Source organism: Tasmannia lanceolata, unplaced genomic scaffold, assembly GCF_043159265.1.
Source record: "Tasmannia lanceolata isolate RefF3 unplaced genomic scaffold, GAP_Taslan_0.1 ptg000002l, whole genome shotgun sequence".
Taxonomy (NCBI): Eukaryota; Viridiplantae; Streptophyta; class Magnoliopsida; order Canellales; family Winteraceae; genus Tasmannia; species Tasmannia lanceolata.
The window spans coordinates 48,518,584-48,662,762 of record NW_027518679.1 but is presented as its reverse complement, the minus strand read 5'-3'; the positions used below and the strand labels follow the sequence as shown (position 1 = coordinate 48,662,762).

Sequence of the window (144,179 nt, the reverse complement as noted above, 5' to 3'; positions counted from 1 at the left end):
ATGGGCACCAGAGAATTGAAGGATACACTGATGTAGACTGGGCAGGATCTCCGGCTGGTAGGCCGTCTACTACAGGGGACATTGCACCTTTATTGGAAGTAATCTTGTTTCATGGAGAAGTAAGAAACAAGATGTCATGTCTAAATCCAGTGCCGAGGCAGAATATAGAGCTGTGTCTCATACGAGTGGCGAACTCATGTGGCTACGTTCCTTACTTTCAGAGATTGGATTTCCTCCTTCTTCTTCTCCAGCTCAGTTATACTGTGACAACAAATCCGCCATTTACATTGCCACGAATCCAGTCTTCCATGAGAGGACCAAACATATTGAAGTGGATTGTCATTTCATTAGAGATTTGATTCAGCGAGGCTACATATCTCTTGTGTTTACCAGATCTACAGATCAATTAGCAGACATGTTCACGAAGCCTCTAAGTAGAGCTAAGTTAGTTGATAATTGTAACAAGCTAGGAATGTTAGATATCTACATTCCAGCTTGAGGGGGAGTGTTAACAAGTCTTTAGGTCTTTATTGTAATGCCCAAGGGCATACTTGTCTTTGTACTTCAGTCTTTATTATTTATATTACATGAGTGAGGGGGAGAACCCTAACTCAATCTTTTCTCTCACTCTTTACTTTCTCTCTTTTCTCTACCTCTCTCAACATATCACAATCAGATCCAACATGTGGTGTGGAAATGAACGGCATTTTTCAAAATCTAGAACGTGATGCATATACGGGTATGGTGTACCATGTGATAAAACATAAGAGATTATGTAAATAAAAATTAGAAAATTCAGCTAGTATATTTATTGTAGGAGCTACAAGACTTGCATTTTCAAAGTTTAAAATATTAATATTCTACACTAACAAACAATATATATGATAGTCAATTTGACCAATGTCATATTTTTGAAGCATGATAATTGATTCGATAAGTAGAAGTATCCATCTTATTTCATTACCTGTATGAAAATTTGACAGGTAATTTCATCTGATTGGAAGAATAATACCATGTCCTGATCCCGTTACCTTCTTTGCTTCAAATTGTACTGGTTTTTAGCTTAGTTTATTTTTCTATTATTGTTGTCTGACTGCTCAGTTGAAAATTCCCTTGCTATTTATTATTCAATTGTACATTTTATTTTCTTCTGCTATGTTTCCTTGATTGCATTGCATTTTTACATTACATAATAGTACTCTGTTTATTTCTGTGGAATATCTTAGTGTTTTTTAATGGGCTGTGTTGCTTTGGAAATCATTTGGCTATTCATCTTTTTGTCTTGCATGCTTAGAACAAAAATAATGTTGTGATCCTGATTCCAGCTCTTCTGTGACAATTTTGATGAGTTTGACCCTCTCAGTTAACATTTTGTGTAGTGCAAGTGTATTTGGGGTTTCTGCACAGTCTATGCAATGTTCCTATGACCATAGAGGGAACAGTGTGCCAACAATTCTCCTCTTGATGCAGAGGCGCTTGTATTCACAAGGAGGCCTTCAAGTATGTTTCTATCACGGATTCAAATTTCAGCCGAAATCGTGAAATTTTGGCCGAAATCCAGTAAAAAAAGAATTCAATAATCATTTCGGTAATTTCGGCCGAAATTTCGTAAATATATATTTTTTTAAAATTTGAATTTCTCGAAGTTTTGGCCAAAATTTGGGAAAATCCGAATGGGAAATCCGAAATTTCAGATTTCGGACGAAATTTAAAACTATGGTTTCTATCCGTGCTTCGTTGCTAATTACTATCCTTTTCTCTAAAAAGTAAAAAAGGAGGAGTTACCATTAAAAGAAGGTTTATTGTTATCAAGACTTTACAGATCTTTATGATGCTTTTATAATCATCCATATTGTGTTTGTAGGCAGAAGGGATCTTTAGAATTAATGCAGAGAATGGACAAGAGGAGTATGTTAGAGACCAGCTAAACAAGGGAATAGTACCACAGAGAATTGATTTACATTGTCTGGCAGGTCTGATTAAGGTATCAATCCAAATCTGATATTCTAGTCAAAATGCTGAACTCAGTTTCAACCTAGTCTAGTTTCATTTGAATTGCTAGTGTCTTATTTAGTTTTGTATATTTTCTTTCTGAAAATATATTATTTCTTTCTGCCAACAATCCAAACATTTATTATTAATTCTTTAGAATAATAAGAGAAATTTAGTCTAATATCTGATGATTTTGTTATGTATTCCATTTTTCTATGACAAGGCACAATGCCCACTGTTATCACTTGATGTAATGCACTTTTCTTGCCAGAATAAAATTCCATTCTTTATATGCAAAAAGTATTAAATGTTAGAGACCTACATAGTTATTGAACTAATCTATGCTATATAGGCAATTCTTCCACAAAAACGTTTGGCTTCATACAATTGTTAATGTTACCAAAGCAGATTCATACAATTGGCAGTCCTTGGACTGCTAATCAAAAGAGAGTTTGAACAAGGGTCCCATGTGGGTCCCTTTCATGAGGCGACCATGAGAACAACACAACCGAAAGACTATCCATGCAACTTCGTTTTCTTACTCTAGAAACCTTGAACAGCACTGGCAGCAGCAGCTTCATACAATTGGCAATCCTTGGACTTCTAATCAAAAGAGGGTTTGAACAAGGGTCCCATGTGGGTCCCTTTCATGAGGTGACTGTGAGAACAACACAACTGAAAGATTATCCATACAACTTCGTTTTCTTACTCTACAAACCTTGAACAGCCCTGGCAGTAAAAATCCCTTGCTTTCATGTTAAATTAACTTCCTTTTTGTCTCCCTTTTTAATAAAATTGATTCGAGAAGAAAACAGTCTCTATAGCAGCAGTAGATCACTTGCAGCTTGACCCATCATTAAAACTCTTTGTAATCATTGTACCTGTTTCTTGTTTATTATCATATGTATCTCTTGTTTATTATTTATTTTCCTATGTTTTCTGAAGGATTAGTTTTTTGAAAGCCCTCTTTCTTTCGGTTAATGGAATAATATGTTTATGGAAAATTTCTTTCTTCTCTCCCTTATTAATAATTTTTGGAATATCAGACATGTCCATCTGGAGCTCATTGATTGATTGCAGGGTGAAGGGATAAAAAGGAATCTTTCTTTGGGTTTACAGAACAATATGTTTATGGAAAGTTTCTTTCTTCTCTCCCTTATTTTTAATTTTTGGGAATATCAGACAAGTCCATCTTGAGTTCATTGATGGGTTGTAGGGTGCAGGGATAAAATGTTCTTTTTTATCTTAAATCATTTTTAAATTGACTGAAACAGAAGTAAAATCACATAATCTATTCGAAAGAGTAAAGGATGAGATTGAAACGGCCACCAACATGAAATTTATGAAACAAGGGATGACATTGATGTTGTTATTGAAGCCAATTCTACAGATGTTCTAGAACGAGCCAAAGAACCTGACCATGCTAGGAGAACCCATGACCTCACACTTCCACACTATAATTCAAACTGGTTCTTTGAAATCATCCCTAGAGCTTCTCCAGAACGGAGCTCCACGACCTCGATTCCAGAAGCAACCAATTCATCAGTCTATTCCCGGAGGTTGTTCTTGGGTTGCCCTGCCAGTATAGAAATTTCTCACCCTCAGGTTCAACACTTTGGAGATTCTTTACCTCATGAGCTCTTCACTGCTAGGCGATCCGATGACCTCACACATTTCCACAATAATGCACATTGGAACCTTCCCAGTAGCTTCTCCAAAATGGAGCTCCTCAATGAGATCTCGATGCCAGCAACAACCAGTTCACCAGACTGTTCCCAGGGGTTGTTCTTGGATTGCCAGTTTAAATGTTGCGGCCTCTGGTTCAACATTTTGAAGGTTCCTCATCTCATGTGCTCTTCAATAAAGACTTTGACGCACTCTTTTTCTTCTGCAAGGTTCTTCAAAATGAAGAAAAATAAGGGGTAGACACTGATTTTTCTTTTTCGAAGTCATTTTTTCAAAGAACCTTTCTTCAGGTAATCGTGTAACCTGACAAGTGGGCCCACACCTGTGCGCAATAGATCCACACCCATGCCCCCTTGTAGTTGGCCGTTCTTCGAGGGCGTCCTACAAGGGTGTTCCCATATCATTTTCTGTACAATTAATGTTTATCTCAGTAGAAGCTTTAATACATTTATTGAAGTGGTAGGTTAGTTTTTGAAGGCATAAATGGTCCTGGCTTAAGATTTTGGTGACAAAGTTTCAATGGTGTCTTTTGCAACATATAGTATCTTGGGTTGGCCAATGATAGTAGCATATACGGGTTAGTTTACAATATTGCCAGAACTGTTGGTACACTGCAGGTATCTTATCTTAATTAACTTCCCTACCTTCAAGAATTGCTGATTTGGTAGATAATGAGTGGTTATGCTGATTGGTTTACCATATCGCCAGAAGTTTTGGAACACTACAGGCATTTTATCTTAATTAACTTGAATTTCTGATCTGGTAGACAATGGGGAATACGATTGGGAAGTGATATGTTCGCCCCCTTTCCTTCCCTGGGCCAGTCCCCTCTAGTGTATTAATGCCTACCCTTTTACAATACAAGTGCGTGACCCAAGGAAGAAAAAGGGGTGAATATATAATTTCCCAAAGAATTCAGTAGCTAACTATTATGCCAGATATGATAGCGAACTATGGATCTGACCTGTTTTCGTCTCAATATGGTGCCTGCTGCCTTAGTCTGTAAAACATATATCTTGTTTGATTCCTTCTACATATGCCAAAAAAAAAAAAAAACGTACCGATACCTGTAGAGCTTCTAACAAAGTGCAAACTTGATCAAAATAAACCAACCAGACTAAGTTACTAACCTTTCCTGTCAATCTAGGTTGTGTAATCCTAATATCCTATTTGAGGGATTGATTTTTTTTCTTTTGGAAAATACGTATTGTTAGGGTTTTTAGTATTCACTTATTTAATTCTTTTTTTGCTATATTTACTCTTACTAGGTTTGTGTCATATTTTTTTGCTATATTTGGGACCAACTATCCATTTCTGCTGTTTAACTCCCAAACATACACGTTAACAAGCTTTAAGATGTAAAACTTTTATTTGGGAGGGTAGCTGATAATTTTACGAAAAAAATCTAGAAAGCCAACAAATAGAAGAATGAGAATTGAGAAGGGCTTGGTCCTTTAAACTTTGAAGAACTGCATCCTATGAAGGAAAGAGAAACTCTTGAAAATTTTAGTCTCTTTCTACAAAACCACCTTGCCTTGAATGTATCTTTGAGTGTGGCATTCCCAACTGCCATTACTAGACAAATTTTCTTTGTTCATAACTTGCTTACCATGAATGTATATAACTGGCACATCCCAGGCTACCAGTACCAACCTGCTAGATATCCCCCTTTTAAATTTCTATATTCACTTGCTTTCCTCAAGTAATACAATTCCATTATGCTCCTGTAGGCTTGGTTCAGAGAACTTTCAACAGGGGTACTGGACTCCCTAACACCAGATCAGATAATGCACTGCAACACAGAAGAAGAGTGTTCTCAACTTGTGAAGACTCTCCCTCCGACAGAGGCAGCATTGCTTGACTGGGCCATCAATCTGATGGCAGATGTCGTTCAGAACGAACATCACAACAAGATGAACGCACGTAACATTGCTATGGTCTTTGCACCCAACATGACTCAGGTTACTTAATGTTTGTTGGCCAAATCACACTGGTTGTTTTCTTTAGGCCTTGTTTGGATTGCTAGAAAAATATTTCCAACCGAAAACATTTTCTTATGTCCCGTTTGGATTGCTAGAATTTTTTATTGGAAAAGTTTGGCAACAAAAAAATATGTATAAATTTTCTTGCTTCTTTACATACAAAAAAAGATGACTTGAACCAAACCTATTCAATTTTTACTTGAGGGGCCTTCAATTTATAACAATGTCCCTCTAAATTAATCATAATCATATAATTTCCATTTAAATTGTAGAAAGATTTTTTTTTCCTAAGAAACGTTTTTCTTGCAATCCAACAGGGTCTTAGGGTAAATGAAGAAAAAAAAAAAGAGAATAAAAGGCACTCCAAATAAGTGCTTATACTTTTTTTACCCTTTGCAGATGGCAGATCCTTTAACTGCACTGATCCATGCAGTGCAAGTGATGAATTTTCTCAAGACATTGATCATTAAAACACTGCGAGAAAGGGAAGCCTCAGCTTCAGAGGCTTTGTGCTCCTCCTGCACAGAATCTCCAAGTGACAAGGGCAATTCCTCATCAAAGCTGATGGCCGAAACAAATGAGGAAACAATGGATGCTTGTGTCAGTGAAAACACATCCTTGAGCAAGTTCATACTGAGTACGAAAAACAGGCCAGAAAGTGATGCCGAGGAGAGTTTCCGAAGCCTCCAAACAAGGACAGAGGTTGATGAAGAATGTGAACTTATTTCTGGGGACAGTTCACCCACTAAGCGCGATGTGGGGAGTCTCGAAAATGGGCGTAGAGGAGGGTATAGTGGCATGGATGTCAAAGGTTTGTTTGATAGGCTGAGTTTGAGAAAAGGAGTGAGGAAGCTTTGCAGTCACCCTGTGTCTCAGCTGAGTAAACCAGTGAAAAAGTCTGGCGATATTGGAATTGCTAATTCTAGGGGAGGAGAAGCTTGGGCATGAGATGGCTGGTAGAATATAGGTGAGGTCTTTGTTAGTATTATTAGATATCTGTGCTTGGTTATCTCTTAGTTAGAGGACATAAATTTATAAATGCTGAGCTACTAACCCAATCCTGAAGCAATGGACATACTCAGCTTAACCTTTGTATGATTTTTTCAAATTAGTTCTGCAATAAACAATTGTAATTAGGGTTCTTGCTTTTCCTTCCTAAGGGCAGAAGTCACTAAACAGATTAGGGTTTCCTTTCCAAATTTCGGAAGCAATTTGTTGGTGTTATTTTCTTTACAAACATGGAGTTCCTACTTGGAAATGTTTTCCTTCTCCATATGTTACTATATGGTAACATTTAACAGGGAAATTTTCCAAAACCAGCTCAATATTTGCAGGTATTAAAGATTTAATACTAACTCAAGAATACGATAACGAAAGTGATATATTAGGGATCCGTTTTTTTAATTGGGACAGCCCTGTCTAGTGTATTTATGACTACTCTTTTATGCTAGAGTGGGCTGTCCCAAGCTAAAAAAAAGGGGTGGATATATCAATATAGAAACCAAATTAGTATTCGAAGTAGGATATGCAGTCTAATAATAAATATTTTGTAAACTGTGAAAAAAAAAAAGTGTCGAGGTAAAATTATTTTAAAGAGGTTTGGGACTAAGTTCAATTGCTGGAGACTTCGTTCACCTTATACCTACTGAAAACCAGAAAAAGAGAAACTCAACCGCAAAAGAGGTTGTTTTTAAGAGTGGAATTAGTGACTCCTACTGATCTGTATTCTGCTATTATTTTTTCTTCTGTAAATATTTGTAATTGTTTTCTTTTGTAAATATTTGTAATTTGTGTAAAAAGTTGAGATGGCCGAGTTGGTCTAAGGCGCCAGATTAAGGTTCTGGTCTGAAACGGCGTGGCCGCGTGGGTTCAAATCTCACTCTCAACATTTCTGTTCTTTTTTTATATAGGGATATTTATGTAATTTTATAGTTGGGGGGGGGGGGGGGAATATGGGGCGGGGCCAGAGTTTCCTATGTGCATTCGATTCGAACAAAAAGAAGTAGGTCGACCCGCTCCGTTTGGTTGCTGGAATTTTTTTGGTTCTTGGGAGTTTTATGGAACAAAAAACTTCCTAGGAGATTGGTGGGAAAAAAAACTCCCTGGAAGTATCCCGGTAAAATAAAAATCCCATATTTGGTTGACCGGAGCTTTGTTTGGTTGCTTGAACTGTTGGGAAGAAAAAAATTCTTCAGCAAGCTTATCTTTGGTTCCTGGGAGTTTTTTTTTCCTTCCTGGGGTTTCATGCAAGGTTATTTTGGGCCCACCAACCAAACATGGGTTTCCTACGGAAATTCCACAAAAGCCCTAAGAATCAAAACAAATTCCGGCAACCAGACGTAGCCGGATTCCTCGTGAGAAACAGTGGGAAGAGTATATAGTACACTAACTGGTTCGGTTTTAAACATACATATAAGCACAAGAAAAATGAGGATTGCTTCCAGCAAGTTGAGAGGGAGAGAGAGGACAAAGGAAGATAAAGAGGACTCAGTTAGCAATCAAAATGTCATTATCCAGCAGATATAGAGGAGAGATATTCCATGGGTTGAGATTCTTTTGTCGGGATTCAGCTAACCTGTGATTTGGCCCTATACGACTGTGATAGTGATTGTTGCTAGGATGTTCATACATTTGAAAATTGCAACCCTTTCTTTGTCAATAGATACAACCCACGTTTTCCACTTCTGTTTTGGAGTTTGATAGGACAACTACCATCTTATTAAACACACATGATTTTTAGCGCAGTGATAAATCGACCCCCCAAAATGATAAATCGACTCCCCATGTGTCTGTCTATCTCCTCTTTCTCTCTCTAACCCAGAGAAGAGAGAAAGACACACGGGGAGTCGATTTATCATATTTGGGACTCGATTTATCACTCCCCGATTTTTATTGGGAAATGTTATCAGTACTACTGTGTTTTGATGAGGGCACTCCTCACTTTATTAAAAGTAGGGTATGGCCCGCACCATAGGATGATGAGATCGGAGGTTTAGGATCAGCCCTCTAACATTCAGATCGGAGGGTTAGGATCAACCTATGGAAATGATTTTTGAGGTACAACTTATTTAGGCTGTGGCCCATCTAATGGAAGGTTTGGATCATCCTATGGTGAGGGCCATACTATACTTTTAATAACGTGAGGAGTGCCCTCATCAAAATACAGTAGTGCTGATAACATCTCTCTTATTTATTATGCATCTCTCAATCTTTGGGAAATTATATCCTCACTTTGGTTGCCAAAATTTCATGTCCCCAGTTGATATAGACATAGCTACATCCTACCAATATTTTGTAAAAATATTCTAGTTTGGCAATTTACAAATGGAGTATTCATATTCGATGGGCTCGGGTGGTGATAGTGCAACCTACCCCATCAAAACACTTTCCACCCTGATTATGCAATTAGACTCGCTTTTCTCATAATTTTCTTAGGGAAGTGATGTATCCCCCCACCCAACCACCCCGCTAACACACACACACGTTATTTCGTTAAGTTTTGAAGGCATAAAAACGTTAAAGGGGTGAATTTATCATGAAGCAGTGAAACATTTTCACGAAAACAGCTGGGGGGATATCATTTCCCTTTTCTTATACGTGTTATTTCATTGTGTATAGGGCTGCAACTCGGGTCGGGCGAGTCGGGTTTTGGAGAACCCAACCCTACCCGAGATATATCTTGGGTCGGGTCGGGTCGGGTTTTTTTTTCGGAAAACCCACGATTCCCAAACCCGGCCCTACCCGTGATAAATCTGGGGTCGGTTCGGGTCGGGTCGGGTTTTTTCACGTTGATGCAATTTTTTAAGGAAAATTCTTGTTTGGCAAGGCAACTCAACTCATAGAAGCAGAAATTACACTCACATTACACTTGAATCAAACAATGATGTAATTACACTCACATTACACTTGAATCAAACAATGCTGTAATCAAACAATGTTGTAATTACAATCAAACAATGCTGAATCAAACACTTGAATTAACTCAACTCATAGAAGCAGAAATTACACTCACATATAGTAACAGTGGGTGCGTGGGTTTTCACTTTTAACTTTTAACTAACAATAGAAAAAAATGTACATACTATAACTTATGTAACTCGGGTCGGATCGGGTCGGGCCCCTTCAAACCCGGCTCGACCCAAGATTCATGCGGGCTTTTGAATGCTAAACCCTGCTCGACCCGAAACCCATGAAACCTGAACCCAACCCAGGGTATTTTCGGGTCGGGTCGATGCGGGTCGGGTAAAACCCGGCTCGAGTTGCAGCCCTAATTGTGTACTTCCTTTATTTCTTCACTTCAACTCCTTATAGAGAATTTATATGATGAAAACAGCTGGGGGGATATCATTTCCCTTTTCTTATACGTGTTATTTCATTGTGTACTTCCTTTATTTCTTCACTTCAACTCCTTATAGAGAATTTATATGATGGGTGGCCGTTGAAACACGTGAAGTCTAAAAAAGTAGGTACGGCCCACTTTTTTTTATGATCCAAACCGGTCAACTGTTTGGGCAATTTGTAAATAGGTTGTGCCCGAACGGTTTGGATCATCAAAAAAAGTGGGCCGTACCTACTTTTTTTAGACTTCACGTGTTTTCACGGCCACCCATCATATAAATTCTCCCTTATTGAACATCTGCAATTGCTGACTTTTTCATCGTTGGCTTTCTAATTTCAAACTTTACAGTCAAAATTCATTTGCTCCATACCTTTTTAACTTTGATATTATCTTTTCATTAGCGTCGTCGTATTGTCAAATCAACCTGAAGATTACAATTCACCCGATGACATTGTATGTTGTTTCCCCCAAAGCCTTCTAATTTCTTTTAATTTTCACATCCATTTACTTTGTCTAATACACATTCATATCAATTTTCTACTACCCAAACATCGATCTTCTCGGCTATTCCATGTTTTCAAATGAGGCAACCAAAAGGGGTATCCTATGGGTGTCTCTTTCCTTTAAATAAAATGTGAAGCAAATGGTTAATGATTAAAGCTTGGATCAAGTAAATAAGGCCAAATAAATCATAGAAAATGAATAATAATATGAATAAAAAAAAAAGAAAAAAGGAAGTAGTGCTTGCCCCATCCTTGTGATTCGCTGTTTCAATCGTTGATAATGGAATCAACGATTGAAGAGGGGAAGTAGGTGCATCGTGGAAGCCCTCTATGAACAGAAGAGATACGGACGAGGGATCTTCTTAAAATAATCTCCCACATTTTCATAGACAACCAAAGAGCCTCACACCACACTCTCGCTTCACTTTTGTTAAAGCATAAAAGGTTTAATAACACTTTTGCTAAGGAAATAGGCATATAGTATGTGGACTTGAGGGGTCTGCTTAAAGTTTAGAGTAGGCTTCCCGACAATTGTACACAAAGTTTCATCTAGTACTCTCTGTGTTAGTTTTTAAGGAATTGTCACAGACTAACGGATATATCTTAAGGTCAGTGGGAGTAATATTACCTTCCTTATGTTATGTGTTGATGATATACTACTTACTAGTAGTACTTTGACCACGTTTTGACATGTTCCTACAAAGGTAACTAGGTGGAGCATCCTACATGATAAGAGTTTAGGTTCACTTAGTTGGGAGTCGAGAATTGCTGAGATTGTAGAAAACTTATATTGGTAAAGTCTCTGAAGTATTGAACATGGATAAATTACTCCATTTGTAGTGTTCCTATAGTTAAGGGTGATATATTCAATCAGTTCCAAGGTCCCAGGATCAATTTATTATAGAAGCAAATAAAGAAGTTCCCTATTAGTTCCGCAATTGGGGTCCTCTTGAATGTTTTAAATCTGCACTTGTTTGGGCTTAACCTATATGATGGGCAAAATTAGAAAGTACCAATGTTATCTATGTATGGATAATTGGAAATTTGCCAAAAGGTTATGCATTGTCTGTAAAGGACTAAAGGTTTTATGTTATGTTCACATACAGTAGATCAGATAACCCTAGTATGATTGGTTAATCCGATTCAGATTTTTGTAGTTATCAGAACACCTAGAGTTCTGCTTTAGTATAATTTGCAGAAAATCCTAAATCGTGGAAGAATGTCAAGTGAACACTCAGTTGCTTCCACTTTGGGTACGGAGTTTATTCTGTATGTCAAGGCCTTGTGTTATGCCTTGTAGTCACGGAATTTTATCTCAGGATTTTATCTTGTTGATAGTCGACAAGTTACTGAGAATGTATTGTGATAATTTCGCTGCGGTTTTACAATTTCAAGAACGACAAATCAAGTAATAGGTCAATGTATTGACATATTGTCGTGAGGAAGTGAGTTTAGAAACAATGTGTATCTATGGAATGCATAAGCACCGCACTTATGTTGGCGGATCCTTTGACTAAAGGCTTGTCACCAAAGCTCTTCAGAAAGCAAATAGCGCATAAGGTTGGTTGACATTTTTCATAGCCTATAACAGTGGGAGTCTGCATTAGGTATTGAGATACAGTGATGTGATCACATATTTAGTTTCTGATTCTAATATAGTATCATTTTCTACCGCTACATTTTGTGGACATTATGTAAATGGATTGTTACTTGTTAGTAAGAGGTAGAATGTCTGTATCACTGTTTTGCACCGTGTTTACATCTTATGCATGTATGCTTTAACATTCATGTTGGAAAAAAATTACTAATGATATAACCGTATGGTAGGCTATTAGGTAGAGTTGGTGACCCAATGGGTACACGATTTAGTATTAGTGGTTTTTGCTAAACGGAATGTTATGTTTGTTACTTAACTTCAAGTTATGATCCTTATGTTTGGTTCAAAGATCTTGCTAGCCAAGTGGGAGAATGTTAGGATTTAATCATAACGATGGATGTGGCTTTAGCAAGATCAACGCCCAAGATCAATTCAATTGGTTAAGTTTTTAAAGAATTAGACGTATCATTTTATTATGAAAGGGTATATTTGGAACAGGTGTAAACAAAGAGACGTTTGAGAGAAGGGTCAGCGTGATGAGGAGTTGCATCCCTTCCCTCAAACATCTATAAGAGAAAACCCCGGTCCCTGCCTGTACATAACTAATCTTTTATATTCTCTGTGAAACCACGTCTAAGAGAAAGAGGAAAACAGTCCCCATCACTGTCTGTTGGGGAACAAGGAGATATGCTGGAGTGGAACAATTTCAAGAGATGACAACAAAAAAATATCCATGGCTTCTAGTATGTCTCTTTCACATTTCAATTCAATCCATTTTGTTAACTGTAATTTTCTCAATGTTGGATCGCCAAGATTCATTGTCGGTGCTCCTATTCGATTGAACACTAATAACTGGATGTTTCACATGATATAGAGCCAAAGGTCCTGAGTTCAAACCTCCTTGATAGCAAAAATCTACATGCAATGGCCAAACCCAAAAGAGGGGCCACATGTGCTACGTGTAAGCCAACCCTGAAAAGAGGGGCCACACGTGAGGGGGAGTGTTAAAGTATAAAAGATTTAATAGCACTTTTCTCCAACAACTTAAGCTTTTTGAGTAACCGGTTGTTTCACAACTTTCACCACTCCACTTAACTAGTTTGACACTAAAGTATCCCTTGGCTTTTCGACTTCCTCCTCACTGAAAACAACAAGATGGGCCCAGAAGCACGATTACGAAGACAAGGATTAACAGCATCCATTTCTTATGGGTTCACATGAGCAAAGTCTTTACTCTTTAGGCATAAAGATAGGAGTGCCACTATCAAGATAAGGGAGTTTGGATACCATCTCCCATGCAGAAAAAGGTCTTGGCAAGTGGGTGTGAGTCAAATTCAAACACGTAATGAGGATTGCTTCGAGAAAGTTCGAGAGTTGCATAAGGAAAAAAGGGCACAAAGGACGATGAAGAGGAAAGAGGAATTATATATTGAAAGTCCATACGCGGTTCTCCCTTGCCAATCTAAGTGTCATTTTGCTGCAGAGAGGAGATATATTCATAGATTTGAGGCGACGGAGAGAAAGTTCGAGAGTTGCAGAAGGAAAAAAGGACACAAAGGACGATGAAGATGAAAGAGGAATCATATATTGAAAGTCCATACGCGGTTCTCCCTTGCCAATCTAAGTGTCATTTTCCTGCATAGAGGAGATATATTCATAGATTTGAGGCCATGAATTTGGTCGGAGATCAGCTAAGCAGTGATTTGGCCTTATATGGCTTTGACATTGAATTTCGTCCCCATGTTCCTGCATTCATGAAGCATTCGCCATTTGCAACCCATTTTTGTCAATAGATACAACCCAATTCCTCCATTTCTGTTTCTTCATGGATTTTGACAACCTAACCCCAACTTGGCAACTTGCCCATAAAAAAAAAAAAAAAAAAAGAGAAAAAAGATGGATTTTGACAGGACAACTACCGCTTATTAAACACGAGTTTTGATTAACACACCATCCTCCTTTTTTTGAGTTTGATAGGAGAGCTACCATCTTATTGAACACATGATTTTTATTGGGAAAAGTTATCAGCACTACTGTGTTTTGATGAGGGCACTCCTCACTTTATTAAAAGTACGGTTGGGCCCGCACCATAGGATGATCCAAACAGTTCATTAGATGGGCCACAGCCTAAATAGGTTGTGCCCCAAAACTCATTTCCGTAGGTTGATCCTAACCTCCGATCTGAATGTTAGAGGGTTGATCCTAATCCTCAATAGATCGGAGGGTTTGGATCATCCTATGGTGCGGGCCATAATGTACTTTTAATGAAGTGAGGAGTGCCCTCATCAAATACAGTAGTGCTTATAACATCTCCCTTTTGTATTATGCATCTCTCAATCTTTGGGAAATTATATCCTCACTTTGGTTGCCAAAATTTCTTGTCCCCAGTTGATATAGACACAGCTACATCCTACCAATATGTCTCCTAAATTTCTTATAATTACCTCCCATCACTCTATCCTCATTAATGAGAGTGGTAATTCTAAGGTCTTCCCTCGTCATTATTTCTTTGTTACTAGGGGTTTTGCAAAAGAAGTCTTATACTTCGCTTATTTTGTAAAAATATTCTAGTTTGGCAATTTACAAATGGAGTATTCATATTCGATGGGCTCGGGTAGTGATAGTGCAACCTACCCCATCAAAACACTTTCCACCCTGATTATGCAATTAGACTCGCTTTTCTCATAATTTTCTTAGGGAAAAGCAATTGCTGGCTCGGGTCTTCCCTCTTCACTTCAACTCCTTATTGAACGTATGCAATTGCTGACTTTTTCATCGTTGGCTTTCTAATTTCACATTTTACAATCAAAATTCTTTTGCTCCATACCTGTTTAACTTTGATACTATCTTTTCATTAGAGTCATGGTATTGGAAAGACAAGTTAAGCACATCGAGCCAGCACTTTTGGTGGTCTTACCACTTGTCATATCAACATGAAGATTACAATTCACCAGATGACACTGTATGTTGTTTCCCCAGAGCCTTCTAATTTCTTTTAATTTTCACATCCATTTACTTTGTCTAATAGACATTCATATCAATTTTCTACTACCCACACATCAGTCTTCTCGGCTATTCCATGCTTTCAAATGAAGCAATAAAAGGGGTATCCTATGGGTGTCTCTTTCCTTTAAATAAAATGTGAAGCAAATGGTTAATGATTAAAGCCTGGATCAAGTAAATAAGGCCAAATAAATCATAAAAAATGAATAATAATATGAATAAATAAAAAAAGGAAGTAGTGCAATTGCCCCACCCTTGTGATTCGCTGTTTCAATCGTTGATGGTGGAATCAACTATTGAAGAGGGGAAGTAGGTGCATCGTGGAAGCCCTCTGTGAACAGAAGAGATACGGACGAGGGATGATCTTAAAATAATCTCCCACATTTCATTAGACAACCAAACGGCCTCACACCACAGTCCCACTTCACTTTTGTCAAAGCATAAAAGGTTTAATAACACCTTTCTCCAACAGCTTAAGCTTATGGAGCAACTGGTGTTCAGATTTAATCCTAACGGTAGATGTGGCTTTAGCTAAGATCAATTCAATTGGTTAAGTGTTTAAAGAATAAGATGTATCCCTTTATTGTGAAAGGGTATATTTAGAACAGGTGTCAACAAAGAGACGTTTGAGTTAAGGGTCAGCATGATGAGGAGTTGCATCCCTTCCCTCAAACATCTATAAGAGAAACCTCCTGTCGAAAACCCTTGCTGGTTTCCATCGTGAGTTGGAAAACTCTAGAAGATTGAATCACATGCCATTACAATAGGCTTGAGGACTCGGGTCTTGCTAATGGGGCAATAATAATCAGTGATTGTTTGAACAAATTTGTGAGTGGCTAGAGTCTTATAGAATATATTGGTTTATCTTGCTGGCCTGGTTGATTTGATTGAAACTAGTTACTCCAATAAAAGTAATTATAATAAAGTTGATTTGTGTATATTTTGAAAACCTCTAAGGCAATGATCTTTGGTCTATCATGGCACCTGAAATTGGTTAATATACACATGTTCATTTATGATGTTCATCATTTCTAGTTGAAAAGACAGTATTTGTTTAAGAATGAACAAAGAACAACGATTCCACCTGGGAAATGGAATCGCTTAAGGATAAGTGGTTAATTTTGAGAAATATGTCGCATCAATGACACATTTATGGACTATAAACCACTTTTAATTGCTACTATTTGTCCAAGAGCAACACTCAGCCCAACGGATGACTGTTGTTTTGCACAAATAGGCGGTGTGAGGAGGCTAGGCTTGGGTAACTCGGTTTGGGGTTGTCTTTCTACCCAACGCTGATGTGTGCCCCTAGTACTAGGTTATTTGGCCCTAGTCGGTCTCATGGGACATCCAATTGTGTGCCGTGGCACGGACCAATGGACGGCCCACGGTGACACGCCTGGTGTCTCGCCAAAATCGCAGTATTGTGATTGCCTAAATTGAAAATCGTTTGTGTATTGTGGCATAGCCCAACGGACAGCCCACGGTGGCATGACTGATATCCAATTAGAAGCACACTTGTGTATAACCGTGATTCTATACATTTTAGTCATTCTTTTGAATTTGATTGGTTGAAATCGTGGATTAAGTTAAATAAACTCCATTTGTGGACTGAATAGGTGTTATAAGAAGTGAGCATGTTTGGAACTCCAAGTATGTGTCTGTGGCATTAAAGCTGTTGGTATCTTAGTGTCTTTTCTAGATGCCGATAATGTTGAGTACTTTAGTGGGTCAGAACCTGAGCAAGTGATAGAATATATCCGCATAGTTCTAGATTGCATGAATTTAGACTGTGCATTATACTACAAGCCCACTAAACTCTCATCTGTAAGATGCTTATGAATAATGGAAGTATAATGTCAGTATCAGTCTAGTGATCATGAAGGAGCTTCTTTTGTTGCAATATGAGATGTTTTACACGCTCAGAAATACAAAGAAGCTAATAAGTGTAAGTAAAGAACATTTTTATGGTAATTAGAAGCACTTGCAAGTACCCTTATGATGCGTTTTGATAACCTTAAAGTATACTGACCAAAAGTAGTAGTTGTGAGCACATTCTGAAAGCGCTTTGGATTCAGAACCTTAGATGTGCTCACTTTACCCCTCTTGGTTATTCTAAATGGCAACATTAAGTAAAATGATCAAAAGGATTCTTGGCAAAGGCAACATTTATTATCTTGTTAATGTATTGGCTCGATTGGGTCAATTTAGGGATATTGAACTTGGTATCAAGTGTCACCCAATGTAGTGTCTGACAGATGACAATTAAAGTATAGATACCCTATGTTCGTTATGGTTATATAGATAAGGTAAAATCCCTATCTTTGTATATTATTATAGGTACTTCTATAAATGTTGGTGGATAAATTAAGGTATTTCTATTCACATTTTAAATTCTATATGAGGCTTTATTGTAAGTCAAGGGCTTACAAAAGGAGAGCGGACCATTACAGCGGGGAATAGAATAAATGTAGATGTTGAATCCATTGTTCCTTTCCATTGATTTTTAAATACTGGTTTCATATGGACTAGAAATTTTATTATAGAAAACCTGATTCCTTTAGTTATGAATCAGGATGTGAAAGTACAACGGATTCTCTCTAGTTCTTCACTTCCCATTTAGTTATGTCGGTTCACTTCAGAGAAATCCTTATGGACTTGGATTGCACTCCTCTCAAGGTTAGACTTGGCCACCTAGCATCAGAATGTGATAATCAGTAATGTTAGAAATAAACGAAATCGTGTGGACAAGAATTCATCCAATCAGCAGCTTAAGTTTTTGAACCACATATCTGAGTATAGATTGGTAAAAGAAAAATTCTAGATTCGCGTGATTTTACTGATTCTAGTAATGGTACGGGGTACATTGAAGGAAAATATATAAAGATTAATCGGTTTAGGGTGTCACCTTGCGTATCAGTCCACTAAAGGTCATTTACAATGGCATCTTGGATTTTTTAACTGTGACGGTTGGTGGCGGAAGGTGTTACCCATTTTGTTAAATTTTCTAGCTATAATTATGTCTCTCTAATCAGAGTTAGAAAGCCCTGCATGTTTATGCTCTATAAGGTAAGAGTTGAGAATTAACTTGGCTTAAAAGATCAAAACAATAAGGATCAATTATACAACTCTGTTGCCTAAGACTGTAGGTTAAAGCTTTAAAACACCCGTGTATATTGTGATCCAAGTAAAGTTGTGCCTAAGACCTCTTAAGATTTATGGGTCATAAGGAAGCTGAAATTGGGAAACATGTAATTTTGGGTTGTTTATATGAGGCAAAAGTTTATAACCCGCGAATAAAGGGATTAAGCTTTATGACCACAAGTTGCAATTTCATAGGTTATGTTAAAATATTTAACGGTTTTAGGTTCTATTGTTTGACCCATAGTACCTGTATTGTCAAGATTAAACGTGCTAAGATTTCTAAAGGATGGTGACCTCAGTGGGAGTATAGTGCCTTTGGTAAAATCACCTTTGAGGAGAACCATATCATAGTAATAGTACTGGTGATCCAAGATAATGTGGTATCAATGCTCGTTGGTGCACCAGAAGGCAAATATCGGTTAATAACCCACATTATAGATGTTTTTGTGGTGACAACTACAGAACAATCTTTGGTATGGTCACATTAAGTGAGAACGTCAACCTTTACTGATGACTATATGGTCTTTCTGAGTGGGTGAGAAATGACAAAATAATTTAATTTCTTTCAGTCAAGCCCTAATGAGTAATCAATTCTCAATGGCTCGAAGCCATGAAAGAAGAGTTTCTCTCAATGAAACTGTGTTGAAGACTTAGGAGTCAAGCCATTTGGCTGTATATGGGTCTTTACGACTAGGAGAGCTTCATAGGTGGAATTGAGAGGTATAAAGAAAAATTGATTGCAAAAGGCTTCACTTAGAAAGAAACAATAAGAATACTTTCTCTCATATTTTAAGAAAGATTCTTTTGGAATGGTCATGAAGTTTGTGACTCGTTGTGATCTAGAGTTACAATAAATGAATATAAAAGTGACTATCTTAAAAAGTGACCCGTTTGAGGTTACTTATAGCCTGAAGGTTCTAAGGCTAAGGAAATAGGCATATAGTCTTTGGACTTGAGGGGTCTGCTTAAAGTTTAGAGCAGGCTTCTCGATAATTGTACACAAAGTTTCATCTAGTACTCTCTGTGTTGGTTTTTAAGGAATTGTCACAGAATACTGGATATATCTCAAGGTCATTAGGAGTAATATTATCTTCCTTGTGTTATGTGTTGATGATATACTACTTACCAGTAGTACTTTGACCATGTTTTGACATTTTCCTACAAAGGTAACTAGGTGAAGCATCCTACATGATAAGAGTTTAGGTTCACCTAGTTGGGACTCGAGGATTGCTGAGATTGTAGAAAACTTATATTGGTAAAGTCCTTGAAGTATTGAACATGGATAAATTATTCTATTTGTAGTGTTCCTATAGTTAATGGTGATATATTCAATCAGTTCCAAGGTCCCAAGATCGGTTTATTATAGAAGAAGATAAAGAGGTTCTGCTTTAGTATAATTTGTGGTTCTCAGAACACTTTGCAGAAAGTCCTAAATCGTGGAAGAATGTCAAGTGGACACTCGGTTGCTTCCACCTTGGATACGAAGTTTATTATGTATGTCAAGGCCTTGTGTTATGCCTTGCAGTCGCGGAATTTTGTCACAGGGTTTTATCTTGTTGATAGTCGACAAGTTACTAAAAATGTATTGTGATAATTTCGTTACAGTTTTACAATTCCAAGAACGACAAATCAAGTAATAGGTCAATGTATTGACATATTGTCGTGAGGAAGTGAGTTCAGAAACAATGTGTATCTATGGAATGCATAAGCATCACATTTATGTTGGCGGATCCTTTGACTAAAGGCCTGTCATCAAAGCTCTTCAGAGAGCAAATACCGCATAAGGTTGGTTGACATTTTTGATAGCCTATAACAGTGGAGTCTGCATTAGGTATTGAGATACACTAATGTGATCACATATTCAGTTTCTGATTCTGATATAGTATCATTTTCTGCCGCTACATTTTGTGGACATTATGTAAATGGATTGTTACTTGTTAGTAAGAGGTAGAATGTTTGTATCACTGTTTTGCACCGTGTTTACATCTTATACATGTATGCTTTAACATTCATGTTGGAAAAAAATTACTAATGATATAACCGTGGGGTAGGCTATTAGGTAGAGTTGGTGACCCAATGGGTACACGATTTAGTATTAGTGGTTTTTGCTAAACGGAATGTTATGTTTGTTACTTAACTTCAAGTTATGATCCTTATGTTTGGTTCAAAGATCTTGCTAGCCAAGTGGGAGAATATTAGGATTTAATCATAATGATGGATGTGTGTAGACACCCCATTTTGACTAAGCCCTAAATCTTCCTGGCTCGTGCCAAATCTATCTGAATCTCAGCATTAGGGTCCCAAACTTCGCCCTAGGCTGGATGAGGGTCTCTTCTAACCCCCTGCAAAATTTCATCGAGATCGGAGCTCGTTTGCCTAGTAAGTGGACCGAAATAGTGTGTGTAGTGCAAATGAAGGGGTGGCCCACTAGGTTTTTCATTTTACCCCAAAATCCGTGTATTTGAAGGAAAATTCTAGTCATCCAAAGACCCTAAGTGCCCATGAATACATTTTTAGAAACCTTAAAGCCCTAGAAATGTCCCGGCAAAATTCCAAAAAAATCCGATAAAAAAATTCACAAAAGACAAGCGGAGTTTGTGTGGTTATCAGGAAGTGGGGGTGCATTAGCCATTTAGGGTCGCGCATTTGTGCGCTTATCAATTGGGTGCCAATATCCGCACTCGTTTTCTCTTATAAATACCGGGTTTTTCTCATTTCTAAAGGATTTTTTTTTTCGTTTAGGGAGAGAGAGAGAGAACGAGAGATATAGAAAGAGAAAATAGATCTGTTTTTTTTCCGATCACTTTCTTCCAAATTCCAATCATTTTCCGGTAAGATTTTCCGGTAGTTTGCATTCTCCAGTAAGAATAATCGATCATAGGCATATCCTTTTCATTTTTTTTTTTAGAAATTCTTGTATTCCTCTGTGGATTTTAGAAAACCTTTCTTTTCCCCCATTTTTTTCTTCTTTCTTTTTCCGATCGATCTCATCTGCTCCGAGAAGTTTCCACCGGAGATCCAATTAACTAAGTGTAAATCTTTTCCCTTGATTCTTAGCTCATCTTTCTCATCTTCTTCTATTTTCGAGTAAATAAATCCTAGATCTATTATTTCTGTAACTATAAATCTCGTATTCTCTTCATAAGTCTTAGATCTGATCTCAGAAATCATAGACCTAACTCCCTAGCTACTTTTCGATTTCATTTTACCAAACTCTAGTCTCTTTACCCTCTTCTCCGATCAATCTGTCCGTTGAAATCATCTTTTATATCAAGTTTGAGCTCTGTAATACCTCTATGTTCGCACGCTTCATAAGATCCAGAGATCCAAAATTCAGAAAAATTAATCAAAAGAGAAGAAATAGATTTATTTCTAGATTCAGCCCAATCTTGCACCAGTGATATTTCTAAGGAGGAAGCAAAAGAGGTATTTATTTTTTCTTTTATAATTTTATTTGATTAGTAATAATTTCTTTGTGATGATATGATCATGTGATAGAATACGATCGTGCTCTTGTCTGGAATTTTGTGATTTCTTTTTTTATTTTAATGGAATGCTAATTACTGTTTGATTTCTAAGATTTTCTTATCTGATAAATTGTGAACTCATATGGGATTTCATAAGACTCAGTTTAACTGATTTCTTTAGTATAGCAATGGTTTAAAGCTTGAATTTTATTAAATTTGGGTCTGATCTTCTTGGAAAATGGAAGTAAATGAAATTCAGAGAGGAAATTTGGGTCTTAAGAAATAGGAAAAAATTAAGGTTCTATAGAATGGTATGCTTCGTGAGGTTTAAAAGATTGGAATGGTGTTGAGTTTCTTGTATCTGATCAGAGGGCTTTAGTTCCCTGATATCTGGAAAAAATTTGAAAGTGCTTGTGCTCATGCCTTAATATAGTAAGGGAGCGCAGAGGAGTAGAAACAATTATAAAATAAAGAATATGCCTATAGTGAAGAGGGAACTAATGTGTATAGTAATGATCTAATGGCTATTGTTTATATTAATATGGCAGACATCTGTTATTGAGTCACAACTAGATGAATGTATGAAATATGTTACTGCGCATACAGAAATAAATTTTTTTTTCTCCCTCTAGTTCGATTGTGTGTGCTTGTCATTTTGACAATTGATAATAATGTTATTTCAAATTATTGGTATTCATACTAAGTTAGCCTCGTTTTCAATCATGGTAAATATGACAATAACTCAGTTACAAACTTGTATAAAATGTGATCTCGTTTGGCAAAATACTTGCTTCAACCTTGGACCATATGCCTTCTGTTATTTTCTAATTATTGTGGGTCAATGAAAAGACTTAGAGGATGAATTTGTTTCTTTTCTATTGCATAATAAGAAATATGCTTTAATATGCTTTTGGTTATATCAGCTTTCACCTCATTTGTAAATGTGCAACTTTCATCCCAATTGATACAGCAGCCCTCATCCCATTTGATATGGACAGTCTATATCTATTTGTAAATGCACAGTCCATATCTATTTGTAAATGCACAGTCCATATCTATTTGTAAATGTACAGTCCATATCCATTTGTAAATGCACAGCCCGTATCTATTTGTAAATGCACAGTCTATATCTATTTGTAAATGCACAGTCCATATCTATTTGTAAATGCACAGTCCATATCCATTTGTAAATGCACAGTCTATATCTATTTGTAAATGCACAGTCCATATCCATTTGTAAATGCACAGTCTATATCTATTTGTAAATGCACAGTCCATATCCATTTGTAAATGCACAGCCCGTATCTATTTGTAAATGCACAGCCCATATCTTATTTGTAAATGCACAGCTGAGGCTCATAGTTTCATCACTTTGAAACTATGATCTTGGATCAATTTAAAAAAAAACGCAGATATCTGTTATTCATTTTGTATGGCTGTTGTTTATAGTTTCATCACTTTGAAATTGGGATTTTGGATGAATTAAAAAGCACAGTGCTACTGTCTCACTATGCATAGCTGTTGTCCATAGAATGTTGCCCATTCATTCTGTTTCACAAAGCACAATGCTATTATCTCACTATGCACAGCTGCTGTCCCTTGGTTGTTTTTCGCAAATATATAGTTGCTGCCCCTTTGTTTGTTTTCATAAATATATAGCTGCTGCCCTTTTGTTGTCTTATATAGCTGCTGTTCACTGTTGCTTACTACTTGTTGTCCATCGTTGTGTATAATTGCTACCCATTAGAATAATTTATAAGCACCTAGCTGATATTCACTGTTGCTTACTATTTGCTGTCCATTATTTCCTACACTTTGCAGCATTTATAATTGATCACGTAGATTTCATTTCCTTTCATTTTTTATTATACCCATTCCTTATTATTTAAATGAATTGTTAATAGGAAGAAGGAGATCAGATGACTACTCTATTCGATATCATCGACATGAGTACTGTCTGATCTCAAGGCGGGATTAGAAATATTATCATGTGTATTTGATATCAGATGATTACTTTGGCATCATCTGATTTCATTGGAGTCCCCGTATTGGGGTTTGTGGTTGGTTTTGAAGTGTTTGATATTGTTTTTACTTTATTAGGCTATCCAGCGGCTGGTCTGGACTAATTAATGTTGTTATCATTTTATAATTGTTATAGATCGTGTATTGTTCTATTGAAATTTTTTCTTTGTTTAGTACTTGATTTATTTTTATAAGAATAGAATGGAATTTGTGATTATCTGGTAGACTTTTCTTCTCTCTTTGATAGACTAACACAGTCTTATAGATTGCTGTTAATTCTTTTTAGATATTAGAATCCCCTTTTCTTGTAGGGCGATGAAGGCGCTAGCCTAAGCCCATCCTTAGGGGACTCGCTTAGTCCAAATAGCATTCTATTTTCTCAAAAGACTTGCCTAGTCTTTTTAGATCCAAATCTTTGGAGACAGGCATTGTCTCATTAATGAATCAACCTGAGTTAACCTCTAGAAGAATACCTCTAGTCTCATAGGTCTTAAACCCTCCTTTTTGTGCGTTGTTTGGTTTTGGGAGAACACCTTGCTCGGCTTGGCAACATACCCCTTACCTTATGGGTATTGGGTTGCACATTTGTTGCACCCTAGGGCTAGGTAGCTGTCCGGCCCGGCTGGGTGTTTTACCTTTGCCAAATATGCGCAAGGTCTCTTTTTCCTTGTTAGTATTTTCTCTATGCCACCTCTGTGTCTAAGAGATTTACCTAGTCTCATTTTCTTGCTAAACCTCCTCTTTGTACATCATTTGGTTTTGGGAGAACATCCTACTCGGCTTGGCATCATACCCATTACCTTATGGGTATTGGGTTGCACATTTGTTGCACCCTAGGGCTAGGTAGCTGTCCGGCCCGGCTGGATGTTTTTACCTTTGCTAAATATGCGCAAGGTCTCTTTTCCTTGTTACTTGTTGAGCTTTATCTTAGTTTGATAGCCCACTAGCATAGGAATCCGTCCTTAGTCTAGAGAGTCAGTCCTCTTGTTCAGGAATCAAATTCTATCATCATAGGAGTTAGGATTTTATCCAACCTCTCATCGTATCATGTTTTTTTCTGTCCGCTCCTGCGAGGTATAGGATGCTGTCCAACCCTTGCAGAGCTGTGTTTCTGTTCTTTTCCCTCGCAAAGCATAGGATGCTGTCCAACCTTTGCGGGATATCAGGAGTCTGTCTTCCCCTTATGATGATAGGATTTGTCCCCCTTGAGTCAAAAACACTTAAAAACAACAAAATCATCTGAAAATCCAAAAAATCTCAAAAATCTCGAGTCATTTAGGAGTAGTTAGGAAAATCGTTTTCGAACTACGTTGGCTTGATCCTCTTCCACGAGGTACGTAGTGCAGCTTGAGATTCTTATCTCAGGTCCAGCCAAACCTTTGTAAATAAATCATTTATCCATTTTAAGAAAAAATACCAAAAATCTTCAAAACTTTGTTTTCAACAAGATCTTCCTCTAGAGTTAGGAGTTTGTCCTAGATGGAGAATTTTAGAGTTTTGAGTTTGTCTTTGATGTGTTGTGTGGTTTGTTTGTGTTTGTGTTAGAGTTAGGAGTTTGTCCTAGAGTTATAGGAGCGCCTCCGTCCAGTCAGTTGGCGATTCATATCGCCGATTGATGATTAAGTCTTGGATACGCTAGTGATCCCATTGTTTCCCTTAGGGCGTACAGCCTAGCTACACATAGATTATAGGAACTACCTGCATTAGCTTAGGGCTAACCTGCATTTAGTTAAGGCATATAGGGTGTCCTAAAATCTATAATCCATTGGAATTTAAATAATCACACAAGAAGCTTTAAGAACTAGTCCGGTCTTTAGATCGAGTCTAGGATAGAGGTCTAGATGTCTTAGGCATCATAGCTTAGAATAGGTGCGAAGAACTACGTTGCCTTGATTCTCGTGGAGGCGGGGATACGTAGGCTTCTTTGGATGAACATCAGATCATCTAAAGACTCGGGCCTAGGTATAGAGTAGAGTCTTAGGGTTGTATAGTATCGAGTCATTTTTCTATGTTTTGCAGTGTTTTCTTACTTTATTGCGCAGACCTTATACTTTTTTGGTGTGTCGTGCATGTGTTTGTTCATCAGAACTTAGACACCCATTAGGCAATGTCACTTATAACCTAGCTATGCTTAGGTGACACATGTTTCTTTTATTTTATCTTGTGTGCCTTTGATTTCATCTCCGAGACATGCATGATTAGATAGACGTCTTCTCGGAGATATTCATTCCCATTCCATATGATTTTCGCCCAAAGCTCTTCAAAATTATTAAGTAAATGGCATAAGAGACCAGGTGTTTGCACTTGGGCGGATGAGGTGCTCTTTAGACCTTCCGAATTCGTAACCAGGCACGAACCTTATTTTATATCTCTGGTTATCCGTTGCAACAGAGCATAGTATGGGATCCAAGGCCCATTTGCCTTTTTCCTTGGATGGCGACTCTTCTTTGTTTAAGGTACGCCTCGAATCTGGGCTAGTCCCCGAATCGAGAGGTATCTCACCTTTGTATCGCCACTCATGTTGTGAGGGGCATTATTCTTTCGAGAGTTCCTTGGTAGAGCTCTCCATTCACGTGGATGATCCTGAGACTGACTCGCGTGGGGGCACACGTCCTCCACGGCCGACTCTCTCGGATCGGGGTCCACAGGCTGGCGACTCTGCTGGGGACATTGTTCACTGATTGCCTTTGTGTGCTTGACATCTTTTATGACACAAGTCATAAAAGATGCCCCTAGTATATTGTGTTTCCATGACAGGAGTTTTAAGGAGGCAGGACCATGATGGTTGAAGAAAAGATGCTTCGTTTCATGAAGGCTTGAGGTTGCACAGTTTTTTTTTTTGTATGGAGAGAGTAGGACAATCACCATGATGGCTGGGTCTGAGAATCCCTTCTTTCGCATTGCTCACTTTTGGAGGCTTAAGGTCTCTGGTAAGTTTGAAACTAGGAGTTACTCTGAATTTTCTTTGCATTTTGGAGGACACGCTCCCATTCTTCCAGCACCCGACAGTTTGGACTTTGCAAGGAAAGGGAACACAAATAAGAAGGAGGAACAGATTTCCAAGGACTCAATAAAAGAAGACTCTTATTGCTTTAAGGACTCGACTCGCTTTCGACTCACTCTTGGATCTGATGTGTTATTTTTCAAGGGTATGGCTTAGCCACTCTTAGAGTATTTTGAAGACCGTGTCAAGAGGCACTACTCTCCTTTTTCGGTGTTTATGTCATGTGTTTGTTCATCAGAACTTAGACACCCATTAGGCAATGTCACTTATAACCTAGCTATGCTTAGGTGACACATGTTTCTTTTATTTTATCTTGTGTGCCTTTGATTTCATCTCCGAGACATGCATGATTAGATAGACGTCTTCTCGGAGATATTCATTCCCATTCCATATGATTTTCGCCCAAAGCTCTTCAAAATTATTAAGTAAATGGCATAAGAGACCAGGTGTTTGCACTTGGACGGATGAGGTGCTCTTTAGACCTTCCGAATTCGTAACCAGGCACGAACCTTATTTTATATCTCTGGTTATCCGTTGCAACAGAGCATAGTATGGGATCCAAGGCCCATTTGCCTTTTTCCTTGGATGGCGACTCTTCTTTGTTTAAGGTACGCCTCGAATCTGGGCTAGTCCCCGAATCGAGAGGTATCTCACCTTTGTATCGCCACTCATGCTGTGAGGGGCATTATTCTTTCGAGAGTTCCTTGGTAGAGCTCTCCATTCACGTGGATGATCCTGAGACTGACTCGCGTGGGGGCACACGTCCTCCACGGCCGACTCTCTCGGATCGGGGTCCACAATGTGACTTTAGCAAGATCAACGCCCAAGATCAATTCAATTGGTTAAGTTTTTAAAGATTAAGACGTATCCTTTTATTGTGAAAGGGTATATTTGGAACATGTGCAAACAAAGAGACATTTGAGAGAAGGGTCAGCGTGATAAAGAGTTGCATCCCTTCCCTCAAACATCTATAAGAGAAACCCCCAGTCCCTGCCTGTACACAACTAATCTTTTCCATTCTCTATGAAGCCACGTCTAAGAGAAAGAGGAAAACAGTCCCCATCACTGTCTGTTGTGGAACAAGGAGATATTCTGGAGTTGAACAATTTCAAGAGATGACAACAAAAAAATATCCATGGCTTCTAGTATATCACTTTCCCATTTTGTAGACACCCCATTTTGTTTTGTTTTAATCAACAAATAAATTAGTGTGTTAAATCCATGTGAGAACCCCCTCTATCATTGATTTATATGTTTTAGGTCATTAATATCTTGATCTGACTTTACGGATCATCAATCGGGACAAAATAAGCTAGGGTCACTCCATAGCCCGGACCCTGATTCCATTCCGAGACCCGATTTCCGTAAATCGTTAGATCAATGGCAGATCATGACCTGGGTCTAACCATCCAAAACCACCTAACCTCTCCTCTCATCCTAACCATTCAAACCTCACCTAACCTCACCTAACCTCTCCTCCCATCCTAACCATTCAAACCTCACCTAACCTCACCTAACCTCTCCTCCCATCATAACCATCCAAACCTCACCTAACCTCACCTAACCTCACCTAACATCACCTAACCTCACCTAACCTTACCTAACCTCACCTAACCTCACCTAACCTCCTATCCCATTCTCCTATAAATACCCTCTCATCTCACCAAAGAAAAAAAAAAAAAAAGAAAAGAGGAGAGAACCCCTCTCTTAGAAAATTCAAGCCCTCTCTCTAGACCAAATCCCTCTTCTCCATAAGTTTGCATGGAATATCGTCTACAAAAAGGTATGTCTTTTGGAATTTTATTTTCTTTTCTATATTTGTAGGATTGAGTGTTGTTTTGCGTATATTTTGGTTGATGTCATGTTTAATTTTGTACTAGTTTGGCCTTGGTCATGTTCTCACTTATGCTAAATATAATTAATGTGTCAGGGTCATTAGAACCTATTTGCAATGGGATGTTGAAATCATTGGCTTGTTAGGGAATTTAGATTTCTTTTGGGAAAACAATTCATTAAAAATTTTGAACATTTACAAGAAAGAAAACTTGAATTTTACATGAATTATCAAAACCCATTTAATTTGGCTTACAAAACCTCCATCTTTCAATTGATAACAACAGCCCCCACTCCAATTTGATAACAACAGCCCCCACTCAATCTCAAGAACCCAATATCCATACCCCACCTTGCCAAGTAGATAAAAACAACCCCTTTTTCAAACATCCCATTTGAATCTAATCTCAGGCCCATTCAAGCCATTTTTCATATTCACCGTCTTTTAATCACTAAAAAAATAAGAACTATCAAAAGAAAACATGGGGGTGCCAATATCATTCCCGTCATAGTGCTAGCTGTTAGACTTTAAACAGATTTTTCGACCTCTAAACAACAGAATCGTGGGAAATGGTTAACTACAAAGTCGTAGATATTTTCGTGCCGTTTCCAACGAGTATTCGTGCTAGATCAGACAGCGAGCGGTTAAAAAGTTAAGTCCAAAATGGTTGCGGCACACCTTTAGGCATTTCCAGTTTAATGTTGCTGTCCTTTTGTTTGCAACACAAATTCGAACCTCTAAATCACAGATTTACAAACAATGGAGAACTACAAAGTTGTAGCCCTATAAAAGATCTTTCCAACGCATGTTTGTACGTTGAATTTGGCCAAGCGGTTAAAGAGTTACGACAGTTTTAGTGGGCTGCATTTGTCAGATCTTTTAATGGTCAATGGTTTGTCGAATTTGTGCAATTGTCAAAACTTGGTTGTGTTAACGTCATTTTCCAAACCAAAATCGAAAGACATTAATCTAAAGTACATCCAACCTAAAATTAACAAAACTAAAATTCACCCATTTAAAATCCACTGATAAAAATCCGTTAAAAGCCATTAACCAAAAGACCACTAAAAATTTCAAATGAAACTAAAACCTTCTAAATAAACAACTTTAAAAGCTACCAAACACACTAAATACCTTCAGATAATAAAAGCTTCAAGAAAACTCTAAAAGTTTCCACAAACCCAAAAGAATTCGAGATTCCCAAGAGCCGGTGGATTCAAAATTCCTTTAGGAACCCTTAGAGCCCAATTTAGGAACACTGGTGTCGTGTCGTGTCGTGTCCTAAGTTTTAGGGAGTCTTAGGTTTTAGGGAGTCCTAGAGTCAGGAGTCCGGCCTCATCACGGACGCTTGCTATGTATAGCAACCGTGCCATAGGTCTAGTTACACTAGTCACCCAATCTTTCCCTAGGACAAGCCTAGTAAACTAGGATGTAAGGCAAACCTGCATTAGTCTAAGGGACCATTTGCATTTAGATGAGAATCATATAGCATCTTAGATGAAATCCTAAGATAATAAAATCTTCAACTTGAATTAAATAACTTCTCCTAAAACTGTTGAAACAGTCAATCCCGTCTAGGTCGGTGTCTTAGTTGAGTTAGGCATATGTAACTTAGCTTAGGTGCACCGAACTACGTCGACTCTGATCCCAGTGAGGCTTGGGTACGTAGGCAGCTTGGATGTCTGACGGCATACCACCCGCGAGTCGGCACCACAAACAAATTGTGGTGTTTTGTATATTAATTTTCTTGTAAATGCTTAATCAAATCACTTAGGACTTTCCATGAAATTAGAATTTTAGGAGAACTTTCACTTAGATTGAATCCAGACAAATTAATAAATCAAGATACACATTTAGGATTCACATTGAAATTAGATCATAGGATGCATGTCACTTAGTTCGCACATTAACATAGAGTTGAATGAGCCATTTAAAATAAATTTAAAAGAGTTAGCTTTTGGAATCGAAGACCGATTATCGGGCAAGAATGGTGCATGTGGTGGATAACTCCCCATACCTTCCATTCTCGTAACCAGGTAGCGAGTCTAGATTTCTGGTTAATTACGGGTCCTAGATCCCACATCTAGGTGGCGACTCTGTCAGTCTCTTTCGTGTGGAATTCGGATTGCCTTAGTGATCCCAAGTTCACATAAAAGACGAATTCAAATCAATATTAAAATGCACACGCCAATCGCGTGGATACGAGAGACCAAGAGAGAGAGAGCGGCGGCTCGCGCCCCACACCCCTCTCGCGGGATCAGGGTACCACACATTTCAATTCATTCCATTTTGTTAATTGTAATTTTCTCAATGTTGGATCGCCAAGATTCATTGTCGGTGTTCCTATTCGATTGAACACTAACAACTGGATGTTTAACATGGTATAGAGCCAAAGGTCCTGAGTTCAAACCTCGATCCTTGATAGCAAAAATCTACATGCAATGGCTAAACCCAAAAGAGGGGCCACGTGTGCCACGTGTAAGCCAACCCTAAAAAGAGGGGCCACACGTGAGGGGGAGTGTTGAAGTATAAAAGATTTATCAGCATTTTTCTCCAATAGCTTAAGCTTTTGTAGTTAACCGGTTGTTTCACAACTTTCACCACTCCACTTAACTAGTTTGACACTAAAGTATCCCTTGGCCTTACGACTTCCTCCTAATTGTAAACAACAAGATGGGCCCAGAAGCACGATTACGAAGACAAGGATTAACAGCATCCATTTCTTATGGGGTCACATGAGGAAAGTCTTTACTCTTTAGGCATAAAGATAGGAGTGCCACTATCAAAATAAGGGAGTTTGGATACCATCTCCCATGCAGAAAAAGGTCTTGGCAAGTGGGTGTGAGTCAAATTCAAACACGTAATGAGGATTGCTTCGAGAAAGTTCGAGAGTTGCAGAAGGAAAAAAGGACACAAAGGGCGATGAAGAGGAAAGAGGAATCATATATTGAAAGTCCATATGCGGTTCACCCTTGCCAATCTAAATGTAATTTTCCTGAATAAATAGAGGAGATACATTCATGGATTTGTGGCCATGAATTTGGTCAGAAATCAGCTAAGAAGTGATTTGGCCTCATATGGCTTTGACATTGAATTTCGTCCCCATGTTCTTGCATTCATGAAGCATTCGTCCTTCGCAACCCATTTTTGTCAATAGATACAACCCGATTCCTCCATTTCTGTTTCTTCATGGATTTTTGACAACCTAACCCTAACTTGCCCATCAAAAAAAAAAAAGATGGATATTGACCCGACAACTACCGCTTATTAAACACGAGTTTTGATTCACACAACCATCCTCTTTTTTTGGGAAAAATAAAAGTGGGTCCAAATGGGCAAAACTTTGGGCCCACCGGAAAACGCCCTTATTTATTTGAGAAAAAGACCTATTTCATGCATAAGAGGGTCTCTCTTTGTCACGCCCTCAATCATGACCGCATTGCGTACCTGCAAAGTAACCTCTACAAGTATACAAGGCTAGGCAGTGCATAATCAGAACCATCCATAGCAATACCTAAAGCATAAAAGGTCGTACATAATTTAAATTATCAACTCAAACTTCCTCACACTCTACCCAAAATTAAACAAAATTAGACCCTTGATCCATCAACCCTCGTTTACGCTTTTTCTATTTCTATGGTAGGTAAGCTGGGATCGACCCTGTGACCTCAATGTTGAGAAACAAAGCCTAAACCATTGAGCTACAGACCCAACCCCAGTTAGCATTCCTCTAGTTAGTAAATCACACTCATAATCATAGAAAAAGGTAATATTCAAGAGATTTTATATGGTGTACGCCCTTATAGTCCCGTATTTTTCAAAAAGTACTGTACGGACCATACTATAGGATGTTCCTAACCGTCCATGTGATGGGCCACAACGTAAATAGGTTGTGCTTCCATTAATCCTATCGACCATCATCTGGTTGCCTGTAGTGTCATTGCCTGATGCAGGTGTATCCCTCTAGATCGCGCAGATCATGGGTAAGAGTGTGAGATCCTCAGTCGGGCTGTCCGAGACCCTTAGATCAACAATCTGGGAATTCAAATCATCGATCTAGTCCATACTATGGCCAAGGAATGCCTTCGGTGCACCGATCATCCCATTTCAGTGTAAAATGGGTGCAAAGTTTGTTTTACGCCTTCTCGGGACTGAGCCTCTTGACTTTAAGATCACATACTTACTGAAACAATCTTCAGTTCTGGGTAGTGGGTGAATGAATGTTTTAACCCCCACCCACCAAGTGACCTAAAAATTCCGTAAAATGGGTGTAAAACAAATTTTCTGCCCATTTTTCAAGTTAGAAATGAATGGGTATAAATTTTGTTTTACATGTAAAAAAGAAACGGAGTGTAAAATTCCTTCATTTAAAGTTACAGTTAGGAATTTGGTCGGATATTATAACTTTTCAATAGTTGATATTATGACTCACATGTGATACAGTGTGAAAAGCTTACTTCCTAGGGGATATTATCATGTGGGACCTAACCCTTTAATTGTGTTTGGCTCTGGCCATTTCCAAGCTTTTTTGTGCCATCTGGTCGGTCCTCTAAGTTTTTCCATCTCTTAAATGATAACGAAAACAATTATTTGTGTATTCTAAAGGGGTTTGCTACCGTACACCCCAAAAGGCATTTTGCAGATGCTCCGTTGAATGAGAGACCAACCACCTCGTGAATAAAGAAAAAATCTGCTGAAAAGTGAGTGTGTGTGGGCTGGTCTCATGCAACTGAACATCTGTGAAATGCCTTTTGTGTGGACGCTAGCAAATGCCTTTTTAAAAAAATATAAAGGGGTAAAATTGTAGTGCCAAAAAGTACCACTAGAAGTTAGGTGATGGGTTTCAAGGTGGGTTTTAAAAAAATAAATCAAGAACCAAGATTGATGGGATTAGTCGGTATGAAACAAGAAAAAAAGATTTCTATGGGATGAAGGTTATTGGGTTGATCCGTCTGTTCCATGATCTGATAGTCCGAAATGATCCGATCATGGCTTGCTTGAGAGTTTTCAGCCTTTGAACGGCATAGATGCACCTGCATCACACCCCTAGCTACAAGGGGCGTAAGAAGGCATTTGATCTAGTAAAACATCACAAGACAGCCCAGATGATTTCGGTCCCACATGTAACCTAGATTGTACATTTTCAGGATTGTAAAATCCAGGTTTTAGCTTGTAATATTTAGGGGTTTTAGAATCCTGGATTATAAAATCCATGTACCCAATGGCCCCTGTAATAATCTTTGACGGTTTAAGAATAGAAGACAAGATCAGTTGATGCAATTATCAAAACCTGGTAGTGCCTATATCAATTGCCTTTTTTTTTAACTCGACTAGCTGTCAAAGGTTGTTTACAATTCCCAAACAGCTCTCTCAGCAACCAATTAAACAATGGAATCCAAATTGAGTTTGCCCTATTATCAAAACATGGTAATTGGAATATCAGTGGCCATTTTTAATAGTAGGGTATTAATTTGAATGAGAAGGGGTATGCTACGCCCTTTGGAGAGAAGATAAGCTCAAAGTAAATAAACGGTTCAGATCAACCTCAGATAGAGAGAGGGGGGAGGGGGGGAGGGTCATAGGAATTCGGTCCACACATGGTGGATATTATATATGTACGTGGCATGGTGTGGAAAGGTTACTTCTTAAGTTGGAGAGTGGACATTTTCATGTGGTGCCTGAGCGGGATACACTGTGTGGGTTCACCATAGGACCCAAAAGGCTAGCCTAGCCTACCCTATTTATTGTGTGAGCTCTCCTGCCTTAGTCATTCCCATGGGTTGTGGGTCACATGGTCCTCAAGTTTTTCCATCTTTCTTGGAAGCTCCCTTATCCGAACCGTTTTTAACTAGCTAATTCTTATTCTTCTAGAAGGTTTGCTAGAAGAAACGAGAAGGTACTGCTACAATTGTATGGCCGGTTTTCATGAAAAATGTAAATAAGAAAAAGGGAAATGATATCACCACTACCGTATTTTGATGATCGTAGTCCTCACTTTATTAAAAAGTAGGGTATGGCTCGCACCATAGAATGATCCAAACCGTCCATTAGATGGGCCACATCCTAAATAGGTTGTGCCCCAAAAATAGTTTCCATAGGTTGATCTTAACCCTCCGATCGATAGAGGGACTGAATATTAGAGGGTTGATCCTAACCCTGTATAGATCGGAGGGTTAGGATCAACCTATGGAAACAATATTTGAGGCACAACTTATTCAGGCTGTGGCCCTTCTAAGAGACGGTTTGGATCATCCTATGGTGCGGGCCATATCGTACGTTTAAATAATGTGAGGAGTGCCATCATCAAATTACGGTGGTGGTGATATCACTTCCCGAATAATGAATCTTATACGTGCAATATTTAAATATAGGGAGATGATATTTTCACTCCCTAGCATTACGCGCACTCTCCCCTTATAACGTGATTTGACGTGAAGCGTGAAAATATCTCCGCCCTTGAATTTGGAATGGAAGAAGAACGACAAGAATACGTAAATGTGGGCCACATGAAAAAACGTGTCCCTTGGAACAGTTCTTTAGAGTGACACATGAAAGTCATGTATGAGAGAACGACTTGACAGGTATGGGTTATTGTCAATATCGTCAATGCTGATGATATTTTTATGGTCCCACATCGGGCAATCGAGACCGTTGATCATGTAGAAAATTAGGAGGACCGAATTGATCTTACTTCTATGCTCAAAGCACATCCCATACAAAAGATAATCAATGGTTTATCTTTTCTTGGTGGAGCCACTTAAATGCTCAATCGTAAAAGGTAATTTTCGGTTCCTATGGCTGTGTGTAGGGGTGTCAATTGATCTACTTTGGATTGGATTGGATCCACCTATATCATGGTCACGGGCCATTTTTGTTATCTTCTCAATAAGATCCCCTTTGGAAAGTATATGATCCATTTCAAAGGGGTCTTCCATTGGAGTGTTCGGAAAGTGCCCATTGCTTTCCTGGACCACCCCACTCTAGTGCATGTATTTATCACTACACTCTTTACAAGCCCACTATTACTTTAGGGCTACCATCATTTATTCATCAAAGGCCCTCCCTTGGATATATAACTATTTTATGGTTACTAATATTCCCACTATCATGTTTTGATAATTAGACGAGCTTATCTTTTCTTTTACTTGGCACTTTATATTTTGATAATTGCACTAACTCATTTTGTTTTTTATTATGAAAACACCTGTCAATGGTTAATAGAGTTCACGAAAAGCACATTAGAAGCTAATTAAAATAGAAAAGACAAGCTGAATTTGTGCATTTATCAAAACATAAAATATGGCACCCTTTATAGAGATTTTATTTGGTATGGGGCCACTTCAAAAGATGATCTAAACCGTTCATATGTTGGCCCACAACATAACTAGGTTGTACCTCTTATATGAACCCCATATAATTATCCTAACAGTCTGATCTGTTAAATTTAGGATTTTCTCTAATCTCAAATATTTTTTCATTAAAGAGTAAAGGTTGCTTAAATAAGCAATGCAATTACGTATAAACATAAACATAAAGATGATAAAGATAAGATTAGGAAAGATAAATCTAATCTAAACTACTTGGCTAATCTAGCTAGTAGCCTAATCTAACCAAACTACCTAACATCTACTCCTAGAGAATCCAACGGTCAGACTTTGCCATATCTAATCCGACAAATCTTAACATGTGAAACAACCAATTACTTCAAAAGCTTAAGCTGATGGAGAAGGTGTTATTTAATATTTTATACTTTACACTCCCCTCACGTGTGGCCCCTCTTTTTAGGGTTGACCTACATGTGACACATGTGGACCCTCTTGTTGGGTTTCGCCATTGCATGTGAATTTTTGCTATCGAGGAGGTTTGTAACTGGATTTGCACTCGTACCATGTTAAATTTAGGATTTTCCCTAATCTCGGATATTTGTGACTGGATCTGCTTTCCTACCAAGTTAAATTTAGGATTTTCTCTAATCTCAGAGATTTGTAACTGGATTTGCTTTCCTACCATGTTAAAATTAGGATTTTTTCTAATCTCAGATATGTTTTTCATTAAAGAGTAAATAAAGGTTACTTAAATAAGCAATTACAGATAAACACAAGGAGATAACTATAGACAAACTACTTGCATAATCTAGCTAGTAGCCTAATCTAACCAAACTACCTATCATCTAATCCTAGATGATTCAACGGTCAGATTTTTTCCGATCCGACAAATCTTAACACGATCTACGGAGGCACTGCACATTATAGAAACCTCTATAGACCAGAGGGTCAGGATCATACCATGGATATGTCTATGACGTGCGGGGTACAACCTATTAATGTAATGACACGACAGAGGAACTGCTTAGATTGTCCTCTGAAGTGGGGGCCACTAAACTATATAAAAAAACACTAGGACTTCACGCGCACTCACAGTCTAAATTCTTACTTTTCTTATTACTTTACTAGCTGTGAAAGAAAGCTTTTTACAAATCCCAAGAAGGAAAAAGACGGCTCGAATTCGTTCCATTATCAAAATATTGCAGTTGAAATACCAGTGGGTCCTACTATAAAAGATAAGCTCAAAGTAAATAAAAGGTTGAGATCAACCTCATGTGGGTCCTACTACTTGCATTTAGTCACATGCTAATATACCCCATAAAGTAATAAAAAACAAATTTACTGGGGTCCACAAAACAAGAAAATCACCCACATGATTGTACGGAAAAAAACCCATGTGCGCCTTTGGGCCACATATTTCCATATCCAACCAACGAAATGCTGACGTCATCATCGTCTCACTTTCAACCCACGTGCTAATGGTGTCTTATAATCAGACGAATCTCCTCCTGGTAGACCACATAGACTTGAATCTGACAATATAGCCTTTGTTTATTTTAAACCTAGGAAGACAAAATTTTCACTACTTATTGTGAGACACTTCTCATCCATTTCTGTGTATTTATTTTCTTTCCCTTGTCTTAGGAAACCAAGCACAAAAAATAATTCCATGGAAGGATTCCTCTCTTCTTCTACTTCACCTCCACATACCTTTCTCTCTCCGGTTCAACTCCAACAAAAGCTCCGGTTCATCGTAACGAACCGGCCGGAGTGGTGGGTCTATGCCATTTTCTGGCAGAAGTGTACGGACACCACCAACGGGCGTGCTGTTTTGTCGTGGGGGGATGGGCATTTCCGAGGTACGAAAAACGTTGGAAAAGTAAATCAGAGATTCGGGTTTGATTGCTCCAATGCTCAGATTTCTGAGAGGAGACGCGTGTTGAAGGGGATTCATGCTCTGATGACTGAGATTCCTGAAAAGGATGATTCCGTAGACGGAGACGTTACGGATTCGGAATGGTTTTATGTCGTGTCGTTGACGCGATCTTTCTCGGCCGGAGATGGAATACCCGGCCGGGCTTTCAGTACCGGGAAGTCCGTTTGGTTGGCTGGTGGGCAGGAGCTTCAGATGTACGGTTGTGATCGTACTAGAGAAGCTCATATGCATGGAATTGAGACTTTGGCTTTTGTCACAATGGAAAATGGAGTTCTTGAGTTGGGTTCTTCGGATCTGATCCAGGAGAATTGGACCCTTGTGCAACAAGCCAGGGCTCTTTTTGGATCGGACCAACTCGGACCGATTCAGAAGCCGATTCAACTCGGATCGATTCAGAAGCCGAGTCAACTCGGTCCTACTCGTTTTCATGGAATTGAGCTTTCATTTGAAGATATAGAGGTTGAAACAGGGGTCGACGAAGATAAGAAACAAGAAGGGAAGGCGAAGAAAGAACCCACCGGGATGGGTGGCCTATCGAGTTCGGTTGACTCGGAGCACTCGGACTCGGAAGGCGTGGAGAAAAAGAGGTCAAAGAAGAGAGGAAGAAAACCGGGTCGAGACGAACCGGTGAACCATGTGGAGGCGGAGCGGCAAAGGCGCGAGAAGCTTAACCACCGGTTCTACGCACTCCGATCCGTGGTCCCAAACGTGTCGAAAATGGACAAGGCCTCACTTCTAGCGGACGCGGTGTCGTACATCAATGAACTCAAAGGGAAGGTGGCCGCGTTAGAGACCGAGTTGCAAAAGGAAGCTAAAAGGGTGAAGAAAGAAACACTCGGCGTAGGTGGCGGAGCTGAGTTGGTTAGGGGAAACTCGGAGATGGAAGTGGATGTGAAGATTTTTGAATCCGACGCGATGATCCGAGTCCAATCGGAGATTGTGAACCACCCCGCCGCGAGGGTTATGGGTGCGCTTAGGGAACTAGAGTTGCAAGTTCACCATGCTAGTGTTTCAAGTGTGAAGGAGCTCATGCTTCAAGATATTGTTGTGAAGCTTCCTTGTGATAGGTTGCAAAGTGAGGAAAGCTTGAAGAATGCTTTGTTCAAAATTTTAGATAATATGTAGGTTTTCTTTCTTTAGCTTTCATTTTAGTTTTCATGGTAAGTTGTAAAGGGGTTTTTAGGGTTAAAAGCTTCTCTTCCCCTCTTGCTCAAATTGGTTTGAAATTCCAAGTTGGGTGTTGATGGTTTTCAGCTTGACAGCCAACCAGAGAAATTTTCGTCTATGAAACAGAGGGGCTGCCAATATCAAAAAGAATAACGATATGGTAACCGAGTTGGGAACCGAGAATGCAAACGAAGCACATTACAGGCTCTTCCCTTGTTGCTCTATTTGGTTCCTATTTTTTTATCGGCTTTTTTTTTCCTACTAGTAAAAACACACGTGCGTGAATAAAGGTATTTTACAATAAAATTTAGTATAAGCGTGGAAAACTGATTTTATAGAAGTTTTTCATTTTCTAACTAAATAAAATAATTTGTCAACTGATTAAAATAAGGTGATAGAGGCAGAGACTTGCCAATATCAAAGAAGTTGATTCTAATACAAGCTCTCTGTAAACCATTATAGATAAAAATCATGTAGGATAGAATTTATCCAGAACAACCTATCCTAATTGGTTACATCTAAAAATTATTTGCATAGAAGAAATGAAATTTCCATCCGTTTACTGAGTTTTTGCTCCTTCCTTGCTTGTCTTATAACAAAAATGGCCGAATTTTCACCTTTTTGTTTTTTGTTTTTGAAAAATAAAGTAATTCCCAGGAAAAAAACAAATAAAAGGGGTTGGTAATTCTGAGGTGGGCGTGGAGGGGGGAGGATCTAATATTATCCTAAAAGATAAAATGTTAAGCACTCTTCCCTGCAAATGTATTCAACAAGATAGAAATGTACGTTGTATTTTTTTATAAGAGGAATTAGACCTCAGCAGATCGGAGGGTGAGGGTCAGCCTATGGAGAAAATTTTCAAGGCACAACCTATTTACTCTAGGGCCCAACAAATGAACGGTTTAGATCACCCAAACAATGCATGCGCCACTGTTTTTGTGGGGCTGCATGGGCCACCATGCACATAGGTTGTGCTGCAAAAATCATTTCCCTAAGATGATCCCAACCATCCTGTCTGTAGAAATTTCCATAATGATGAAAATATTGTGGTGCTAATGTCATTTCCCTTTAAATATAAAAGAGAAGACGAGTCCAGGTTAAACGGGCGGGGTGAAAATGACCCGTGAAATTTTACGGGTCATTGGGCTTGGACACACACCCGGCCCGCCGACCCGCGGGTCACCCGGATTTTTGACGTTTTTGTTAAGATTTTTTTTTTTTGTACAGGGATTTGCTAGCTACCTTCGCCGAGGCTACTTCTCGGCTTGTCGCACATCCTTTGCTGCAAAGATTGACAAGTACGATTTATGCAAAGGTGGCTAGCAATAAATAATAAACATGAGGGTAAAAAGTTTGAAATGAAAAATTACGCAAAAATACCAATTACCGAAAAAAGTGCAAAGAAAGTTAAAAAAGTATGATAATTACGGAAAAAAGCATTAAAAATGAGACAGCTTGTGTCTTTTTTTAACTCATGTGCAAGGGCATATGAGAAGCAAAAATGACAAAAAAGAAGCATTGAAAAAGGACATACTTGGGAGTTTGACCGGAATTGAGGTGGACGCATAAGGGAATAGCAGGAAAGAACGTGCCGAAAAAATATAGGATTCTGGCTTTTGGCTTTTAGTATAAAGTATAGTAAGGATTAAAGGCAAACCTATCCGGTGTCATGTGGCATTTATGGATTTGTTTGGTTCCCTCTCGGTTAGGCAGCTGGTCTATGTAGTACTCGAAAAGAATAATGACATGTGTACCGATCAAGGATGTTTATGGGTGACATGTGTACTGACCAAGGTTGTTTATATTCTTGGTCGAGACCAGGGGCGGAGACACATATAGCATGAGCCCCCCCCCCCCCCCCCCCCCCCAAAAAAAAAAAAAAAAACAAAAGAATTCCAGAATCCCTTTTATGGTTTATGGCCTTACATGCATGCTTAGCTGGTTTGGTGGCTTTACCTGCCATTTCAGGCAAGTGTAAATTAGTCTGGCACCCAAGTGTACATTCCTGGCTCAGCCCCTGGTAACAGATCGCTCCAACTGCTTAGGCCCTTGTTCATTTAAGATTATAACAACCAATTGTGAGTCTAAAACAATTTATTAGATTCAAAATTAAAGGTAGTCTTGAGACTCAAAATTGGTTGTCATAATCTTAAACGAAACAGGGCCTTAATCATTGTTGGGTCTTTTCTTTTGTGGGGCCCATGAGTAATGTATCGTGTCTCGTGTGGTGGTGATCCACCTGATCAAATGTTCCAACCATAATTATATAGAAATGTCACATGGTGTGGGCCTTCAGTTGTTGGGGGAATCTAAGGACAAAGGTCATAATATTTTAAAGGGCAAAAGACTTTGGCAGTTTGCCAATGGTTACACTGCACGAGGGCTTGAGAAGAGAAATTTGATTTTTTTAATATTTTAAGTTGAAAACCCAACGTGCAAAATATGATTCATCACCGGCAAGTACTAGAAAGATAGTTTAGCCACAAATATGAGTGGCTGAGAGAAAGATACTCCAGTGGGTGAGATTGCAATCTTCTACTACAGGACAGAAATAATACAGAGGCTTATAATATCATTAATGGAAAACTCTCTCTCTCTCTCTCTCTCTCTCTCTCTCTCTCTCTCTCACTTCTCTTCACATTTGTTCCACCAAAAGTTGTACAAGGTGACGTTTCATACTTCATACTGAGGATGAGAGTCTGAATTGCTGCAACTTCAATATCCATTCCTAAGAAATAATAAATTAAAATCAAATACACCACTCAATCAATTTCATATTCAAACAAAAATATCACATCTACATCAAATAACTCTAAATCAATTATACAATGTAATGTACATTCCTTGCTCAAATATAAAAAAATAACATGTTTAAACCAAAAATAAACAACCACATTCTATATTCTAACCTCAATTATAAAATCATACATAACCAAAACATAACATAATAAATTATTTACTACACACAAATAAATTTTACTTTTTCTAAGCAAACTAAGCATTAGATATACGAACAAAGTCATCTCCACATAGCCTTCGCATATATATCATGGTAGGCTCCCGTCATATACCATCAGGTAAATTAGCTTGAAGTTCCAAGGTGGGTGCTAATGGTTTTGGGAAGCCCTCTCTTGATCATGCACATTTCTTTGAGCCGGTCGGGAGTTGTCATAGACTGACAGCCGACTAGAGAGGTTACGATAAGGGGCTGCCAATATCAAAAGAAGGAACTTTAATTATGGCTTCCACAGTCACTAAGGCCACATTTGGATACCTCATGTTTTTGTATTTGGATTTGGATTTGAGTTTTGGTTACAAAATACATCAATTATCCTTATGCTCATGTTGTGTGTGTGTGTGTGTGTGTGTGTGTGAGAGAGAGAGAGAGAGAGAGAGAGAGAGAGAGAGAGAGAGAGAGAGAGAGAGAGAGAGAGAGAGAGGGACGTCTGGCTGCTGTCAGCAGCAAGGTCGAGGAGCAGCGAGGGTGAAGGCATTGCCACAAATATTGATTTCCAAATACTGACTTGCTGAACAAATTTCCAAATCAGATTTTTTTCACTGTTGTAGCTGATTTGGAATCTAAGGATCTGATCCAGTTCCAAATCTCAACTGTAAATGTGAGAAATCCAAATCTAAATCTCAAAGGATCTGATCCAGTTCCAAATCTCAACTGCAAATGTGAGAAATCCAAATCTAAATCTCATGGGTACCCAAATGTAGCCTAAATGAAATCAAGGTTTTACCAACGGTCTTAACTACTGATAAACGTCAAAATATCTGTTTGGAAAAACATTATTTACTGGTGGATTACCAGCGATCAATCGTCCTCCGTAACTGTGTTGTCAGTTAAGCCTTTACATGTGGATTCTAATGACCCCCGATAAAGACAAGAATTCTACTGGATTCTAATGACCCCCGATAAAAATAAGAATACAAAGATCAAGTGACATTTTCTTATAGTGTAGCTTTTCTTTCTTCTAGAAAAACAAATAGATGTTCTTGCCTCTAAAAATATATGTATCTTTTCTTGCATATAAAAAAACAAGTAAATTTTTTTTTGAAATGGTAGGACTTTATTGATAAGGAAGAGGCATGACCGAGACCATCAAAGATACAAAGATATCAGTACATAGATAAAAGAATACACAAAAACAAAACAAAAATCATCAAGGTGGGAGAAAATCATAGATTTCTAGCATTGCTCAATCCACACCTCGGGCTAGATGATCTGCCTCTCCATTTGCAGACCTCCTGATGTGGTGAAAGCGTACCAAATGGTCGTACATCCGCACTGGAATCTCCTCAAGGAACCCTGAACATCTCCAAGGATGGCTAGATCTACCATCCAGCCATCTGATAGCATTTAGGGAATCACCCTCCACAATGAGATTATCCAACTCACTACCCGCCAATGATCTTATACTGTGAAGGATCGCCCTCACTTCCACCTCATTAGCCCATTATTCTAATTGCCCGGAAAAAGCCCACTTAGTAATGACATTCGCATCTCTAAGAATGCCTCCTATTCCTGAAGGCCATGGATTCCCCAAGCTTGAATCATCAAAGTTTAACTTTAACCACCCAGGGTCTGGAGGAGGTATTCATCTTGACGATACAATTTCCTCTCTGTACTTACTGAAATAAATCTCCTTCCAACATCTTGTTATGTCTATAGGCAAATACAGGTTGAAAGAAGGAATAGCTTTAGCCCAAGAGATTACTAGAGTATTATTGTCGAGAAGGAAGAGAGAGGGCTTTTGACTACATTCTTGAAAGTACAAGCATTTCTCAATTTCCAAAGAACCCAGATGGAGGCCAACATGACTAGTTTCCATAGAGTCATGCCTTTACTAGCCTAAGGAGCAAGAAGCCATCTGTCTAGAAGCTCTGAGACATAGGCTAGGAACACCCAAGTAAACCCAAACAAACCCAGTATTTTGCTCCATACCTCTCTAACGTATGTGCAATGAATGAGCATGTGATCCATTGACTCTTGCGCTCCAACACAAAAGGCACAATGATTCATAATAAGCATCTGACATCGACGGAAATGATCCAAGATCTTAAGCTAGCTTTGGAACACAGTCCAACCGAATCCTCGCACTCTCAGGAATGCTGAAATGCTCCATAGTTTGGAGAGCCATGAGGGAGGGGAAGAAGAAGCCAAGAGGAGAAAAAATGACTAGACAGTGAAGGTACCATATGTTTTCAAGATTCAAACCCTTTTATCTTCTCCAACTTTTCTGATATAAAAAGATTTCAAAAAGTGAATTAGAGAGGCAATCTTGCCTACTTCCTGTTGAAAGAAATTCCTCCTAAAATCAATTTTCCTCATGATACCATCTCCTTTTCTGACGAAACACTCATGCGCAAAAGCATCAACTTTCGAGTCCGCTCTAAAAAGATCGGGAACATAGACATTAAGGGTTTTTTGGTTCACCATTTCTCCGGCCAAAACTTTACTTTGTCTCCTTTATAGACTTTGAATTTGATGCCTTCTTGAAACTTGAAATTTTTTCTTAAGATATCCTTCCAAATCATTAGAGCATTAGGACCATACTTATCCATCGAGATATAGTTGTTGTGGTTGGACCCATACTTCATTTCAATAACCTTGGTCCATAGACTGGACCTTACTCACCAAATCTCCATGGCCACTTTCCAAGCAGCTCTTTGTTGACGTCCTTCAACCGACGAATCCTGATTCATCTTTCTTTGATAGGTTTGCAAGTATCCTTCCAATTGACCAAATGCATCTTTTTCTTATCATCAGCACCACCATAAGAAATTCCTTTGAATATGCTCCATTCTCTTAATTACACTAATCAGACATTTGAAATGATAAGATAAGTAAATACAAAGATAAACTAAGCTTTTAAAAAAGAAAGAACCCATGCATCAAGATGGGTGGCCAATCGTCTTCCATTGACTCGGACCACTAGGATTTGGAAGGTGTGGAGAAAAATATATCAAACAAGGGAGGAAGAAAACCAGCGAGATGACCCAATGAACCACATGGAGGCGGAGCGACGAAGGTGGGAAAAGCTGAACTAACGATTCTACGCCCTCCGAGCCGTGGTCTCAAACGTGTCGAAAATGGACAAGGCCTCACTACTGGCCGGCACGGTCTCGTACATCAAAGAGCTCAAAGGGAAGATGGCCGAGGTAGAGAATGAGTTGCAAAAAGAATCCTAAGGGTGAAGAAAGAGACGGTCGACGTATGTGGCAGAGTTGAGTCGGTTAGGACAAACTCGGAGATGGAAATGGAAATAGAAATGGAAATGGAGGTGATGATTTTAGCATCGGACGCGAGGCCCAAGTCCAGTTGGAGATTGCTAATCACCCAACGGCATAGGTAATGGGTGCTCTTAGGGAACTTGAGTTGCAGGTCCACCATGCAAGTGTTTTGAGTGTGAAGACCAACAGAAGTGCAGTTTTTTGGGATTGGGCTTCTCTCCCAAAATCTAGGGGAGCTGTTAGATGCGACCAATTATTAATTTGTATTCGCATATAATAAATGTTGCATGTATCTTTTGTAAAGGGGTGTTATTCTTTCTCCTTATTGTATCTTGTTTGGTTAGAGGCAAGGTTCTATGTCGTCCTCTTAGAAACTATTTTTCTTATCGATAAAATTTAAGGTGCCGCCCCAGGTTCCTATATAAATTCCGGGTTAAAAAAAAGAAAAAGAAATGAAAAGTGTTTTGAGTGTGAAGGAGCTCACGCTTCAAGACATTGTTGTGAAGCTTCATGGTGATAACTTGAAGAGTGAGGAAAACTTGAACTCTGCTCTGTTCAGAATTTTGGAGAACATGTAGGTTTTCTCTCTTTAGCTTTCTTCTAATTTTCATGGTGGTGTTAGATCCGGCACTACAAGAGAGTGGGTTTTTGTTACCAGCGGTAAAAACCCATTATCCGCAGGGGAATAATACATCGACAGGTTAGGGGGCGGGGCATAATCCGCCGGTAATTAACGTTTTAACTAGGTAAGTTGTAAAGGGGCTATTTAGGGTTAAAACCACGAGAGCGGCTAGCTCTCTTACTAATAAGGGGAACAAAGCTCATTTTCGTTCCAGGATAAAAAGCGGCCCAAAAGGGCTGGCCCGTCAAAAGTCCGGTTAACAAAAGTTTATGAGCACTGCTAGGAAAATGGGATTCTGTTTTGAGAGGAAAAATAGGCATCATTATTGGAGCCACGCCCACAAAATGACAAAAGAGGGAAGCTCAAATCCTCATACTATATATAAATCGTGAATCAGGGGTTAAAGTCATCCTCACTTTTTCGTTATTTCCGTTCATGTCCAACAGCCAGCACAATATCTTTTGCATTGACATTTCTGATTTTCTTTAGGGGTACTCTTGGCATTCATGTTGGGCAATAAATACCTAGCGCAAACGTCCAAAAATAATGCCCTTAACTTTTTCTTTTACCATTAACCCCTTTGCTGATATCTAACATCTATCTCTATGAGAAATTATTTGAGGGTAAAATCGTAATCTACATACGAAAAGTACCGACACATGGTACCTGTCTATGTCTATGACAATTACGGCAAAAAACTACCAAGAAGAAGTAAAGTCATATGACAATGACGAAAGAACTATTTTTTATTACTCATGAAGGACACTTGCAAAATATTTACGGATTTCAGGCACCTAAAGAGGAACAACAATTATGGAAACCTCTATCGATTGGAGGGCTAGGATCAGCCTATATCGATTGGAGGGCTACGATCAACCTATGGAAATGATTTACGGGCACAACCGATTGATGTTGTGTTCCATCAATGGTTTAAAATTTTGGTTTCGGTAACCGTTTCAGACCCCACCGAAAATCAAAATTTCAGTCCGAAATTTGGTAATTTGATTCGAAATTCCGGACCGAATTTTCAAAATTTCGGACCAAACCAAATTTCGAAATTTTGTAACACTATTTTTAAAATAAATAATGGCATTTAATCGAAATTTCAGACCAAAATTTCAGACCGAAATTACTAAAATTTAAAACCATGGTTCCATCACATGGACGGTTTGGATCAACCTATAACCCTCTATAGATCGAAGGGTTTGGATCAACCTATGAAAATTATTTTTGGGGCACAACCTATGTAGGCAGTGGCCCATCTAATGGACGATTTGGATCATCCTGTGGTACGGGGCATACCGTACATTTGTCTCCGCCCTGCTCAATTTTGCAGGGGTATATTTGTCATCCCAGTCACTTACTTTGCCCCTGGAGAACATCCAAAAGTTATCGCTTTCGTTCCCAAGTTTTGGTTAAATTCTTTCTACACCCCATTGTATTTGAGGAAAAGTTCCTTATGTATCCAATTTCTTATGGCTATTTTTGTCAATTCCAATGCCAATGACCCTTACATGTCCGTCCAAAGACTCCAAACGAAATCCTATCATCTGCTCGTTTGGCATTCGTTGGATTCCCTTCCTGAAAAACTCCACTGCTCTCAACCGCCTTCTTCTCACCGCCTCTCCTCTCAAAGTCTCGTCACATGCTTTTGTTTTTGTTTCTCTTCTATGTCCTGCTCTGGGTATCATTTTCTCTTTGAACATAAATATATTTTATTTTTATTTTTCATTCATTAATGAAGGAGACTTGTAAGAACTATATATGGATTTCAAACTGGGCTATTCTCCCTCCGGCAAACGAACCAAAGATGAGTTTTCTTGCTTCCTTTTTGTTTTTCATTTTTTCCTTTAAATGGATGGATTTTAATTAGGGATCCTGAGTTTTGTTTTGGTTTTTAGGATGACCAAATTTTAGGGGATTTCTTCAAACAGGGATTATTAATTCTTTTTTTGTAGGAGGATTTTGATTGTGCGTTTTTCTTTTTTAAAAGATGATTTCAATTTTTCGGTTCTTTTTGGCTTTTTCCTATCACAAATTTTGGTTCTGGATGTTCTTTTCTTCAGTTTTCCCGAACAAGGTATTTTATTTAAATAGATCTCTAGAGTCTTTCATCAATTTCTGCTTCTCACATCAAAATTAGTTGAAAGTTTTGATATGAAAACTAAGTGTTTGAACACAATTTATCATTTTATAGAGTGCTTAAATGATATGTTTATCATTTTCTTTGATTATACCTTATGCTTTCGTAGTAGCATATAGGAATTAACTTACTGGAAACAATTTTTAATAAGTAAAGGGCGTGTTCGCAACCATAATTTAAATGGCTTCTGCCCGAAACAATTTTTAATAAGTAAAGGGCGTGTTCGCAACCATAATTTAAATGGCTTCTGCCCATTTTATAGGTGCTCGAATGCAACGCAATAAAATTCAAAAAACGTAGTTCTGCAATCTGCAAACTAGACCTGCCAAGCCCATTTCTCCAAACTCTACGTTTAACATGTATAAAGGATGACATTTCGAGCCATTTTTTTTTCTAAAAAAGGATGAGAATCTGAGGCAGGCCTGGGAGTCGCTTACTTCGATTATCATAGATCCATTTCTACCTGATTCTATAGAAGAGGATGATAAGTGTTGCCGTACACACCCAAAATCTTTTTAGCAAAAGTGATTCTTCAAAAAATGGGTTGGAAAAAGACCCCAATACCCTTCTGACATGATGACATCAACGTCAATCATTATCTTAAAGTTAGATTTAATGCATTTGATCTTAACTGTCATCGTTTTCGTTCGTTTGAACATATGTTTGAACCCAAAAAAGCGTTGGGTTCGTTTTAATCGTTGTCGTCTACAATAAGCAGAGACTGTTATATCCTTGACAAGTGAAAGTATTTTTATGTACATAAGATTCCGGCGGCGTACTCCAGAATCCGGCGACATACTCGATATGTTTGGAATGCATATTTGAACCTAAAAAATCCGACAGTGTACTTGATATTTCGGCGTCGTTCTCGATATTCCGTCAGCTTACTCGATACGTTTGGAACACATGTTTGAACCAAGAACATCAGAGAATATCCGACAGCGTACTTGATATTCCGATGGTGTACTCGATATTCCGGCGGCGTACTCGATACATTTGGAACACATATTTGAACTCAGAAAATTCGACAGCGTACTTGATATTCCGACGGCATTCTCGGCCAAAAGAAACGTGAGAAATAATAAAATATTCAATAATGTCGTCGTTGCATAAACTAGTCTTTTTGTGACTAATTACTCTATCTATTTCTTCTACATGAGGACCTATTTTTGTTCTTAAAATATTTCATCACCTAAACTTAGCTTACATTTTACTCTCTCTTATTTTTTGAATGCACATATTTTAGATGTAGGCTTTAATAGCACTGCCTTATGTTTGTTTTGTTTGTTCTCAGAGTAAGCTTTATTTCACTTATCCGGAAAAGATCAAAGAGGAATGCTAGCGTCAAGCGGAAGCTTCTCCCAAAGGCGTTTTAAGTGCAGTTTTCTCGATGGGTTTATTTCATCAATGACATTGCAAAAATCAGAAGCTTTGACGACAAACAAGAATGCTTCATGAGTAGGAAAAACTCGCAATAATGGAAATGGGTGATTCTCAGACCAATTTCAAACCAATATAAAGATTCTGTAATAAATCTTCAGTTCTCCTTGAAAAAATGAAATCCTATTAGGGCCCGTTTGGATGCCGAGAAGATTTTGATTTGGATTTCTCACATTTGCAACCCTTTTTCCATTGTAATTTGGATTTCTCACATTTCTCACATTTCTAATTCAGCATCCGAAAAAAAATTAGATTTCTTTGCAGTGGAAATAAGAAATTGGAAATATATTATTTTTAAAAAAAACGCATTGTCCAATAAAATTCTGACTGTTTTAAAGCGGCTCACAACCAATTGACGTACCATTCCTCAAACTTGATATATTTATACGGAAATAAAATCACCGCTGCAATCTTTTGATATTCCACGAAAGTCAAATCAACAGTCACATCACACCTGTTTTATATCCGAAACGGAATCCCGTTTTCTCAAATTTGATTGAAATTCCGAGGTGGGTGTTTGATGGTTTTGGGAATCCACCTCGTGAGTTTACACACTTCTTTGAGCCGGTCGGGAATACTGACAGCCACCCAGAAAAGTTCCGACATGGGAAATAGAGGGGCTGTCAATATTAAAAGAGGGACTTCAATTAGCAGTAACGAAAGGGAGTGGAGGTTGTTGTGGGCCAACCATATATGTGGTCATCGATCATTTAAGTGAGTGTGTCCTTCTGTGATCCAAAGGTAAGGAGCGTCCTTTCTTTTGTGGAGCCCATGAGTAATGGATTGTGATCCACTTGATTAAATGCTCTAAAAATAATTAAACCATATTCAAATGTAGGATTGGTGGATCTATCCTACCCTTGACTCTCTTAAACTCGTCCATTGTTTTAGCCCTTGGCTGGTTGTGTAAAACCTTTACCATGTTATATGTACCTAGTTGCAGTTATGATGATTTTCCCGTGTCTTATCCAATGTATTCTTGTAAGTAAGGGTGTCAATTTTGGCCTCGGAAGCTCGCTCGAGCTCGGATCGAAAAAAGCTCGGCTCGAGCTCGGCTCGAATCCTTAACGAGCCGAGCCGAGCCGGCTGGCCAGGCTCGTTAAGCTTAACGAGCCGAGCCCTAGTTAGGCCAGGCTCAGCTCGTTAAGGCTCGTTAAGAATTTAATATATATATATATATACACACACACACACACTAAAAGAGTTGTCCAGGGAGTGAAAGGGGGAGGCAAAATATGTCACTTCTTTTTTGGAACCCCATTTGTTACTTGGACCACCCTCCGCAGTGTAAAAAGAGTAGTAAAAAAACACTAGATAGGGCTGTTCAGGGAAGATGAGGGGTGTGAAATTAATATAATTCGAGCTCGAGCCTGACCGAGCCGAGCTTTTGAGCTTAACAAGCCGAGCCGAGCCGCTCGTTCACACCCCTACTTGTAAGTCATTAGTACTACTCACTCTTTGGCTATTTAAACACGTACCTCCAAATTCCCTAGTGTGTGATGAAACAAACTAGGAAAAAAGTCAGTAATGGTGGCACCGGCCACCATAATCTATTAATCTTCTTGGTGAAGCATTCATATTTTTGTCAAAGCCCAATAATGGCCCATGCCACCCTTTCTACCTAAATATGAGTCCAATAATCGGTTTTATTTTCTACTCATAATCCAAAACAAACAGGGCCTAACATGTTGTATTCTTATCATTATTTCTATCTTCTAAAATTTTAACTTCTGACATAGCAAAATAAAATGACTTGGATGATGGTTTCTACTTTCATGCTTTATGACACAAACTACCATGTTTTGATAATGACACAAGCTCACCTTGTCTTTTATTATTTGAATAGCTGTCAAAAGCTATTAAAATTCCCCAAAAACTCTCAGCAGCCTATGGGCGAAGATAAATTTGCACCCCCTCTAGGATAATTCGCACCCCTTTAAAGGAGGGTCTGTGGCAGACTTTGGCGCTTTTTAACATCAATTCACGTTAAACGGCTGCTAATTATCCTGCAGGAAGGCCGCACAGTGGATGGGAATTCTCAGTTCAAGCCATCTGATCAGTTTCGTCTCTGCCAAAAATACAAGGTGGGGTTGGTGTCATTATTAAAATATGGTAGTGAAAATATCAGTATCCTAAGAATATTACATAAAAGCAAACATTCAATTAAAATAGACACGTGTTTTCTGTGAGTTCTCTAACATGGAAACATGGACAGTAATTCTGTTCTGAAGAAGCATGGACATTTGTGCTTCATGAACCTTCCTAATTCTCATACATTTGATTTGCAATCTTTGAATTTGGTTGTTTAATGGATGATTAATGTCAATTCATCACTTCCTTTTTGTGCAGGTGTGTGGGATTTACCAATGTAGAAACTGATACGAATCCTACTTTCTAAATTGTATATTTTAGAGTAGAAATTCCATCGTCAATACTTGATCATGCCATTATTTTTAAGGAAAATTACACTTAGACGCCCTACAGTATCTGACATATTCAAGTAGCCCCAAATGTTTCAAAAGTGACAAGTAGACCCCTGTAGTTTCATTTTGGTATAAGTAAACCCCCTCCGTCGACGGCCCGTCAAGTTAACCCGACGGAAAGTCCTCAATTAACCGTGGTTTATATGTTTGGGACAAAAATACCCTCGTCTGAGTCGATTTACCTACGAGAGAAGAGGAAAATTATTTTACCTTTGTTCTTCTTCTCTTCTACCTTCGTTCTCCTCCTCCGCTGTGCCTTCCTCCTCCTTCATCTCAGTAAACAACCTACTCTACAAAGTAAAAGCAAAACCCTAACATTTCATTGTATAAAACCCTTTTCCAAGAACAAATAAACACAACATAGGTCAAAGTACTCACCACAGATATTTGAAAACGAAGGTTGACGACGATGGGCTGTAAACTAATCCAAGGTTGAAGACGATGGCTGTAAACGAAGGTCGAAGAGGAAGGTAAAAATGAAAGAAAAAACGAGGGTTTTCTACTGTTCAAAACGAGGGTTTGGGTAGAAACTGTTTTCTTAACCTTAGTTATGGGCATTTTGGTATTTCCCCCACACTGTCAACTCCGTCTAGTTAAAAAAACAAAATGAAACTACAAGGGGGTCTACTTGTCACTTTTGAAACATTTGGGGGCTACTTGAATGTGTCAGATACCACAGGGGGTCTAAGTGTAATTTAAATTAACTCATGATTTTACCTCCTTTCCATTGCTAAATTATAATTAAATTTCATTTATTAGGAGAGCCGTTAGAATATAATTCAAACTATGAGGTAGTGGGCCCCACCCAAGTCTTGGAAACCCGACCCAAGCCAAGTTTCAACCCTAGGTGTAAGTGTTTCTTACAGCATTATTCAAAGAAAACGCAGAGGTTCCTCCGTAGAAATAAAATGACAAAACAGGGACATGGTTGTACCCACGTATGTCAATGGTTGAACTGGATGTCAGGTAGAGAAACTCGAGGTTTTGAATTGATGTTTTATATTTTTGTTGAAACTCCCAATCAAATGCAAAAGTAGTAAAAGATTATAAACGCACAAAGTATACTTTCGGTTCGGTTATACCCCCAATCGGTTCATTTACGGTTTGGATTTTCTCCAAACCAATGGGATCGGTTCGGTTCAAAAAACCTCCCTAAACTGAACCAGACCGAACCGTCTGCAGCCCAGGCTATGGCCACCCCATGCTATATGTGGCTTCACCCCTGGGTTCATGACGCACGGCTCTATTTCGTGCTTCGACTGGGTTCTTGGTTCGGGACGTTACAGGTGGATCCGATCCGAAGTGGATCACCCAATGGCCTATTTTTTTTAAGGCCCAAACCCGGCCGAACATGATGGGCCATCAACTCTCATTGACCTACGCAGCCTATTAATGAACATACCTTTTATTGTCTGAGCCAAAATGCCTTAACAAACATATGAGATTAAAACGCATCCCAACCGCACCGGCCCAACAAAATTAGATGCTTCTCTTTAAAATAATCAAATTAAAAATTGTTGTAAGATGAACCTAAGTCAGCTAATAACCATGACTTTTCTCGTTAGCATTTTATGCAAGACCTTACCTCATTGTCCGTTTGAATGAAGAACAAAAGAGAAGAACAAGAATTTAGACCCCGTTTGGGCCCTCCTCACTGTGGAAAAGAAGGTGAAAAGGATATATTCTGCATCCCTTTTCAATTATTTATGGACTTTCTCTTACAAGAATTTTATTTATTATTAATGTAGAGAGCAGAAGATCAAAGACCATGTAGCAGAGGAATTTGTTTTCCTTGGAAAAATATTGCAGACTCCATGCGATTCCTAAAGGTGAATGCCACTCTTATTTCAATAATATTCAACACGCCTCTCTTTCTCCTATGCTTTTTTTAGTCTATTATTAAAAGGACTGTTGCAATTTCAGGGGTTGATCACAGACTGGTTGATAAAAATGAGGGTTACCAATATAAAAACAATGGATATCATCTCCCATTGTAATTTGTATATGTTCCTTTAATTTTATGTGGTACTAAGCATCTTTCACCCGAAAGATTTGTACACCCTCCATTTGGCTTGTGAAGACAAAAGGACTATTTTTTGTAGTTGTTTTGTTGGTGTGTTTGGGAAGTATAGATTCCTTGGGGGAAGGTCTCTTATAGATTCGAGGACCTTTTGGACCTCTCTCCGATAAAGCTTCTTGTGCCTACTTTGGAAGGGAGGCGCTTTCTAAATTTTGAGGTCATCTTCTTCTTCATCTTCTTCTTTTTTAAGTTATGCATATATACTGCTTTGAGACAGTATGAGTTGCTTAGTACCTAGATTTACTAATAATCTCTAAGTGCATGTAAGTCATTTAGCTCCTTTGTTACAAAAGTATAGGGACTCTTTGGATGATACATGTTAGAAACTTACCGACTTCTCCGACATTGCCCCTTATTTGTGAATATGATTGTTTGATTTATTTATTTATTTTCTTATATGCAAACAGACCATTATGGCTCTCCTGGAGCAATTGACTATTATTTTTAAAAATATTATAAACACGTGAAAATAATCATTTGATGAATCCAGAGTTGAAGGGCTCCCTTGCAAAGACCCAGCTGCAAGGGCGCCCCATTGGATCCAAGTCACCCAACCTCATTTATAGACACAATGACAGATGCAAAATTAGAAGATCGATAAATCTGTTGGGTGACATGGATCCAATGGGGCGCCACTACAGATGGGTTTTTGCAAGGGTGCCCTTCAGCTGTGGATGTTAAACTGTGATTATAGAGTAATTAGCGAAAGCTTACCTGCGGCCATGACAATTAGATCCTCACGCTAAGATTCCGACCATCTGATTCGGGGATTGCAACGATCTACTTGAACGCTATTCGTTCAGTGAAGGGATTCTTCTTATCTGATGAAGGCCTTATGGTTTGATTGATGGAATGCTAGGCACTTCTTTCCTTATCAGATTAGAGACCCCATAAGATGGAATTTCTTTTTCTCTTAATATCTCTCTCCTCCCATCAAGAAAGGATAGATATTTATAAAGTCTAATTTGTTTAGAACTAGGAGTCCTAATCACACCATACCCTTAATTAGATATTATTTATTTATATTGAAGATAATGGGTGACATGAATTTGATGAAGAGAAATACATGATTTTTTATGAAAACTCTAACTGAAAGGGGTTTCGATTGGGGAAGATGGTGAAGAGATAAGTGGGACACACAGGTTTTATTGAAAAATACTTGCTGTTGTAAGAAAATGATGTTCACACTCCCTGTTTTGACACTCACACTCCACGCACTTTATGGTTGGCTATTATTATTGGGAGTCAAAAGTGCATGAATACTTGAATAGTGTCCAACATTGCATGAATAGTGTTCCGATAAAAGAAATGGGTTGTTGCATGGCTTCCGTGTAACACCGTCACCCAACCTGCCCCACCTTACTAGCCCGACCCAACATGAAGCGAACCGGTCAGAGGCTTGAACCGACAAGGTCGAACCATCCGGACCACATTTTTGCCCGGTTCGACCATTTTTTGATGATTTTGCCACGGGATAAACCGGTTCTAGGGGTTTGGGACCCTCCTGAACCCATTTCTAACTTTTGTTTTGATATTTGGTCACTTTATAATATACTTAAAGTAAAATTTTCATGCTTTGGGTTTAATTGGTTGGGGTTTTGAGTTTGAGTTTGGTTTCAAACTCCTAGGGAACCTAACTAATGATATGAGGCACTGGTTTTTAATGATTTTATTATTGAATGATAATAACAACTAAATTATTTAAACCCCTTTTGTTTCTAATTTTGAATTTTAGAAATCCTAATGTTATACTTATATGCATTATGCTTAGCATATAACTTAGGGGGTGTCACCATTTAGTTGAAATCATCAACGAATTCCATCTAATCAGTTCCATTAATATTTATTTCAATTTGGTTTATGGTTATTGTAAACTATTTGTGAACCTTTTTCAAAATCCTAAAGCAATGATTTTGATATATTATGGAACTTGAAAACTAGTTAATATATGCACTTGTTTACTTATATTGTTCATTAGTTTAGTTAAGACGGACTGTATCTTCTTATGATTAGTAACTGAACAAATGAACAAAGAACATCGATTCCATCCAAGAAACGGAATCGCCTAAGGTTAGTGATTAATTTTGGGAACCGTGTCGCATATAGTGATACTATTTTAAACGATAAACCACTTTCAGTTGCGTATTTGTCCAAGAGCAACACTCAGCCCAACGGATGACTGTTGTTTTTGCACAAATAGGCGGTGTGAGATGGCTAGGCATGGATAACTTGGTTTGGGGTTGTGCTTTTGCCCAACGGTGATGTGCGCCTCAAATATTGGGTTATTTAACCCTAGCTGATCTCATGGATGACAGTCAAATGTGTGTCGAGGCATGGCCCAACGGACGACCCACGACGACACGTTGGTGTCTCCCTATAATCACATTTATGTGTTTCGTGATTATGGGCAATCCAACTGACTTCCCTAAAGATAAATTGACTGGATTTTTTGTGGGAACCAATTGTGTATCGTGGCACGGCCCAACGGACACGGTGACACACTGGGTGTCCCATTAAGAACAAACTTATGTATTTTGTGGCTATGTGTAGTTTAGTTATTTCTTTTGAAGTTGGATTATTTTAAATCATGGATTAAACTGAATAAACTCCTGTTGTGGATGTAAATGGTGTCTTAGATAGTGAGCAAAATTGTAATTGTTTGTCTTTTTCTTCTACAGCGTTGCACCCTAGTTCTATCTCTAGTTATTTTTCTGGGATTAAGGTTTTGAGTGCGACTAATTTTGGAAAGTGGAAGGACCATATTCACATCGTCTTAGTGTGTTTGGCAAACCCCTCTAGATTATGCACTTAGAAATGGCAAACCTGAAGTGCCTACTGAAGAGAGTACGGCTACAGATCGTGTTACCTATGAAAAATAACTATCACTAACAAGACACTGAATGTCTCCTATGGAGGGCTCCAAGTAGCCTTATCATTGCCCTTCCAATGATAAAAAAGAATAGGGCAACTAAAAGACTAAGTTAGTCTTTATCTTAGAGGGGTGTTCTACTTGAGACTTGGATAATCTCCTATGTGTGACTCACTAATAAGACAAAGTCTGTCTCCAAAGGGTTTGACCTTTCCGCTGAGATATAGCTTATGTCCCTAAAGGTGGGCTCTAGATGTCTCTTTTATCACCCTTGCAATGACAGAGGGGATCTAATGTCTAAGGGATACACATCTAAAAGACTAGGCAAGTCTTTTAAATAAAAAAATGGGAGTGCTACTTGGACTGAGCAAGTCCCTTAATGATGGGCTTGGGCTATCGCCTTCATCGCCCTTTCACAATGAGAAAGGGGGATTAATGTCTAAATAAGTCTAAAAGACTTACCAAGTCTTCTAAATGAGAGAGGGGATTACTACTAGGACTGGATAAGTTCCCTATAAGATGGGCTTATACAAACGCCTTCATCGTCATTTGCAATGAAGAAAGAATTATATAGTTTAAATACGTCTAAAAGACTTAATAAGTCTTCTAAATGAGAGAAGTGAGAGCTATTCGAACTAAACAAGTCCCCTAAGGATGGGCTTGGGCTAACGCCTTCATCGCCCACTAGGCTAAGCATGAATCAAGTATCAAAAGCACGTATTTGCAGTTACATTCTCCAAATGGAAGTTGAGCATTTGTATTTACAATTACATTCTCCAAATGGCAAAACTAGCAAAAGTGGTACACATTAAAGTTATAGGGGACACATCAGGGAACATTTGATTAGTTATGCAATTCGGCCCGTTCTCTCCGGAAATGGCCGGCAAACGGTCATCTTTGGGTAGATTTCAGATTTCATTTATGCAGTTTTATTTTTCAAAAGTTCTGATTTAGTTTTGCAAAACAGATGATCAAAAATACATTTTCAAGAAAAGTGTTAAACTACAAAGATTTAGAAAATTGATCAAATAAATTTTTCTCCGTTGACAATTTCGGCTGAATCTTACCGAAAGTGGCCAGAAAATGACCATCTCCGAGCAAATTCAAATCTGGAAATGTAGTATTTTTTGGCTGACATCTTAAAAGTAGCATAACTTTTTCATTTTTCATCGTTATGAGGCCCGTAAGATACCAAATCGAAGATCTCAAAAAGATATACAACTTTTGTGTGCATCATTTTTGCTAGATCTAATCGAATTTTAGTGAAAAATAGAAAATAAAATCTAGACAACATGTAATTCAACACAATTTCATGACATTTCACATCAAAACTTCATTCAAACAGAAGATCTATGGGAATTCGACACAAATATATGATAATACAAGCTGATTAGGCTTAGATCTAACCATGTTAGTTTCAGTTTTCAAGATCTTTAAGAAATTCTCACAAAAGATGCATAGATTCATCATTTTAACCTATATTTTCAACTGAGATATTGAAATTGGCATAACGTCTTCGTTTCATAGCCAATTTTGGACCCTTATATGCCAAATCGAAGATTTCAACAAGCTCTACAACTCTTATGTGAAGTACAACACTCAGTTCTAACCGAATTTTAGTGAAAAACTTAAAAAATAAATCTGGACAGCATATATATTTGAAGTTTTTGAACATCTTACAAGAGTATTTCACATCAAAACCCTAGATCTACCATGGATTTCACTAGATATTCACATCACACACATATTAATACATAAATTCTTGAATTCCAAAGCCTAATGCATCAGATCTAAAGATTTTCACAAAAATATCAAAGAATTCACCATTTTAACCCTAATTTTCAGCTGAAATCTTAAAATTGGTATAACGTCTTCGTTTCTTGGCCAATTTTGGGCCGTTATATTCCAAATCGAAAATCTCAATGAGCTCTACACCTTTTGATGAGAAATTTTTACGAATTCTAACCCAAAATTGATGAAAAATGATAAAAACGAACCTGGGCAGCACTTTATTTTGTCATTTTCACATCAAAATTCAACTAGAACTCAAAATCTAAGGTGAATTGCTTTAGATCTTTACATGATATATGTTTTTAAACATATTTTGGTAGATTTTAGTCATTTTTAAGCATTTTCCACTTAGATTTTCCATTTTAGGTTAGATTTTCAAAGAAAACTCAAAATCTACGAACCTTGTACTCTTCTCTTGGATCTCTCCTTGAAATCTTCTTCGCCTCCTTCTTTCTCTCTCTAGATCGCCTTCTTTCTCTAGAAAGCTCTCTCTCTCTCTCTAGAAAGATTTATCTCTTCCTCTCTCTAAAATTATATTAAGAACCTTAATTTTTTCAAATGAGAGCTTTCCCTTAATTTTTGTCCCCCATTAATTTACAGGACAACCCATTTTTTAAAATTTTGCTTTGATTTTGACTGCAAAAGGGTGGTCTAACGAAAAAAATTTAAGTAAAAAATTAACATAATTTTATCCCCTTCTATTACCCTAAAACACCCCTCCTATGTGTTTTATATTTGATTTTTCTGAAAATGGGTGGTCTCAGGAAGAAATTAGTTCAAAATTTAGGGTGAGATAATTCACCCCCCTTTTCACTCTAGTGTAAAAGCTGGCTAAGCTAATGACTAATGCACTCCCCTATTCACACTATCATTCTAACTCGACTCGTCTTATTAGGCATTTTTGCTCGGATTTTGATAAAATTTTACAGGGACCTAGCTGGGACCCTAACCTACCATATGGAGAAATTTGGGTCTCTAAAACTATGATTTGAAGGGATTTTTAATCATATGTATCTCTTTAGGGTTCGGTCAAAATGGGGTGTCTACACCGTGGCAATAAACGGGATCGAGTTGATGAAAGCTCTTCTAGTTTGTGGCATAAGCGTTTATGCCACATTTTCATTAGTCGAATGTTAAGACTGGTTAAGGGCGGAGTTATTCCTCTTGATTTTTTTGATTTCCGGGTTTGTAGGTAGTGTCTTAAGGGTAAACAACTAAAACTACTAAGAAATTGCGTCAGTAGGAGTACTGGTCTATTATAAGTCATACACACTGACATCTGTGGGACCTTTCCCACTCCTGCCCTAAGTTGCGAAAGATATTTCAATACCTTCACTGATGACTTTTCGTGTTTCAGCTACGTCTATCTCATCAAAGAAAAGTGGTTGTGATTTAAAAAGTAACCGCAAGTGCACGGATCACATGTAGTCACTGGTCGAACTCAGGGAAGAGAAATCTTATTTGTGAATCATATTCTTGTATCACTTAGAATATAAACTATGATATATGTTGCCACATTTACTCAGGATTTCCGTTGACGTACCTTGGAGCCAATGATATCTATAAGTTTGTATTCTAAACAATCTAAGAATCGAACACAAATAAGATTGCAATTTGAAAATCTTAATTTAGGCAAAGTGCACCAAAGTTCTAATGATTTGATTAACTATCTCTAATCTAATTAGAAAACTAAACTAATGAAATTAATTTGCAAAAGAAATTGAATTGAAACTAGTGAAAAAGATTTGATTCAATATGGAAGACTACTTAGGGCAAGAATCCACCATGAGTTTGGATTTAATTAATTAATTAAAACAACTCTTGAATTGGGTTGAAAATTCGATTAACTAGCCAATAAGGAATAAGATCAAAGGGATGTCATTCTTTATAAGTAATTAATCAAATCCACTCTCCAATTTACATTAATTATATAGAACTTTATATTTGTTAATCAACAATCATTCATACGAAAGGGGAAAGCTAATAGCATGAATGATTGGGATTTTTCAAACACAAAATCCTACATAATTTGTCAATTGAGTAGATTGATTTAATTATAAATATTTCTCTTTCCCCATGGCTTCAACTAAACCCTAAGTAATTAGGATTTAGTTATTCATGAAGAGGGGAAGAAAAATAAAAATAAAAGAGATAGATGGGAGAAAGAGTGCCATATAGAACTTGAAAAGAAAAGAAACAAAAGCAAAATACTCCACTACTTTGAATTGAAACAAAAGTACACCAACTTGCACTTGAAAATAAATAACAAAAATAAAAAGAACTTATTCTTTTTCTCCTCCAATCTTTGGTTGAATCTTCCTCCTTCGAGCTTTAATACCACCTTGAGTTTGAATGGTGGATGATGATGCCTTGGATTGAGAGTTGAAAAGAAAAAGAAAAAAAAGAACTTTTAAAGGAAGCAAGAGAGAACAAGAGATTAAAGAGAGAGTAGAGAGATGATGTAGAGAGTCTTTACTTCAATATATAGCCTTCTTTCCTTTCTATTTTCAAAACTCAAGAAAAGACACAAACTTGGCAAGTGTAGTGTATTTTTGACACCATTACCTGTACTTTTTATTTCTTCACAATTTCTCCAACTTAGAACTTGCTTTTGGTAAGTTTTTCACCACTTTGTTGACTTTTTCCAACGTGGGTAATTTGGCAACACTTTGTTTCTCTTCTTGATGATGATGGGTCCCACTTATATATAGAATAAAAAGGAAAGGCATGTATATAATATGGCAAACAAGTGGGTCCCACATGTGTTGCATGTATTTGCACTACACTCAATTAGAAAGTATATATATATAATTATTTTTTTCTAAGCAATAAGTGGGAGCCAAAGTGGGCATGCATGCTAAAGTAGTATTATATGCTTATGCACCAAACAACAACATGCCAAAAATATTTTGGACATGAATAGAAATGCATGGAGGTCGCTTTTTTTTTTTTTCTTGTTTCAAAGTTTCTATTTCAGCCCTTGCTTTCCATAGCCCAAGTGGGTCCCACATCACATAAGACAAACCCTATTTTGGTTCAAAAATTCCCAACATGGCTACGACTTTGCCTATTTTGAAATCAGCCATGATGTCATGCTTATCTCAGCTGTTCGGATTATCCCATGGGTTGCAATATTTAGAAATAGTGAGAGCAAGTGCAAGTAGGTGAAATAGAAATTACTATTTCATGCAAAAAACGTGTACAAATGTAAAGATTTGCATGTGTTTTGTAATTGCATGCGGGTCCCATAGGTATTTTATATAATATATGAATCACATAGCAATTGCCATTTTTAATCCAAAATCGTTGGCTACTTTTAGAAATTAAAGTTTGCATGGTTTTTGTATAACTCTAGTGGGTCCCACTTTGTATATACAATACAGAAACTTTTCAAAAACATGAAGGGTTGCATGCTGTTATTCAAAACAAGGTGGATCCCACCGTATGCATGGTGCAAGTAATATACCAAAACGTGGAAGCATGGCTGCTTGTGATTTTGGAAATTCAAGTCAAGGAAACCAAAACGTGAGTTGAAGTGAGGTGTGGGCTTTACAAAATGCCAAAATTTGTGGTTTCTATCCATAACTGTGTGTTGGGTATATAATATAATCCATGTATGTTCTAATATAAGCCCAATAGGTAATGGACCAGGTGTAGTGGGCCCATTTGGGCTGGAGCCCATTAACCTCTCATAACCCTAGTGTATCTCTATATATAGGGGCTGGAGGCAACAAACTTGGTATTCCAAACTAGATACCTTGGGTGTAATGCTTTAAGCATCCTTGCTTAAACCCTAATACTCTAACAATCTTAAAGCACTAGATTTTAGGGTTTCCCCGTTTGGTTTTTTGGAACATCGAAGCATCATTGTTTGTGCGTGGGATTAATCCCTCAGAAAAAGAGTTGGGCGTCGAATCTTCTCTCTCAAGGAGCCGTCTCTAACTTGAAGAACAGAGAGAGGGCTTTACAAGTTGGGATCTTAGGGTTTGGGAGAGACCTAGAGAGGAAGAAGAAAGGGCCTCATCTGTGCCGCCACCACCCACAACAGAGAGTGGGTTTTCTGCAAATACTCTCTTGTTTGGGCGTTGGAGGAAACGGAGGATTCTGCTGCTTATTGTTTGAAAATCAATTTTCTAATTTGGACAACCGTTCCAACAAGAGGAACCTGCTCCAAATTCTGTTTTTTTTTTTATTGGGGTTTTTTAGATCTCCTTCAAGCCCTCGTTTCAGTTTCTTTTCAAACGTTTTGGGTTTGGGTTTGGGTTTCGGCTTCAATCCCTCACGCCCAAATTTGGTGGTCGTTTCTCTATATGCAGAAGAGAAGTTTGCTTCTCTACCTTACCGAACCATCAAGTTACAGAGAAGAGATTTCGCCTTTGTTGGATCCTTCTTCCGGCATCTCTTTGGGTGGCCCATTGATGTTATCCGAGCTGGTTGTGCCTTGTTGCACGGCGGGGGATGCTTCTGTGTTGAGAGGTAAAGGAGACAACACGTCTCTGTTGCACATGCCCACCCAAATAAAGTTGGGTTTGTTTTGATAAAAACCTCACCCCTCATTTTTAGTACTTTTCACCCCGAGTGCTTGTTGTACGACTCCTAAGGAAAAGTGTTATAAAATTCCGTGGGAATTTTTATACTAGCGCCTAGCCCGTGGCTTTCCTAGTCGGCTCTGTTTGTTTTACATGAAAGGTTTATGATAGACAACACTATTTGGGACCAAACCACTGTTGGGGTCGAATTCTTAGAATTTGGATATTGCTGGCTGAATCCGAGCTTGTAGCTGCAATATCTTGGCAACCCTCCCTCACCGGTTGCATTTTGGGTTCGCTTTCTTGTTGGTCGGCCACTCTCTTGGATTCGGTTCTTGCGAACGGTTCACACGGTTCGGTTCTTGTCGTCGTTCTTGGATTGGGTTCTCGCAATTTGCCAATCAGGTGCAATCTTTTCACTTTTTATTTCATATAAATAATATCAAATGGAAAAGATTTCTATGCCTTTTGAGATTGTCAAACTTCACTCCTTTGGTGGATCTGAGTTTACCTCATGGAAGCGAAAGACTCAATTCAGTCTAAAATACATGAACTATTTTTACACTGTTTTGAGTACCTTTGCTGAGACGGATGAAGACGTTGATGAATCTCAATGGCTTAGGGATGAGGATTTCTGCAAAGACTACTTGTTGAATTGTCTTTCAGATCGTCTTGCAGAAACCTATAGTAAATTAAACACTGCTAAAGCAATATGGGACAACTTAGATGCTCAATTCAAGAAGGAGGAGGAATTGTCCAAGACCCATCTTGTGGACAAATTCATGAATTTCAAGTTTCAAGAAGACAAGGAAATCACTCCTCAAGTTACTGATCTAGAGAATCTGAGATCTAAGTTGAATAATGAAAAAATAGTTGTCTGTGATTCATTTCTTGTGGGTGCAATTATATACAAGTTACCATCTGCATGGCACTCTTTCAAAACCGAGATGTATCGGAAAAAGGTGCAAGTGGGACTGGATGATCTCAAACGATTCATTCGAATCGAAGATGAGAATCGAGCTAGGAATAACTTGGAGATGGTTAGACAGCAACAATCTACTGCTAACGCGGTAATATATCCCAAGAAATTTCCTCGAAAATTCAAGTCACCAAAAAGTGAACATCCCAAGTTGGAGACCAAAAAGACTATCTTTCAGAAAAAGAAGGGCAAGTGCCACAACTGTGGGAAATGGGGTCACTTTGCTGCAGAGTGTAAACAACCTAAAAAGGCTAAATCTGACACACCACAAAAGGAAGCTCATATGATGGTGGGCAGTGATGCGCCTAAGAATTTTATTGCCATGTTAGGCAATGGTAAGGCCAGTACTTCTTCAGACTGGTGGTTAGATACAGGAGCCACCTGCCATGTTTGTAACTCGAAGAAACTACTTACGGATGCTGTTGGCGTGAAAGAGACCGTTACAGTGGCTAGTGGAGCTGAGGCAAAAGTGACTCACACTGGAACTGCGAACCTGGTCCTTTCTTCAGGTAAAATACTAACTTTAAAAAATGTTAAAGTAGTTCCTGCTATTCAAAAGAATTTAATTTCTATTAGTCTTTTGGACAATGCTGGCATGTGTTCATCTTTTTTGGGTGGTAGAGTAACTTTAACTGTTAACTCTTATTATTTTGGCTGTGCTTTCTTAATCGATGGTATGTATAGACTGAGTTTAGCAAATGAAACCGTTAGTCAGGTTAGTTCTACTTTGATTGATCCTAAGTTGTTACACACTAGATTGGGACATGTGAACTATAGAAAAATGGTCAAACTTGCTAACACCTATAATATACCTTTAGATACATCGATTAGATTTGACAGGTGTGAAGTGTGTGCACAAACCAAGATCACTAGAAAACCCTTTCGTTCGGTTTCTGGGAGCACACACCTTCTTGAGTTAATACATTCTGACCTCTGTGACTTTAAAAGTTTCACTACTCGAGGTGGTCGGAAGTATTTAATCACTTTTATAGACGATTTTTCTAGATTTTGTCATATTTATCTCCTAAAATCGAAAGATGAAGCTTTTGATAAATTTAAAATTTTCAAGAATCGTGTTGAAAATCAATTGAATTTGAAAATTAAGCGATTTAGGAGTGATAGAGGAGGAGAATACACTTTGACAGAGTTCAAGGAATTCTGTGCCTCTCAGGGCATAATACTTGAAACTACTGCTCCTTACTCACCTCAATCTAATGGCATAGCTGAACGTAAGAACCGGACGTTAACTGAAATGTTAAACTCTATGTTATTGACAGCTGGCATGCCTACTAGCTATTGGGGAGAAACAGTTTTAACTGCAAATCACATCCTGAATAGAGTACACCACTCTAAGTTGACCACTACTCCTTATGAGTTACGGCATAAACATCCTTGTAGATATGACACTCTTAAGACTTGGGGCTGTATTGCTTATGTGAGGATACAAGACCCTAGGAGACCTAAGGTAGGACCTAGAACAAACACTTGTGTTTATCTAGGTGGTGCAGAAGATAGTGCTGCTGATCAGTTTTTGGATCTATCTACCAATTTGGTTATAGAATCTAGAGATGCAGTATTCTTTGAGAATAAATTTCTCAGAGATCATGGTTTGAACCTACCTGGCGATACTGAAATGGTTACAGAATCGCATGTAGAGTTTGAACAGAATACTTCTGACACCTGTCCTACACTGATTTCTGCATCAGAACCTTTAAGAGTTTCTACAAGAGATAGAGTACCCAAGAACTTTGGTGAGGACTTTGTGACCTACCATGTAGAGAATGATCCATCAACCTATAAGGAAGCGATGAGATCTAGGGACTCTTTGTTGTGGGCAGAAGCCATTGATGATGAAATGAGCTCTCTGCTACAAAATCAAACTTGGCAGCTAGTCGATTTGCCAAAAGGGGCTAAGACTGTGGGCTGTAAGTGGATTTTGAAGAAGAAACTTAATCCTGACGGATCCATAGCTCGGTATAAAGCACGTTTAGTAGCTAAGGGCTATACTCAAGTCAGTGGGATAGACTACTTTGATGTTTACTCACCGGTCTGTCATTTGGCAACGATAAGAATTCTTCTTGCTTTGGCTTCTATTGAGAAGTATGTTGTGCATCAAATGGATGTAAAAATGGCTTTCCTTAATGGAGACCTCACAGAAGAAATCTACATGAACCAACCTGAAGGGTTTGTCATGGAAGGTTTCGAGAACAAAGTTTGTAAGTTACACAAATCTTTGTATGGTCTTAAACAAGCACCTAAATTGTGGCATCAAAAATTTGACAAGGTAGTAAAGAGCTTTGGTTTTCAAACCAGTTACTCAGATAAATGCCTTTACTATCGTTCTGTGTCGAATATGGTTGCAATTATTTGCTTGTATGTAGACGATATGTTGATTCTTGGTTCCGATCTCTCTGTAGTGAGTGACGTGAAAACCACTTTGGCTCAAGAATTCGACATGAAAGATCTTGGTGTGGTTGACACCATTCTTGGTATGAAAGTGAGTTTTGAAAGGCAAGGGATTACTCTTAGCCAAGCCCATTATATTGAAAAACTACTTTCTACATGGGGATACAGTGAGTGTAAACCGATTGAGACACCATTTGATTATACCAAGAAGCTGATCTCTAATGAAGGAGACAGTGTGAATCAGTTAGATTATTCTAAACTGATTGGTAGTCTCATGTATGCTATGAGTTGCACTAGACCAGACATGGCCTTTACCGTTGGCATGCTGAGTCGTTTCACTAGTAATCCTGGCCATGAGCACTGGGATGCCCTTCTGAGGCTGATGAGATACCTTAAGGGTACTCAAGGATATGCTCTATGTTATACTGGCCATCCTCCTATCCTGGAAGGGTATTCTGATGCATCATGGGGCTCAGAATTAGGAGACAGTAAATCCACCAGTGGTTATGTTTTTACACTAGGTAGAGCCGCTGTTGCATGGAAGTCAAAGAGACAGACTTGTATTGCTCTGTCATCTATGAAATCGGAACTTTATGCTTTAGCTTCTACAGGAGATGAAGCAGAGTGGATAAGAGATCTGATCCTGGACATTCCATTGACCCATTTAAAGATTAACTCTTTAAGTTTGTTCTGTGATAATCAAGCTACAATTACGATTGTGAAAAACTCACTCTTTAATGGTAAGAGGAGACATGTCAGGCTGAAACATGCCACGCTGAATTATCTTCTAGAACAAGGTATTATCACTTTGGTTGATGTGAGATCGAAGGATAATATGGCCGATGCTCTTACGAAGGGACTGAACAAAGATCGAATATTCAAAACTGTGGGGGAGATGGGGTTAAAGACTGTGTAGACGTGTCTTAACCTACATTCATATTATTTTGAATTTTTCGAATCTCCCTATCTTGGCCAAGATAAGCACTTGATATGTTTCAATGATGTTTACAGTTATCTTTATGTCATTCTACATTTGATGACATGTCCTCTTGGGAAAGGTTGTTTCATTCCAAACTTGATGGTACAGCTTAACTCAATTTGGATATGATGCCTGTAACATTCCAAATGGAAACATGGAATGGTTCTTTGTAAAAGAAACTATTTAGGTCTTGTTCTTGATTGAAACTTGACATTGATGCTTATTGATATTAATATTTGTTTTTCAGCCATTACGAAATTGTACTAAGTTCTTCTGGTAGAACTAGATACTTTTAGTAAAATACACAAATGATTGGATTCATTTTTAATGAAATTCATATTTGATAATTTATAGGAATCGGCGAAAATGGAGGAGATTGCCTCAATTTAGATCTTGATGAGGATGACTTACTTGATGAGTGAATCCTTATAGCGCAGTGGAACTATTATTTTCTTTTTCCGTTGATTAAATAGTTCACCTACATATAAAACTGCTTATGTTTGAGTTTAGATTATCTCTAAAACTCTTGGTTATTCTTTAAAGTATTTTTGTTTTCAGTTGGATTACAAATCTTTATTGATATGGTGATATGGATGATTCAATAATTTTGTTTGGACATCACATTATCTATCTATTGGATTGTGCTATATGTAGAAGATAGGAGGAGATTGTTGGGTATATAATATAACCCATGTATGTTCTAATATAAGCCCAATAGGTAATGGACCAGGTGTAGTGGGCCCATTTGGGCTGGAGCCCATTAACCTCTCATAACCCTAGTGTATCTCTATATATAGGGGCTGGAGGCAACAAACTTGGTATTTCAAACTATATACCTTGGGTGTAATGCTTTAAGCATCCTTGCTTATACCCTAATACTCTAACACTGTGCTCTCTATTGTGGGCCCAAAAAACTATTCTAACATGACATGTCCAAGTGGGTCCCACCATTAGCTGGACATATGGACCGTCTAATCAATGATTTGCAAGCTTTAAATAGAAAGGTTAGGATCATCTAGCAGTGTAAGTTTTGCACTTTGCAGCATCAACAAAATGGATGGTGTAGATCATAATCCAAAATCATGAATAGAGAGGGTCACTGCAAAAGAACACCATCCTCCTTCCATGAAGCATTGCACAATAGCACTTAAACCCATTCCCATGTGATGATCCAAACGATCCAATTATTGGGTTGATCCAAATCGTTCAAATTGATGGATATATTGCTATATAAATTACTTACACCCCTAAACCATCCCTGTAAGTTGATCTAAGCCGTTCAAGCATTAGTGATAAAAACCACCTATAGGGGCCACTTGTCCACTAATCCAAACTGTCCAATTTGTGAGCCCTGATGACCGTGGCCCAAACCATTTCTATTGGATGATCTAAACTGTTCATTTCATAGGCCTTAGCTCTATTTTCCGTAAAAATCCGAAAGTAGCCCTGAAACACCAAAAACAACAAAATACCTTAGTAGTACCGTTTTAAATAACAAAAATGCACGCTTTTCCTACCTACAATTCACACATAAATGTGCTCATCAAAAAGTCTGAAGCACTAGATACCTTTAAGATCTATAAGGCTGAGGTTGAGTTACAACTTAACCAAAAGATTAAGGTTGTAAGGTCTGATAGAGGAGGGGAGTACTGTGGCAGATACTTCGATACTTGCCGTAGTCCTGGTGCGTTTGTACTTTACCTGCAGGAGAACGATATCGTTGTTCAGTACACAATGTCGGGTACACCCGAGCACAATGGTGTGGATGAGAGACGAAATTGTACTCTTATGGATATTGTGAGGAGCATGATATGGAATTCACCATTGCATGAGTCCTTGTGGGAAGAAGCATTGAAAATAATTGTGCATATCCTAAACCGTGTACCGAGTAAAGCTTCTGCTAAGACCCCTTATGAATTATGGATCGGTAAAAAGCCTAAGCTTAGATATCTGCATGTTTAGAGTCGTATGGCTGAAGCCAAAATATATAACCCACAGTTGAGAAAGTTACACCCTTGGACCATTTCTTATTACTTCATAGGTTACCCTAAACGGTGTAAGGGTTACAGGTTATATAGTTCTACTCATAACTGTAGACACCCAACTTTGTCAAGGTGGTATTAATGATAGGTTGTTGCGAGGATAAGTCCTATGACGAGCCCAGAGCCTCTGCTCTCTTTCTCTCGATCTCTCTGGTTAATGAAATATGAAATACTTCTTCAAAACGAATTTGGCCCAAAGTTAAAACCCAAAAGCCAGTTTCCACATAGCACCCGCCTTTACAGCACGACCGAAAAGCCTGTTTTCACACGGCACTCACCCGAATTTAACTTTGAGTCAAAAAACGTGCGAAATTACTCACATCGTTTCAAAGCATGTAGCTAGGTATTGGTTGCACCTCGCTGCAAGGAGCCCAACGAACCTGACCGCGTGCAATTTGGAGTCCAAACGAAGGAGTTATCAACTTTAAAGTTCTTGAAAACTCCTGGATAATCCTGAAAACCTGATCTCGGGTGCACCAAAGTTATCCACACCCCTCCAAAGCACGATATTAGGTTCATAAGATTCCTCTTGTCCTGAGAAATCCAACGGATTTGACCAAATGCGATTCGGAGTCCAAACGAAGAAGTTATGGCACACCGAAACTCCCAGAAAACTCTCAAAAAAATCCGAAATGCCCCCAAACTGACATACAAGTGGCACCAGAATCGTGAGGTGCGACCCCCAAATCGCAATTTGCGATTTCCAAATTGCGATTTGGGAATCCACACCTATATATATAAGGGGGTAAGTGTAAAAAGCAGATTTTTAACTTTTCTGAAGTTTGTTTTCACATTAAAAACCTTTGTTTCTTCATTTTTCGATTATTTCAGAGTAAACTCTTATTGTATGTCGGTGATAAACTTAATCATAGAATTATTGTTATTGCAGGATTTGAAATAATTTGAGGCATAGGATGTGGAAGCTTAAGAACTCAGAGGGCGAAAGTCCGTGGATGATAAGCGTAAACAATTACATCGGAAGACAACATTGGGAGTTTGACCCTCAACTTGGATCCGAGGAAGAACGTATTGCCATCGACAAAGCTCGTGAAGAATTTCGAAGAAACCGGTTGAAGATCAAGCAGAGTGCAGATCTACTAATGAGAATGCAGGTCTAGCATTCGTTCATTATTTGATTAGTTAAGCATGGTCGTCATACTCATATATGTCTATAGGGATTTAGTATCTATAGTATGTACTAATTGTGTTTCTTTCCATTATCATTCATTTTCGTTCCATGGATAATTTTTATTAGAAAAAATCTTTTCATGGAACATATTTATGGAATACTTTGTCGATAGAAATTAGTTTCAATATCAAAATTTTCCTGTTTTCAAGGGAAATTGTAAACCAACTATACCTTGGTTTTTTTTCCATGTAATATTATTTTCCATTGAATTTTTTACACCTCATGCATAGCATGGGTGGGTCCCACCATTGTACACTTCATTCTTTATGGAATGGGGGCACCATTTTACACCTCATTGATGCCTGGGTCTTCACCATCTCCACGCCATGCATAGGTTGGGGCCCACCATTTTGAACCTCATGTTTACCACTGTACACCTCGTAGTGTACTGGGGAGGGTGGAACCCACCATTTTATACCTCATGTTTGGTGTGGGCCACTATTTCCATCCAAACTATGCATAGGGGTAGTACACACCATGGTTTAAAATTTCGACCGAAATCCGAAATTTCGGACCGACGAAATTTTGGATTTCAGTGGGGACCAAAACCGAAATTTTCCGAAATTCAATTTTTCGCTATTTACCAAATTTCGGTAATTTCGGTCCGAAATTTCGATTTAATGACAATATTTATTAAAAAAAAAAAGTGTTACAAAATTTCGGAATTTCGGTCAGGAATTTCGAACCAAATTACCAAATTTTGGTTTTTGGTGGGGTCCGAAACGGTTACCGAAACCGAAATTTTAAATGGGATAAGGCCCACCATTTCAAACCTCATGTTTTGATGGGGCAGGTCCCACCATATCTAAGGGGCCCACCATTTTGCACCCCCATGTTTTGAATGGGTGGAACCAAAAATTAACACCAAAAATTTTGTGTGGGTGATTCTACATAGTCTTAAAATGTGGCAATTATATGATCCAAAACTTATCCAACTTTTGTCCAATCCCCTCTATTTGGAGAATGTAGTTTGCAAAGGAGAATCCATGCCCTATAAAGCTTGCCCCAGTGAGAGTAGAGGAAGGGAAAGATGTTACAGAGGAGGCAGTGACTACAACATTAAGAAGGGCCATCAGATTCTATTCAACCATTCAGGCCCATGATGGGCATTGGCCTGGAGATTACGGGGGCCCTCTATTTCTTTTGCCTTGCCTGGTAAGCACTTCTATCATAGAGAACTAAGGCCTTTTCTTCTATCATCGAGAACCCCCTTTATTTTTGTAGATACACATATTCTCTATATTTTATACTTGTCATTGGCTACTTAGGGCATGTTTGGACGTATGAATTCTTTTTTCTTCTTTGGAAAATGAGTTTTTCATTGTTTGGACATCAGGGTTCTTTTACCAGAGATTTTTTTTCCCTGGGTTAAAATTCTTTTGCAAAAAATAGAGTAAACAGAAAACCTAGTCATACATGTAATTTCCTTTTCTTTACGTTTTCCCATCTGAAAATGGCCTATCTCGTACAACGCCTCTATTTGTGTATAAACAGAGCAAAACCAAAAAAGGATGAGAAATTTACCTATATTAACTTTGTGAACTTAAGTAGGCAAATATAGGCAAATATATTTTAATAGGATTTCCAGACAATGTAAGCAAATATATGTGAACTTAGGTATTTTAATAGGATTTCCACTCTAGTTTTGTTCTCTAGTGACTCTGAGAATCAACGACTCTTTACCCTTTGGACGTTAACTTACCAACTTCTCCAAAAGCTTAAGCTGTTGGGGACAGGCGTTCTTTATCTTTTATATAACACTCCTCCGCATGTGTGACCCACTTGGCAAACAAGTGGCAGATGTGGTCCCACTTTGAGCTCGAGACCTTTGGCTCTGATACCATATTAACTTACCAACTTCTCCAAAAGCTTAAGCTGTTGGAGAAAGGCTTTATTTATCTTTTCTACTTTAACATTGGATCCGAATGAATTTCCAAATATTTTAAACAATGCTAGTTAATTTTAAAAGCTAAGAATTTCTCCAGAGTTAATGGAACTCATTTATAACTCTCGCACGCCACATTTTTACCCTTCATTTAACCTAAGAAAAATATATGTGCATATGATGTATCGTGCATTTCATGTCACAGGTGATTGGTTTGTATGTTATGGGAGCGCTTAATACTGTTCTATCTGCTGAGCATCAACGAGAGATCCGCCGTTATATGTTCAACCACCAGGCAAGACTACCCTCTCAACTTCTTCTCTTAGACCCTGTTTGTTCTGGATTGTTGGAACTGATTGTGAGTCAAAAATGTTTATTGGACTCAAAATTAAATACAAATTTGAGCGCATTAATCAGTTTTGGATTCATAATCTTTTCTCAAAATCCAAAACAAACAGGACCTTGACCTTAATTCTGCTATAAAACAGTAACTACGTGTGAAATGACCAATTAGTCCAAAAGCTTAAGTTATCAGAGTTGGTGTTATATATCATTTATACTTCAACACTCCCGCTCAAGTGTTGTCTCTTTTGGGATGGCAATACACATGGATTTTTAATATCAAGGGATTTTTGGGTTTTGAACCCAGAACCTACTGTAAAGCCATAGCTATGATAGCATGTCAAACAACCAATTGGTCCAAAAGCTTAAGCAATTAGAGATGGTGTTGTTTAATCAGTTATTTATACTTCAACCCTACTTGTTTTTCTTATTTCCCTAAGTTTACAAGAACCCTTTAGGGGCCGTTTGGATACGCGGATTTTAGAATCCGGGATTTCTTCAAAATTGTAGCTAAGAGACAAGAGAAGAAACAGACCAGCCGTTGTTTTTGACTTCTCGCCCTTCTTTCTGACAGCAAGAGAGTAGCAAATCCTCTCATATTTCCAGGTTTTAGAAATCTCAGGATGCAAGAGAGATTTTTAAAACCTAAATTACTCACTTAAAATCCAAGAAACGCTGTCCGGACAGCATACAACAGCTTGATCATGAACCCTCTTTTCAAACTAAAAACCTGAATTCTAAAATATAAAATATGAAATCAGTCCTTATCCAAAAGAGAAATTGGTTCTTTAACACAGCATTGGAGCAATTGCCCTGGGTTCAAAACTCCTTGATATTAAAAATCCACATCTAATGGCCAACCCAAAAGAGGGGTCATACGTGTCGCGTGTAGGGCAACCCTAAAAAGAGTGATTGGTTGTTTAACACAGACAAAAGACAAAAGACAAATTAAGCATTAAAATGAAGGGTTTTGGTTTGGAGATCGACAAAAGTTTTATTTGTGCAGAACACAGATGGGGGATGGGGGTTGCATACAGAAGGGCACAGCATCATGTTTTGTACTGCTCTTTCATACGTTTCTTTGAGATTGCTTGGCGATGAGGCAGATGGGGGCGAAGATGGGGAGATGGAGAAAGCACAAAGATGGATCCTTGATCGTGGTGGGGTCACCTTTATACCATCTTGGGGCAAGATGTGGCTTTCGGTAAAAAAAAAATCTAAAACCTTCGTATTCTTTCTTGATTACTTATATTCTACTTTAATGGCTAAGGGTGATGATTACCAACATCTGAATCTTAAACCTCTATATAACCTTCATGATTCTCGACAAGTACCAAAAAAGAGTGATCTCACGTTTGTTTATGCTTTAATGTAGATTGGGATTTGCTAGGGACAATCGCAGAAGGCATTTCGCAGGGCGGGCTGTGCATGAGAGAGCAGCCACACAGGCTCACTTTTCAACAGATTTTGTCTTATCATCTGATGTGGCTGCCCTCTCATGCAACAGCAGGCCCACGAAATGCCTTCTCCCTAGGAAATCCCATGTAAATTATTAGAAAATGGGATTTGCTAGGGACCATTTCAAAAGGCATTTTGCGGAGCGTCTGAGGAGCAGATGAATTAAATGATTAAGACAAAATCTGAGCCTATGTGGTTGCTCTCTCATGCAACAGATGCTCCACGAAATGCCTTTTGCTATGGTCCCTAGCAAATCCCATATGCGAATATTCAAGTGGGTCACATGGGTGGATCTCATTCAAATCCGACCGTAAAAACCCAAAGCCTAGTTAATTAGGAAAAATTAGGAAACTCAATTAATGTTACATGATTTTGAATAGCAATGATAAAACAAAATAGGGGCAGAGATGTTCAGTATGAGACAGATCTCATACTGAAGAAGATAATTCTGACCGTGATTCTCTCAATATGAGACAGATCTCAACAAATTCACAAGCTATGACCATTGAGCTTACACATGTGCAGTCCGGGAGCGATTATTTGACTCAAATTTAAATGTAATTTTGAGTCCAATAATCAGTTTTGGACTCGAAATCAGTTCACAAAATCCAAAACAGACAATGTGCTCAAAATTACACTCAATTTGGTATCCAATAATCAGTTTTGGACTCCAAATCGATTCTCAAAATCCGAAAAAAATATAGCCTCAGAAAGGTATACATCATAGGAGCATGTAATATTCATATATAAGAAACTATTTATTAAGATTGTTATGATGTAATTATTGCAGGTGCTTGGTGCGTTTGAATGGTCAGGCAATAATCCAATGCCACCTGAGATATGGCTTCTTCCTAACTTTCTTCCAATCCATCCAGGTTTTCTCTAAATCCTTTTCGTGCATGTACTTATCCTATTCGAATTTTTACGTACAAAACTTTCTAATTATCTGCAAAATATTTTTGCATTAGTCGTGAAAGATTATGAAAATGCCAAAATAGTTCAACTCTTCAAAAAGTTATTTCTACTAAAATCCTAATCAGCATAAGTTTAACTCTTCAACAAAGTGACCTTCGATGACTTATAAAATCGTGGCTTTTCTTCTATGCAAAGAGATGATTTTCTGATTCTGGGTACCTTTGCACTATTTTTATGGAGAAATTTACAAGTGGTTTTCATGAAACACATGAAAAATGTGTGCATGACTACCTAAAACTGCACGTCTTTCAAATTCAAAATACAAAACTAAGAAAATATATCTAAAAAATAGCTGTTAAGTAGCATAATCTACACCTTAACAATCCCACACCTTTCTGGTCTAATACATTCCAATATACCTGATTATCCCATGTTAAAATTTTAATTAATACTTAATATGGATGGTAATTCTTTTCCAAAGTTCACATTTTACACAGGAAAGATGTGGTGTCATACCCGGCTGCTTTATCTGCCAATGTCGTATATATATGGGAAGAGATTTGTTGGGCCAATCACGAAAACAGTATTGTCTCTGAGAAAAGAGCTCTATACTCGCCCTTACAATGAAATTGATTGGAATAAAGCACGCACTTCGTGTGCAAAGGTTTGTTACTTTTTGCCATGGATTTCTGCAACGTTGTGAAAATACTCTTATTTTTCTTGATAATAATACTTGTATTTTAAAACTGTAATCCTACGTAGAAATGAAGAGCTTCAACTAAAATTAAGTGTGGTGTTACAGGAAGATATCTACTACCCACATCCCCTCATACAGGATATCCTCTGGGTATGCCTTCACAAGGTTGGAGAAACTGTTCTTACACAATGGCCCTTCACCAAGATGAGAGAGAAGGCTCTAGCCATCGTAATGAAACATATACACTACGATGAGGTCAATACTCAGTATGTTTGCATAAGTCCTTTGACCAAGGTATGCATACATTCTATCAAAATATAGTTCAGCTATTACAGTTGAATTTCCTTTTCATTTCAACAATGGAATGAAATCTATTATCGGCAGCATAGTCCTCACGGGACTCATCGGATTATGGTCTTCCTGTACAAGGGAATGGCACAATATTTCACTTGAAACTTGCTTCCTTTTTAAAACAGGTTTCTGCGTTGAGCTGAATCAAAACTATCAGTCATTAAGAGAGCTGGTATTGCCACCCATGTTAATTGGTATATTTGATATATACATTATAGGGAAATGCTAAAAACACGGTGGTTTTTAGGCTCGTTGCTAACAAACACATTCGGACCCTGCTTGTGCCACATCTTTATGATTGGATCTGTTGGTCTGACTGGGTACCAGAAACCCAGTCAAGTGCCTTTGAAACCACCTTGAATGGATGATTTTAGGTCCTTGATCCATCATGCATCTTTCAGGGTTCTGCTAATAGCTGTTGATCTAGTGATTTATTATATTTATACAATTGGGGCTTTAATAATTAATGCTCCATAAAGTTATAATCTCCTATATATTGTTGTTCAGACCAGCAACCAACATACCGGCATTTTTCCTAATACTCAATACAAAATCCATTGATATAAGATATAAGAGAGTACTTTCTTAGGAAATGTTGTTCAAAGAACATATAGGTGAACATTAATTCTGTTGGAAGTACATATTGTATATAAGTAGAGAACTTTCTTCACTCTCCTCGGTGGAATCGGTTGCGGTGGTCGCAGCATCCATAGACTCTGTCATGGCAGCGACAGGCAGGGAGACTTCCATCTGGCAGTGACAGTAGGACGTCACTGGGATTTCTTGCCACCAAGAGAGGTATAAAACCTAATGCACCAGAAATGTCGGCAAGGCAAGGACATATAGTTGGATGAAGGAACTGCCACCTGGCCAGGGGTAAGGAGCATGAGTGATGGATAGCTCCAATTTGATAATTATACTCGCTAATACCTTATATAAAATACACCTACCAACAATATTAATTATTAGAGCCCAACTATATATCTTGTACTTTGGATATCAGTTCCACATTGGACCAAGACCACGTGTGTGGCCTCAAATGTTCTACAAGTTCAACTGTCTTGATTGCACGTAGATGTTCCCATTTGGGACCCTAGAATTGATCGTCACCATTGATCCCAACAGTACTGTCTGCTTATTTGTTCTGTAATTTATATATAGCACAAAATAACATGGGAGGAAGTGATTAGTTTTAGGGTGGTAATATCAGGCCCATTGGTTAAGCTAGGACGGGATATCATGGTTTCGTCTGCATAAACTCTGCATCACATTAGAAAATGAGAAACTATATGGATTAGTGTATTCTATAAAATTAACTGCTTCCATGTTTACTTAATTTTGCAGGTATTAAATATGCTCTGTTGTTGGGTGGAAGATCCAAATTCAGAGGCATTCAAGTTCCATATTCCAAGAATCTACGATTATCTATGGGTTGCTGAAGATGGCATGAAAATGCAGGTTTAGAAACAATTATGGTTCATTGTCATTTCTATTTAGTCGAGTGTTTCTTAGTGTAAATAATCTGTTTAATCTATGACAGGGAAACAATGGCAGCCAATTATGGGACACTGCCTTTTCTGTTCGAGCAATTCTGTCAACCGGACTTGTTGATGAATATGGCTCCATTCTTAAGAAAGCACATGAATTCATAAAAAACTCTCAGGTTTTATCCTATTTCTCTGATCTCATTTGGTTTTCAGTGAACATTTCTTAGACAGTCTCAAATTAAGTCAGTCATACTAATTTTGCTTTTTCTATGTTGTTATGAAGGTTCCAGCAAATTGCCCAGACTTAAGTTTATACCATCGTCACATTTCTAAAGGCGCATGGACCTTCTCCACGGCTGATAACGGATGGCAAGTCTCGGATTGCACTGCAGAAGGATTGAAGGTTAATATAACCACATAAAAACATACTATAATCTGAATTTTGTTCTTCCGTTACTAGCAACCTTTCATTCTATCTTGCAGACTGCACTCTTATTATCACAAATTTCATCAAAAATTGCTGGAGAACCAATGGCCACTGATCGGTTGTATGATGCAGTAAATGTGACTCTTTCTCTACAGGTAAATTTGAAGAGATTACAATCTAAGTTTAACTAAAAATAAACATTTAAAGATTTTTCCATATGCTGGATCAACTTATGAGGAATACAATGGAGGATAATCTGAGATGGCCTATGTTGCATGGGCACGGGTATGTGCCGGAATCCGACGCGGTACCAATTGTCGGATTTGGCTAACCTCGGAAAAAACATATCCGTGGATTCACCAGTATATTTGAATCAATTCTAATTTTAATACATTTACATGATAATATAGTTATAATAGATAATTTATTGGAAATTTTAGTAGGTTAAGTAAATATAATGTTTTATTTTCATATTAAAAACTTATTATTAGAATAGGAAAAACACAGAATATGTGATAATTATAAATTTTTTGTAGTAGTATTTAGAAAAAATAGATAAAATAGAATTAGAAGTGTTGAAGGAAATCCTAAGTATTGGCACCCATGTCTGACACATATGCAGTCCTTAGAAACACAATCAGGTACCTGAAAAACTTGCCAGGTTGACTCGACTCTACCAAGGCAGTTTTGGAAAACCAAAAAGAACTTATTTGAGAAGTCAAAATTCTAAATCATGTACTTGAATACATGAAAAATCAGACTAGAGAATAAGACTGTTAAATTCATTGAAGATTATGACCTCTTTGGATGCCCCCAAAATTGATCCTTATTTGGAAATAATATTATTTTTTAATTTGATATTATCTGCAAGTGGGACATTAAGGGCTCTTTGGAAGCCATTTACTATATTATTTCTAAAACTCAAAAGTATTTAGTTGCAATTTATCATATTTAACTTCGGAACCATATGCCTATAAGATTATAATCAAATAGTTTTGACGTATCCAATGAGGCAAACAAGTATCCAAACAAAATTCAATTAGACTTGGACTCAGAACTCATCATCGAGTTTGACTTCAATTCATGTTCTTAAATCCAATATTCTGTTACAATATGAAATCAAAGTATCCATCATGTTGGCAGTATAGTAAGAGTGATAGGCTAATTTGTGGTTGTTCAGGCGTGATAAGTAAATTGAGGTATGTCATGTAGTTATCGTTGCGTCGACAATGCGTGATAAGTAAATTGAGGTATGTCGCATAGTTATTGTTGTGTCGAAAATTCTAATTGCAGATTATAGATGACAAAGAAACATTTATATATACATAGACATGCTATTGAGTTAAAGAAATAGGTGAGCAATCCCCTGGTAGTCTAAAAGGAAATTTTGTGACAATCTTAAATTTTTATCAAAGAAAGCAGCAAATCATGGCAAACTCTACAACTTGATACTACATGATTTCTTAGCATTCAGTCTCCACTTATCTCACCAGTTTCACTCTAATATGCTCTGTGTATGTCTCTACAGAACAGCAATGGTGGTTTTGCAGCTTATGAGTTGACAAGATCTTATTATTGGTTAGAGGTAACAATTTTTGTGGGGTACCAATGCTTCGTTTTTTTTCATGTTGCACTCCTATTTCATTAGCATTCGTCATAAATATCCATACACAGGACCGGTTGTCCATTATTTCCTTTCCTTTTGGAAGCTTGTCCCATTTCCTAATTTTTCCAAGTTAAACAAACCATCTCCTGAGCAGAAAATTGATTATAACTTAAAAGAGTTTCATTTTGTGCACATAAAATTGTTAGACAATTTCCTTTTGCTTCTGTCTTTTTTTTCTTTGCTTGATTTCATTTATTGAAATTTTGGGTTCTTTCTTCTTTGCAGTTGATCAATCCTTCTGAACTTTTTGGGGGAATTGTTATTGATTATCCGTGAGTTGCTTCAACCTCTCCTTTTTTTCCCTTAGATAATAAGCAATGTTAAATAATCTTCCCAGATCTAAATAAATACTAAATAGTGTGGCCTTGTAGGTATGTAGAATGCACCTCATCAGCAATTCAGGGTTTGGCATCATTTATGAAGCTATATCCTGGACACCGGAAGAATGAAATAGAATCTTGTATTGCAAAAGCAATTAAGTTCATTGAAAGCACGCAAGAACCCGATGGGTCATGGTCTGTATTCCCTCTTAATTCATCTAGAATCCCACGAATAATATTTGTTTTGGCATGCTCTCTATCTATCTATCTATCTATCTATCTACACGCACGCACGCACACGCCTCACTTTAATATTGGTTGTTGATAGCTTTCGGACATGAAAGCCAGTTAGAGAAGTGTAATATGAAGGGAGGAGTGTCATTGTTAAAACAAAGGAGTTCATATATATGAATAGCTTTATATCTGCACACACACACACACACACACACATACACACACACACACACACACACACACACATATATATATATATATATATATATATATATATATATATATATATTATTCTTATACATCACACCCCTTTGTTTAACAGGGGGGCTCCCTTTTGGTGGTTTTATGACTGAAGGCAAAAAAGTTCAACAGTGAGCATTCATGTTTAGAAAAGGGATGCATTTATCTTAAACTTATATATTTCTATAGTATCTATATACTGTAGTCCTAAACAACTAGAAACTTACAATATTTGTAGGTGCTCAAACCTCAAGTGATTAAATTGTGTTTCCCTAAGGCTGTATTTGGCAACCATGAATATATTTTTCATGCAATATTAATTTACCAGTTGGTGAGTGAGGGGTAAGGAGAGTGGGAGAGGTAGAGTATTGAGAGGACATGAGTGATGACATGGTCTGAAGTGGTTGCACAGTAGGGAAAAAAAACTCTATTTTGAGTATAGTTTTTCTTTTCCCTGTTTTCAACCACTTCTCACCCACTGCTCACTCATGCCCTCTCAATTCTCTCTGTCTCCCACGCTCTTTGCCCCTCTCCCATCAATGGATAAACTAATATTTCATTAAAAAAAATTCATGGCTGCCAAACATGGCCTAAATGATCTATTCAAGCTGGTTTATATTTATACTTTTGAATAGGTATGGTTGTTGGGGAGTCTGCTATACATATGGGACATGGTTTGGAGTAGCGGGGCTGGTTGCTGCTGGAAAAACCTACCAGAATAGCTCTAGTATCAGAAAAGCTTGTGATTTCTTACTGTCAAAACAGTTAGATTCTGGTGGTTGGGGAGAGAGTTATCTTTCATGCCAAAACAAGGTGAAAGTTTTTCCTGAGTTACAACTTTAGTTTCTCAGTTACACGAAGTTGAGAAGTTCATTTTGCGTGTGATTTTTATGTTACTTCTATAAATGAACAACGAATTGTTGTTTCTTTAATTTTAACCCAATTATCAAACTGAAATCGCCACCCATTTCTTTCCTTTCACAATTTCAAACATTTCATATTTTGCATTGTTTTCTAGTAAATTCTCATAACTCGGTCAATTTCAAAGTTATTCCCCAAAGCCAAGTCTCAAAATCTGAAATCTGAAGACTGAATTTTGATTCAATTTCAATTTTAAGTTATTGCACCAAGTGTTTCACTACTCACATTTTGTAAATAAAATTTGAAAGCATGCACTAAATTGCAGTATTGATTTTCAATATTTTTTGTAGTGTGATTTTTTTTAATTACATGTTGGAACAGGTATATACAAATCTTATGGAGAACCAATCACATCTAGTAAATACAGGATGGGCTATGCTTGCTCTAATGGATGCTGGTCAGGTTAGAGAATCAATTGCTGCTTTAATACGCATATCAATCCTTACTTTCAACTGCAAATATAGGATATAACAATGTGTTCCAAATATAACAAAGTATCAATATAATTGAGAGTAAATTATACTAAGACTACAAAGTAACATATATAAACAATACCATATAGGAAACAATTGTCTTTGAGGCTGCTTCTAAGAGAGTTCACTCCATTTAGCAGCAGATACTTTCTACCTTAGTTCCCTAAGGCCATCTTTCTTTCTAATTTTTGTAATTTTTCCATCTTCTATTCGGCACTCTTGGGACGATGTTCGGTTTAGTGATGTTAAGGTGTAAAAGCGTTCTCTGAGTTGGTCTCCTCTTCCTCTAGGTCGTGTCAAGATGAACTTTGATAGTTCCAGCTTGGGTAACCCAGGTCTTGTTGGTATTATGGGCTATTCGCTGGGCCTTACCTAGTCCGATTAGGTGGAATTCGGCTGGTGGGTCAGAATCTCATTGACTCACTCATTGTGGAAGGAGACTCGCTCAACATTATTCGTTGGGTGAGGGACGGGGATTGCTATCCTTGGTGATTTTTGGAAGCTATGGAGAAGATTCTGAATAGGATCGAGGTGCACTCCATATCATTGAGGAGGTTTGATCTTTTCTTGAGTTTTTTTGTCTCTTCGCTTTTTGTTTGGCTTGCTTTGACCATCCCTGCCTTTGAGCTTTGCTTCTTTTAATTAACTTTTTCATTAAAAAATGAGAAAAATGTAAAAACAAGCATTTCCAAGAGAATGAGCTGTAGCACCCCTTAGAGAAATAGCAATAGAAAAATGTGGGATAAGATCACATAAATGGGTGGGATTGTTCTTAAGCATACCGGTAAGACTTACAAGTGAAATTCCATGGCTTTATCGGGGAATCGGTATACTTGGTGAGTAGGCAGGCCCATCTCAGTGTAGTTCCGGAACAACTGAAACAGGAATGGCAGAAGTTTTAGAAAAAGATCTAAGTATAGAGAGAGAGAGAGAGAGAGAGAGAGAGAGAGAGAGCTCAAATCGATTTCATTCTCCACACACTCATCAGTCTTTGACCTCCACTTCTTTTAGTTTAGTTTTTGAGATTCAAAAAAATGAGAAAATATTAAATTATGTCATTTTCTTATTAAAACATTGGATCTGAATTATAACTGCCGGGATTCTAAAAACATTGTAATGAACTGTTTAAATGTTAGTATTTGAGAAAGTAAATCAAAAACATATTTATATTACAACAAAAAAATTCTTTCACAATTTTCATTGTAAGCAATATGAATAAACAAAGATTCTATATTTAGAATAAGTATTTCTATAAACCAAGCATGAAATGTTTTTACGTAGGCTCTGTTTCTTTCGGCGTAAATGGCTGTACAACAAATTTTTTGCCCATTTTATGTTGAAAGAAACGGAGCCTTAAGGAATTAGTCTCTTCAGAAACCATTTGTCAACCTCAAAAGGCATTTCATTCCAACATGCCCCAATCTTTTAATATTATTCAAATCTTTAATATGATCTGGCACCATATACTTCCTCTTATAACAACTGACAATGCAATTTTGAATTACCTTTATGTTTTATTTTTCAATTGTACCTAGGCATACACAGTATATTTTTGGATTATATATAGACCCAAGATGGTTGATTTTTCAACTGTCTAGCCCTACATTGTCAATTTTTAAGGACTATTGATATCAGGACGACCGTGTTTTGATAATTGGGCGAACTCACCTTATGTTACGCATTTTAATTGGCTTATCAAAGCATGGTCGTGCGGATATTAGTAGCCTTTTTAACTGTCAAATTACATATGTATTTTCTCTTTTGTACAGCATAATAGTATATTATTTGTCCAGGTTGCTTTTTGAAGCAATTAGACAACAGGCTACTGGTTGTTTTTCTTTTTAAATTTCTTACTCTTCTACTTCATGACAATGTATTGAATCCACATTACTCTAATCATTTTTTTGAATTTAAGTTCTCCTCTAAGAACTAATTTCTGAACTTTTTCTTTGTGGTATTAGGCTAAGAGGGACCCAACACCTCTGCATCGTGCAGCAAGGTTCATGATTAACTCACAAATGAAAAATGGTGATTTTCCGCAACAGGTAATTGTCTTCTATCAGACCATTTCCTAGTCTGCTTGGATTGCAAGAAAAACATTTTTGACAGAAAATTTTCTTTGAAGAACTTTTTTTCCATGTTTTAGCAGGAAATAATACGATGATTATACTTAATCTAGAGGGGTATTATCATAAATTGAAGGCCCCTCTAAGTAAAAATTGAATAGGATCGATTCAAGTTATCTTTTCCATGTGTTAAAAAAGTAGGAAATATTGGCAATAGTTTTTCTTTCCTAACTTTTCCAAAACAAATCGTCATACCTATAAGCATTTGAAGTCTTTAGCATCAATTTACAGTACATATCAGTATAAGAAAAAATCCAATCTATTTCTGTTGGATTTACTAATTGGTTTTTTCATGATTTATCACAGGAAATGATGGGAGTATTCAACCAGAATTGCATGTGTAATTATGCTGCATACAGAAACGTTTTTCCAATATGGGCCCTTGGAGAATATCGTCGACATGTCACATCACCCACCAAAGTTCCCTAATATTATTTGAACATTGCTGTGTTTAAATTTCAGATCGTGTGAATAAAAGTGGCAGTTTGGTTCACTTTTAATGTACTTATGTGTAAGTATATATATATGCTTGCATATGTATACATATATGTATATATGTGCGTAAGCGCATCATATATGAAAGAAAACATGTAGATGATACAAATGTATTCTGGTCATTTACATAGACGGTATTTTTGGTCAATTAAATATAAATTATTTGTATAAGTCAAAACTAGTTTGGTTAAGTATGCACGATTTCAAAGTGGACAAGACTTTGCAGTTCTTATCTACTGCGGCCGTGTTCGGCGGCTAGGAATTTCTTTTCATGATAAATTGGTGTCTCTTAAGTGGTGAGAGAGGGATAGGGTAGTGAGAGAAGGAGAGGGATCTGAGAGGGCACGATTGAGATGACCCTTAGAAGTGGCTAAAAATGAGGAAAAAGTCGATCCTACTTTGAATAGAGTTTTTAGTTTCCTGATTTTTAGCCACTTCTCATCACTTGGAGATACTAGTTTCTTGAGTTTTACCCAATTCACCCTCATCTCCCCTTGGAGACCACGATTTATCATGAAAAGAAAATTCATGTAGCCAAACATGCCCTACAATTCCGGTGTACTTGTTCATCCCAAAGATTACAATGGAAACTAGCAATCTCTTTCTTTGATTCTCTCTCCCTCTCACACGCACACTCCAAACACCAAGAAAGAATTGTCTCACTAAAATGGGGCACTACATAAAATATAAATGTTTAGCTCCATTAATAGTCTCCTTAAATTTTTTACAAATAATCGGGCATACCCTGTGAATAGGGACAAGACCCAAACAACTCAAAACACCATCAACGGGTAGTTCACATGTCACACATGAGACCATATTCACCATATGAAGATCAAACACGGAAAACAAAAATTTTGAGTCTGGGGTTTGAGAAAAATGAGAAGATGAGAAGAGACGTGGAACTCTTGACAGATTAACAGAGAAGGTATTCTCTCTCTCTCTCACTGAAACGCATGGCTCTGTTTGGATGCCAATTGCATGGTAGCCTTAAGCAGTCCCCTAGTAAAATAATGCATTTTTTGGTGTTGGTCTGCCAATTTAGCATCACATACCCTCTGTGCCTCATTTCTCCAAAATGGTAAAATTCTTCAAGTAGAATTTTTCTTTTTCTCTCTCTTCCCATCTCTTCTCTTTTTATATACCAGTAATCACACCCCTTCCCATTACTTATACAAGATTGGCAACCAAACACTACTTATCACTATTCTACCAGGTAAATCCTTGGTAGATCAAACATTACAAAAGTTTGTCTCCTCCCTATTGACTACTTATACCACTAATCTACATGGTAAGGGATACGACCAAATTACCTATATACAATAAATAAGGGGAAATGATTTCAGCACTCCAATGTCTTGATAAACATGTGCTCCCATGTTCGTCGTGTAGCCCTTTAAAGGGCTCTGTAGGGAATCTAACCGGGTAGAACTCACCCCTAAAAGCTAGCTGTTAGAGGGAGGGTGCCCATTCCCTTCTAACCCATCCCCATCCACTTCACATGTCCTATTTGGGACTATTGCTTCTGCGTTGAACCGCAACAATCTCCCCCTCCACGTGGAAGCAACATGGGCCATCTTTGACAGCCCTTTAAATACTACACGACAAAAATAGGAGTGCATGACAGCCCTTTAAATACTACACAACAAACATGGGAGCGTGTGTATATCCAAACATTGAAGCTCTGACAGCCATTTAAATACTACACGATAAAAATGGGAGCGCATAACAGCCCTTTAAATACTACACGACAAACATGAGAGCGCATGTTTATCCAAACATTAAAGCGCATAAATCATTTCCCTAAATAAAATAATTTCCACTACTTTTATATGATGATCCAAACCGTTCATTTAATAGGACACAACATAAATAGATTGCGCCCAAAATTTCATTTCCATAGGATGACTCTAGCCCTCCGATCTAGAGAGGTACTACATATTAGGTAGACCTCTCCGAAGAGGAACAGTAGTGATTGGATCTAAATAAAACCCTTTTCTTGTGGAGCGAAGCCCCGCTTATAAAAGCCCCAAAAACGAGAGACTCGTTCTCGCCAAACATTTGAAGCGTCTCTCTCACTCTTTAGAGCCATTACGCCAGGGGAAACAAACCGTGGTTCGTTTTATTTCACTGTTTCTTCATTTATTTTCTCTTTCGAGATTAGGGTTTTTCTTTCTCACTATTAGGGTTTTTTTCTTTTACAGAAAGACGAAAAAATGCAGCATCCTCAACAACCACCACAACCAATGCAGACCATGATGCCCCCATTCCCCACCGCCAACATCACAACAGAGCAAATTCAAAAGGTATATATAGTCTCTCTATTTCTTCTTTTATGCTGTGTTCTTTTAGTTTCCTTTCCTCACTTTTCCGTAGAAAGTCCCCTTTTTTCCGTGGAAAACTCCAAAAGCCGTGTTTCTTTAGTTTCCGCGGAAACTTTTATAACTTACGTGGAAATTTATAAAAAATTACGTGGAAAAGGGCTTTCCGCGATTTCACGGAAAGCCCTTTCCCCACCTCATACATCGGAAACCTCTATATTTCCCCGACTTTACCCGGACTCTCTCTCTCTCTCTCTCAAGACCACTGTCGACGTCTCTCTATCGCAAGACCTCCGTCCGGTAAGTCTCCTCTCTCTCTCTCTCTCTCTCTCTCTCTCTCTCTCTCCACCCATCTCTCTCTCTCTCCACCCATCTCTCTCTCTCTGTCTCTATCTCTATCTCTATCTTTCTCTGAATTTTTTTGCTGGATATAGGGTTTCGGATAAGGGGTTTGAGGGTAGGGATTCGGATTTACTAGTTAAGGTTTCGATTTTTATCTTTTTTTTTTCCATTATATTTTGTTATTTAGGGTTTCCGATTTTGGATTTCGGGTTTATGGTTTATGCATTTAGTTTAGGGTTTACAGATTTGGGTTAGGGTTTATGATTTATATGGATTTAGGGTTCCAGAAATAAGGTTTGTAGATCTTCTGTTACGGTATTTTTTCGTATTTGGGTATTTGGGTACATCTGTTACAAATTTTTTTATGTATTTTTTTTTGCAAATCAACAAGTTTTGTTACAATATTTTTGGTATTTGTTCCTCATTTTTTCATATTTTGGGTAGATCTAGGGTTGGTATTTGTTCCTCATTTCTTTGTATTTGGTACAATATTTTGGGTATTTGTTCGTACCTGTTCGTATTATTTTTTTGCAAATCAACATGTTTTGTTTGGTATTTATTCTCTTGTGCTGGATATTTATTTTGCTTGGTATTTATTCTCTTGTGCTGGGAAATAGGGTTTAAGGGTTATGATTAGGGTTTAGGGGTTTAGTGGTTTATGGTAATGAGATTCACATTTCTGATTTTTTTAACACAGAATTTGGGTTTAATGTATTAGTTACTCAGAATTCTATATGTTAGCTGGTCACAGTTTCTGTTTAACAGGTTTCTATTGAGTTTCCGTGCAACGAAACGCATATATCTTTAGTTTTTGTGAAGTTTCTGTGAGCTTTCTGTCAGGTTTTTGTGCAACGAAACGCTCATATGACAGGTTTTCTGTCAGGTTTCTTTTCCTTCCCTTTCCTTTCTGCCATGTCAGATTCCTTCCCTTCCCTTCCATTCCCTTTACTTTCCTTTCCTTCCCTTTCCCGACGAGAGAACAGAGCATTAGGGTTTTAATGAATTAATGGTAGATTATATTGGTCTAGAGGTTTTCATATTAGTTGTTAGATCTTCACTTTGATCATGTTCATGGATGTATTGTTTTTGTGTGTGGGCGCTGAAAGTATGAAAATACAGAGAAAACTGAGTATAGAGAAATTTCATAGGTGGTTTAACGGCCTATAACTCAAAAATATATATCTAAAATAAGTTCCTAATCTGCCAATATAATTTTCCAACGGTCAGATCTTTCTAGATCTGATCTAATACATTCTAACAAGCGGGGAAGTGGGGGGGGATTGCGAGTTATTTCAAATGGATTTGTTAGTTTGCTGTTCACAATGGTTTTATAGTCTTCTTGGGTTGATATTGCAACACCATTCTTCGGAAAATCTCCAATCAGGGCTCTAATCTCATTGTTTCTTTTCTTTTCTTTTTTAATGGCTAGATTGTATGCTACTTTGCTCGATTGTATCATTTGGGTTCAGTGCTTTGTTTATTGCAATGCATTTTAGTGAAGTAATTTGTATTTTTGCGGTAATAATTTCATAGGAATTGAACCACTTTCGTACTGTACTGTGTTTCATAAATTTGAATACTAGTTGAGCCAGCATGAGAATATACTCCCTATATTTTAGCGAGCATGTGAATAGTAATACACTCTGGTTGATTAAGTCAGCATGAGAATACACTCCCTAGACTAAAGGGAGCCCTTGCAAAATTCAAGTGAAAGGGCTCCCCCATTTGCTGGACGTCACCATCGATCATTAATAAGGACTGCAAAGTCAAAGAGGATGGTGGCGTTCAACAGATGGGGGAGCCCTTCAGTCTAGCATTCCTCTCAATGCTTATATGTGGGCGTGGGTTACATTGTGTAGTTTGCAGTGTATGGCACAATTACTTCTTCTACACTTTTTAAAGTCCACTACATGTATAAGGAAGTGAAAAATGATTATGATACTTCTATCTTTCATGGTTGCTTGTCTAGTTTGGTTCTGATGATCAGATGCATCTCCTTAAGACCATTGCATGGAATGTATAGCATTAATTTTATGTAATGTACACCATTGAAATGTACACCATTGAAATAAAATTAATGCTATACATTCCATGTAATGGTCTTAAGGAGATGCATCTGATCATCAGAACCAAACTAGACAAGCAACCATGAAAGATAGAAGTATCATAATCATTTTTCACTTCCTCATACATGTAGTGGACTTTAAAAAGTGTAGAAGAAGTAATTGTGCCATACACTGCAAACTACACAATGTAACCCACGCCCACATATAAGCATTGAGAGGAATACTAGACTGAAGGGCTCCCTCATTGTTGAACGTCACCATCCTCTTTGACTTTGCAGTCGTTATTAATGATGGATGGTGACGTCGTCAAATGGGGGAGCCCTTTCACTTGAATTTTGCAAGGGCTCCCTTTAGTCTAGGGAGTGTATTCTCATGCTGGCTTAATCAACCAGAGTGTATTACTATTCACATGCTCGCTAAAATATAGGGAGTATATTCTCATGCTGGCTCAACTAGTATTCAAATTTATGAAACACAGTAAAGTACGAAAGTGGTTCAATTCCTATGAAATTATTACCGCAAAAATACAAATTACTTCACTAAAATGCATTGCCATAAACAAAGCACTGAACCCAAATGATACAATTGAGCAAAGTAGCATACAATCTAGCCATTAAAAAAGAAAAGAAAAGAAACAATGAGAATAGAGCCCTGATTGGAGATTTTCCGAAGAATGGTGTTGCAATATCAACCCAAGAAGACTATAAAACCATTGTGAACAGCAAACTAACAAATCCATTTGAAATAACTCGCAATCCCCCCCACTTCCCCGCTTGTTAGAATGTATTAGATCAGATCTAGAAAGATCTGACCGTTGGAAAATTATATTGGCAGATTAGGAACTTATTTTAGTTATATATTTTTGAGTTATAGGCAGTTAAACCACCTATGAAATTTCTCTATACTCGGTTTTCTCTGTATTTTCATACTTTCAGCGCCCACACACAAAAACAATACATCCATGAACATGATCAAAGTGAAGATCTAACAACTAATATAAAAACCTCTAGACCAATATAATCTACCATTAATTCATTAAAACCCTAAAAGAAGAAATAGAGAGAGTATATATACCTTTTGAATTTGCTCTGTTGTGATGTTGGCGGTGGGGAATGAGGGCATCATGGTCTGCATTGGTTGTGGTGGTTGTTGAGGATGCTGCATTTTTTCGTCTTTCTGTAAAAGAAAAAAACCCTAATATTGAGAAAGAAAAACCCTAATCTTGAGAGAGAAAAGAAATGAAGAAACAATGAAATAAAACGAACCACAGTTTGTTTCCCCTTGCGCGATGGCGCTAAAGAGTGAGAGAGACGCTTCAAATGTTTGGCGAGAACGAGTCTCTCGTGTTTGGGGCTTTTATAAGCGGGGCTTCGTGCCACAAGAAAATGGTTTTATAGATCTAATCGCCACCGTTCCTCTATAGAGAGGTTTACCTAATATGTAGTACCTCTCTAGATCGAAGGGCTAGGATCATCCTATGGAAATGAAATTTTGGGTACAATCTATTTATGTTGTGTCTTATCGAATGAACGGTTTGGATCATTATATAAAAGTAATGGAAATTGTTTTATTTAGGGAAATGATTTATGCGCTTTAATGTTTGGATAAACATGCGCTCTCATGTTTGTCGTGTAGTATTTAAAGGGCTGTTATGCACTCCCATTTTTTGTCGTGTAGTATTTAAAGGGCTGTCAGAGCTTCAATGTTTGGATAAACACACGCTCCCATGTTTATTGTGTAGTATTTAAAGGGCTGTCATGCACTCCTATTTTTATCGTGTAGTATTTATAGGGCTGTCAAAGATGGCTCATGTTGCTTCTGCGTGGAGGGGGAGATTGTTGGGGTTCCACGCAGAAGCAATATTCCCACATCGGACATGTGAAGTGGATGGGGATGGGTTAGAAAGGAATGGGCACCCTCCCTCTAACAACTAGCTTTTAGGGGTGAGTTCTACCCTGTTAGATTCCCTACAGAGCCCTTTAAAGGGCTACACGACAAACATGGGAGCACATGTTTATCAAGACATTGGAGCGCTGAAATCATTTCCCTTTATTTATTGTATATAGGTAATTTGGTCGTATCCCTTACCATGTAGATTAGTGGTATAAGTAGTCAATAGGGAGGAGACAAACTTTTGTAATGTTTGATCTACCAAGGATTTACTTGGTAGAATAGTGATAAGTAGTGTTTGGTTGCCAATCTCGTATAAGTAATGGGAAGGGGTGTCATTATCGGTATATAAAAAGAGAAGAGAGAGAAAAAGAAAAATTCTACTTGAAGAATTTTACCATTTCAGAGAAATGAGGCACAGAGGGTATGTGATGCTAAATTGGCAAACAAACACCAAAAAATGCATTATTTTGCTAGGGGACTGCTTAAGGCTACCATGTTGGCATCCAAACAGAGCCATGCGTTTCAGAGAGAGAGAGAGAGAGAGAGAGAGAGAGAATACCTTCTCTGTTATTCTCTCAACAGTTCCACGTCTCTTCTCATTTTCTCATTTTTCTCAAACCCTAGACTCAAAATTTTTGTTTTCCGTGTTTGATCATCATATGGTGAATATTGTCTCATGTGTGACATGTGAACTACCCGTTGATGGTGTTTTGAGTTGTTTGGGTCTTGTCCCTATTCACAGGGTATACCCGATTATTTGTAAAAAATTTAAGGAGACTATTAATGGAGCTAAACATTTATATTTTATGTAGTGCCCCATTTTTGTGAGACAATTCTTTCTTGGTGTTTGGAGTGTGCGTGTGAGAGGGAGAGGGAATCAAAGAAAGAGATTGCTAGTGTCCATTGTAATCTTTGGGATGAACAAGTACACTGGAATTATAGGGCATGCTTGGCTACATGAATTTTCTTTTCATGATAAATCGTGGTCTCCAAGGGGAGATGAGGGTGAATTGGGTAAAAATCAGGAAGCTAGTGTCTCCAAGTGATGAGAAGTGGCTAAAAATAAGGAAACTAAAAACTCTATTCAAAGTAGGATCGACTTTTTCCTAATTTTTAGCCACTTCTCAGGCTCATCTCAATCGTGCCCTCTCAGATCCCTCTCCTTCTCTCACTATCCTATCCCTCTCTCACCACTTAAGAGACACCAATTTATCATGAAAAGAAATTCCTAGCTGTCGAACATGGCCGCAGTAGATAAGAACTGCAAAGTCTTGTCCACTTTGAAATTGTGCATACTTAACCAAACTAGTTTTGACTTATACAAATAAGTTATATTTAATTGACCAAAAATACCGTGTATGTAATTGACGAGAATGCATTTGTATCATCTACATGTTTTCTTTCATATATGATGCGCTTACGCACATATATACGTATATGTATACATATGCAAGCATATATACATATATATATATATATATATATATATATATATATATATATATATATATGAACCAAACTGCCACTTTTATTCAAACGATCTGAAATTTAAACACAGCAATGTTCAAATAATATTAGGGAACTTTGGTGGTTGATGTGACATGTCGATATTCTCCAAGGGCCCATATCGGAAAAACGTTTCTGTATGCAGCATAATTAGACATGTTTTTCTAGTTGAATACTCCCATTATTTCCTGTGATAAATCATGAAAAAAACAATTAGTAAGTCCAACAGAAATAGATTGGAGTTTTTCTTATACTGATATGTACTGTAAATTGATGCCAGAGACTTCAAATGCTTATAGGTATGACGATTGTTTTTGGAAAAGTTAGGGAAGAAAAACTATTGCCAATATTCCTACTTTTTTAACATATGGAAAAGATAACTTGACCCGATCCTATTCAATTTTTACTTAGAGGGGCCTTCAATTTATGATAATACCCCTCTAGATTAAGTATAATCATCGTATTATTTCCTGCTAAAACATGGAAAAAAAAGTTTTTCAAAGAAAAATTTTCCATCAAAAATGTTTTTCTTGCAATCCAAGCAGGCTAGGAAATGGTCTGATAGAAGACAATTACCTGTTGCGGAAAATCACCATTTTCCATTTGTGAGTTAATCATGAACCTTGCTGCACGATGCAGAGGTGTTGGGTCCCTCTCAGCCTAATACCACAAAGAAAAAGTTCAGAAATTAATACCTCATAGAGGAGAACTTAAATTCAAATAACAGATTAGAGTAATGTGGATTCAATACATTGTCATGAAGTAGAAGAGTAAGAAATTTAAAAAGAAAAAACAACCAGTAGGCTGTTGTCTAATTGCTTCAAAAAGCAACCTGGATAAATATTATCCTATTATGCTGTACAAAAGAGAAAATACATATGTAATTTGACACGACCTAGAGGAAGAGGAGACCAACTCGGAGAAGGCTTTTAAACCTTAACATCATTAAACCGAACATCGTCCCAAGTGTGTCAAATAGAAGATTGAAAAATCACAAAAATTAGAAAGATAGATGGCCTAGTGAACTATGGTAGAAAGTATCTGCTGGTAAATAGAGTGAACTCTCTTAGAAGCGGCCTCGAAGACAAAAATAGGAGTGCATGACAGCCCTTTAAAAACTACACAACAAACATGGGAGCGCATGTTTATCCAAACATTGAAGCTCTGACAGCCCTTTAAATACTACACGACAAAAATGGGAGCGCATGACAACCCTTTAAATACTACATGACAAACAGGAGAGCGCATGTTTATCCAAACATTAAAGCACATAAATCATTTCCCTAAATTAAACAATTTCCATTACTTTTATATGATGATCCAAACCGTTCATTCGATAGGACTCAGCATAAATAGATTGTGCCCAAAATGTCATTTCCACAGGATGATTTTAGCCCTCCGATCTAGAGAGGTACTACATATTTGGTAAATCTCTCTAGAGAGGAACGATAGAGATTTGATCTAAATAAAACCCTTTTCTTGTGGAGCGAAGCCCCGCTTTTAAAAGCCACCAAACACGAGAGACTCGTTCTCGCCAAACATTTGAAGCGTCTCTCTCACTCTTTAGCGCTATCGCGCCAAGGGAAACAAACCGTGGTTCGTTTTATTTCACTGTTTCTTCATTTTTTTTCTCTCTCAAGATTAGGGTTTTCTCTTTCTCAAGATTAGGGTTTTCTCGTTCTCAAGATTAGGGTTTTTTTTCTTTTACAGAAAGACGAAAAAATGCAGCATTCTCAACAGCCACCACAACCAATGCTGACCATGATGCCCCCATTCCCCACCGCCAACATCACAACAGAGCAAATTCAAAAGGTATATATACTCTCTCTATTTCTTCTTTTAGGGTTTTAATGGATTAATGGTAGATTATATTGGTCTAGAGGTTTTTATATTAGTTGTTAGATCTTCACTTTGATCATGTTCATGGATGTATTGTTTTTGTGTGGGTGCTGAAAGTATGAAAATACAGAGAAAACCCAATATTGAGAAATTTCAGACGTGGTTTAACTGCCTATAACTCAAAAATATATAACTAAAATAAGTTCCTAATCTGCCAATATAATTTTTCAACGGTTAGATCTTTCTAGATCTGATCTAATACATTCTAACAAGCGGGGAAGTGGGGGGGATTGTGGATTTTTTCAAATGGATTTGTTGGTTTGCTGTTCACAATGATTTTATAGTCTTCTTGGGTTGATATTGCAACACCATTCTTTGGGAAATCTCCGATCAGGGCTCTATTCTCATTGTTTCTTTGTTCTTTTTAATGGCTAGATTGTATGCTACTTTGCTCGATTGTATCATTTGGGTTCAGTGCTTTGTTAATTGCAATGCATTTTAGTGAAGTATTTTGTATTTTTGCGGTAATAATTTCATGGGAATTGAGCCACTTTCGTACTTTACTGTGTTTCATAAATTTGAATACTGGTTGAGCCAGCATGAGAATATACTCCCTATATTTTAGCGAGCATGTGAATAGTAATACACTCTGGTTGGTTAAGCCAGCATGGGAATACACTCCCTAGACTGAAGGGAGCCCTTGCAAAATTCAAGTGAAAGGGCTCCCCCATTTGCTGGACGTCACCATCCATCATTAATAATGACTGCAAAATCAAAGAGGATGGTGACGTTCAGCAAATGGGGGAGCCCTTCAGTCTAGCATTCCTCTCAATGCTTATATGTGGGCGTGGGTTACATTGTGTAGTTTGCAGTGTATGGCACAATTACTTCTTCTACACTTTTTAAAGTTCACTACATGTATAAGGAAGTGAAAAATGATTATGATACTTCTATCTTTCATGGTTGATTGTCTAGTTTGGTTCTGATGATCAGATGCATCTCCTTAAGACCATTACATGGAATGTATAGCATTAATTTCATTTTAAAGGTGTGTGCCACACAAGTTCTGTAGAAATACTTTTCCATATCAGTGGATAGGAATGACCTAATGTTGTAAATGATTGCCATGGTTGTTTGTTTATTGGGAAGTATTTAAGAGATACACATTTCCTATTATGGGCTAGGGATATGGGAGATAATCTGTATGCTTGTGTAACATATAGTGATTCAATACTATGGGACTAGATATTTCTCATGAGCTATTTATGTGATTTTTTGACTTTGTTTAAGCTCTATGCTTCATTAAGACTCTTCTATTAGGGGAATGATTACCCCCCCCCCCCCCCCCGAATCGGATAAAATCCCCCCCTTTTAACGGTTTATGTGAGAATGGTTCACTGCAAGAGGATAAATTCACCCCCTTTAACCTTTTTCTTTGCCTTTAAAAGTTAACGAGAATAACGTTAGGGTGGGGGGGGCGGGGGATATCATTCACCTTGTTTTATTGCGTCTTCTTATCTTTGTTATGGTTTCATTGATTTGAGTTAGTTTTATGTAGTTATACCTTGAAGCCTTGACTATTTTCACGAAAGGGTGTTGATAAAGCACCCTTTTTCTACCCATGACACCCCGCCTCCCCCCCCCCCCGAACGACACACACACAGTGGTTTTATGACTATTATCTTTAGTTGTTACACCACTTGAAGGGGGCGTTCATGGCTATGTCACAACTCACAAATATTGTTCTCGGGAATGTCTCGGCAAGGGAAAATCTCGGGGCATATTATTTTTATTTTTATTTTTTTGGGTTTATATCGGAAAAAAATGAGAAAAATAAAATTATTTAAAAAATATATAAATATATAAAATTTAATAAAAAATATAAAATAAAAATGTCGGGAAAATATCGTGATATTATCGCGATCTTTTATGATGAAAATGAAAATATTGCTGTATTTTTCGTGATTTTGTCGTTCTATCAAAATGTCGCGATAAAAACGCGATATTTTAAAAATATCGGAGATATTTGTGACATAGATTCATGGTAAATTAACAGGTGTATTTATCTTTTTCCTCTCACGATTTCGCCTTTCTACTTTACCTATTTGCATTGAGAGTAATAAATCTATGGCCCTAAGTGCAACATTGTCTTATTTTTTATGCAGTTTCTTGACGAAAACAAGAAGTTGATTCTGGCAATTTTGGATAACCAAAACCTTGGAAAGCTAGCTGAGTGTGCCCAGTAAGTGATTTATTAATTTGAGTCATTTACTTTGCTTGACTTCATAAGTCATATGGTCAAGTGCCACTTCAACTTTTATTTGACTCGTTATCATCTTAAGCTACATTAATATTCGCTTGAAGTGTGCCTGTAATTTTCAATTGTTGAAGTATGCCACTTGTTTCTACAACTAATGTGTTGTGTCATCTGTATAATCTTACTACTACTGTTAAAGTGTTGGGTCTTCAAGGTATGCTCTCTACGTGTTCTATACCCATTGGTGAACTTGAGCAATTTATGATCAATTCAAACCTTCTTTCTTATGGTATATTTTGCTTTTTGTTGAGTTCTTCATGCACCGTTCTATCTCAAGGAGTGAGTTATTTTATGTTTCTTTTTTATGAGTGATAGATAATTTATGAAGGAAAGATAGTGAAAAACCCCACGACTGAGATGGTCAATACAAAGAGAGAAAGAGCAAAGAAACGAAACATAATATATAAAAAAATAGACCCTCAAGGAGGGAGAAAATAAAAAAATCACCAAACTATCGTGCTCTTGCCTGACTCCAGAGAAACTGATCCATAGAAAGTCAGAGTAACCTTGGCCAAACTGTCGTCCTAATTCTCTGAGGAGTGGATACTGGATACCATGCAACCTATATTTTTGAGAGTTAGATCTTTGTCCTGTCATAACTTCATAACATTGTAGGAAAACTTTAAGCTTCAGCACCTTATCTTCTTATGCCTCTATGAACACGAGAGTATATTCAGCTAGCTAGAGATGAGATACCTACCAACCCATGAGACCCAATCCTTTTTTTTTTTTTGAAAATGGTAGCCAAATATATTAAAAGAAATGACTGAGATGGTCAAGATACAAAGCAAAAGAAAGAAAAAGGAAAATGAGAGAAGATACAACAAAAAAGAATTAAGGGGGAAGAGCATAAAAAAGAGATAAAGCCTCCTTAGATACTCCATCTCTTGCGAGGCGATCGGTCACTTGGTTAGCGGATCGGCAAACATGAGACCCAATCTTGAAGTCATCAATGAGACCACACCTTCTCTCTTTATCAATCATTCTGTTAAGGGTTTCAACGGCAATCAAAATTAAAAAGAGGAGAGCTGATCTCTCTACTTCAGACCTCAAGTGGATTTAAAATATCCCTTGAGAGATCCATTAACTGAGATAGAGAACCAAGGTGAATATAAACCTCCTAACCTTGGCTAGCCACATCTCCCCCAAACCCATCCTCCACAATAGGTTGTCCAGGCAATCCCACTCCACCCCCTCATAGGCCTTTTCCACATCCAATTTGTAAACTACTCATTTTCCATGCTTGAAGTAATAGTCCACCAACTCATTCGTTATCGGGGCACTCTTAAGAATTTGCCTATCCTGAATAAAAGCTGATTGGTTACTGAATAACTTTTGGTAAGGCCTTTTATCAATTGATCCACCAGAACTTTAGCCAAAACTTTATATAAGCATCCTACCAAATTGATCAGACAGGAGTTTGATGTTGACTGCTCCTTGAACTTTGGGAGTGCTGGCAATAAAAGTAGCACATGTGCTTTTGGCCAATACCAAGCCCTCATAAAAGGCCTTAAAGAAGCTAAAAACGCCGTTTTCATCGAATCCCAACAACATTGGAAGAAGGCAAGGCAAAAAACCATCCGGACTTGGGGCATGGTCTCGACTCAAAGCAAAGAGGCCAGTCCTATTCTTCTCTACATCAAAGGGCCTCTCTAAAGAATCTCGATCCGAATTGCACAGGGGTTGATAGGAAGTCTTGGCTGCTAAACTGGCTGCAGGAGATAAAAATGGCGGAAGAAGATGGTTTAACAAGTGTTGAGGAAGTGACTGAGAGGGTGTCCTTGAAGAGGAATACTACCGTTTTGTGAGGCAGGAAGAAATTCATTGGAAACAGTAATCTAAGTCTAGATGGCTCAAGGAGGGGGATAAAAATACAGCTTACTTACATAGAATATTTGGTGCGAGAATAAGAGGGAATCAGATTAGCGTAGGGGTGTAAACGAGCCGAGCCGAGCTTGGCCAGGCTCGGCTCGGCTTGTTAAGCTCAAAAGCTCGGCTCGGGCTCGGTCAGGCTCAGCCAGGCTCGCGAGCCTTACCGAGCTCGGGTTATATTAAGTTCACACCCCCATCTTCCCTGGACAGCCCTATCTAGTGTAATTTGACTACTTTTTTTACACTATGGGGGGTGGTCCAAGTAACAAATGGGGTTCCAAAAATAAAGTGACATATTTTGCCTCCTCCTTTCACTCCCTGGATAACCCTTTTAGTGTATATATTAATATATAATATATATATATATATATATATATATATATATATATATTTAAATATATTAAATTCTTAACGAGCCAAGCCTGGCCTAAATCGGGCTCGGCTCGTTAAGGATTCGAGCCGAGCTCGAGTGAGCTTCCGAGCCCGAGCCAAAATTGACACCCTTAGATTAGCGCCTTGCAAACTGAAGGAACCCTATGTGTTGATAAGGATGTAATTGGTTTAACGAGTGTTGAGGAAGTGGCTGAGAGGGTGTCCTTGAAGAGGAGTACTACCGTTTTGTGAGGCAGGAAGAAATTCATTGGAAACAATAATCTAAGTCTAGATGGCTCAAGGAGGGGGATAAAAATATCGGGCTCGGCTCGTTAAGGATTCGAGCCGAGCTCGAGTGAGCTTCCGAGCCCGAGCCAAAATTGACACCCTTAGATTAGCGCCTTGCAAACTGAAGGAACCCTATGTGTTGATAAGGATGTAATTGGTTTAACGAGTGTTGAGGAAGTGGCTGAGAGGGTGTCCTTGAAGAGGAGTACTACCGTTTTGTGAGGCAGGAAGAAATTCATTGGAAACAATAATCTAAGTCTAGATGGCTCAAGGAGGGGGATAAAAATATAGCGTACTTCCATAGAATATTTAGTGCCAGAAGAAGAGGGAATCAGATTAGCGCCTTGCAAACTGAAGGAACTCTATGTGTAGATAAGGATGTAATTGCGAAGGAGATAATGAACTTTTACAAGGCCTTTTACTCAGCTGAGGGTGGAGATCATCCCTACCATTCACAAAAAAGGGGTGGAGATCATCTTTGACACGATTGATGAGTCAGATCGAGAATTCTTAGAGAAGTCTTTGAAGAAGAGGAGATTAGGATCTTTGACACGATTGACGAGTCAGATTGCGGCAGATGAATCAGTTCATCACCTTTTCATATACTGCAAAGTCGCAAGGGAGGTTTGGAGCAAAATCCTGTTTGGATTCCGCATTGCTTGGGTGTTTCCAGCCACCCTTGAGGATCTTTGCCTTAGTTGGGCCATGAGGGATGGAAGGGCAGAGGCCTTTGGTGTCCCTTCAAGTCAAGAATTGGGGTCTCACAATCACTAACCAATATGCTTTTCTCTCATGCCTTTCTTCGTTCATGGTTCGATATTCTGGTGTCCTAGGCGTAGAGGAACCACACCAATCCATCCCGAACTTGGTGAAGAAAAAAGGAAAGATTTTGTAGGATATATCTTTCCTAGCTACTATATAGATATTATGGAAAGAGCGTAATGATAGAGTATTTAAAGGTTTTTCAAAGGGGTCTCATTTCTTGTATTATAAAGTAATTGCTCTGGCTATTTCTTGGTTAAAAACCCTTCCAAGCTTATGGTTCAGGTGGCGGGAGGTGTGTCGCAGTATGGAGGTGAAGCCAAAAGTTGCACAGGTGTGGGAGCCTTCGGATCCGGGATGTTTGAACTTTAATTTTGATGGGTCTAGTTTGGGGAACCCTGGCCTCGCTGGAGTGGGGTGTGTGCTAAGAAATGATAGTGGGGAGGTGATCTGGGCTTTTGCCGGTCCCATTGGAGTAGCGGATGCTAATGAAGCAGATGTCAGGGCGGCGCATCAAGTCTTAAAGTTGCTATATAAAAATAGCCTTGATAACATGGTGGTTGTCTGGTCGAAGGGGATTCCATGAATGTGATCAGATGGCTCAAAGGCCTTCATCCATATCCATGGAGATTTGCTAGATTTTTTGACGAGATTCAAGATTGCTTGGGTTCCTCATCTATTGTCTTCAGGCATGTGCGGCGTTCCGCGAATGGGGTAGCCGACGGGTTTGCTAAGGAAGGGGTAGAGAAGGAAAATTTGTAGTATTTTGATTTTTTACCACCTTGATTTTCTCCTTTTATTTCTTGCTGTTGTTTCTCCTTTATTCTTTCTTCGCATCTGACCATCTCAGTCTATTTTAATCATATGATCTGCCTTTCCAAAAAAAAGAAAAAGCTCGACTTTGGGATCCGCTGGTAGTCTGCTACATTAAGATGCTGGACAAAAGTAAAAGGGTTTGGATATGGAGCTCTACTGGGGTCTTTAGCCTCACGTCCTACCACCACGTCGTTCTAAGGGTTTGGATATGGAGCTCTACTGGGGTCTTTAGCCTCACGTCCTACCACCACGTCGTTCTAAGCCCTTTTTCCTTGCAATTGGCTTGGTTGTGTAGCATTCCCGCTCCACCAGGAGCCTGTGTGTTTGGGTTGAATGCCTTTCAAGATAGGACTTTGACGGTTGCCCATCTGCATAGCCGGAAGATGCTTAATATTGATCACTGCGTTCTGTGAGTGGATGTAGGGGAGTCAGTGGATCACATCCTTCTTCACTGCACATTAGCCAGAGATGTATGACTTTTTCGCATCCTAGATTCCTAGGGAGATTCGGGATATCATGGGTTTTGCCTTCCCGGCTTGCCGAATTCTTGGCTTTTTAGTCTTTCACCCCTTGGCGGAAGAAGGAGAGGATTTTGTCGAGAGTGGTGCTGCTGGCCACCCTCTAGGAAGGAATAAAATTATCGTGTTTTTAGAAGTTTGGTTAAAAGCTCATACGATCTACAACAATGTCATCTCTCACAATTTCCTCGGTGAATGATCTTCCATGATTCAGGTTCACTTCGAGTTTCGATTGGTATAAATCTTTTATTGGTATAAAAGAAAGGTTACAGTTTAATATTTCAAAAAAGAAGAAGAAAGGTTACAGTTTAGTGCGGAGGCTCATCCAATGATTGTTCAGTCTTGGGAGCCGCCACTGGCAGCCAGGACAGTCCGGTTGAAACTTAACTTCGATGGATCTAGTTTGGGCAACCAGGACCGTCCGGAATTGGGGGTGTTCTTAGAGCTGCCTTTGGTTCGGTTCGTTGGGCTTTTGCTAGTCCTATAGGCACCGTAGATTCTAATGAGGCGGAGGTTCGTGTGGCTCTCTAAGGAATTAGATATGCGGCGTCGGAGAATCTGGATATGTTGAGTGGAAGGGGAGATTCTCTTACTTGATCCGATGGTTGAGGGGTTCTCATGTATATTCTTGGCGTTTTTCTCCTTTTTTGAGGAAATTCAAGATATTGTTGGGTCTTCGTCGGCTTGCTATCTTCTTGTTTGAAGGTCTGTTAATGGGGTAGCGGATAATTTAGCCTGGCGTGGGGTAACAGTGGAGTCTTTGGAGCAATATGATTTCCTCCCACCTTGATTCTTTGTTTTGTTGTCCGATGCTTTTTTTTTTCCTCCCTTGTATCTTGCGTTTTTTTTCCGTTTCATTGTCTTTGACCATCTCGGCCTTTATTAATGATTTTTTTGCCCATTCAAAAAAAGAAGAAAGGTTACAGTTGTTTTCTAAAAAAAGGAAGTCAGAAATGAATTGATGTAAGAAAGATTACAATTGGTAATTTGGGGCTTGGTGGAGTAGGCAGTGTTCTCTGGATGAGAGGAGCTTAACTTGGTGGGCTTTCTCCGGCCCTATTGGGATCACAGATTCCAATGAGATGGAATTGAGGGCGAATTTATAAGGTATCAATATATCTCTGAGATCAGAGACTTGGACAGGCAGATTGTGGAGGGAGATTCACTTAAATGTCATCAGGTGGATGGATGGGAGCCATCCTCACCCTCGGAGATTTCTGCATATGATTGAAGAGATTTAGGACAGAGTGGTGGGATTCCTAGTTTGCTTCCAACATGTTAGGAGATCCACTAACAGTGATGCGGATAGGTTAGTCCGCGTGGGAGTTAGCAGGGCGTCGTTGGAGATTTTCAATTTCCTTCCCTCTTGAGGGCATCGATCCTTTGCTGTAGTTCCCTTTACTTGTGCTCTCTCTTTGTATATACCATCTTGACAGTGTGGTTCTCCCCTACAGGAGATCCACTATCAGCTAAGCCACCTTCTTTGAGATTGTTTATCTCTTGAATTCGAGATAGCAACCAAGCCTTTCTTTCTACCTCTTCATTGATTCTCCGATTCCACTCCTTGAGCTTGCTTTTCACATAACAAAGCTTTTGGTAGGTCACGACATCAGTCGGTCCTGTTATGATCGCTTCCCTCCACCATCCCTCCTAGTCTCTCCTTTATCTTAGTGACTTCAAGCCAGGCTAGCTCGAAGCGAAAAGGAGTTTGGCGCCATGACTCCAACCTTGGATATAAAAGAAGAGGGCAGTGGTCTTAGATTGTCCGAGACTAAGCATTTTGACATACATCAAGGCGGGGGAGCTCCAAAGAGAACATATAAGAAACTGATCAATCTTGCTCCTGCTGGAATTTCTAGACCAAGTGAACTGGGCTCCACTCAAGGGATGATCGATGAGTTCATTCCTATTTATAAAATTCGAGAAGGCATTATACTAGGGCTCCTTCAATTACTTCTTACTCTCTCCTCAACAAATCAAGTCACATTGAAATTGCCACCAATGCACCACGGGTTCTACCACTTGTTCTTGATTGCATCTAGCTCTTCCCAAAGCAAGCTGTGGTCTGCCACATGATTTGGCCCATAGACACTTGTAAAAGTCTACTTGGATTTGTCAGCGACCTTCACCATTACCGACACAGAGTCTCCCTTCGAACTCCTCAACTAAGCCAAAATCTGCGCTATCCCAAGCGACGTGGATCCCTCTGATTGATCCCACTGCATCCATAGCGACATAATCCCAGCTGGTCCGACCCCCCAACTCTTTGATCACCGATCTGCTCATACTATCTAATCCTGGTTTCTTGAATTCAGAGTAAATCTTGGTTATACTTAGATATCAACTGCTTAACGTGGGCCTTTTTCTCGAGGGTTCCCAACCCTTACATTTCAAACTAGGATCTTCATATCAAAACAAGCTGTCGCTAATCCCCCCCTAAGAGGGCTATTCCCTCCAAATCTTCCTGTGGCCCTGCCTCCTTTTTTGCTCGACGAGACTCCATCGCAGGTGACTGATGATTGAAGATGAACCATTTCCCCGATCATCCTTCTCGAAAACTCGGACATGACTTCCTCTGTTAGGTCTTTGCATCTAACAGTCCCTTAACCGAGCTCCCTGAAGTATCCTCCCCAGATCCTCCTCAACCCAGAAATGGATAGCACTGTACTAGTTTCCAAAATATGGTGCACAAACAGCTCATTCATATCCCTCTCTGACTCACGCAATCAGGTGGGCTTCTTCCTCAGCAGACTTGATAATGGCTAGCTGTTTAGGACCTTTAGGTTCCCCATCGACCGGCTTAATTTCCCCACTTTTCCTTTTGGTCTTCTTTGGGATGCCCAGCCCATCCCAGCCTCTCTCTCAGAACTTGTGTCAAGAGAATGGTTCCCTATTGCCCAACTAGAGTCGTCCAACTAGAGCAAGATCCAGGAAAACAAGGGTCTGGATCATTTGCATCTCCATTGGGGTGTGTTGTTGTGGGGTGGGGGTGGTCACCCTCTGGAAACAAATTAGCATAATTCGAGTAGAGCTTAGAATGCGTACTTGAGATAGAAGCCTCTCTTGATGCTCAAGGGATCAGAGACAAAGCTAAGTGCTTTACTTTCTGAAGAAGAAGACTCCCCTCCCATCTACAATCTGTCAGGTCCTATGTCCATGATCGAAAGCACCTTTGAAAAGACCCTGGGGATATCAATCCTCCCTGAGGCTGCTGTTGATGGGGTTGGAATCTCTCTGGATGGCGCGGCAAAACTACAAGCCTTTGGTGCCTTCCATCTTCATTTGCTAGAGCAGTAGCAGGAACTCGACATCTACCCCTGCTAACTTAAGGAGTGGAACCTCCATCATCTTGAGGGGGCAAAGCAAATAATCTCTCTTGAGCCATCATCAAGGACTATCTCGCGAGATGATTCGTGTTTAACTCAAGGTCACATGCTAACAAGACTGCACAGAAGCATAGGTATTGGATCGTGTATGCTTGTTTTAGCCTAGATAGTGTTGTATGTACATACATGCATGGGTATCCAAGTTGCAGCACATCTAATATACAGAAGTAGTGGTTCTAATGGTTGTTTCAATTGATGGAATCAACAAGAAATTGTAAGCGATGCCAACTTGTGTTAGCATTAATGGGGAGTGTTTATTTTATTGCTAATTTACCTAGTTGGAATAGATGGTTGTGGGCTTTGTATCTTAGGGATGTGCCAGAGTGGGGATCAAGTGGGGAGTGTCGATATTATTACTATATGGGTTTATTGAGATTGCTTATCAGTTGGAGTATGAGGAACTTAGATTATTAGTTTGCTGAAGTAGAGATGTACTTTGATGGGGACGGAGGATGGGTGTCTCATGCACATCAAAGTTCCATTGTATGTTATTGGGATCATGAGTTGTTGGACATCATTATTGGTGCCACTATTTCAAATGTAGAGATTGAGCGTAAAAAAATAGGAAATTGCTTTGGTGAGCACTCTGTAAACATTCCCCCCTTAAGATCACATGCTAAGTTGAGGTGCAAAAGCATTAGTGTTGGGAGCATGAGGCTTAATTGAATTGACATGGTTTTGTATGTCTTTGTCCATTATGTATTAATAGATTTAGCTCATATAATTGTTGCTACTAAATCCCCTCAAGAAAATCATTGGAGCTACCAATTTGAATAACCAATACGGGTTTGTGGTTTTTCCTTTGCCACTAAAATCCTAGCAAGAAAATTATTGTACCTGCCAATTCGAGTAGAACCAATAGAGTGGTATAAGAAATTGAAGTTAGATTATTGGTCCATGGAAGTTATTGATGTACTATGATGGGATGGAGGATGGGTTCCTTAGCCGTATTCTTAATGTTTCATGTTCTCATGATTGTGGTTTGTTAGGCCTATCGACTTGTCCCATTGCAATGGATATAGAGATATGAGTTTGGAAATAAGGAGAGTGTTTAGGTTAGCACGACTTTTGTCTCAACTAAAAATCTGATTCTCGATTTGCTTTTGTGTTAGTATGTGTATATTTAGGTTTTTGCTTTAAAGTTTCCTGGTCCAGGGTATGCCCTTGCCAGCTTCTCTGATACTTAGTAATACAGGATGGGACTCCTTGTCCCCAATGTAACCTTAGTATCAATGAAAATATGTCAACTTTAAAAAAAAAAATAGTATGTGTATATTTAGGCCATGTTTGGCTGCCACGAATTTTTTTTCATGGCATTTAGTTTATCAAGGGGTGAGAGAGGAGTAGGGAGGAGGGCAGGAGTGAGGAGAGGGTGAGAAAAGGCTGAAGAATAAGGTAAAGAAAAACTCCAATCAAAATACAATTTATTTTTTCCCTGCTTTTTAGCCAATTCTTACCCTCTCCCTTAGTCATGTAATCTCAAGTCTCTTCATCTCTCACACTCTCTAGCCCTCTCTCACCCTTTGATAATCTAATATTTCATGAGCAAAAACTTCATGGTTGCCAAACATGGCCTTGGATACACACGTCGTAGTAGAGTTTTGGGAATTCTTTATATGGGAGCAACTCGTATCAAGTGCCCATTGGACCAGCAAACATGCAAGCTGTAGCAATTCCTGCCCATACAAATTGCTTGGGAGCAATTTGGGTTTGTGGACAACTGGCAGCATCAAGACTGCGCTACAACTACGGTGGATCTGGGCTTCTCGGATAGAATACAGGCCCACTTGGCCGTCCAATAGTGAGGCCAAACGAAGGGGACTGGGTCCTGATAATGGACGTGAACCAACCCACCTCCAGCCCACTGTTCTTCGGTTCACCCTTCCAAACAGAGCCTGCTGAAAGAAGGGAATCTTTGCCGGACTTAATCTTCTTTTCATCAAGCTGTACAACCACTACGACCCAAACTAAACATTCAGATTTATCCTCTCCTACGCAGAATACACAGCTGATGGACGCTTCTGCAGAGCTCTTTCTTGTGCTTAGAAATGAAGTTAAAGGCCCCCTCCATCTGGTGACCAACTCCTAATAGCAGAGAGGGACTCCTTTATGCGTTCATCTCGTAATTCCAACTCCTCGACTCAAGTGACGGCATTCTCCTTGGCCATGGCTCCAACCAAAATTACAACAGTAGAAGGCGGCGGGCGTTTTCAGCAAAAGCAGTGGAAGACCTTATCGTCCCGCCTATCCCTTTTCTTCCGGAGGATACTCACTGGGAGACAACACAAGAAATGAGACAAACATCTCAGCAGATCCCAACCAGGCCAGCCACAGTTGACCAGAGACGGGAGAGTGGTCTAATATCAAGAGCTCCCCTTGCTAACAAATTAAGCTCACAGGGGACCCCCTCACCAACTAGCCCTGGTACGCCCTCTACATTCTCTGCAAGATATGCTGGTTTGCTATGTTCTTATGGTTCTGTGTGGGAAGGGGTCAAGGCACTAGGGTGGTCAACCGCCACATACACCAACTGGACGAATCTCTAGCTGATCTAAACCCTTGGCAATAGCTGCCCTACGTAGACCAAGCAGAGGAAAGTTGGGAGATTTGTAATGACAGTGGAAGAGGAGGCAGTCTGGGAGGATAGGCAGAGGAAAAGAAGTTACATCAGAGGCTAATCAGTTGGCAATTGTCAAGACGAATGAAGAGGCATTATCATGGCAAGAAGAGAGCCCATGTATTAGTAAAATGATTGTGAATTATGTAGTGGAAACCAGTAGGGTGATGGGCCTGACTTTTCCTTGATTAGAAGATGACTTGAGAATTTTTGATTCGGAGAGCAGAGATGAGAGATTTTCGAATGAGAAATGAAGTATGGACCGTCACAGCTGAGGCCTCCATTAAAACCAGAAGGGAGATGATCTGCCTCCATTCATCAGTCAACTATGAAAGGGCCTCTCCTAGCAAACCAAAAGAGAGAGGTGTAGGCAGAACATGAAGGAATCATACGTCCTGGGATAAATCAATTAAGATAGTTTCTCAATGAAGAAAATCTCCTGGAACGTGAGAGGGCTGGGATCCTCATACAAGGTGCAGGTAAAGGTGTAAAGCAACTATTGTTAAAGTACAAGCTGGATCTCCTCTGTATTCAGGAAACTAAGATGGGTAGCACAAACAGAGCACTCATCAGAGCACTGGGGTGCCGAACAAGTTGGGATTTCATGGTCATTGACACGGTGGGAAGGGCGGGGGGGATCCTAGTCACTTGGTACGGAGCCACTTGTGGTATAGAAGAGGGAGTAAAGGGGAGGAGATCCACAATAACCATGGTTTTTGAAAAAAAAAAAACTCTGATAATTCGAAGTGGATATTCACTGGGGTGTACGGACTTAAACCAGAGGGGAGGGGGGATCCACTCCGTTCTGCTTGCTTAGAGTTATGAGCAAGGTTGGAAATTTTGGTTTCAGAATGCGTTTCAGTATTCACCGAAACCGAAAATTCGAAATTTCGTTCGAAATCTCACGAAATAAAAAAAGTGTTATTTTAAACCGCCTGAAATCTCGGCCGAAATTACCAAAATTTCGGCAATTTTGGATGAAGATATTAAATAACAACTAAATTCCAGATTTTTTGGTAAAATCCGAAATTTCAGGAAAACGAAATTTCGATCGAAATAATTTAACGTTTCGATGTTAATCGATTTCGATTTCGCTATTGACCGATAACGGAAATTTCGGATTTCGTTTGAAATTTAAAACCTTGGTTATGAGCGCTTGGGGTTCCCAAAATGAATGAGGTTGGAAGAGTGGTGGAGAGAATTTAGAGTATCAGTTCCAGCTGTTGTAATCTAAGTCAAAAGCTGAAATATTTGAAAGAAAAGCTTAAAGATTGGAATCCCAAAGAGAAGCCGCTGAAAGAAAACAATGGATACTCAATCTCATCCAGGAGATAAGGGCGAAAGAAATTGGAGTTGCTCCGATGCAAGAGGTTGATGAGATGTGGAATCTTAAAGAACATAACTACATCATCCTTCAAGAAGAAATTTCTTGGCGACAAAGATCTAGAGTGAGATGGCTAAAGGGGGGCAAAAATACAGCTTATTTTCATGGGATAGCAGATAGCTGGTACAAGAAGGGGAAACAGAATTACAGCCTTACAGGTAGGGGATTAACCGATTAACTTAGGTAGGGCAAGGAGACCATAGTGAATGCGATCCTAGATCTCTACAGAGGATTTTATACATTAGAGGGAGGAGGTTGCATTAGACCTGACGGGGTAGAGTCTAACTCTTTGGATGACTCTGATAGAGCACATCTAGAAAAGCCATTCGATGAGGAGGAAGTAAGGATATGACTCTTCTCTCTACTGAGGAGGAAGTAAGGATATGACTGTTCTCTCCACGTCAAAACTGAGTACTGGGACTCGATGGCTTCTGTTTAGCCTTTTTTCAGCATTGCGGTGAGACTGCTGGAAGACAAACTCAGATTCTTTGCGGCCTGGCCTTCTACCAGGGTTTGTCTTTGGAAAGGAGCACTAGCGTGAGTGTTCCTTTTGTGGCTTTGATTCCCAAAAATCTAGATCTCTCTCACGACCCTGGTATGTATGAAATGTGATCCACAAATTGTCCTCCAGCTAAACAAATGGCACAATGATCTATAATAAACATCTTATTTCTAAGATGATCAACTGTAAGGATTTTATCCGTCTGTCTGTTATGGATCTTCTTTAGATTGTTTCACTGATACCAAATTTGAAACAGGGTTCACCCAAAATAACTTGGTTTTTTATTTCCTAGATTACTGCCTTACCGGGCATTTGAATGCCTAGGAATATTTACGGATTCTTTCTATTTATGATGTCTCATTTCAAGTCTGACTATGTAAGACTTGACAATATACCTACTTTTCAGAGAGGATGACTACCTAAGTACCTATTCAACCCAATGTTTTAGGGGATTTGCTCGGCAATTTTATGGCGAGCCATTTTGTAGCTTGGCTTTTGCACTTGAGAACAGCCACACAGGTTGACTTTTTGGCATATTTTGTCTTATTCATTTAATTCATCTGAGGTGGGCTGTTCTATCATGCAAAAGCCAGCCGCGAAATGGCTCCGTGAAATTGCCTAGCAAATCCCATTTTTTAGATTAGTATCTCAACAGTGCACATATATTTTAGGTTTGAACACATAACTGCAGGGAGGTTGTCTCGGACATTGCAGCTACTCCTTAACGGTCGTCACAACATATGGGCATGCATTTTATGAATGGCCTGCTCTTATAAGATAATTATGGAAATGTAATGCGTCTAAATGTAGTGATGCTTCCATCCAATTTAAACTTCAATTCTTTATAAGAATATTTGTTAATGCAATAATGCTATGTTTTCAATATCTGTTTATCAACATTGATGTGACTTGTGGTTGATTCAGTTATCAGGCTAGGCTTCAACAGAATTTGATGTACCTAGCTGCCATTGCTGATGCCCAACCACAAACACCAACTGCTCCTTCTCAGGTTCGTTAGACAACATCTGATGAAATACCCATATCAGCCTTATTTATCTATCAATAAATTATAATATATATTAACCATGATGCTTTCTATTGTCATTCGTTTTCTTTCCAAAAAATCTTTTCCTCTAGAAATTTAGTTTAGCACTATTTTACATAGGGTGGAGCCCACCATTTTAAACCTCACGTTTTTTACGAGGCGAGGCCTACCATTTTACACCTCAGATTTTGATGGAGTAGGGGCCGCCATTTTACCCCTAATGTTATTGTTTTTTTTTTTTTTGGGGGGGGGCACTATTTTATACGTCATATTTTGTTGGGGTCGGGCACAACATTTTACACCCATGCCGTCTGGAATACTACTGTCCATATTTTTTGATTGGTAAGCTGGGATCGAACCTGAGACCCCAAGGTTGAGAAACAAAGCCTTAACCGTTGAGCTACAGGCCCAACCCCAGAAATACTAGTATTCATACAGTTTTGCTTACAGCTATCAACATTGGCAGATGCCTCCACACGCCGTCATGCAACACGGAGGGCATTATATGCAGAACCCACAAATGGCAGCTCAGCAACCCATGTTTCCGCAGAAATTTCCCATGCAATTCAACCCACAACAAATGCATGACCAGCAACAACTGCAACAACAACTTCAGCTACATCACCAACACCAGCAGGCTAACCAAGCTCACTTGGGCATGAGACTTGGACCCAACAGTGGTATACACGCCATGCATTCTGAGGCAACCACTCTCAGCGGGTTGTCTTCGGCTCCTGGCTTAGTTGATTTTTCACACGGCGGTGCTCCCAGCGGTTCTCTGGATGGACGTGGAAGTAAGCAAGATGCAGGGGCCGCAACCTCAGAGGCCGGTTCTGGTGACGGACATGGGAGCTCTGGTGCTGGTGGGAACGTTGATCTTGAACCATCTTACCTGAAAGGATCTGAAGAAGGTGTTAACTGAGATGCCATCGTAAGGATACTTGGCTGTTGATAGGTGTGAGCCCTAAATATTCTTGTGTTGATACTATAGTAGTGACAGAGTTTTCTGTTTATCATCATAGGTAGTGTTGATACTATAGTAGTGACAGTTTTCTGTCTATCATCATAGGTAAACATTGAGAGAACATTGTAGGTTATATCCTCATCTATGCAATTGGGTAAGAAAAAGGGATGCATTTTTTCAGTAGCAGGATTTACTGTACTAGTTGGAAGGACCCTTTGGGTTTTAGAGTAATGAAAGGTAATGCAGTTGTTTCAGTATGCGGAATTTTTGCTTGCCAACCAACATGACTATCTTTAGATCGATATTAAATCTAGATAGGTATTGAGAGCAGTCCCACGTGGAAACCATACATTCTTTTCTTACTTTAGGGAATGTTTGGCAACAATCTAAAGATTTCATGGATTTTTAGAACTGACTGTGTGTCCGAAACTGATTATTGGTCTCAAAATTATGTTTCGGATCCAGCAGTTATGCCTAAATTCAGTCCATTAAAGTTCGGATTCATCGGACCGTCTGGGTCCATTGACAATCTGTTGGGGAACGTAGGAGGGCCGATGAGTGGGCACTTGTAATATTAGTTTAGTGCCATTAATTAGCTTCTCTCTTTAATTTAATCAAGAAACTAACACCAGCTGCAATTTGATTTTAGGTTCCGGTTCAGTTCATTCCTCTGATGCAACACAAATTGGATTGCTCTTTTATTTTTTTCTCTATCACCTTCGACTCTCATTCTTCTTTGCTGGAGATTTGACAGGAAAAATGTTACAATATCATATACATTTCGAAAGTCCAATCTTTCATGTTGCAACAATGATACAAGTATTAAAATATTAAATCAATTACAAATGCCCATCCAGTTACCCAGTTAGACAAAGATAGGTGCTTATCTTTAATTAAAAGAGAGAAAATTTGGCCTAGAGGCTCTCTAGAAATTTAGCACTATAATAATTAAAAAAAACAAAGGCTAACTGGATGGGCACTTGTTGAGTTGAGTTGAGAATAAGTGAAAAAAAACAATATTAAAATGGGACTAAACCATGCCTGATCTCCTTTAACTACCCCAAATTAATTTAATAGATATAAAATAGTAAGAAAGCATTTAAAGGAAAATGATAGCAACACAACACCAGCTTGTGATCCATCTTAATATTGCCACGATCTGGCATGGATTCATATCCTATGGAGACGTCCTAGTTGCTAATGTATAAAAATACCCTTCATATTTTCCTTTGTTTATGTCTTTATGTAGGCCATTTTTTTCATGATAAATTAGTTTCTCAAGTGGTGAGAGGAGGGGTCGGGAGAGTGGGAGAAGGAGAGACTTGAGAGGGCACAAATAAGTAGGCTGAGTAGTGGCAGAAAAACAAGGAAAGAAAAATAATCAAAATCAATCATATTTTGGGTGGAGTGAAAAAATCAATAATCTTTTGGGTGGAATTTTTTGTTTCTATTTTCTTTTCGAGCTTTGTTTTTTGTTTCCTTATTTATCAAGACTCTCACAGTCTCACTCAGTGCCTCTCCCATTCTCCCTCACCATTGGGTAAGCTAATATTCCAGGAAAAACAAATTCATGGTAGCCAAACATGCCCGTAGTGTATTTCCATAACACTAGAAATCCTACTCAGAACGACAAATAACATTCTATTTTCCTTGGACGATGATTTTCTTCTCTCGAGTTTCTTCCCCATTCCCTCCCCTAACCCTAATCGTGTACAATATAAATAGGACCAAAGTCACTCTGATAGACTGTCTAATTTGAAATAATGCCAAATAGATTGTAATCCGAAAGTAGATCCAAAAAGGATCAGACCCATAAGATATACAAACGGATCGTGACCAACCGATAAAAAAGGCAACCCACTGCACGAGGCTCCCACCATTACAGGGTATGGGGAGCAGGGGCGATGGCACATGAAAGGGAAGGGGGACAATTGTTCCCCTTAATTTTTGTGGAAAAAAAATGAGGAAGTCTAGCGTTTCGGGACTTTATTGGCCAATAGGGAAGGGGGACAATATGAAGCCATTCGGGACTCTATTGGCCATAATGTGCCTTGCTGGCTTTCCCTTCTAAAACTGCGATTAATACATCGGCAAAAAAAATCGCCCCATCTCCTCTTGACGCTAAAACTGATAGGCTGGCATTGATTTTGAAATAAATCATTCTCTTAAATACCATCAATAGAATCCTAAATAGTCGGCATTTTCTTCACAATCCAAACCGTTGATTTGTTGCACCCTTGCCCAAAAAATCATCTCCATTAGATGATCCTAACTCTTCAATCTATAGATATTTCTAAATGTAATTTATCTACATATTAGAGGGTTAGGATCATCCTATGGAGATGATTTTTTCACCTGTGATTCCTAAATCAAAGTGTACTAATAGAACACACGGAGAATCTAATATTTGCACTCCATTTAATTGAAAGGTCTCAGATCCCTTGAGAGACATCTTTCAGAGAGGGAGATTATATGATGGCCAGTCATGTATGAGGGTGCACCCAGGCCCACATCAATTGGGTGATCCAAACCGTTCATTTGTTGGGCCCTAATGTATATAAGATGTGCCCCAAAATATCTTCTCCATTGGATGATCCTAACCCTCCAATTTATGGAGGTTTAAAATTGACGGTACAATATAGAAATCTGCACATAACAGAGGGTGAGGGTTCGGATGAACAGTATGGAGAAATTTTTTTGGGATACACCCTATCTACATCTACGTAAGACCCAGAAATTAATGATTTAGATCAGCCAAACGATGCGGGGCGGCCACCATATATAATCTCGTTAGAGAGAGGGTTTTTTTTGTTGACTCAAATAAACCCCAACAAGTTGACAAGTGATAACATAGAAGTCTCAAGTAACTAGATTTACTCGGTCAATGCCTGTCAAGAATAACGCTATAACGAGAAAGGCACATTAAAGAAGGGAGCAAGGCCGACTATTTTGACCGATTTTTTTGCCGATGTATTAATCGTAGTTAGAGAAGGGCAAACCAACAAAGCGTATTATGGCCAATAGTATTCCGATTACAAAATAAGTTTAAAATTTTAATTTTACCATTTTTATATCCCTTCCTTATAAAAAATATCTTCTTCTCTTCCCAAGTGAGGGTTTTTCCCTCTATTCTAAAAAAATATGCCCCCTTTTAGGGATATAAAAGGGATATAACAATGAACATTTGAAGGTTTTTTTTGGAAACTATAATAGTGCTTTCATTTGTTTGGAGAAAAAAAATTACTATAATTTTTGCCCCCCGCCCCGGTGCAAAATTTCTTGCATCGCCCTGCACCCTATCTACATCTACGTAAGGCCCAAAAATTAATGGTTTGGATCAGCCAAACGATGCGGGACGGCCACCATATATAATCTCGTTAGAGAGAGGGGTTTTTTTGTTGACTCAAATAAACCCCAACAAGTTGACACGTGATAACATAGAAGTCTCAAGTAACTATATTTACTCCGTCAATGCCCGTCAAGAATAACGCTATAACAAGAAAGGCGCATTAAAGAATGGAGCAAGGCCGACTATTTTGACCGATTTTTTTGCCGATGTATTAATCGTAGTTAGAGAAGGGCAAACCAGCAAAGCGTATTATGGCCAATAGAATCCCGATTACAAAATAAGTTTAAAATTTTAATTTTACCATTTTTGTATCCCTTCCTAATAAAAAATTTCTTCTTCTCTTCCCAAGTGAGGGTTTTTCCCTTCATTCTAAAAAAAATATGCCCCCCTTTTGGGATATAACAATGAACATTTGAGGGTTTTTTTTGGAAATTATAATAGTGCTTTCATTTGTTTGGAGAAAAAAATTACTATAATTTTTGCCCCCATTGTGCAAAATTTCTGGCATCGCCCCTGATGGGGAGGGCTAGATATACGCAGCCTTACCCATGCTTTGCAGAGAGGCTGTTTCCGTGAATCGAACCCGTAACCACCGGTCACAATAGAGCAACCTTACCGTTGCGCCAAGGCTCACCCTCGTGAGACCTTATCGTAAGTCGGAACCAAACCCTACAGAAAAAAAAAAAAAAAAACTGTAAAAGAAAAAGAAGGGAAATGTACCAGCACAACATTTTGATATTTGCACAAACCCAACGGTCTTTTCTTCTTTAATTAGCTCCGAGACCTTTTTGGCAAATGTAACAACCTTATGATAGCTCATTAAATGCTAAAAGCCAAGATACTTTGTGAAAATATCAAAATACAGTTTTGCTAATATCATTTCCCAAAATAGAAACTCTACCCAAAAAAAAAAAAAAAAAAAAAAAAAAAGAAAAAGAGAGAGAGAAAAGAAAGTCAGCCGGCCCCTCCCCTCAAGTTGTTACCGTCACCCGCCAATAAAGACCCTGCAGCCGCCATACCCACCAACTTATATCTTCCAAAAACTAAACAAATAAATTGGCAACACTGTAAAAAAAAAGAGGCCAACAATTTTTTCGCCCCCACTGTAAGATAATACGCCCCCTTGTAACATAAAACGCCTCAAAACAAAGTAAAAAACGAAAACCGAGTTGGACACGCTCACTCCTCTTTTTCAACCTTCAACATATTTCACAAGCTTCAACAATCAAGAACAAACCAAACCAAACCAAACCCTCCATATCCTTTCCTCCTCCTCCTTCAGAACACACAACCAAGAAGAAGAAAAAACATGAAAGAAGCACACCACCCAAGAAAAATTCTCATCATGTTCACCACAAATAAATCCACCAAAGCCTCTTTATATCTCCTCCTCCTCTTACTCTCATACATCCTTGGTTTCTACACAGGCAAACACCTCAACAAACAAAACCCAACACAATTACCCGAAATCCATGTCGAATTACCCCCTTACCCTGACCTATTACGTTTTCGGACCCTATGCTCCGATCCGGTCCCATCAAAACTAGTCCGAAAAACAATCTTAGACAGAATCTTCAACGGCAACTCCCCATTCCAATCCTTCCCTCCGGCCCATGCCAGCCCGCTCCTCCGTAGAAAAAGAATCAAGGGGTGGGGGTCCACCGGACCCGTATTCGAGACCCTAATCCGAAAAGTCCAGCCTAAGACCATAATCGAAATCGGATCCTTCTTAGGCGCGTCAGCAATTCACATGGCCGAGTTGACTCGCAAACTCAATCTCCGAACTCAGATCCTATGTATAGACGATTTTCGTGGCTGGCCCGGGTTTCGAGACCGATTCCGTGACATCAGCTCGGTGAACGGTGACGTCCTGCTTATGTATCAGTTTATGCAGAACGTGGGGTATGTTAATCGCACGGAGGAAATTTTACCCGTTCCGTTTTCGACTAACTCGGCGCTGAGTTGGCTTTGTGAGTTGGGGGTTTATGGGTATTTGATTGAGGTGGATGCGGGTCATGATTTTCACTCGGCTTGGGCGGATATTAATATGGCTTATGCGATTTTGAGGCCTGGTGGGGTCATGTTTGGTCATGATTATTTTACTGGGGCGGATGATAGAGGGGTTCGTCGCGCGGTGAATCTTTTTGCCCGAGTTAAGGGACTCAGGGTTGAACTCGATGGTCAGCATTGGGTTATTGGGTCGAGTTAGGTGGGACTCACACGTGTCGTCAGTGTAAGTAGAAATATACTGAGGTGTAAGTAGTATACGATAAGAGAGTTGGGTGGATTGAGACCCACTTGTTTTTCTTTAATTGCTTTTGGTAAATTCCACCATATATTTCTTCTTTTCTTTTTTATTTCAAGGAAGTTTTCATTTGTTTGGTTAGTTATTTATAACCACATGAGATTTTATATGTCATGTGTGTGTGAAGTTCAGTCTTTTTCAAAATTTATTATGGGGCCCATTTTGTATGAAGATCCAAACCGTTTCAAAACATGACCCACCATGTAAGTTGACTTTACTCTATAAGTCATCTGCATAGGATGACCCTAATCCTCTGATCTACAGAGGTTTCTGTAGCGTGTAATCCCTCTGTAGATCGGAGGGTTAGGAACTTAGGATCAAGGTTTAAAATTTCGGTTTCGGTACCGGTTTCAGACCTTAATTTTGGTCGAAATCTGGTACAAAAATCAAAACCAATATTTTATTCAATATTAAATTTCGGCCTACGGTAATTTCGGTCGAAATTTCGGTGAAATATTAAATTAATTAAAAAAAAAGCAGGTTTTTTGGTTCAAATTTCGGAAATTTCAGCCTAAATAAATGACCATTTCGGTTTTGGGTGGTTTCAGTGTTGCCGTGTCGGTACGGATTTCGGTCGAAATTTAAACCCATGCTCAGGATACATATGATTTAAAGGGTACAATCTATTTATGTTGTGACCCAACAAATGAATAGTTTGGATCATCCTACAAAATTAGCCCCACACTACTTTTTGAAAAATAATGGACTTCACTTACGACATATAAAATCTCCATTTATAGATTTTACAAACGAAAGAACTGTAGATTTATGTAGTATGCGCCCATCTCTTGGTCACAACCGGCCTAGTTCTCCCTAATAGGCCGGAACATTTTCGGACTGCTTTTTGGATCTTACTTTGACCCTGGGCCACAATCCACCAGAGTGCCACAGGTTCTACTTATGTTACAAAGTTAAAGCTGAGAATGATGCATAAACCCATTTCTAGGCAATTTTGCACAAAGCTATTTCGCAGCTGGCTTTTGCATGTGAGAAGAGTCAGACAGGTTGACTTTTTGGCAGATTTGTCTTATTCATTTAATTCATCTAAGGTGGCTGTTCTATCATGCAAAAAACCATCTGTGAAATGGCTTTGTGCAAAATTGGCTACCAAATTGATAATAGTAAGTGGATGGGTAGATGTGGGATTTTCAAGAATAAAAAATGGCAAGAGATAGTCGTTCTACACTTCTATGTAGTATTTTTTTTTCTTTTGTGTGGTTTGGAAGTTAAGAAAAGGATGGCAACATGGGCCACTTTTTGCAATGCCATTTAGAACTTGTGAAGCCGAATCGTACATGGCTTCATTTCCTTCACATGCTTGTTATTTACTTAACTAATCTTGAATTTTTTAAGGGAAGGGTAGGCGGCACACACCCTTCTTTTGAAAATGACGCACAACTGTATTTAACAGCTCTCGAGCTGCCTGTTGATAGCTCTTGGATAACTACTTAGTAGCTTTCCCGTGGCCCAAATCGCTGAAATGTAAACACAAAAGGAAACATACGATGAGAGAAATATTTCTCTAATTGCATTACAGAGAGAGGGAGAGATAACATACCTATTGAACCAATCCTGGTTCAATTTTTACTTGGAGGGGCCTAATTCCATTTATGATGATATCCCTCTAAATTAACCACAATCACAGGGGCAGAGCAAAGAATTTACACTTGGGGGGCCAGACTAATTTACACTTTTCCTGCATTGGTCATTAGGGGGGCCGTTTTCTAATTTCTGTAGTAATTTCTGCACATATAAGTACTATAAAAGGGATTTTGCAAGTCATTGGGGGGCCGTGACCACCCCCACGCTATATATATCCTTCCGCCCTTGCACGATCATATCATTTCCCTCTAAATTGTGGAAAGAATATTTTTTTTTCTGAAGAATAGTTTACCCTTGAAATTTTGGAAAGAATTTTTTTCCTAAAAACAAAATTTCCCTAGACTATTTTTTTCTGCAATCCCAACAGGGCCTAAATTAATGAGTTTTTCCAGGTTGACATTCTGTTAATATTTTATTCTCTACAAAATATGGAGTAATCTCACCCGAAGGAATAATAACATTTGGCTAGGTGAGATTGATAATGATGGATTTGTCTCAAACCGTTTTTGTTTAAATCCGGAAACACGCTGTTAACTAATGCTATGTTTGGTTGCCTTGGGGGTGGCTCGGAGAGTGACAAGTATTTTGATTTTCCTAGATTTACTTCGGACGATCGTGAGTATTGTTTGGTTGTACGGCATATATTCAGAGAGTAGGAGAATAAGTAGAGGTTTCATTACCAATATGGGGAGAGAGAGAGAGCATCATTCCTTAGAAAATTCATCCATAATTATTTGCTTTTGGAAGAAGGGGACAAGAAAGAGACAAGCAATTATTACATGGGATGATGGGAGACATCTAAGGGAATCAAAGAGTCCAATGCAATTTTGGCAACCAAACGTGGAATGACATGCCAAATCCAAGCAAAATTATGACGGATTTTGTCCAAATATATCCCAATAGGTGGGCCCCACTTCGATTTTCCGATGGCCCGGAAATTATGCTGAACAAATAACCCTAAGGCTCTGTTCACTTGTTTTCCCGGGAAAGGAAAAGAAAATGTTTCCCGAGAATCTGACGTGGCATTAGGAAAAGAAATCCAGGGAATCTGTGCAGGAAAAGGTTTCCCTGGACTGTTCACTTGAGCAGGAAAAGGTTTCCAGGGAAACTGATTGCCTTCTTTTTGCACTAGTTTTCCCGGGAAACGAAATCCGAGTGTTTTTGGTCGGAAATGAAATCCCTAAAGGGGGGAAATGGGCTTTTCCATGTTAGTTTTTGACTTATTGTAGAAATTCCACATGTGTAATTCTATTTTCCCGCGAAAGCAAGTGAACACCAGAATTCTGTCTTGTCAAGGAAAAAAGAGGCTGTTTTCCAGGGATTTGCTTTCCCGGGAACGCAAGTGAACAGAGCCTAAAACAGGCAAACGAAGAACTCTCAAATGTAGGGGTGTTCATTATTCGGTTATAACCGAATAACCGAACCGAACCGAATTGGTTCGGTCGGTTCGGTTCGGTTTTTTTCCTTTTCGGTTCGGTTTCAGTTTTTTTTTTGGAAATTCGGTTATTCGGTTTCGGTTTCGGTTATCTCAAAAAAAAATTCGGTTAACCGAAATAACTGAAATTTTGGTAAAAACCATTATTTAAAAAAAAAGAAGAAGTGATATATGGGCACTCCGTAGGATGATCAAAACCGTCCATTTGATTGATCACAACTTAATTAGGGTGTGCTCAAAAAATCATTTCGATTGGATGATCCTAGCCCTCCGATCAAAATCGAGATTTTGTTTTTTTCCCTCTTTTTCTCACACTATTCGGTTTACCGAAATAACTGAAATAACTGAATTTTTTATCGGTTCGGTTTTTAAAAATTTCGGTTCGGTTTCTGTTACCGAAATTTGATAACCAGATCTGATCTTGCTACTCGCACAGAAAACACTCCCCATCACACGTTGGAGTTTTTTTTTTTTTTTTTGGTTTCTTCTCATGACCACTAAATCTCTCTCTCTCTCTCTCTCTCTCTCTCTCTCTCTCTCTCTCTTCGCTTGCAGGTGTGTGTCGAGGTGATGGGACGATTGAACGGTTACTAGCTGACAAATACCCTTCAAAACAACAGCAAGTCTTTGTGAATTACCATTGTATTCTAAACCAGGGAGAAGGGAAAGGGACCACAGAACCATTCATCTTATGTATGCAATCATTGATCTAAGATGAACGGTCTAGATAGATGAAAGAGATTAAGTGTGGAATTACTGGAGTTACCCACTGCCCAAAATGATCAGTAACAGGGTCTAAGGGCATTCAGTACATGTACTTATTAAGCCATGGATGATTAGTGTAAGTAGAAATAGGTGGAACTCTAGGAAAACTTTTTCTATTAATAGAGTTTGGTCTGCTCTCTAACTGACCCTAGGAGATCTTCCCCATCAGAGATCAGGTCAACAAGAGCAGCAGTGGAAGATCCAGCCCAATCGATCTCTCTTCCATGGTCGATTGAGGAAAGTTTTCTTTATCTTTCTTTTCCATTCTATGTAAATTGCATGGTTAGATTGGATTGATTTCAAAAGATCTGTAGACTAATTAGATCTATTTCATTTGTGATCATGGCATATAGAATGCCTTGATCCTAGGTTGACAGATACACCATCAGACAATCCTAGTCCTCTGATGAATGGAGATTCCCCAGATGGAGGTGGCGTAAAATCATTTATCTTTTCAAATTGGCACTCCAGACCACAATAGGAGGGATAAGATAGTTAAGAATGGCAGATTTTCCGGCATGGCTCATCAAACGCCCAAGTGGATTCTGGCTTGTAAATGGTTTGGATCATTGTGAGGATAAATGCACCTGCAGGCCCCACTGTGGATAGACCATCAGACAATCTTAGTCCTCTAATGAAAGGAGATTTTCCAACTGAATGTGCCTTTCTGAACATTCTATTCTATGGATCAATACAGCTGGAGCCAGCCAACAAATTATTCCTCTTCAAAAGGGCCCAAAAGGGAAAAGGAAGACTTTTTGGATGTGGGAGTGTCCCATGGTGTCAAGAGAGAACGGTTCCTACACATATGTGTAGATAAGTTCCTACACATATGTGTAGGTGTTTTTCTTTTTTATTCCAACTTTTTTGGTAGGCCATGGCCGCAAGCAAGAAGCCATCTTGCAATACTATCCGTGCTTGAATTTTCATTACGAAGAGAACTATATTTGACTTTCAGGAAGATACAAGGGTCGAAGTTTCTGCTAAAGCCAATAGTCCAGGGCAGAGATGCTTCTTGGATCAAGCAATTAACATGAGAACATAAACTGTGTTGTTAATCTCAATGAAGGTCCACTCCAGCACCCTACTACATATGTGGGATATCATGGTCTAGATGTGCTCTCTCTTTATTTCTAGCCTAAGAAAGCAAGAAATCAAAGCCTGCCTTCGCAGAACAATAAAGGAAATTGAAATGCCTGTTAGTTGGAATTTTGTTTGTTTATACACCATTTCTGTCCAAACCATAGCTTCAAAACTCGCCCGAATCATCGTGGACTCCCCCGAGTTGACCCCCTTTTACCTGGGCCACGTTTGTGTCTAAGTCCACATTTTCCCCTACAAAGTCAATCAAAACTCCTTTGACACTCCCGAGTTATGAACGCATCATCCGACTACTCATCCATGCCAACCGAGTACTTGACCCCTCGTGCCAAGTCGACTAGGATTTAATTTGGCCGAGTTTTGAAACATTGGTCCAAACACACCGAACTAATCATAGGCCCAACCTCATGAGTATCCCTCGATGGCCAGCGGGATCTTAGAATTGGTGCAATTCCTAGATTATGGTCATCCAAGCAGTGAGACATAAATTGGACAATCCGGATCAACACAATGCCAAACCTTCAAGGAGGAGACAAGTTATACCCTGAGTTCCTCAGAAAAATATCAGCTAGTGAACAAAAGCCAAAGAAATCACATAGAGAAGGATAGTGCCCCTCCACCCAACTACTACTCACTGCTGTTAGTGTTTACGAGTAGATCACTTTCTATAGTTGATTCATACTCTGCCCACCTCAACTTACCCTCCATCTCATCCAACATTCTATAGATCTCCCTACTTTGTGGATGAAACTTATCTCCCACAACAAACTCATGAACTTCACCATCAACCTCAATCCAACTGAGCCCAGGAGTTTTCTCCACTCCTCTCTCCACCATCATCCTTCTTATTCTGCTAAAATCCTCCCATCTAGCAAAGCTAGAATAAATATTAGACAAAAGAACGTAATAACCCCCATCATTCGGTGCTAATTCGATCAGTTTCTGTGCTACAATCTCTGCCATATCAATATTTCTATGGATCCTACATGCGGCCAATAACGTGCTCCAAATCACAACCCCAGGTTCCATGGGTAGATTTTCAATTAACGCCTTTGCCTCTTCAAGAAGACCCGAGCGCCCAAGAAGGTCTACCAAGCATCCATAATGCTGGATCTCTGGCTTTATGCCATAATCTCCTCTCATGAGGTTGAAATACTTTATGCCTTCTTGAACCAGACCACCATGGCTACAGGCACTTAAAACACCTATAAAGGTTACATGATTGGGCTTTACGCTCGAGCATTGCATTTGCGAAAACAGTTGCAGAGAAGCTTCTGCAGAGCCATGGCTCGCAAACCCAACAATCATTGAGGTCCAATGACCCACATTTTTATTTGGTATGTTTTTGAAAACTTGGAAGGCGGTGTTGATGCTCCCGCACTTGGGATACATATCAATCAGGGCAACACCAAGTACATCATTTAGGGAAAAATTGTGACGGTTTAAATACCCATGAATTCTTTTGCCCAAACCAAGAAGACCCATGTCTGAAATTGCAGAAACAATGCTCAGTATGGTGGATTCGTCTGGTCTCAACCCCGAAACCAACAACTCATTGAAGAGATTAAGAGCCTCAGCGGGTAGGGAATTCCAAAAGTACCCAGCAATCATAGAATTCCAAGAAACAATATTTCTCTCAGGCATTTCATCAAATAATTTACGAGCAAAATCAACATTTCCAGACTTTGCAGATCCATCAATTATGGAATTCCAAGAGACAACATTTTTATTAGACATTTTAACAAACACCTGATAAGCACTCTCGATTTTCTCGCACCGAGAATACATATGAAGCAGAGAATTTTGCACAAAGAGATCAGATACAAAATGGGTTTTCAAAACCAAGCAATGTATCTGTTCACCTTCTTCAATGGCACACAATTGTGCGCACGATTTGATGACAAAAGGGAATGTAAAATTGTTGGGAAGAAAAGATGTAGAATTGCAAAGCATTTGGTAGAAGAGCAAGAAGGCTTTTATGGGCTGATTTATTTGGGTGTGGGCTCTGATGAGGGTGTTGTAGAAAAATGAAGAGGAATTTGTGGTTTGATGAAACTGATCGAAGATTGAATGAGTGTAATCCAAATCTTTGGATTTGGGAATTGAAGAAAGATGGGATGAACAGCAAGATTGAATGATTTTGGTGGGGACATAAGGATCATTAAAGAAGAAGCCTGTTTTGATGGAATGGGCATGAATTTGTCGAATTTCTTTGGTTGTAGAGCATCCATTGAGGAGAGAGAGAGAAGGTAGAGACTGAGAGAAAGACATATTGGATTAGAAAATGAGGATCCTTGAAAAAGGAAGAACCATGTCCAATATTATCTCATGTGCTCGAATAATGAAACTGAAATCATTTTCCGAGATTTTTTTTTTCTTGGGTTTGTCCAGAATTAGAGAGCATGTGATTCGAATTAGAACCTTCTCCCGGTAAAATAGGAAAAATCGTTTAAATTAGAAAGAGCCGTTGGTTTGTTGATGCTCTCTCTCTCTAACATCATTATATCCATTGTCCTTGTGGGACCCAATCATATTGTAATTGGACCGTGGATCTAACATTGAATTGGATTGGGACCAGTTAATTGTTCGGTCATTGGACATTTGCGACATTGTTCTAAGAGCACCGCTAGGAAAACAGGATCCTGATTTGGGGAGAAAAGGGGCATCAACCATTAGAGCCACGTCCACTAAAAGACAAAGTAAGGGAGCTCAAATCCCTATAAAAGCAATAAATACACCTTGAATAGGGTCAAATCAACGGTGATGGCACTCCCATTATTATTTTCCAAAGGTAATCCCGTTTTCAAATTATTTTCCTTATTGTAATCATCCATCATCAATGCCCTAATCCTCCCTTCCCTAAAGGAAGAACATGAAATTCTTTTTCCTTTCTGCAGGGACCAGGAGATTGGATCTAGCCATAAGAAGAATGCTTGGTATAAATAACTCACTTCTTGGTCTTCGACCCCCTCAGTCACTACGAACGCCCCCCGTGACAGAGATTGGCCCTCGAGTGCAAAGGCAGAAGGGAGCTTGACTGCAAGACCCACGCGTCGAGCAGGGATGAAAGTCGGCCTTAGTGATCCGACGGTGCCTGATTCGGACCAGGCATACTATATGTCCGCTCTCCCGATCATGATTTCCTTACCCCCATAGGTAAAGGAAAGGTCCTGATCAAGCATAGTTAGTATCATTCATAGGGGCAAGGTTTTAAATTTCGGCCAGAGGACCGAAACCCAAACGTTCTGAAACCGAAATTGTCGAAATTTGGGAAATTTCGGCAAAATTTAAGATAAAATATTAATTTTCTATTCCTTTACATAATTTCAGTCAAACTTATCGAAAAATGACATTTCGACCGCCTGTTACTGAATTTCGTCTAAACTTTTCGAATTTTGGCTAAAATTTCAGTTTCGGGTAGGACCGAAATTACCTCTGAAACCGAAATTAAAACCTTGCATAGGGGTACAACTCCAGTTGGGTTTGATCAGGTTGAGGCCAACCCTAGCCCAACTAGATGCATTCCCTCAAGCCTAACCCATCCCAACCCAAATGGACATTTAATGCAAAAATTTGTTTTTTATTGAGTCCCTAAAAATCATGATGGCTCTCTCAATGCAATTTTTGGTAAACCTCATGGCAAGTTCAGGGGCATTTTTCAAATTTTGAACAATGGTTGGGACAGTTTTGGGGGTTTTTCGACCCATTGAAGCTGATTTTGAGGGTTTGAGGGCATTTGAGCTTTGGTTGGGGCCAAATTTTCAAATTCAAAAGGATCCTAGAGGGAAACAAATTCTAGAGGGATCTCTATATATTGGGGAAGAGGGTGGATGCCTTTTTTTTAGCATGGTTGCAAACTTTGGAAAACCCTAGTGGAAAATTCGTCCAACCCTCTTATCCCACACAATTTGTTTTCTACCTCTCTCTTCTAGTTCTCTTGCTTCTAGTCCTTGAAGGAACAAGGAAGCCATATGGATTTCAATTTGGAATTGGATCCCAAGATTATCTCCTCTTCCTCCTTCTACCGTGCCATGTGCGAAGCCACTACTTAAACTTCCGGAGCGGCTCGGGTTTAAGAAACGCCGAACACTTAGCGATGAGTAGATCAAGCAGAGATATTCAGTATCAGACATTCAATCTGTAACTTATCTGGTCTCCTGAATTTCAATTCATCACGATTATGCATCTAGTAACTATGATCTTGTTAGGTTGGTAGAACGAAAAAAGTTTTGTTTTTAGCGCGATCTTGCTTTCGCCGCTCGCATCGATTTCCATCGCCGTCTTTCAACATCAATGGACCTTGCCAAGAAGTTATTCTCTGGTCATCTTCTTTGCTGAATTCATATTTTTTTTACACTAAACGAATTGTAAAGTCTTTGGTCAATAGGCAATCAATTAAACCAGTGGTTGTTCAAAAATGTGGGAAGAAATCTTATCTGTTCGAGCTACTTGGATTCAAAATTCGAGATGGATTGTTGGAAATGGATCCATCTCTTTTTGGGTTGATCTCTGGATGGGTAGCATCCCATTATTCTTCTTGGCTAAAAATAGAGAAGACATAAACATCACTGCTACCATCAAAGACATGCTTCTTCCATCAGGGGGCTGGAACATGGAGATCATTGAACCACACCTCTCGACAGTCTGGATTGAGGCGTTGTTCAACACCGGGCTCCAATTGAATGAATCTCCAGATATTCTGATTTGGTATCTCTCCCCATCAGGCACCTTTAGCACCAATTCAGCATGGATCGTCAACAGGACTAGAAATAGTAATGTGAACTGGGCCGCACCAACCTGGGGATCTATTCCTCCAAAAATCAGTTGTTTCCTCTGGAAAGTTTTCTAGGAAGCCATTGCTACAGATGAAAGAATAAAAAGCAAGCACATTCAGGCGCCATCCAAATGTGTTTATTGCTCGATCCATAAAGAGGAAACCATGAGCCACCTATTCATAGAAGGAGAGTTAGCTCGATCTATTTGGTAAGAGTTTGCCAACCTTTGGAACTTCAATCTGATCCAATTTCAGTCTATCAAGACTAGAATTATAAGTTGGTGGAAAGCAGAAACTAAAAGAAAAACTCAAGCAGCACATCTATTCAGCTTCACAGCGCCCATCATAGCTTGGGAAATTTGGAAAGAGCGGTGTAGCAGACGAATGGAAGAAAAATCTAATTCCACCAATAGAATCATCAGCACCATTTCAGAGGGTATCGGAAACCTGGATTGTAGCCATTCTCCTCTCAAGGAACCAAACTTGTTAGAGGTTCTTTCTCTGTCCCAGCTTGGCATTTCTCCTTGCCGTCCAAGGATTCAAAAGGATTGCTGGATTCTATGGAAGAGACCCCATAAAGGAACTCTTAAGCTCAACATAGATGGAGCTTCGAAGGGGAACCCTGGAGAAGCAGGTCGAGGAGGAGTTATTCGAAATGGAGCTTCAACGGTTATCTTAGCTTTTTCTCTTTCCTACGAGAAAGGCACTAACATGGTTGCAGAAACTCGTGCGCTCTTGGACAGGCTTCGCTGTTGCAAGGCCTTTAGTATGAGCAAGATGATCGTTGAATCAGATAGCAAAGTTCTAATCGATCTCATAGTCAGGAAAGGGCAAATCCCTTGGGCAATCCAATATCATTGGAAAGAGATTCAACCATTCCTTTGCATTTTGTCTCCTACTTGCAATCACCAATTCAGAGAGGGAAACTCAGTTGCAGATGCCCTTGCAAACTTCGGCTGCTCATCAAGATCTAATTTGTTCTATCCCTCCTAGGCTTCCATGCCTCGCTTGGCAAGAGGGGCAGTAAGATGTGATGCACTTGGCCTTCCCAACATCAGAAGCAAGATCAACTAAGGGCACTTTCCCTTATAAGCATTGAATGTTGTCTTTTTCCTATGGCTTTTGCTTGCTATTTTGTCGAGTTAGAGGCTTCCCCTCCTCCTTACTCTCTTTCTAGGGCTACGGCTTCCTGTATTGATGGCTAGGAGGTTTCCCCTTCTCTTGTATGGTCCCAACTTTTTTATATATAAATTTGCCGCCCCGGGGTCGTTATCTTTCCGGGTTAAAAAAAAAAAAAAAAATTAAACCAGCGGCCGTTTGATTATCGTTCTCACATTACTCGGATTCCAGTTACATCTTGTTAATTGGAAAGACAATCGAAAACCTCGGATCTACGAATACTTGCTCTTTTATATCAGCAGTGTGTAGGATTTTTGCGCGGACACCAACAAACTCCTTTACTAAGAGTTTCCTTTGAGGGGGCATATTAGGAAAACCTCAAACTCCTCATCACTGCTAGGCAAGCAAGCAAGCAAACACGTGATTGACTAACGTGATTGGAATATGAATTTCTGCCATTTTTTCTAGTTTTCAATCTTTCTAAAACTGTGTATCCTTGAGATTTAACCTGTGAAGAAAATCATCTTGGACTCTTCTCCAAAAGCAATAGAGACAACCAAATGCGTCTCTTCAATGACAGTTGTTCGTGTTAAACTAATGATGACCCACATTGCCATAACTCATATTAGCTAAATATTGCTTTCAGCATCCATGTGCAATGTTGGAGTTTACAATGGTACAACATTGTTCACGTGAAATAACCGCATGTAGAAAGTTATAACATGTTAAACAATCGAAGCTCTAAAATTAATGTGAAACAATCTCTTAGCAAAAAGATTAAAGCTCATAATCCATTTTGCTTAGGTCCCATTTGTTTTGGATTTTGAGAATCAATTTTGAGTCCCAAACTGATTATTGGACTCAAAATTAAACGCAATTTTGAGTTAAATAATCAGTTATGGACTCAAAATTGATTCTCAACATCTGAGAGGCTTGCCACACTCATAGCACGTGTGGAGGCACCATCGCCTGCATAGAAATTGTGGGCCAAGTAAGAATTAGATGATCTTATCTTTCTAATTTATGAATGGATTTATTCCCATTGAATGTGGACCGTTTGCTCACTTTTAGCCTGCAGTCGCCTTTTACAAAAAAACCTAAAGCTACAACAATCCGAATGTACCACGGCAAGACTCTTCCCTTTTTTTTTTTTGGGGGGGGGGGGGGGGGGGGTTGGATCCGTCTCGGTGGTCTCCATATACCTAAACATTTGGCCTGGGGATGGTAAGCGGCTAAGGAACACCCACAGTAGTGGTAAAAGTATTTCTAGCAGACATTTGTTTTTCACTTTTCCCAATTAGAGGAAAATGATTTGATTATGGCTGATTCAATAGAATATCATCAGAAATTGTAGGCCCCGCCAGATAAAACTGGAACTAATTTATTTTTTTCACGTGCAGTCAAATAATAGAAAAGAAGGTACATTTGGTGAAAAAAATTCCTTTCCAAACATGAATAAGCAAGGGGAAATAAATTCGTAATTAATGCTGATTTTAATGAACCAAAACCATTTGAATTGATCCTAGAAACTAAAGTATAAATAATATTTGGGCAACTTAAAATTTTATTTGGGAAATTACCTTAAAAATTGTGCTTCATTTCTTAAATGGCCGCAATATTGCTTCGAAATTTGAGTTGACATTCAAGTGGCGCTATACGGGAAGAAAGACTAAACTGCACATGCGAGTGGTTTTGCTTTTTTTTCTTTTTCCCAACTCTTTTCTCGCATTTTTTTGCCTACTATTGTTGGGCTTTTAACTCTCCGTTCATCGCTGTAGAATCCCACATCAGAAATGGGAGAGAAAGTGACTGGGCTTTATATGTTGTTTCCATGGTTTTAAATTTCGACCGAAATTTGAAATTTCGGATTTCGGTGGGGACTGAAACCGAAATTTTTCGAAATTTCATTTTTCGCCATTTACCAAATTTCGGTCCGAAATTTCGAACCAAATTACCGAAATTTCGGTTTTCGGTGGGGTCCGAAACCGTTACCGAAACCGAAATTTTAAACCATGGTTGTTTCCCCTCTCCATTTGCAGACGCGTTTTCTCCATCTCCAAGGGGTAGGCCCCACGGAGTGGTCGGGCACGGTAGTGCCGCGGGAGAACAAAACTGGGGCGGGTTGCGATCTAGAACCGGACAATATCTGTATGGTATGGGGTCTGGGCCTCATAATGGTATCAGAGCCGTAACTCCCTCCAATACAATGTGCCAGCGGGCACGCTAAGCCCTAAGAGGTGTGTCCCAACGAGGAAGTTGTGCCCTAAGGGGGGTGGATTGTAGAATCCCACATCGGAAATGGGAGAGGAAGTGACTGGGCTTTATATGTGGTTTCCCATCTCCATGGAGTACAGTTTGGAAACACCCAAGAGAAATTCGTCCAAGCCTTCTCCTTCCCAATCTCTCTCTCTCTCTCTCTCTCTCTCTCTTCTAGTTCCAAGTTTTAGTTTCTTTGAAAGCAACAATTGTGCCTTATGGGTTTCACTTTTGGGTTGGGATTGGTTCGTAACAAGATCATCTCTTCGTCCTCCTTCAACCATGCAGCGTGAGTAGCCACTACTTCGACTTTAGGAGCAACTCGGGTTTGAGAAACGCCAGGCACCTAGCGGGCAGTATCAGTCAATCAATTGGTATGATTTTTAATCTTACATATTTCAGTTCATCATCATGGATTCATTTGGTAATTAGGATCTTGGTTTGGTCGGTGGAAACAATTTTTTTTGTTTTTAGCATAATCTTGCTTCCGCACCGCGTATTGATTCCAACTTGACTTTCAATTTCTTAGCACTTTTTTTATATAAACAAACTTTTTATCCACAGTCATAAAACGATTACCAGCAACTGAAATTGAAATTTAAGGGTGGGGGTTTTGGTGTGATATTTTTTTAGTATAAACAAATTTTTTATGGCCGTCATAAAAAACTGCTCGTATATGTGTCTTTATCGGTCGTCATAAATAGACCGCCTGAAATTAAAATTTTTGGTGGATTTTTCCGGCGGACATATATCGACGGTTTTTATTGACCGCCAGTAAAAAAATTATATACCGGCGGATGTTAATAGCCGGTAAAGCCCCGCCGGTATAAATCTACTTTTTCCTAGTGGTAAATATTGATAGCCGGTAAAAGGCACCATTTACTAGTGGATTTTGTGGACCACCGGTAAATGTCTGCGAGTAAAATCATGTTTTCTTGTAGTGTATATTTCTTCCTTGTAGTGTATATCTCTTCTAATGATCAAATTGTTGTTGTCATGAAAAAGTGTTGGTGAAATTGTTGACGGTGGAGATGATGGATGATCAAAATTGAGATGCTTCAAGGCAGATAGTCACTTTCCTTAAGACGATATTCTCCCCCACTATTTGTATTCAAGGGGTACCACAAATTCGCCTCCAAGATACAATGAAGCCCGGTGAATTTCCACCAAATGTTTGTTGACGTTTTGTACCAAACGAAAACAAACCCCGAATCACCCTTGGATTGACAAGTATTTGAGATACTAGTGTATGTGTCTCTAGAATGATAGAACACTAGAGAGAAAACTTCAAAATGGATAAAAAAGGAATTTAGAAAAACTTTCAAGATAGTGAAATGCCTTAGAAATTCTCAATTTGAAACTCCCACAAGTGGATTTCTTAATCTCCTGTAAATGGGTAGTTTCTACTTTATTTATAGAGTTTTTGGAGGCTTTCCCCTTTGTAAAACACCCCTTCAAGGCACCTTTTTAGATCAGAACAAAATCAAACAAAATAAATCGTGCCCATTAGCAATTCTAAGGTCTAAATCGATCCTTGAGTGACTGTTGGTTTGTGTAAAACCTCCATCGATTGCACCCGATTGGCTCTTGATCGTTGGGACGCGACTAGACGTGATCCGGCAATCCTCATTGCACCCGATCGTTCACTAGCCGTTACGTGCATTCCGACGCTTCAAATCGCATCCGTTCAGAATCTAACCGTTGGAGCACGCCTCGCTGACCCACTGATCACCATATGTGACCGATCCTATGCCCTTATAGACCGAGCGCTCCAATCGACGATGCCTTGTGTGAAGTGCAAAGTGTACCATAAACATGCAAATAACGCCCTACAGACCACTGTCCACGCCGCATGTGCCTGTGGACCCCAATCCGAGAGAGGCAGGGGACGAGCCCCAGAAAGTCTCTAGATCATCCACGTGAAGGAGAGCTCTACCAAGAAACTCTAAAAAAGAATGCCTCTCACAGCATGAGTGACGATGTAAAGTGAGATACATCTGGATTCGGAAACTAGCCCGGATTCGAGACGTATTTTAAACAAAGAAGAGTCGTCATCCAAGGAAGTAGGCCCTTGATCCCATACTACGCTCTGTTGCAATGGATAACCAGAGATACAAAAGGTTCGTGTCTGGTTACGAGTTTGAAAGGTCCGAAGAGCACCTCATCCGCCCAAGGGCAAGCACCTGGTCTCTTATGCCATTTATTTATTGATTTTGAAGAGTTTTAGGCGAAAGTCATGTGAAATGGGAACATATATCTCCGAAAAGACGTCTATCTAATCATGCATGTCTCGGAGATGAATAATAAGCACATGCAAAAGAAATGAAACAAATATCACCTAAGAATAGCTAGGTTATAAGTGTCATGCCTAATTAGTGTCTAAGTTTTGATGGGCAAACACATGCATGCTACAGCTAAAGGTATAAAGTTTGTACATGAAAGTAAGAAAACACAACAAAACACACAACACAATACAACACAACTCGACTCGACACACGACTTGACATGACAAACCTTAGACTCTAATGTGATACTTGACTCGGACCAGGATAGCCATCCATCCCAGCCGCTCTACGTATTACAGCCTCGGGAAGAATCAGAGTCGACGTAGTTCGGTGGCCTATTCTAAGCTATGATGCCTAACTATCTAAGACCGCTATCCTAGACTTGATCAATTAGACCCGACTAGTTTTTAAAGCGTTTTGCACAATTGCTTAAGTTCAAGTGAATTGTAATTTTTAGGACTCTCTATATGTCCTAAGTAATGCAAGTTGGTTAGCCTTAAGCTAATACAGGTGGGCCCTATATCCTATGTGCAACTAGGCCACATGTCGTAAGGAAAATAATGGGCTAACTAAGTGCATCATAATCCGCCATCGGCTCAACTAAGTGTCTAACCAACCACGACTCGAGGCCTCCTAACTATAGGGACACTCACACGCAAAACATCAACATAACTAGGACAGACTCCTAACTCTAAGACACCCTAAACACTAGTGACAGATTCCTAACTCCAGGGGATGATCTTTTTGAAAAGATTTTGAAGAATTTTTGTATTTTTAGAAGGTTTGAAATGTTTAGTTTGAAAGGTTTGATTGAACTTGAGATAAGAATCCCAAGCTGCCTACGTACCTCGTGGAAGAGGATCAAGCCAACGTAGTTCGGAACAAAATTTTCTAATTACACTCCTAATGACTCAAAACTTTTGAGACTTTTGGATTTTTCAGATATTTTTGATGTGATTTTTTATGTTTTTAAGTATTTTCAATGTTTTTGATGTTTTTGACTTAAGAGGACAGAATCCTATCATCATAAGGGGAGGACAGGCTCCTGATATCCCGCCAAGGTTGGACAGAATCCTATACTTTGCGGGGAGGGCTGGATGGAATCACATCTCTACAAGAGTTGGACAGCATCCTATACCTTGCAGGATTGGATAAAATCACACGACTTGATGAGAGGTTGGACAGAACCCTAACCCCTATGATGATAGGATAGACTCCTGAAAGATTGAAGAACTGACTTCTATGCTAAAGAATGACTCTCTAACTAAGGACAGACTCTCTAGCTAAATATTGACTCATATACGAAAGGACTGACTCCCAGTGCACAACCCTAAGAGGAGAGTGTTAATGAGACTAGGCTAGTCTCCGAAAAGAAGAGAAGATAAATGAGAGTGCTAGTGAGACTGGGTAAGTCTCCTAGACACCCAGGTGAGCTCCAAGTATCCTTATCATTGCCCTTGCAATGAGAGGACAAATTCTAAGAGGTTCTAAAGATTGGGCAAGTCTAAAAATAAAAGAGGGGAACACTATTTGGGCCGAGCAAGTCCCCTAAAGATGGGCTTGGGCTAATACCTTCATCGCCACTCATGCTGTGAGAGGCACCTTTTTGAGAGTTTCTTGGTAGAGCTCTCCTACACGTGGATGATCTAGAGACTTTCTGGGGGCTTGTCCCCCGACTCTCTCGGATCGGGGTCCACAAGCTGGCGACTCTGCTGGAGAAATCTTGAAACATTGCCTAACTCTGTTAAAATGCCATTTTAATTAATTTTGAAGAAATTTGGGCTAAAATCAAGTTAAAATTGGAACTTTTTTGCTTAGAATCCAGGGGCACAAAATAGGTGTTTAAAACGAGGGATTCACACACTGCACATCATACATCATCATGTTTTTATTTTCTTTTATTATTTTTATCATTATTGGCTCCATGGGATAGATACAGTGCGTGCAAGATGGGATGTCATTACCCTGATGGGACCGTTGTACCTATTTCTAAGCTATGCGCTGGTGCTGCAGCCGTAAGCACTCGGTGTACTTGTGTTTACAGCAGCCGATGAGCAATGAAGCATACTATGTATAACACTCGGTGTACTTATATTATACATCTAAAGTATGGATCATACGCATAGTGCCCGATCGATTGAGTTCGGAGCCCTATGTGGACCCCGATCCGAGAGAGGCGGGGGACGAGCCCCACACTAGTCTCATGATCATCCACGTGAATGGAGAGCTCTACCAAGGAACTCTAGAAAGAAGTGCCCCTCACAACATGAGTGGCGATACAAAGGGAGATACCTCTCGATTCGGGGACTAGCCCGGATTCGAGGCGTACCTTAAATAAAGAAGAGTCGTCATCCAAGGAAGTGGGCCCTGGATCCCATACTATGGTCTGTTGCAATGGATAACCAGAGATATAAAAGAAGGTTCGTGCCTGGTTATGAATTTGGAAGGTCCGAAGAGCACCTCATCTGCCCAAGTGCAAACACCTGGCCTCTTATGCCATTTACTTAATGATTTTTGAAGAGTTTTGGGCGAAAGTCATATGAAATGGGAACGAATATCTCCAAGAAGACGTCTATCTAATCATGCATGTCTCGGAGATGAATAATAAGCACACATAAAAGAAATGAAGGTAGTGTTGCCTAAGAATAGCTAGATTATGAGTGTCATACCTAATTGGTGTCTAAATTCTGGTGTGCAAACACATGCATGCTACAGCTAAATGTATATGATCTGTACATGAAAGTAAGAAAACACAGCAAAACATACAACACAAATCAACTCTATACATTACTGGACAAAATGAATCCTAAAACTCTAATGTAGGACTTGACTCGGACCAAGATGACCGTCCATCCCAGCTGCTCTACGTATCCCGGTCTCGGGAAGAATCGGAGTCAACGTAGTTCGATGACCTATTCTAACTATGATGCCTAACCATCTAGAACCACTATCCTAGACTCGATCCACTAGACTCGACTGGTTTTTAAAGCTTTTTGTACAATTACTTAAGTTCAAGTAAATTGTAATTTTTAGGACTCTCTATATGCCCTAACTAATGCAAGTTGATTAGCCTTAAGCTAATGCAGGTGGGCCCTACATCCTATTTGTAACCAGGTTATGCATCCTAAAGAAAATCACGGGCTAACTATATGCTTCCTAGTCTAGCCATCAGTTCGACTAAATGTCTAATCGATCAACTTGAGGCCTCCTAACTCTAGGGACACTCACACGATATGACACACCATATCAATACAAATCAGGATAGACTCCTAACTCTAAAACATCCAAAAATCTAAGACAGACTCCTAACTCTAGGGGAAGATCTTTTTGAAAAGGTTTTGAAGAATTTTTATATTTTTGGAAGGTTTAAAATGTTTTATTTTTAAAGGTTTGGCTGGACCTGGGATGTGAATCCCAAGCTGCACTACGTACCCCGTGGAAAGGGATCAAGCCAACGTAGTTCGGAAAAGAATTTCTTAACTACTCTCACATAGACTTAAGATTTTTGGGATTTTTGGAAATTTCAGATGTTTTTGATGTTTTTAGAATTTTTGACACAAGATGACAGAATCCTATCATTATAAGGGTAAGACAGACTCCTGATATCCCGCAAAGGTTGGACAGCATCCTATGCTTTGCAGGGAGGGCTGGATGGAATCACATCTCTGCAAGGGTTGGACAACATCTTATACCTTGCAGGAGTGGATAAAAAATCACATGACTTGATGAGAGGTTGGACAGAATACTAACCCCTATGATGATAGGACAGACTCTTGAAAGACTGACTCTCTGGCTAAGGACAGATTCCTATGCTAAAGGACTGACTCTCAAACAAATGACTCTAAGAGAGGTGCTAATGAGACATGGTATGTCTCCTAGGGATGGACTCACTAATGAGACAAAGCTTGTCTCTAAAGGATAGAACATTCTCTGTATGAGACATAGCCTGTCTCCCTAAATGGGTATGACTATCTGCTGAGACGTAGCTTGTCTCCATAAAGGGTGGGCTCAAGATATCTCTTTCATTGCCCTTGCAATGAAAAGGATAATTTAATTATTTGAAGGTACCTAAAAGACTGGGCAAGTCTTCCAAATTAAAGAGGGGAGAGGGTACTATCATGATCCAATAAATCCCTCTAAGGATAGGCTTGGGCTATTGCCTTCATCGCCCTCAATTAATTCATTTAAAATGCTTTCATACTAAATGAAGTAAGAAGTTACTATAGATTCTTAAGTACTATAGAAATGACACAAGATACCAAGCCCATTTTCTATTTAAAAGAGTTATCCAATAGATTCGAACAGTATCACAAGGTGTAAAATCATTTAGCTAAATTGATCAAATTAATATAAAGCATCTGCCCATGTGTTGGGAAGTGACATAGGACCTGTAAAAGAATATTAGCTTTATGCCAAAGATGGGGAGCCAAATTGGGTGGGGATACCAACATAATGGGTGATAGTGATGGAACTAAAAATAAATAAATAAATGAATGATCAAATCATTGAATCATTAACCAGCCCTACATGACTAGATATGGTAGCCTTGTATATGAAGCATAACATGATTGAGCTTAAGAATATAACATATTAAGAGAATGCTCTTAAGAGAAAATAGAAGTCAAATGAGATAAGCCGAATAACAGTAACTAACAAAACATGCCACAAGTGATATCAATGCTCGTAGGTATCTTATTTTTTTTAGCATTTAGAGAATCATTACAGATTATTGCTACTTTCATTCTATCAACAAGTTACTACTATCTTCATTTTACCAACATGTTATTGCTACTGAATAAGTATTGAAGCATGATAACAATGGACCTATACAATCTTTAAACTATCCAGACATTGGACTGCATATATATTGTGCTGAATTGTGCTATAACAGGGGACATAACTGTATTTCCCCCTCTTATCCCTCCTTTTTATCTTTATAGCTATTATTTTAACAAGAAAATTCTAGTTTATAGTAATTATGGCAATTAAAGCGAACGGCTTGTTCATGAACAACCAAGCCTGACAGTGCAAACACTAATGACCAAAATGCTATCCCAATTCATAAAATGCATAAAAACAGGAACTGAAGTTGGGAATGATTTATCACTATATTGTGAGACAAATATCCAATTTATATGCCCTTGCACTTCAACAGCAGCACCAACAACTCATATAATGAATAAGAACACATCCATTAAACTACACATTTTTTTTTTTTAAGATCATTCCATCATTGTTCGTAATTTCCATATACATCATTCAGTCCATACCATCATCACCAACAGAATGTATGGATGTATTCAAAGATATTTCCAATGGAGGCAAATGTAAAATTAAAGGTGCATTCATTTCAAAGATATATATATACAATTCCAGGTAGATTCGCTCTTGATATCATATTTTGGAACTTAACAATATTCCAACTGAAATCAATACAGAAGTAACTACTGATGCTACATATAACATGATCATAACTTTAGACCTACCAAATTATTAATATTATGGAAATTCAAAATAATGGTTCTTTATTAAGGGAGCCACATTCCATTATAGACATAACGTGAAAGGTGCTCACTCAAATTCATATAATATGATACTACGATTCAACTCCCAAATAATTCTGTACCAACTTTTTATATATAAAAATACAAGACCAAAGAATGTAACTATATGAAAAATTCATAATACTCATGGTTATCAAAACCGATGCTAAGATACCATTACCATGTTTTAACACTAGCATTTTGAAATTCCAAGGGTGGTCCCGAGTACGGCAACTATGAGGAGTGAAAATTAATTAGGTTTCTAACAAGTTTTAATCTTTTGAAAACTCAAACCTAAATTGGAAATTAAGAGATCAAAATGAAATTCAAGCACACAAGTTAAATCTAGAGGTGCAATGCAAAGTAAAGAGCCAGAGTTCAAGAGAGAGTGCACCCGAGATTTAAAGTGGTTCGGTCCTCAAAACGCGAGGCCTACTCCACTCCACCAACAAAGACCCGTTGATGGCTTCACTAAGAGATCTTCTTAACTTCGGCGAAGATCGATGCCGATTACAAATTCTGATCACCTTTAACCTTGGTGGCAATCCTCACCACGGAGAGTGGGCTACGCTTCTCCGAACACTCGCCCGAATACAATTTCTTGAATAAGAAAGAAAGAACAAAAATCCCTCTCAAGGGTTTACAACTTTGCAGAAGATGTACAAATATAGCCTATAGATCCGAATCCTAATTTAGATGATGAGAGGCATAAACAAGTTTGTTTCACTCTAAGGATGTTCAAGTAGGTTTTTAGAGTGTTAGGATTGATCATTGTAATGTTTGGAATGCCCATATATATAGGAAAACCAAAATATGACCGTTCAATGGCATTGTGGTAATTCCAGCAAAATTCCCAACGGCCATTTTTCCGACCGTTGTAGTGTTCTCAGAGTTCCGAGAATTCTCGAAGTTCCGAGAAAAAATCTCGGAGTTCCGGGAATTCAAACAGAAGATGAAAAAAATGTCACTGGACCATTTCTCGGAGTTCTGAGAATAATTCTCGGAGTTCCGAGAAAAACTCTCGGAGTTCCGAGAAGCCTATGTCTGAACAGATTTTCATTTCTGTTTTTGGGCTTCCAACTTAACACCAAGATGGGATTGTTATGAGGGTTCCAAGGTGTTGGAACTCCACAAATACAATCACTTATATTTTTAGGGTGTGTGTTTATTTACTTAATTATGCCTTTCAAATCTAAAACTAAGATTGGATCTTAATACAATCTAATATAACTTGATCTTCAATGGATTCTTCAAGTCTTCATTTGTCTTGGATTTTGATGTCTTTGGCCTTCATGAAGTGGTCCAATGAGTGCTTCTTGGCCTCAATCCAAGCAATGTTGTCTTAGCACCAATGTGATCTACAACTTAGACAATCAAACACATTAGTGATCATAAATCACTTGTGTATTGGAATTATCAAAATAAGATGGGAATGCCAAGGTGGAAACCATTGGGCTTACAATCTCCCCCTTTTTGATTATGACAAGCACAAGAGATTTTCCAATAAAAAGCACATATATTTTCCTTACTCAAGAATTCTCTCCCCCTTTGGCATCAATAAAAAAGATTGGGGTAAAAGAGAAGCAAAGGGATGAAATATTCAATTTAAAGCTCCCCCTTTTTAAGGAAAAAGACAAACCTAGAACTCCCCCTATTTAGAATTTTTATTCAACATAAGAGGGGATGTTTAGTTAACTTTGAAAAAGATATTCAATTTTAAAGCATTAGCCCCTAATCTAAGCACATATGAAGATGATCATATGGGGGCTTTGGGAACCCAAGATTTCTTGGTTGCAACACTATCCCAAATCTTAGATGCACATTGGAATTGGTAATGACCATTTATTCCACAATAATGGCATCTAACATGAGGGTTAGATACGCTAGTCCTATCATATGCATGTTTAGGTCTTTGACTAGTCTTCCTCAAGATTATGTCAATAATTTTATCACCATTTAGGAAACCATGGAGACATAATCTTAATCTTTCATTTTCATTATGAAGATGTGTTATTTGATTTAAAGAATCATTAAATTCATCTTCATAAGATTTGGAAGAGCTTGCCATATTTTGAACTTGTGCTAATTGGCAAGATTTCTTATCCAAAAGACCCTTAAGGGTTTCAATCTCAAGTTTGAAATTTTCAAATTGTGCTTGAGATTTGGAAGAAGATTCATTTTTCAAAAAATTAAGTTCATTTTCTAATTTTAAAATAGATTTCTTTTTAACTTTATTTTTAGAAATTTGACAATGAAAGGTATTGCACAATTCATCATAAGATATTTTTTCATTATCACTACTAGATGAATAACATGAGGGGTTAGAGTTTACCTCATCTTCATGGGTGAGTGCCATGAAGCAAAGATCATCTTTCTTTTCTTCCCCTTCACTTGAACTCTTTCCGGAGGTGCTAGTAGCATCCCATCCGACGACAAGAGCCTTATGTTTCTTCCATTCCTTCTTTCCCTTGTATTTTGAGGAAGTTGACTTGAGAAGAGGACAATCCGGTCTTTTGTGTCCGGTCTTCTTGCAATTGTAGCACCTTATAACTCCCTCTACTTCATTTTCTTCTTTCTTCTTCGTTTTATCCTTCTTATGTTTCTTTCTCCATAAGCTTTTAAACTTTCTCAAAGCTTCTTCTTCATCGCTATCCGCCTCGCTAGAGGATGATGAGTTTGCTTTGAAGGCTTTTAGAGCTAGAGACCGACTCTCTTTCTCTTTCGGCTTCTTCTCCTCTTGTCGGCTAGTGAGGAGCATCTCATGGGTGATGAGAGATCCTACAAGCTCCTCCATGGTTAGCGTCTTGAGATTCTTTGATTCTTGTATAGCGGTTACCTTTGGATCCCAATATGGAGGAAGAGACCTAAGCAACTTACTCACAAGCTCATCAGTAGGATAAGATTTACCAAGATTTGCTAATTCATTAGAAATTTTAGAAAAACGGGTATACATTTTGAAAATGCTTTCGTTTTGATCCATTCTAAACATTTCATATTTGCTCTTTAACAAGTTTATTTTGGAATCCTTAACTTGAGAAGTTCCCTCACGGGTAACAGCAAGTGTATCCCAAATAATCTTGGCGGAATAAAAAAGAGCAACTCGATTAAACTCCTCCGTAGATAAGGCGCAAAACAAAGAATTTATAGCTTTGTAATTTAAATTTGCATGCCTTTTTTCTACCGTATTCCATTCTTCAAATGGTGTGGAAGGCAAAATGTATCCATTTTCAACAATATGCCAAAGTTCCACATCTATCGAAAGAAGATAGATGCGCATCCTTGTCTTCCAATGTCCATAGTTGGACCCATTAAAGAAGGGAGGTCTAATTGTGGAATGGCCCTCCGGAAGTCCGGTTCCATTTCTATCCGTCATTTCACAATTAGAAAGTTGCCAAAGATCTTATGATCTTTCCCTTGTTGAAATTTTTAAAGAAATTTTTTCCAAAGATTTATAAAAAAGAAAATCTTTTAAGAGCCTTTGCTCTGATACCAAGTGAAATTCCAAGGGTGGTCCCGAGTACAGAAACTATGAGGAGTGAAAATTAATTAGGTTTCTAACAAGTTTTAATCTTTTGAAAACTCAAACCTAAATTGGAAATTAAGAGATCAAAATGAAATTCAAGCACATAAGTTAAATCTAGAGGTGCAATGCAAAGTAAAGAGCTAGAGTTCAAGAGAGAGTGCACCCGAGATTTAAAGTGGTTCGGTCCTCAAAACGTGAGGCCTACTCCACTCCACCAACAAAGACCCGTTGATGGCTTCACTAAGAGATCTTAACTTCGGCGAAGATCGGTGCCGATTACAAATTCTGATCACCTTTAACCTTGGTGGCAATCCTCACCACGGAGAGTGGGCTACGCTTATCCGAACACTCGCCCGAATACAATTTCTTGAATAAGAAAGAAAGAACAAAAATCCCTCTCAAGGGTTTACAACTTTGCAGAAGATGTACAAATATAGCCTATAGATCCGAATCCTAATCTTAGATGATGAGAGGCATAAACAAGTTTGTTTCACTCTAAGGATGTTCAAGTAGGTTTTTAGAGTGTTAGGATTGATCATTGTAATGTTTGGAATGCCCATATATATAGGAAAACCAAAATATGACCGTTCAATGGCATTGTGGTAATTCCAGCAAAATTCCCAACGGCCATTTTTCCGACCGTTGTAGTGTTCTCGGAGTTCCGAGAATATTTCTCGGAGTTCCGGGAATTCAAACAGAAGATGAAAAAAATGTCACTTGACCATTTCTCGGAGTTCCGAGAATTCTCGGAGTTCCGAGAAAAACTCTCGGAGTTCTGAGAAAAACTCTCGGAGTTCCGAGAAGCCTATGTCTGAACAGATTTTCATTTCTGTTTTTGGGCTTCCAACTTAACACCAAGATGGGATTGTTATGAGGGTTCCAAGGTGTTGGAACTCCACAAATACAATCACTTATATTTTTAGGGTGTGTGTTTATTTACTTAATTATGCCTTTCAAATCTAAAACTAAGATTGGATCTTAATACAATCTAATATAACTTGATCTTCAATGGATTCTTCAAGTCTTCATTTGTCTTGGATTTTGATGTCTTTGGCCTTCATGAAGTGGTCCAATGAGTGCTTCTTGGCCTCAATCCAAGCAATGTTGTCTTAGCACCAATGTGATCTACAACTTAGACAATCAAACACATTAGTGATCATAAATCACTTGTGTATTGGAATCATCAAAATAAGATGGGAATGCTAAGGTGGAAACCATTGGGCTTACACATTTCTATCCCTCTGTATTAATAAGATAAACCAAAACATGACTGAACTGTAAATGAGACAAATTGAATTTAGGAGACATGCTAAATCAAAGGCACAATGATTGAACTTATGCATCTTGTAGCGCAAACGATTGAGGAGAGAATTGAACCATACATCTGTTGGTGAAAACAACTAAGGGTAGAGCTGAAATATATATATTTGTTGTTACAGACAACTGAAAGGAGGATCGTAACTTGGAGATGTCAGGCTATGCTGAAATAAATAGCACAGGCTATGCTGAAATAAGTAGCACGTATTAATTTATACATGTAGGTTTAAACACATGAATTAACATAAATGAAAATTAGATTCAATGAAAAGTATAATTAGGAATTTGAATCATAGAATACATGAGTATTTAAACAGATTCTTCAAAATGAGATCCATAATCTGCTAGTTATTGATGATGATTCATCTTTTCTATAATCTACTGTTTTTAAGCAATAACAAGTCTAAAACAACTTACAGGGCAAGAATGGGAACAACTATAGCTAATGAAAGCAACTATCTAGCATTTCTCATTATGATAAAACAGTTTCATGAATAGCACAGAAATTGTAAACACATATGAACATAAATTATGAGAATGCACAATGACAGCAGCAACATGATGTACTTAAACTAAGAATTATGACTTTATAAAATCTGATTAGAATGAGAAGAGTTGACCATTATTGTGGATGTGAAGTTTCTGCCTAGAAATGAAAACACTCATTAACTTTATGACCTCAGACTAGTTTTGTTTTTCAGGATATCAAATTTTTTTTTTTAAATTACATTCCTCATTCAAACAGTAAAAAAAAAAATTCCTATTCATTTGAAAATCCCTAACTCGACTAATAGCAACACATGATGATCCAAAAATAAATACTCTAAAAAATCACTTGATTTTCTGAAATATTTCAAATCATTACATAGAAAGGCATAAAAAAATCAATTATAAAAATAAAATGAAGAAATACCTATTTATGATGATATTTTAGTCAATCAAATTTGAAGACAAATTTCCTTCTTCCTTTCAATCTCTGCCAGGATTCGGATGCCGCTTAGATCGGCAATGGAGGATGTAGATCGGAGTTCCAGCAACTTAATAGGAGGATAAAATCTTCTCTCTACTCTCTCTCTCTCTCTCTAGCTATGTTCCCTATCTTAATCTCAGAGATTTCTAATTAAAAGCAAAGCAAGATCTGCTAACAAGGATGAAAGTCAAAGAGATT

General features: G+C 38.6%; 5 protein-coding genes, 1 non-coding gene and 1 pseudogene across 7 annotated transcripts in view; 6 read left to right on the top strand and 1 right to left on the bottom strand.

The window, feature by feature from the left end:
* LOC143876366 (rho GTPase-activating protein 5-like) overlaps positions 1-6,801 on the top strand; it is a 22,167-nt gene extending 15,366 nt beyond the window's left edge. Inside the window, exons 2-5 of the mRNA XM_077378079.1 lie at positions 1,380-1,500; positions 1,865-1,984; positions 5,409-5,639; positions 6,060-6,801. Coding sequence (XP_077234194.1) covers positions 1,380-1,500; positions 1,865-1,984; positions 5,409-5,639; positions 6,060-6,608 — 1,021 coding nt within the window. The 3' untranslated portion in view covers positions 6,609-6,801. The remainder of the gene's footprint in view (positions 1-1,379; positions 1,501-1,864; positions 1,985-5,408; positions 5,640-6,059) is intronic.
* A 658-nt stretch (positions 6,802-7,459) lies between these two features.
* On the top strand, positions 7,460-7,548 carry TRNAL-AAG (transfer RNA leucine (anticodon AAG)). The gene has a single exon. It is a non-coding gene; the product is annotated as a tRNA-Leu (tRNA).
* A 29,881-nt stretch (positions 7,549-37,429) lies between these two features.
* LOC143886186 (transcription factor MYC2-like) lies at positions 37,430-39,210 on the top strand. Its single transcript, XM_077390141.1, has one exon. It carries the CDS (start codon positions 37,568-37,570, stop codon positions 38,957-38,959), a length of 1,392 nt encoding a protein of 463 aa, XP_077246256.1. The 5' UTR covers positions 37,430-37,567; the 3' UTR covers positions 38,960-39,210.
* A 14,276-nt stretch (positions 39,211-53,486) lies between these two features.
* Positions 53,487-84,919, top strand: LOC143886169 (cycloartenol synthase-like). 2 transcript variants are annotated; one of them, XM_077390132.1, is made up of 21 exons: positions 53,487-53,594; positions 53,675-53,755; positions 53,850-54,163; positions 70,491-70,713; positions 71,760-71,945; positions 72,881-72,970; positions 74,024-74,221; positions 75,266-75,350; positions 75,888-76,054; positions 76,193-76,381; positions 77,783-77,896; positions 77,979-78,101; positions 78,209-78,328; positions 78,409-78,507; positions 79,881-79,937; positions 80,244-80,290; positions 80,390-80,533; positions 81,448-81,625; positions 82,055-82,135; positions 84,168-84,251; positions 84,639-84,919. In XM_077390132.1, the coding sequence occupies exons 4-21, from the start codon at positions 70,516-70,518 to the stop codon at positions 84,759-84,761; spliced, it is 2,283 nt and encodes a 760-aa protein (XP_077246247.1). In that variant the 5' UTR covers positions 53,487-53,594; positions 53,675-53,755; positions 53,850-54,163; positions 70,491-70,515; the 3' UTR covers positions 84,762-84,919. The 2 variants fall into 2 exon arrangements, with proteins under 2 accessions (XP_077246247.1, XP_077246240.1); XM_077390125.1 differs by lacking the exons at positions 53,487-53,594; positions 53,675-53,755; positions 53,850-54,163; positions 70,491-70,713 and having other exon boundaries at positions 71,774-71,945.
* A 2,380-nt stretch (positions 84,920-87,299) lies between these two features.
* On the top strand, positions 87,300-111,894 carry LOC143876361 (GRF1-interacting factor 2-like). Its single transcript, XM_077378075.1, has 5 exons — positions 87,300-87,448; positions 94,666-94,767; positions 96,960-97,036; positions 110,553-110,637; positions 111,140-111,894. The coding sequence occupies exons 2-5, from the start codon at positions 94,678-94,680 to the stop codon at positions 111,593-111,595; spliced, it is 708 nt and encodes a 235-aa protein (XP_077234190.1). The 5' UTR covers positions 87,300-87,448; positions 94,666-94,677; the 3' UTR covers positions 111,596-111,894.
* A 4,256-nt stretch (positions 111,895-116,150) lies between these two features.
* On the top strand, positions 116,151-117,362 carry LOC143886158 (S-adenosyl-L-methionine-dependent methyltransferases superfamily protein). Its single transcript, XM_077390116.1, has one exon. It carries the CDS (start codon positions 116,296-116,298, stop codon positions 117,193-117,195), a length of 900 nt encoding a protein of 299 aa, XP_077246231.1. The 5' UTR covers positions 116,151-116,295; the 3' UTR covers positions 117,196-117,362.
* Positions 117,363-121,966: 4,604 nt separating this feature from the next.
* On the bottom strand, positions 121,967-124,686 carry LOC143886148 (pentatricopeptide repeat-containing protein At5g48910 pseudogene; annotated as a pseudogene).
* Positions 124,687-144,179: the final 19,493 nt, after the last annotated feature.

Excerpts from the sequence above, each read along its gene's own strand:
- LOC143886186 (XM_077390141.1), top strand. The coding sequence starts at position 37,568 with ATGGAAGGATTCCTCTCTTCTTCTACTTCACCTCCACATACCTTTCTC.
- LOC143886169 (XM_077390132.1), top strand. The coding sequence starts at position 70,516 with ATGTGGAAGCTTAAGAACTCAGAGGGCGAAAGTCCGTGGATGATAAGC. Across the intron at positions 81,626-82,054 it reads ATCTTTCATGCCAAAACAAG|GTATATACAAATCTTATGGA; the intron begins GTGAAAGTTTTT and ends ATGTTGGAACAG. Across the intron at positions 84,252-84,638 it reads ATGGTGATTTTCCGCAACAG|GAAATGATGGGAGTATTCAA; the intron begins GTAATTGTCTTC and ends GATTTATCACAG.
- LOC143876361 (XM_077378075.1), top strand. The coding sequence starts at position 94,678 with ATGCAGCATTCTCAACAGCCACCACAACCAATGCTGACCATGATGCCC. Across the intron at positions 94,768-96,959 it reads CAACAGAGCAAATTCAAAAG|TTTCTTGACGAAAACAAGAA; the intron begins GTATATATACTC and ends TTTTTTATGCAG. Across the intron at positions 110,638-111,139 it reads CACCAACTGCTCCTTCTCAG|ATGCCTCCACACGCCGTCAT; the intron begins GTTCGTTAGACA and ends CAACATTGGCAG.
- LOC143886158 (XM_077390116.1), top strand. The coding sequence starts at position 116,296 with ATGAAAGAAGCACACCACCCAAGAAAAATTCTCATCATGTTCACCACA.